Source organism: Natrix helvetica (genome assembly GCF_964273705.1).
Source record: "Natrix helvetica genome assembly, chromosome: Z".
Taxonomy (NCBI): Eukaryota; Metazoa; Chordata; class Lepidosauria; order Squamata; family Natricidae; genus Natrix; species Natrix helvetica.
In genome coordinates this window covers 23,656,998-23,778,893 of record NC_138554.1, presented here as the reverse complement: position 1 = coordinate 23,778,893, position 121,896 = coordinate 23,656,998, and the positions used below count along the sequence as shown (strand labels likewise).

General features: G+C 43.6%; 1 protein-coding gene across 1 annotated transcript; it reads left to right on the top strand.

The window, feature by feature from the left end:
* Positions 1–2,163: 2,163 nt before the first annotated feature.
* GRIN2D (glutamate ionotropic receptor NMDA type subunit 2D) lies at positions 2,164–66,182 on the top strand (the record flags this gene model as incomplete). Its single annotated transcript, XM_081932970.1, has 14 exons — positions 2,164–2,207; positions 3,623–3,692; positions 30,662–31,083; positions 31,674–32,266; positions 34,710–34,824; positions 35,505–35,701; positions 36,502–36,655; positions 37,427–37,580; positions 38,385–38,510; positions 38,659–38,888; positions 45,252–45,412; positions 50,006–50,193; positions 55,705–55,937; positions 64,740–66,182. Exons 3-14 carry the CDS (start codon positions 30,685–30,687, stop codon positions 66,180–66,182), a joined length of 3,993 nt encoding a protein of 1,330 aa, XP_081789096.1. The 5' UTR covers positions 2,164–2,207; positions 3,623–3,692; positions 30,662–30,684.
* Positions 66,183–121,896: the final 55,714 nt, after the last annotated feature.

Genomic DNA, 121,896 nt, shown 5'->3' with positions numbered 1-121,896 from the left:
GTCTTATTTTCCTAATATCACCCTCCTAACAGATGCAGAAGTCTTCTCTGCACTGAAGAACTGCATGAACTGGACCTGTGCTGCAGGGTACCCAGTCATGCCAACTTTTCTAACATCCGCTAATTAGCCCTATGCCCCTAAACTGGCATCGTTCTCTGAGCAATCAACATTAACCCTCCAAATCGGAGCATCCTTGTATGGCAAGAAGAGTGCAGGTGCTTTCAACAGGGAAATGTGGGGTGATGGTGGGGGATTTTAAGACATTTGCAGACTGAGCACCAAGACAAAGTCATCCATCATAAATCCTGTCCCTCTCCTTTTTGGTGTCTTAAGATAGATGCCGGTCCTCAGAATCTCACTGATCAAAGGTGAAAGGACTTTGGGGAACAAGATGTCTTGCTGAATGGATTAGACTGAAAATCTGTTTGATCTGGCATTAGAGGTGTGAAAATGGGCAGCCCCCCCCCCCAGTCCTTGGTTATGTGACTGATGCACAAATAGACTGGAGTGACATGATTATTTTCCATTCCTCTCTCAGGATTGGAATCTGTTTGTTTATTTGATTTTATATCCTGTCTTTATTATTTTTATGAATAACTCAAGGTGATTAGCATAGCTAATATTCCTTCCTCCTCCAATTTTCCCCACAACAAAAACAATCCCGTGAGGTGAGTTATTTATAAAACTTGCAGGGTTGGGGAGGTGTGTGAAAGGTGTAGTTGTGGTGCACAAAGATTTCTGGTTCCCAAAGCAAACTTCTCAAATCCCCCCCCCCTTTGGTGAAAAAACCCACATACCTAAGCCCTTTGGTGAGAAAACTTAGGAACCCCCCCCCAAGCCCCCCATTAGATAACTCAATAACTCCCAACAGCTCCCTCATGGAAGATAACTCTGCTCCCCAGACACACACACACACACACACACACACACACAAACGTTCTTTCTCATGCCTTCACTAGCAGCATGAAAGGGGAAACCAGCGAGGACAGGAGGATGCTCCGCTTCCCTCAAGGCGACGGATCTTCCCTCTCTGCCTCGTTTCTTCTTTTCGTTTTTCTCTAGTGGGTGCTGCGGCCCACTTGCGCGCGGCCACTAGGTGGCTGCAGAGCGACCCGACCCACTCGAACTCTTTGCTGCCATCTCCTGGTCATAGGGAGCATTGCAGTTCAGGTAGGTGAACCAAAGTCCTAAAGCGCAGGGGAAGGGGAAAGGGCGGCAGGCGGATTTCTCGCGCCATCTCTGGCTTTACAAGCCGTTGGGTGTTGCTCATTCCTGCTTTTCCAAGCCTTCGATCCCTTGAACGGGTCAAGGGACAGGCACCGAAAGACAGGCGGAAGTAGGGAGGTGCTGGCGGGGCTCTAACCCGGCATGTGCTTCTTCGCACGGGAACTGCTGCGCGCTCAGCCACAAACCTCGCGTGGGCTCGAGCCCGGAGAAATCCGGGAAAGACCTTTGCAAGAGAAGGCGAACGACCGCCCGGCAGCGTTAAGTCAACGAAGCGCTCCGGATTAGGCTAATGGCATGATTCTTAATAAAATTGTTATTCGGGTGACTAGTTGGGTACTTTCTTTCTTGTCCTTCTGCAGCCCATCCCAGTCTTTGCATGTACATACACACGCATCCGAGCACTGATTCTCCGCTTCTACTAAGTAGATCCTTCAGTTGCGCCCTGACCCGCAAAAATGGGTTAAGCGGTCCGGTTTTTTGTGTTATTTGAAACTCTTCCCAAACGCCACCCTCTGGGGTCAATCTACAGCTCCAGATGGAAGCGGCGCAGCGCCCTCTGTTGTTTTCTCTGAATAACTACGCCACTTAAAAAAAAAACCTCCGCTTGGTCTCCCATCCGTCCCCCTGACAACGAGCCTCTCGGCCTTTTGGCTAAAGGAGGAAATGACAAAGGCAAAAGAGCAAGCTGCCGTGTGCATTACCCTGACCTTTGGGACAGGATATTTTATGCACACTCACATATTTTTTTTTAAGTCCTCTCCCGTGCGTTGCAATAAACACCCGAGGGATCTTCCTGGCGTAAGCGGCCAAGGAGAGCCGGCACCACCCCGCCCCATCTTCTCTGCAACCCGGTTGCTGCTCTGCTTATTTCCCAGCCCTATTAAAACACGGGACGGCTCCATCTACACAGACCTCCATCATTCCCGCGTGCCACGGAAAGTGTTGGGGTGTGTTCCTACACTCCATTTTTCCCCTCGTGGGTGAGTTTGGAAAGGGGCGGTGGACTTTGGAAGCCAACGGAGCCGGGGAGAGGGGGGGTCGATTTTCACCTTCTCCTTCCCTCCCTCCCTCTGCGGTGAATTTGCTTTTTGGTCCCCCCCTCGTCTCTGATGCTGGAGAGACAGATCCTGCCTCCCCCGGGGGGAGCGCAATCTCACCCTCCGAGCGAGAGCGGGTGGGCTGTCGAGCTCAGCAGCGGCCTCTCTGAGACCTGCCCAGAGACCCAGGGACGCCGGACCCAGCTTCTGCCGGTGCCAGGTGGCGTGTGCGCGCGTGCACGGTCGAGCTTCCCTTCTCTGGCTCTGGGAGCCGGTTCTCGGGGAAGGCAGGGATCGGGTCGATCCCTGTTCTTCTCCCTCCCTCCCTCCTTCCCTTCCCCGCCTTCCAGCGTCCAGGACTGCGGCGCTGGGCTCCTTCGGCTGCGCCGGCTTCGCAACCTGCTTCTGCCGCGCTGGTGGTGAGGCTCAGGGATGGGTGTTGAATGCTAATGACCCTCCCCGGTGCTTGCGCGCGCGCGCGCCTGCCCGCCCGCCCGCCCGCCTGCCTTTGCCTTGCAAGATCGGGGGGAAAGGACAGGCGACGTGGTCTGGTCTGCATTAAAGGAATAAAAATACACCAAGCTTCCCCCAGCCCCTCAACGGGCCCGCCCCCTCCTCTCCTCCACCTTTCTCCCCGTGCGCTTCTCTCCCTCCGTCTCCACGCGCATCCCTCTTTTATTTTTATTTTTATTTATTTTTTGCACCGCCGCGTGTCTTTATAGAAAGGTGACCCGGGAAAGCGGGTGTGTGTGGGGGGGGGGAGGTGGAGGAGAAGAAGAATAAAAGAGAGGGGTGGTCTTAAGAGACAAATAAATAAATAAATAAAGGAAAGAAAGAAACTCAAAGCTGTGAGCGATGCAGAGATTTCTACGCTGAAGGCCCCGAAAAAGGCAGCTTGGAAGCGGGGGTGGGGAGAAGGCAGCGGGGCTTCCCCCCTTTATTTATTTATTTCAGCCCCTCCTCGCCGGGCTCGCTTCGGCGCCAGGTTCTGCTTTAACTTTGGGATGCAACATGTGTAGCGCGGAAGCCTGCAACAACCTTGAACGGAGACAGATGGGGGGTGGGGGTGGGAGAGAATAGCAAGCGGAGAAGGGGGGGGGGCGCCTGAGCGGTGAATAAAGATCGGAAAGAAATTTTTGGAAGGGAAGGAGAAGGGAAGATGTTGCTGTTGGTTCCGCGGCTGGTTGGATTTAGCGCTTGTTTGATTTCCCGCAGGAGGAAAAGAAATGGGGGTGGGGGGGGGAGAGGCTAGGAAAAAATAATATCGCATATTTATTTATTTATTTATTTATTTATTTATTTAAAAAAAAGCCAAGAAAGAAAAATACAGACTCATCTCTTTCTCTGTGTATCTCCAGAGGCGGAGAACATTTTGCTCCTCTCTTCAGTTTCCTGGTTTATCCTTTTCTCAGGAGTTGTCATGAAAAGGTAAGCCGGATTTAATTATTTAATTCATTGCTTTCTTCTTCTTCTTCTTCTTCTTTTATGTATTGAATATGTACCTTCCCGCAGCAAATGTCCCGGTGATGTGGAAGAGTCGCAGCACTGAGGTTTATTACTTGGCGGTTTGGGGGTGGGGTGGGGGCTTCTTCTCCATCACTGCCTCTTTGGGGGGCATTTTTTTCTTATCGTGGAGCCAGGGAAAGGGGGGAACCCTTGATGGAAAATGAAGGAGACCCTCCCTCCCTTGGGGGGGGAAACCATTTCTCCCTCCACCCTGATGTCACAATTTTGTCCTCTTGTCTTTTCTGTGGGACGTGCCCCCCCCAGCCTGAGGTTTCAGTTCAGACTTCTGAAAGCAGATTATTGCCTCTTCTTACCTGCCCACCCTAGGGGCTTGGTTTGCAGGGGGGGAAAGAATGGGTGACAGCCCCTCTCTTGGTCTCCCCCTCCCTTTCTGATATTCATATGGGTGAGAGAGCGTGTTTGTTTGTGGCATCCAGACTGCAAGAGTATGAAATGCCAAAAAAAAAGGTGGTTTTTTTTTTAACCTCATTACTGTATTCTGAATTAATCCAGACCGGTCTGGAACTGCAAAAGAATCAGAAACATGTACACTATAGAGACTTCACTGCAGCCTCTGCCTTTTCTTAGCAGAGAAGGGAATCTGTATTGGTTGAAAAGGGGGGGGGGAAATGCAGCTTAACTGAAGGACATCTGCTCTCTTCTCCCCTCTAGGAGGGAGAAAGAGAGGTGGGGAGGGGCAGGGGGGGAAATGCCCCTTTGGTTTCACCCCAAAGAGTTCCTTTTCTCATGTGTCATGGAGTGGCCTCCAGGCAGGGAGGGCAGGGGGGTGGCCAGCAGGAAGTGGGCAGGTTTAAAATTGGGGATGATCCCCCTGGGCCCTTTGGGAGTGGAAACCAGTGGGAGGATGACTTGAGTCCCAGAAAAGGAGAGCTGTGCCTAATGGCTATGGGGCTTGGGCTGAGCTCCGAAAAGAAAGGCTAGTGAGGAAGAGATGCCTAATGAAAGTAGCAGGGGATAGTGGTTAAAGTGGCATCGATCCAGGCATCTTCAGCTCTGTGTGTGTGTGTGTGTGGGGGACTTTGTGATTAAAGTAACAGGGCATCCTCCCAGCTGCAAGATCCGTTCATAAAGGGGAGGGCAACTGGGGAATGGGAGAGTTACAGCTCAAGGGGTGGGTATTGCTGGGTTTTGTCCAGCTTCCAAGACACGCACAGTCACAAACACGCATGCACACACACACACACACACACACACACACACCATGCATATAGCAGGGCCTTCGAGAGCTGAGATTGCCATTTGATGCTGGGATTGGAGGCGCAAAAGAAGAAGATGGGCCCCTTTTAGGTCTGCTGGAGGAATTCAGGTTGAGCCCCCCCCGCCCCCCAAACGAAGGGATGCCTGGATGAGAAGCTGGCTAAGGTGAGCTGATGGAGCTGGGCTTGGGCGACTCTTTCCATCCATCCCCGAATGTGGAGGAACCACACCTCTCATCAACAGGAGGAATGGCAGCTGAGGGCTGCTCTGATGGCAGGTCTTGGGGTCTGGAATGGAGAGAGAAGTCCCAAGCCTGCCCAAGGGAAAACCAGGTGCCTTGAAGACGTGTGGAGGGCTTAGGAGCTTTCCTTTTCCACCTCTTTAGGCAGCAGACTGGCTCCTAAAGACGCAACTCTTTCCCCACATGAACAGAGGTTGCGGGGGGGGGGGGAGAGGTGGAATGCATGATTAGGTTGATTGGAGGTTTGTCTAAATCGGCCTCTTAATAAGGGGGTTGACAGGTAGGATGGGAATTAAGGGAGGGGTTTTTCCGTGAACAGAATGGAAAGGCTCAGAGGCTGAGCTGCAGAGTGATTTATCTCCTGGTCATTGGGAAAAAAAATCTCATTGCTGGCACTTCAAAGCAAAAGGGGCTAAGGGACAATGGAAATCCACTGGATTTCATTTCTCTCCCTCCCCCAGAAAGATAAACATGTAGAAAGTTGAGGTAGGGTTGGATTCAAGCTACCTGTTCCTCAAATAATGGCACTGGCTGGTCTCCCATTTCTCAGCTCATGCCCTACAGAAGTTTGGGTTCCCCAACTTCTTTGTAGGAAATCCATAGTTGACCCTTCCCCACCAATCCAGCTCTGTTTACTGGAACCAGGACCTATTTGTCAAGAAAGGCAGACAGTGGCCAGTCTTTTGGCCAACTCTCTCCTTAGCCCGGGTGGCTAGCTTAAGCTCGCTGGTCTGCAGAGGACAGAAGGGTGATTGGAGATGGTAGCTTTGCCTGACCAGTGGATTTGTTTCTCTGGGTGGGGAGGGGGGCAGGGGAAGAGGCTCAGTCATTGTGAGTTGGTGCCAGGATGCAGTGGAATTCTTGCAGATGTTTCCAGGGCTTTCCCAGATTTGGGCTCAGGTTCCTTTTGTGATGCCCTCCTAGCTCTTGGCTTTAGAAGACACCTGGGAAAAGTGTGTGCGTGTGAAATTGGAGATTAAAAGTGAGACTGTGTGTTTTACAAAAGGCTCTCATAGCCATTCAAATATTAGGCCCCCTTTTCCATAAGTTGGGTGGCCTGCAATTCTTTTGGAACTCTTGACACTCAGCCAAGGATGGGGGAGGGGGGGAGAGGGGAGGCAAAGCGTGGAGAATTAAAAGATGGAGGAAAGGAACAAAGATGGAGTTAGGCAGGAAACAGCGGAGATGGTGATGATGTTGGATATCACAGGTCAGGTGCCATTCTTTGAAGAACAATAAAGCAGCAGGGGGCTGAACCCATGGGGGGGGGGAAAGGTGACATTGCAAGGTGTTGCTGGTGTTTGACAAATGACAATAAACTGTTTATCTTGGCTGGCATGTTTACACTTGACCTATGGAGGATGTTCTTTCATATATTCTGCTGCTACCAGACGGTTTTTCCTACACACAGCCTATGGGCAACCTGTGGAACCTGTTGTCACAGGATCCTGTCAGTGGGACGCTAAGCTGGTCTTTAAAAAATGAGTGTGTGTGTGTGTGTTTAAGGGGATGATGGAGGGTGGGATCAGCCAAGAAGCTTAGGTAGCGGAGGCAAGCCATCTGTTAAATTGCGAGTGTGAGGGAGAAGATAAAATCATGCCATAATTACCACTGTGATTTCCTCTGGAAACTGTTTTCAGGATGTGTGTGTGGGAATCCCTAAGGAGATGCTGGCTTATTTTGAAGGATGTGTGAATTCTTTCTATTCTCACCAGTCTTTCGGTCTTGTTCCTTTTGAGGGTGGGTATCTGGATAAGGCCCGTTGGCATCACACCCGTGTTGGGTGCATGGTCCGTCTTTTGTGCAACCTCACCAACAATCTGTGGCTGTGAGTCACCCATGTGTTTCTGCCACCTTTTCTCCTAGGACTGGAAATGGAGCCTCTACCCCACTGGTCTCCATTGCAATGGGGGCTGAAGCCATGTTTCTCTTGTTGAATTCTGGAGACTAGGCTCAGATGGATCGTTGGTCTGGGCCAGGCTAATGGTGACTATGACTTTTGAGTAATTCCATGCCTGTGAATATTTGCATTTGGGACTCCACACTGCTAGATGTGAAGTCCCTGAGAACACATATTTGTGAGCTTTTATACATGGAGGCTGGCAATCCACCTGTGATGTTGCTCACGTCTTTGTGAAACAGGTGTGTTTTCCTTGAGGCAATTCCACGTGTGTCTCTGTTAATGTGTTGGTGATCTTCTTGGCTTGTACAACAGGGACACTGTTGACTATGTCTCCTTACCGTTGGCTGAACCAAAGTGTGTTTGTGGCTAAGCGTTTAACTTGGGTCCGAATTACTCCTTGGGTATAGGCCTGTGTCTTGCACATGGTTTGTTCCCTTCCTCTGACTGTGTGTATCTGTGGGCTGCTGACTATTTTGTTCTCCGATTATCTGCTTCAGTGATTGAATCCTTTCTTCACTATATGTGATTTTTCCACTATAAGTGTTCCCAGCATTAGGAGCTGTCTCCATTCAAGCTGGGTGTCTTGTTTATGTGCAGTTGTTTCTCCTACTACAATGTGTATCAAGGCAGGTAGGATCTTTCCTGATCCCCTGTATAATCATGCAAAGGTTGGCTGTAGATTTAGCTTAAGCCCTCTTCCCCCATACATTATACCCCTCTTAGTCAAACTACGGGTCTCCGGATATCAGACTTCAAAATCTATCTTACCAGCCCATCTGGAAGGGCTGAGGAACACTTATCAGTCTTCAGCACTTCCCCTTGTATAACACACACTGAGTAATCTAGTCAGAAGGCACCTTCCTTGATATAGTTAGTATCCACCTGAAATACTAAAGGATGATTTCACTGTATATGAGTGACCAGAACTGCAACCGAACAGAATTGGAGAACTTCATGTGGAAGGACCTGAAGGAAGGAAGATGGCAGCTTCTGCTGGTGCTGCTGATTTTTACGCTGAATAAATTTCTTTCCCACCAGAGAAAGAGGCCACGGTGAGATTGTCCCATGCTCCCAACGTACAACTGCCAGCTCTTTCCCTGTGATTTGTCGTGTTTTTCCCACTGATTGTTACTTTCATACCTGAAGAGAAGATGTTGACTAGGGTCAACAGACTCCTAGTAATATATATAATTTGGTGTAGTTAGTAAGGGATTCCAACATATCCAGCTTACTGGGTTACATTAATGCATTCAAGCTTTGACGTTCTTATAGTCATGCTAAAATAGTATAAGAGTTTATATGCACCCAGCAGGTGTGGAATAAAGAAACTAAACAGAAACAAATATAGTTACTGCCAACTCTGTGGTGATAACCCCAGTCTTCTATCATGGTTCTCCCAAATATACCCTCCAAGGGAATCCACTTGTATAGGTAATAGCTCTTTCTTTAAAGCCCCCCCCCCCATTAACTATATTTACTAACGTTGAGTACTATATTTTTATGTTAGTTTTCATTAACTATATTTCTGAAGAACATAGTATTACCCTTTGGATTAATAACATGTATATACTTATGATTCATGTGTGCTGAATGGAAAATATACATAAATACTGTTTGCTACTCTGCCCAGTCAATCGACATTGTGAAGAATATGCATAAATGAACAATCTGAACTAAAGGTTTGTACGTTGTCTAGTCAATGTGCAAAGTCTTCAGGTTGACTGGGGATTAACAGGACTTTTCATTTATTGGCAGATAGCCATATTTGCCCCACTTAGAAAACAGACACTGCTATCGGTTAAGTGTGGATAGTCCATATTTTCTAACCTCCCTTTATGTTCATTGACGGGCTAGTATACCCAGGTCTGTTTGTACAATTAAGTTGTTATTTACAGTGCTTGGGGAATGTGCACAGTGGCTAGAATTTATCACGTACATTTCCCCTTTTTTAACCACATATTTGGAAGATAGATGCTTTGTCAGTGGAGTTCTGATTTATATCTACATATTTTTCCCCACGGTCACTAGAGAATTTCAGAGGCATGATTTCTGACTGTTCCTGCTCAGAAAAGCTGTACTTTCTTTAGCCTGACCTATACTGTATTCTTGTATCCGTCCTGCAGAACACATACGGAATTTATATTGGGACTTTGGGATGCTATGCGGGACTCTCAAGTGTTCTGTGTGTAACCTTGTAAGAAGATGTGGTTATCCACGCTATGTGCACTGACATAACAATGCCTATGTGTAGCCTTTCAGCCTGTAGCTAGTCATATTTTGGTCTTTAGAGAAGGATGCACACACCCGCACAGGCTAGTTTAAATATTTGTACTCCCCCTCGTTGCACGAACAGTCCATAAATGCCATCACAATGCCTTCTTTCTTGCTCACTGCACTTACACAAAAACCCAGCCGCATCTAAGTCCGACTCTTTCCCTACATCTCCTGTACAAATGAACATTGCAAACTGCCGACGGAGAGACTCGGGATGCAGGAATGAGAGCGAGACACATTGAAGCTCAGCACATCTGCAGGGCATGAGGCGGCCGAAGGCTGCTCAGCGAAAGCTGTGTTGGCATGTGCATGTTACAACCGTTCTGAAACCCAGACTCTGCTATAAATCCTGGTTTATGAGACAGTGCCCTCTTTCTTTCTACCTGCTTGGCACGGTGATGCTGAATCTTCCTTCAGCTGGAGCTGTAGACCTCTGGTGGCGCTCCTTCCATTGATTATTCTCACCCTGAACCATTTTTCTGGCGTGCCCCCCCTCCAATACCTTCTCTCATTTATTTCTCACTGCCATCAAGCAGAAACCTGGAATGATTGCCGATCCACCCCCTTCCTTCAGATATTCCTGTTACCAAAACAAGCTACTAATGGACACTTATGGAAAGGTCTCTCTCCCCCCGCCCCATCACACAAGGGGAGAGCAGAGAAGGCAGTGGCAGGGGGACGCAGTCAAAACTGCTGTCCGAGTGAAAGTGGCCACCTGGGGTCTGGGTTCCAGGAAACGGCAGAGATCAAAACATCTGGAAAAGGGCCTTTCTGAGGGGAGAGAGGAAAGCAGTGTTCTGGGGGGGGGGTTGTCTGATTTTACCTCTACATGGAGGCCAGTGGGAGAAGATTGGAGCAACTGAGAGCAGCAAAGTTGGCAGATGATTTGAGGTTGCTGCTAGTTTCAGCTTCATCTCTCAGTCTCACCCAGAATTCAACTCCTGCACACTTCTTTAGAATATGTGCCCTGCTCCATCCACCCTCAATTCTGAGCAACTGCAGCACGTACCCCATCAAGAATTGGGGGACAAGGAATGGTGGGCTGGGAGAATCCCTTTCCCAAGCAAATTCAAGAAGGCTTTATTTTATTTTTGGTTTTAATGAGAGGGAGCTGGGCTGAAATCTCATTTTATTGCTATTGTTCCTGCCCCCCCCCCGCAACCTCTGGCAACTTCATCTCACAGGTTAGTGAAGTCTACAGAAAATGCACCTTGCAGATGCCAATCACTATCTCCATCTTCCAGAGCCAAGACTAAATAATGTGGCTAAAAGGTAGGAAAACAAGAGACTTTCATACTTGCGAACAAAAATTTTAAAAGCAGGGAGGCGGGGGAGATGGAAAAAGCGGGACCCAGAGATATGGATGTAGCAAACCAAAATAATGAGGCATCAGCAGAGATTCTGTGCTCAAAAGTCTGGAGAGTGTGAGCGTGTATATGCTTGTAAATTAATTACCAGCAGTGGAGAGTCTGGAAGTGTCACTTGATGGGATTAAGGGTTTGTGGAAGGTGTGAAATTGAGGCACAAAACTCTGGACCCCTCATCGCTTCTCCGGCCTTGGGAACCAGACAATAGGTTCCCCTTGGGTAGTATCTGTACCCCTTTTAATTCTTTCACTTTGCAGGCTGTCTTGAGTCCTCCTCTCTCCCCCACTTCCCTCCCCAAACCTGCAACAATCTGGGGGATCCTTCAAGCTTTGGCAGGTGGAAATGAAACCTGCCAGCTTTGATTAAACCTCTCCGAAGCTGGTGTGCCTCACCCAGGCAGTGTGGCTGGAAGAGAAGCCAGGTCTGATGATCCTAGGCTGACCTCCCCACCCAGCACCTTTAACCCTGAAATGGGGGCATCTCCCAACTATAAATGCAGATCCCCAGGACCGAGGCTGCATGGGTGATAATTTAGGAAAACAAGGGAAGGTTGAGATGGCTAAATTGAAATCTCTAAATTCAAAGAAAAAAGAATTATCCACACTTATTGCACTGGAAACTCTTTATAGACTTTTTGTGTGGGAAATGAATTTCTGATGCATGGTTTTGATGACCAGATAGAAGAGACTTTAGAAAGGAGAGAGTTATGTTGTAACCGTAGAGTAAGAGGCAAATGTATAATTGTAGTTATAAATTGCTGTAAAGAAGCTCAGAAGCTATTTCTTTGTAGCTGCTTTCCTTTTTATTTTCCTTTTATTTCCCCCCCCCCCTTTCCTTTCTTGCACTTTTAGTTTCTCTTTGACATCTGTCTTTTTCCTTTTCTCACTTTATATTATTTTGTATCTTCATATTTTTTTTAAAAAGTCGTTAATAAATTAATAAAAGTATATAATAAAAAGCGAATAAGAGATAATATACAATTATCAATAATGATGAAGAAAGCAGATAGAGTATTTGTCAAAAACAGCTGGCCAGAGATGCAGAGAAGCAATTCAACATAGAATGAACAAGTGATGTTCTCTGCCCTTGTATATGTGAACAATACAGTTAGGAGGTTTAAAAAGAGATTTTTAAACCTTCCACAGAAGGGATGTCTGTCAGTAATTACAAAGCGGGTGGATGAAATGGAGATCCCATGTTCAGAAGTGATGTATCTCTGAATATAATTTATTGTGTGTAGGACAAACAGAAGTTGATGGGAGAACATCTGGTTCAATATCTTGGATCCTAAACTTGATGGACCTTTGATTTGAGCCAGTAAATGCTACAGTCCCTCTCTGGCTCAGACATTCACAGAGTTTTGGAGTGGGATCCAAAGAACGGTCTAATCATCCCAATGGGTTTATAATCTAGTTACTGAGTTTACTCACATTCTGGGTTCATCAATACACTGGCTCATAATAACTAATCCAGAGATGCCTCTGAGCATGAGGTTCTCAGCTATCAGTAAATTGGATGCACGCAGACATGCATCCGCCTAACTAAGGTTAAAATTAATTAGTTTGTTTGCTTGATTGATTATGTGCCATCCAGCGGGTGTCGACTCCTAGCAATCACATAGATAGATTTTCTTCATGACAGTCAGTCCGAGCCTGGTTCTTCAGGTCTTCCAATGGTGCACCCATTGCTTTTCTAATGAGTTCATCCATCTTTCTGATGGTCATCCTCTTTTTTTTTTCCCCTTCTACCTTTTTCAGCAATAACTCCCTTCTCCAGAGAGTTACATAATGTGTCCAAAATAGGATAACTTGAATTTGGTCATTTTTGCCTTGAGTGACAACTCTGGGTGGGGTTTGTTCAATGATCCATTTTTGTTTTGTTTTTGTTTTTGCATTCTCAGAAATCTTCCTCAATACCAATGTTCAAAAAATGTCAGTACTCTTTCCATCGTAACAGAGTTTAGCACACCGTATTTCCAGGTTGATCTTGTGTAAACAGATCAACCTGGATTCCCACCACCTTAGCCCAAAAGAGGGTTTTGGAGTTCAGTGGGGCTATATTTTTGTCATCTAATACTCATAAGCGGATGACTTCCAATGTCCTATATCAGGAGTGTCCAAACTTGGGAACTTTAAGACTTGTGGACTTCAACTCCCAGAATTCCCCAGCCAGCCATGCTGGCTGGGGAATTCTGGGAGTTGAAGTCCACAAGTCTTAAAGTTCCCAAGTTTGGACACCCCTGTCCTATATGAAATTGCTTCTCAATTTCATTTGGTGTTTTTGTCAACCCAACATAAGGAACCGAGTGCAGGTAGTCCCCGAGTTACGACCACAACTGAACCCAAAATTTATGTTGCTAAGTGAAACATTTGTTAAGTGAGTTTGTCCCATTTTACAACTTTTCTTATCCCATATGTTAAGTGAATCACCACACTTAGTGTTAACCTAGTAACACCGTTGTTAAGCGAATCTGGTTTCCCCATTGACTGCTGCTCAGAAGGTCACAAAAGGTGACAAAACATGACCTCGGAACACTGCAACTGTCATAAATGTGAATCGGTTTCAAGCATCCAGCTGTAAATCATGTGACTAAGGGGATGCTGCAACGGTCATAAGTAGAAAAATAGTCATAAGTCACTTTTTTCACTGCTGCTGTAAGTTTGAACGATCATTAATTGAACTGTTATAAGTTGAGGACTAGCTGTACTAAGAAAAGCATTTTGGTATCTCTGCTGTGATCACAAGGCCTGTGGACTAAGTGCTATTGCAGATGGAGACAGGTGCCTTCTAGTTTTCTTAACTTATCTCTGGTAGCTTTTCTGATTCTGCCAGTGAAACATAAAGTCTGTCCTTCCAGTGTTTTTCAGTAGTATAATATAACCCTTGGCTTGGAAGGGGACATAAGACCATCTGGTGCTCACTTCAGGAATTCAGATTAATGCATCGAAAGCATCCAGACAGGTGGCTGTCTATCCCGGTGTTTTTCTCAAACTTGGCAATTTTAAGATTTCAACTCCTATACTGGCTGGGGGGATTCTGGGATTTGCAGTCCATCTGTCTTAAAGTTGCTAAGTTTGAAAAAGGCTGGGATATTCTTATTGAAGATGTCAAATATAAAGGAGTCCATCTTTCTCTTTGAGGTATTGGATCATGACCCAACTACAGGTAGTCCTCAACTTTATGACCACAGTTGCGCCCAGAATTTCTGTTGGCAAGCAAGAGAGTTGTTAAGTGAGTTTTGCCCCATTTTATGACCCTCCTTGGCCACAGTGGTTAAATGAATCACTGTCATTGTTAAATCAGTAACATGGTTGTTAAGTGAATCTAGATTCCCAATGGACTTTGCTTGTCCGGAGATCCAAAAATGATCACACGATCACGATCCTGGGACGCTGCAATCATCATAAATATGAGTCTGTGGTCAAGCATTTGAATTTTCATCACGTCACCCATGAAGTGATGGTGCAACTGTCATAAGTCACCTTTTTCAGTGCTGTTGTAACTCCGAACTGCCACTAAACGAACTGTTGTAAGTCTGAGGACTACCTGTACTCTTACTATTGGGAGGTTTTGTGCCTCCACCCCCACATCCATTTGGAATTGATCTTCCTGTGTCTTCAATCCTTTATTCTGTATTCATCATTGCAGAGCGAGGGAGAATTGAGATGGACGAGCTCTGAAAATGAAGTGGAATTTCTCTACTGTACATGTTGCAATTCAATTCCTGGTCTGAACCAGAAATCAGAAAGAGTCCGTAGTACTTTTCAGGCTCACAAATTTTATTAAAAGGCATAAACTCAGTGGAGGCTCACGAAAGCTTATGCCCTTTAATAATATCTGTTAGCCTGAGTACGTGCAGCAGACTCCTGATTTTTGACTATCACACAACACAACCGCCCTCCTACACAGTCTGAACCAGGATTTCTTCGGGTTAAAAAAATGGCAATTTAGAATGCTCAGGCCAGGTATTTTAGATCAGTGTTTTTCAACCTTGGCAACTTTAAGTCCTCAAATCCCAGAATTCCCCAGCCAGCAGGCTGGGGGATTCTGGGAGTTGAAGTCCACAGGATTTAAAGTTGCCAAGGTTGAGAAACACTGTTTTAGATGAATGACACTGACCTTTTGAATTCCATCCTCCTTTGCCTTCAAGTAATGAAGTGCCTTCTTTTATAACCCTTAGTATTTTGGCAGCGTTTATGCTTCTTGCTGCAGTGTTAACTAACAGCGTATTAGTTTTGCCAAACATAACAGAGCCACAGTCGTATCCTTCACCCTAGCAAGAAGGATCTGCAGAAATCCACCTGAAAATTCCTAGGTTTGCAGGTGCCTCCTTGGGCCCTGATGAGACATCCCTCCCAATAATCGCTCTTCTCTATATGAGAAACAGTTGCAGGTGGGGTCAAGTCAAGTTGCCGCACCCCAAGTGACCCGCCTCTTTTAATCCCTGATGAGCGCCATCGGCTTGGCCTGGGTGCAAGGCAGAGAGACAGACTCTGCGCCCAGACGGGTGGCATTCACCTAGCCATGTCTTACACCTTGAGACCATGTTCGTTTTTGCGTTCTTCCAGCTGAGACACGCGCAGAAATACAAAGCAAGGAAAGGGACAAAAACACAGCACGACTCGGGGCCTGAGGGGAGGAAGAGAAAAGGCAGGGGAAAAAAATCAATATCTCCAGTAGGAAGTAAAGAGAGAGAGGGGGGGGGAGAAGGAAAGAGAGAGAGAAAGCTCTTGAGAGATGGGGGGGGAGAGGCAGGAGTGAGGGAAGTGGGAAGCAGAGATTGAGAATAATGGAGCAAGAATCAGGAGGATCTTTTGAAGGATTGAGAAATCCATGCAAACATGTGATACTGACATTAGCCGTTCCAGCTTCCCTTTTATTTTTTGCTGGAACTCCTCTAAGCAGGTGGCAGGCTAAATCCAGATCGAAATTCTTTTTCAGAATTTTTACTTGACTCTTCCTCAGAGGTTGCCAGTTGGGGGCACATGCTTTTCCCCTTGATCTCACAGAGATTTGGAGGGGTAGGATTAACGGAGTTGGCAGACCAGCCAGTCCCCCCACCCCCACCCCAAGGAACCCTCGTCTTCTTCAGCCTCCTTCTCCAAGCTGTCTGATACTATCACCGTCCTTCATCTTACACTTAAGAAGTTCAAGGAGACTTGGAATATTTTGTAGCATGATGAAGAATTGTCCCTTCCTGTTTGTCTGTATAATCTCTCTCTCTCTCTCTCTCTCCCTCTCCTCCCTCTCCCCCTCCCTCTCCTCATTTCTCCCTCCCCCTCCCTCCTCTCTCTCCCCCTCTTCTTCCTCTCTCCCTCCCTCTCCTCATTTCTCCCTCCCTCTCCCCCTCTCTCCCTCCCTCTCCTAATTTCTCCCACCATCTCTCCCCCTCTCCTCCCTCTCTCCCTCCCTCTCCTCATTTCTCCCTCTCCCTCCCTCCTCTCTCCCCCTCTTCCCCCTCTCTCCCCCTCTCTCCTCATTTCTCCCTCCCTCTCCCTCTCTCCCCTCCCTCCCACTCCTAATTTCTCCCACCATCTCTCCCCCTCTCTCCCTCCCTCTCCTCCCTCCCTCCATCTCCTCATTTCTCCCTCTCCCTCCCTCCTCTCTTCCCCCTCTTCCCCCTCTCCCTCTCTCTCCTCATTTCTCTCTCCCTCTCTCCCCTCCCTCTCCCCCTCTCTCCCTCCCTCTCCTCATTTCTCCCTCCTCCCTCCCCTCCCTCTCCCCCTCCCTCTCCTAATTTCTCCCACCATCTCTCCCCCTCTCCCTCCCTCTCCTCATTTCTCCCTCCCCCTCCCTCCTCTCTCTCCCCCTCTTCCCCCTCTCTCCCTCTCTCTCATTTCTCCCTCCCTCTCCCTCTCTCCCCTCCCCTCCCTCTCCCCCTCTCTCCCTCCCACTCCTAATTTCTCCCACCATCTCTCCCCCTCTCTCCCTCCCTCTCCTCATTTCTCCCTCTCTCTTCCTCTCCCTCCTTCTCTCCCTCTCTCAGATTATAATTCCCATTTTACAAAGAGGCCATGGGAGAGTTGTGAAGAAGCAACTTTCTCTAGGCTCTAGACATCTATACCAGAGTTTTACTTTCTTTTATTCTTCCGTTTTTTGAGGGCCACCCATCTATTTAAGGAGCTCTGGGAAGCGAACAAAATAAAAACCAGGGTTTCCATGCAACCTTGGCATCTTTGAGAGGGGCGGACTTCCCTGAATTCCCCAGCTAGCTCCCTGAATTCTGGGTGTTGGAAGTCCATCCTGCTCAAAGTTGACAAGGATGAGAAACACTACATTAAACCAAGAGAAATCAAATAGCTGAGGCATAGCAAAACTACAAATCACATAAACCCATATCAGAGGCCCCACCTTGACTTCAGTCCCTGGCGAAGAGCTAGGTCTTCACGGCCTTGCAAAAGGACAACGGTAAGAACTGTTTGCATTGTGAAGGGTGGGAAGATGTTCCATAGGGCAGATGCCATAATGGAGAAGAAATTTGACTCCCCAGCTACTGGGCACTGTACCCCCACTCCCCCCGTTCCTTCTGGGTGCAAGTTGCCCCCTTCCCCAACCTTGCTGCAAGAGACTCTTCTGACCACGCTGCCACCAGCTGTGGGTTACATGCCATTTGGGGGGTGGGGGTGGCAAGCAGCAAAACCAGTCTGTCATTTGGTTTAACACATTAAAATGCACACAAAAGAACTCCCAGACCTCTCTGCCCATCTCCCCTTCAGGATATCCTGACTTTCTATTATTATCCCTCTTTTATTGTGGCTCTTGTCCCCTACACCACCACCACTGCTATTCAGGATGACAGAAAAATGAGGATTCCCCCCCCCCAAGTGATGGGGTGACAGAAGCAGGAGAGGGAAAGGCAGCATGGAGGCAGTTTGGGGATGTTGGTCTCCGCTCACACATGGCCCTGATGAGCTGGGCAGAGTGCTGTTTTTTTTGATTGCACTCCCAGGAATAGAAACACTTCTATGATTGCAGAAATTGCTTCCTCCTCGGCGAAGAGGCACAAGAGATGGATGCTTAACCACTTCTCCATTCGGGATTGCACTTGTAGGCCCATCTCTGCCGATAGCTCTCATTCCCTTGTAGCCAAGAAGTCTGAGATTGCTCTGTGTTCCATCAGAGGTTGACAATTGAGGGGTCTGCTTAATTTATGCAATGCTGCTAAAACAGCAGGGACCATTTCCCCCCCACTGCTGGTGTTGTCCATGGTGCATTTTTACACTTTTAATTTGAAGGAAGAGCTCGGTCTACTTCTAAAAATCTAAGCACAACCAGTACATTTGAGGGGAGAGATGGCTCACACTAGCGCGCACACACTTCGCCTGTGGTGAGAGGAGACAACCTTTCCTGGAGTCGCTTGTAATGATGGGTTTGACAAAGACGTATGGAGTCTTGACACAACCTTCTGTGTATTTCCCAGCAGATTGCACTAGCAAGGCGCTGTGGGTGTGGACATGGACATTGTCATGGATATGTCATTGTTGTGTCTGTTATGTGACATATATGTCTGTCCGTGGTGTGCCTTCACTGAATACTGTGTGATATTGATAATAGAATTCTGAATTTTAGTCTTGGCACATGGAAATGTACAGAATTCACCTGAGTGCACCTATACTGTTACCTACCCAAACGAGAGGTGGTAGGATGTTGAGACTTGCAAATTTGTTTCCCAGAGCTATCGGTATTTTTCTCTTGAATTTTCATCTTCCAATTTACATTACTTAGAAAGCATTAATATATTTATTTGTTTTCATGTTTCATTCCAGATTGTGATGTATTATCTTCCTATTTTTTAAGAATTTGGTTTCTGGTGAGTTGGTCTGTGTGTGTATGTATGTGTGTTTGTGGGTATATTAACACATAATTAAAGCACTGCTCTAAATGACAGGCAAAACACGTCTAAGAAGAAGACCACCTTCTTAAGAACTCCTTTAGCTTGAATTAAATGTTTCGTGTCTGCAGAGTCATCTTTTTTACATCATTCTCAGTAGAACACAAGTGATGAATAGCCTCTTGATTGTTGTTGAAAATCTATTTCAGGGCCCCCCAACTTTTGGTCTGTGGACTGGCACCGGGCCGTGGCATGTACGAAACTGGGTCACACAAACAAGCGAAACGCCATCCCTGGGATGCAGACAGCACACAAAACCATGCCTCCTCTGGTCTACACAAAAACCTCTCTCCACAGAATTGGTCACTGGTGCCCAAAAGGTTGCACCATTGTCACTTCCCAATCCTGTAAAGAGAGAAATCATTAATTGAGGAATGCATAAACCTTCTTCAGAAGCTATAATCCTATAGTGAGGCAACTAAAAGGGGGGAAAAAGACCCCAAATTTAAATATAATGTAATTAAAAGAAAGACATTATTTTACCCCTATATTTAATAATTTTATCTTATGTAGCACATTGATGGCATTTGGGGAGAGCGAGATTCAAGGATTTGAGAGAAGTGCAGACCTAATTTTTGGATTCTCAGAGCTGGCAACCTTCCTTTAATGATCGTTGCTTTGAGTTTGATTTATGGGGGCAAATGTAACAACTATTTGCAATTTCTTAAAGCAATAGTTTGCATGCGGGGGGGCGGGAAAAGGTTGCTGGTTTAAAGAGTTGCAGACAAATGCTAGGCAGACTTCACTCCTTATGAGCACTGATGATGATACTAATCTGGGTAATAAAACATCTGCAAAAAAACAACCAAGCTCAGAGAGCCCCAGGGGCCCCTCATTTCAACCTTGAGTTGCAAATATTCTCCTTTATTGAGGCAAAAATTCTGTTTGCATTCCAAAACACTCCGAAGCATCTTTTTGGAACCAGATCCAAAACCCGGCATAGCCTTAGTAATTGTTGGATCATATATAGCATTGATCTTAAAGCTGTGGTTCCACCTGGCTGTAGCAGGTGAACAACAGGGATTTGAGGATCAGCTCCTACGCTAGTCTGGGTCCTGACTTCTCGGAATCATTCCCATTTAAGCTGCTGCTGTAAGTACTAAGAACTATTTCTTGTTTTCTTCTTCCTCCTCTTCCTCCCCTTTTAAAATTTCTGCCATTCATTTGAGTTCCTTACAGTATTTGTAAGTTGTCTGTAGCATTAGGGATACGACTATTAAAACTAATAACATACACAGTGTTGCTTTTGATTTCAGTTCTGTTGATGAAGAAGCATTGCCTCGTCAGTATTCACACGCTGTAGTTTGTACACGTAGCACACCTCAAAATGGCAACCATTTCTGAGTACCCATTTGCAATTGCAAATACAAATTAACCATAAAATTCCACTCATCATCATCATCATCATTTTAGCCATTGTCTATCCAGTGCAGGATGAAGGCCTCTTCACATATTTCCAACCAATGCTGTCTTAAGCTTTCTTTTGCCAATTGGGCCTGCAATGCTTGCTGATGTTGTCACTCCATCTTGTTTTAGATCTCTTTCATGAATTCTTTTTACCTAGTGGCGTCCATTCTATGGCTCCTTGGTCCACCTGCCATCAGTTATTCTTGCTATGTGACCCATTTCCATTTCAATTCTCTTATTTTCTTGATGGTATTGTATACTTTTATACAAAAATGGCAGGTGGACCAAGGCAGCCATAAAAATTAAATGTAAAATTACCATATTCTTTGGAGTATAAGATGCACTGGAGTATAAGACGCACCAAGATTTTGAAGAGGCAAATTAAAAAAAAAGTTTTTGCACTCTGCAGACCTCCCAAAAACGGCCCAGTTTTCGAGAAAAGGCACCCGTTTTTTGTCAAAAAGGGGGCATGCATAGCCTTTAGGAGACTTGTAGAGTGTTCCTGGGAGCTGGGGGGAGCAAAAAAGAGCAAAAAAAGCACCCAGTCCCCAGAAGCACTCTGGAAGCCTCCTAAAGACTATGCACGGCCATTTTTGCAAAGGAGTGGGGTTTCAGGAGGCTAAAAATGCTGTATTCAGTGTATAAGATGCACCCAGATTTTCACCCTCTTTTTGGAGGGAAAAAGGTGCTTCTTATACTCTGAAAAATACGGTAAATATAAATTAAATATAAAATTCCACATATATTTTGAACAACAAAGCACAAATTTCCTATTTAGGGTAGACCTCGTGTGAGGCCTTTATCACACAAATTCTTTTTTTATTTATATTTTTATAGGCCCAGCATCATCTTCCATCCATCCATTTATTAATTGCACTCCTTGCCTTTCCACCTTGGCTCGTATTTAAACCATTAGCCAAACACATTGATCCAAAAAAGTTAAGCACATATTAATTTGTATGAAAATTAATACAATCACCACACAGAAGTCAGTTAAGAATTACAGGTCTGGCAGAAGAGATGCGTTCAGAGGCCAAAAGCAATTTCCAAGGTTGTTGATAGCAGGAGTGTCTTCAAAAAAGCTTCTCCTGATTGCAACAGTGTAGATCATTAAGGGAAGAGACTTGTTTTGATATTCAGACTGTAAATGGTGCAGGTCTTTAAAGGTTAGCACCAATGCCTCAGATTGCTGGTGAGCAGTGGGAAAACCAGGGCCAGTCTTTTAGTACAGGTACCAAATCCTCAGAATTTTGTAGCAGTCAGCAGCACTCATCAAATCCGCCCAGTTCCATTTCTCTTCCGTTCTTTTTCTAATTCATTTCTCTTTCTTCTCCTCCAAATCTTTTCTGGACAAAAGAGTTTCATGTTGTCTTGGTAATGCTATTTCTCTGGGGGAAAAAACCCTCTCTCAATTTAGCTACGGTTTAAACCACCACAATTGGGATTACACAAAAGGGCAGAATGAGATGAGGAAATAAACCTCAGTATAAGGAATCTCCTCTGCTCCCTTTGGCCAAGCTTTTGTACTCATTCAGCTTTAGTTGATCTGTTGCATTCTGGTTTGTTTTAAAGCTCTCTTTTCTATTTTGGTTCGGAGGGTAAATATTTACTCTTTCGGGGAGAGTTTTATAACTTTGTAAAAGTGTGTGCGTGTGTGTGTGGCCATGAGCTGTTATTTGGAGATGACAAGGTATAAATTTCATGGAGATAAGGTATAAATTTCCCAAGGAACAATATTAATACAGGAGGAGAAATGTCTGGTTAGCTGTTACAGGACTTGCTATCTTCTCTCCAAGAAAGGCAAGCTACCTTTTGCCCACGCATTTATAATGGCACCAGGCCATTGTGTATGTGTGGGCAAAGGATAGCTTTCATTTCTTAGAGAGGAAGCGTTTATCTTTCTATAATACTCAGAATGGCTCAGTGGCACTGAAAAGGATCGCAGACATAAAACACAACAATAAGGAGCAAAAAACAAGTAGGAAATTCCTGCTTAAGGATTAAAGTGACGAAGTGGCTGGAAGAGGCAAATCTGTACGCAGCTGCAGTACAGTTAGTCCTCGACTTACAACCATAATTGAGCCCCAAATTTCTATTACTAAGTGAGACATTAGTTAATTGAGTTTTGCCTCCTTTTACAACCTTGCTACGGTTGTTTGAATCACTGCAGTTGTTAAGTTAGTAACATGGTTGTTAAGTGAATCTGGCTTCACCTCAGCAAAAAGTGATCACATGACCCCGGGGACATAAACATGAGTCGGTTGCCAAGCATCTGAATTTTGATCATGTGACCATGGAGATGCTGGAATGGTTGTAAGTGTGAAAATTGGTCATAAGTGACTTTTTCCAGTGCCATTATAACTTCCAACGGTTGCTAAATGAACTGTTGTAAGTCGAGGATTACCTCTATTTAGGAGGATGACAAGGAGTATGCAAATTTGCAGATTTGGGTGCCTGGATAGCAATGGGCATGATATGCTAGGCATGTCTCCATATGCCTGATCTTTTCTGGCAAGGGAGGAAAGTTATAGACCAGGCATCTGTGGTTTGGACTTCTCTCTAACTACCACTTCCCTGTCCCTTTGTCCTGGCATGGGTTGCTCCTACCTGGATTCCCTCCATCACTGAGCAAGCTGTCCTGGTAGCAGTCCAGTCCTTGGCTGCTGGTATCACCATTTCCAGGTACATCCGAACCTGAAGAAATGGAGAACGATGAACCCACTCTGTGCCAGGGAGGTGTGTAATACTTACTTGGCAGCAAACACCTGTTAGGAATTAGCTCAACATTTCTGCTGGATTCAGCAGCAGCTAAAAGCCCTTATGAGACTCTCTGCCTTGGGGAATGAATTGATCTGTGCCAATGTTTTTCAACCTTGGCATCTTGAAGATGTGTGGGTTTCAACTCCCAGAACCAGGGGTGAAATTCAGCAGGTTCTGACAGGTTCTGGAGAAGTGGTAGCGGAAATTTTGAGTAGTTCAGAGAACTGGCAAATACCACCTCTGGCTGGCCCCAGAGTGGGGTGGGAATGGAGATTTTGCAGTATCCTTCCCCTGTCACCCCCACCAAGCCACGCCCACAGAACTGGTAGTAAAAAAAAATGAATTCCCAGAACTCTGGGAACTGAAGTCCACACATGTTCAAGTTGCCAAGGTTGAGAAATACTGATCAAGTCTCATAATTGCACTGAAGGGGAAGGGATATTCCAGAACAGAGTTCTTCATTAGTAAGGAAGAAATCAAACTCTATTCTGGTCTCAGTTCAAGTCTGCATGTCAACAGCCTCTATCATTAGGTTGTTGCTATACCCTTCTTTAGGGCAAGTTCTATCTGAATTCTGAGAATGCAGTTTTTGGAACGAGAAGGTCCAGGTGAATTCACCATGGGCCAAGAAGCACTGCAACATTTGATGACAGAAATTGTTCCATCGCAACGAGGAAGGAGGCTGAGAATTAAGATCCCAGACTGATGGAAGATTGTACCTTCGCCCAATTATATTTATCTTTCAACGCAGATGTCTTCTGATCCGAATCCTTAGAGCTGTCACTTCTTCATGCTGGAAAGGAGTTGCCATACCAAACACAATTTGTTATTGTCGTCATTACATTCCCACAAATGATCTAAGCTGTTCCCTTCACTGCCTGTCATTTAGCATGCGAGTTCAAACGTTCTCTTAAAAACAGATTAATGTGCGTTATGGTTACATCCCTAACGAAGGATCATCCAGTTCCACATGACTGGTGATCTGAGTATTGATTTGAGAAGAGGATTAACAGGTACAACCAGAAACCAATTAAGGAAGGCTTGACAGATTCAGACTGGAGCTGAAAAGTGTAAAGGTAGTCAAACGATGAAGAGAAAGCAGCCTAAGCAAGAACCAGCACTGGAGTCACTTGCATAGAGCCAGAGTGGTAAGAAATAAAAAGACCTTGCTACACATTGCTACAAAGCTGTGGGGGCTTAAGTGCCAAGGCAGGGGTCTCATGCCTATAGCAGTGTTTCTCAACCTTAGCACTTGAAGATATGCAGAGTGCTGACTGGGGAATTCTGGGAGTTGAAGTCCACACATCTTCAAGTTGCTAAAGTTGAGAAACACTGGCCTCCAGCATTGCAGGAGAAAACTGACAGGTCAAGTGTGCGCTGGGCACCTCCGGATGTGAATTGAGATCTTCTGCTGTGGGTGTGATCTGCATGGTTAACCTTTTCCACCCGTTGCCAAACTAAGAGTTTTGGCAATAGCCTGATGCAATTTTGCCCATTTTACTGCAGGGAGATATCAGTTGGCATGGATGCCATCAGTGGAGTTTTATCTTCTTGGGGTTTTTTCTCCCTACCGCGACCAATTGAATGTGCCAAGTGGCACCGGACCAGGAGCAAGAAACTGGCGCTCAACACTGCGGACTGCATCACAATAATACAGTGAGCCAGAGGGCCAGAGCTCATTTGCATATTAGAGCAGCCCTGAATTAACATACTTGGCATAGGATTTTCTTGAATGTGGCAGGTGGTGGCCATATTATTATACATTATAATCCCCGTAGCACTTGGTATGTGTAAAGGATTTTTATAATATCTGTCAGTTCTTCAATTCTCATTGCAACTTTATGGGCAAGGGAGCCAAAATCACTTTTACTCATGAAATGAGATACCTTCTTCTTCTATCAGATATTTCATGTGGAAATGATGGACAATCTTGATCATTCACCTCCTTTGTGAAAAAAAATACAAAAAGAAAGAATAAAGCATCATATCAGTAAATTGTGTGTGTGTGTGTGTGTGTGTGTGTGTGTGTGTGTGTGTAAAAGGCTCAGTGGCTAAGACGTCCGAGGTTGTCGATCAGAAAAGTCGGCAGTTCGGTGGTTCGAATCCCTAGTGTCGCATAACTGAGTGAGCTCCCATTACTTCTCCCAGCTTCTGCCAACCTAGCAGTTCAAAAGCATGTAAAAAATGCAAGTAGGAAAATAGGGACCACCTTTGGTAGGAAGGTAAGAGCGTTACATGCACCTTTGGTGCTTAGTCACACCATGCACATGACTATAAAGTTGATTTCGGACAGCGAATATGTAAATATATATATATTTGTGTTACAACCCCTGGTATGCCCAAATATGGGAGGGAGCTCACTACTCCCCCTTTCTGTCCTTCAGCTCATTACAGAGGACCATCCAGGCAGAAAACCATATTTTTATTTTTAATGTTGCCTTTTTATATTTGTGTTGTATTTGTGCTGATAAATAAATAAAGGGAGACTAGTATAGATCTATTTCAACCTATTTAGGTCTCATCAGCTAGCCATACCCTTACTGGGAATTGAACCAGGGCTGTATTGCATATTAGGCCGATGTAATTGCCACTAAGCCACAGGCTCTCTTCCTTATCAGCTAGGCCAGGGAAATAGGTATGTATTTGTGTTACAACCCCTGGTATGCCCAAAAGGAAGGAAGAGAGCCTCTGGCTTAGTGGCAATTACATCGGCCTAATATGCAATATAGCCCTGGTTTGATTCCCAGTAAGGGTATGGCTAGCTGATGAGACCTAAATAGGTTGAAATAGATCTATACTAGTCTCCCTTTATTTATTTATCAGCACAAATACAATACAAATATGTGTGTGTGTGTGTGTGTGTGTGTGTGTTGTATCACAAATACACACACACATATAGTCTCCCTTTATTTATCAGCACAAATACAACATATATATATATATATATATATATATATATATATATATATATATATATATGCATACACACACATATATACATTTATATACATACATATACACACATATGTACATCTATACACACACACACACATATAATATGTTGCTCCAATTATTATCAAAATAGGGTTGAAATGTAGATTTTCTGAATGCAGATTCATTTATGTAGCAACAGATTTCTTTCCAAATCAGGATAAAAAAGATACTGTTGTGCATTTTATAATAGAATAGAATAGAATAGAGTAGAATAACAGAGTTGGAAGGGACTTTGGAGGTCTTCTAATCCAACCCCCTGCTTAAGCAGGAAACCCTACACCACTTCAGACAAATGGTTATCTAATATCGTCTTAAAAACTTCCAGGGTTGGAGCATTTAGAACTTCAGGAGGCAAGTTGTTCCATTAATTAATTGTTCTCACTGTCAGGAAAATTTATTTTTGTTTATGATACAAAAAGCAAAAGTTCTATATTTTGAAAAGATCATTTGAAAAACTCTTTCTGTAACCTATTTTATATTAATTGTGGTTAGAAGATTCCTGATATCTGAATAATACACAAACACAGATAGTCCTTGACTTATAACCACAATTGAGCCCATACCTTGTGTTGCTGAATGAGACATTTCTTCCAACAATTGTTAAGTGATCACAGCAGTTATTAAGTTAGTAACATAGTTGTTGTGAATCTGACTTTCCCATTGATTTTGCTTGTCAGAAAGTCAGGGAACACACGTGATCCCGGAACATTGCAACAGTTTGTAGGAAGTTATCACCCAGCCCTCTCCCAGAAAAATGAAATATCCTAAGAAATATTGATAAGGCAGAATATTATATTTTCCTGGATGTGAAAAAGGGAGAAACACATTTTAAACACAGAGTAAATTCCTACAGCTTCCAGCCCATCCCCACTTTATCAATGGGCCATTAAGAAGGCCAAGCTAGTCCATAATAAAGAGTTCTCCCCTTCAGCTCCAGGGGGGATGGCAATGAAGGCAGGATAATATTGCCTTTTACTCAACTGACCACATGGCATCTAAACTCAATCAAACCTGGATTCAAAACAGCCTAGAGGGTTGCCCTTGCATGGGCCCATGTGAGTCTGGCAACCAATCAGAATACATTTCTTACACAGGAACAGGAAACAGATAGGTGGGGCAGAACATTATAAAAATCCCTGCAAGCCCTTCTTCACCCCTTCTCTTCCCTTCTCTTCTTCTCCACCAACATTGAAGCATGTGATCACCTTTTCTGTTCAGGACTCAGGCCATGTGGTCCTGTCCACCATTAAACCATCTTTCCAAGCAGCCTCCATGTCTCCAGTGTCTTTTTTCCCCCACTTGGAGCCGAACCCAGAAGGACATTTCTCCCAACAAGTTATAAATATGAATCAATTGCCAAGCATCGGAATTTTGATCATATGAGCCATGGGGATACTGCAGCAGTCGTAAATGTGAAAACCTCTCATAATGGTCACTAAATGAACTGCCGTAAGTCGAGGATAACTGTACATTAAATGAGTGGTTTCATCATTAAAGGAAAATAAAGCATTGCAAGAAAGAAATCATAGGTTCTAATAAACTCTTTAACCCACACATAACAGGATACATGTTTTTCACAGTGCTGATTTTTTTTCTTCATTTGGGAGGGGGGGAGAAATAAACTGCATTGTTTTATTTTGAGAGTTATTTTTGGAGGTTTTTGTATTCTTAGGAGCATCCTAAAAATACTTCATGTACTTGGAAGTTGCTTCTCCAATGTCTATAAAGTGGTTGTGCTAATGATCAATTGGCTTTGGCAGGTTGCTTTGAGGCAAATTAAAGATTCAGAGTAACTACAAATTAAACCATTCTGTTAAAATTCTCTCTCTCTGTCTGTCTGTCTCCCCCTCTCCCTCCCTCCCTCTCTCCTCTCCTTCTCTTTCCCTCTCTGTCTCTCCTCTCTATATCTCTCCTCTCTCTCTCAGCTCTCCCTCCCTCCTCTCCCCCTCTCTCTTTCCCTCTCTTTCTCTTCTCCCTCTCTCCTCTCTTTCTCTCTTCCTCCCTTCCTCCTCACCCCGCTCTCTTTCCCTCTTTCTCTTCTCTCTCTCGTCTCTCTCTTTTCTCTCCTCTCTTTCTCTCTCCCTTTCTCCCCCTCCCCCTCTCTCTTTCCCTTTCTCTCTTCTATCTCTCTCCTCTCTCTCTCTCCCTCTCTTTGCTCTCCCTCCCTCCTCTCCCTCTCTCTCCTTTCCTCGCTCTTTCTTCTTTCTCTCTCTCCCCCCCCCTCTCTCTCACCCTCTGTCTCACGGAGAGAGAAAGAGAGGGAGAGAGAAAAAGAATGTTCAGTTCTTACAGATGCATGTTTTTTTGGGGGGGGGGTTGTTTACCTGTGTGGTGTGTGTGTTTCCTGTGTATAATCTAACTCACTTTTGGTGAATGTGGGTGAAATGTCAGGAGGAAAGGAAATAAGCAACATCTTAAGATTACTGATTTCTCAGAATGACTCTTTGTGGCAAGCTATGTGGTTGAATGGCCACATAGATAGTCTGTTTCAAGGTGAAAGTGGTACTAAAAATTAGTAAAGGCAACATAGGATTCTCTATAATAGTTTACCTTCTGATAATAATTTCTCTTGTGAAGAAGAGGCTTTTGAGGTGCACATAAGAGATAGAGACAGGTGGTTAATTATAGCTTTAAAACTGCCCAGCCGCCAGTACTCTTAACATACCAAGGGACTCTGTTGACTGTGTAGCACCTGGATGGTAAGGACTGAGCATTTATAGGGTAGAACTGGGGTCAAGAGTGTGTGTGTGTTTAACCTCTACCTCTAATTTGCAGGATTCTGGTGACCTTTTTCCCTCTTTAGCTGGGGGAAAACAATCTCAGTTAGGCACTTGCAATTTGTAGGGTAAACTTGCAACAGAAGGGTAAATCCTCATTCCCATTTTAGGATATCAGGGAGTTTAAGGATTGGTAGGCACATATGTATGTGTGTGTGTGTGTGTGTGTGTTATGCACAAACAGATACACACAACAAAACCTTTCTGCCACACACAACCTTCCTGCCTCATTTCTCAGTAAATCAATAGCTCCCACTCAAGAATTTCGATGGTAAAGTATCATTAAAAAATACCACAATGATTAGAAGTGATTTCTGCATAGTTTATATATTAGAGATAAACTTTGTGAATAGCAGGATTTTACACTGCAAATTTTCCTGGATTGTGTTGCCAAATAAATGGGAACTTCATCTTTGAATGCTTCTTGTCTCATATATTAAAAAAAAATCTTTTCTCTTGAGGACAAAAACTAGAGTCCCTTCTCACCCCCGCCCCCACATAACCACCTTGTGAAGTAGGACAGGTTAAAACTGAGTGACATCAGCACATCAGCCAGATGAGATCCATGATCAAATTTGGCTGAGTGTTGACTAGGAATGATAGGAGCACAAATGCAAGTTTGAAATTCAGAGATATGGCCTTTGTTTGTGGCGTTTGGCCCTCTGATTCTGAAGTAGCATTTCATAATGTCTGAGCATCCATTTTTATGCAGTGAAAGAGATTAGATTATATACAGGTAGTCCTCGATTTACAACCATTTGTTTAGCGATTGTTCAAAGTTACAATGGGACTGACAAAAGAGAGCCTAATGGTCTCACACTGTGATAGCCATCAGAGCATCCTTATAGCCATGTGATCAAACTTTGGATGCTTGGCAATTGGCCTCTATTTATAATGGTTGCAGCATTCCCGGGACATATGATGGCCATTTGCAATCTTCCCAAGCAAAGACAACAGGGGAAGCCAGATTCAGTTGGCAGCTTCACTTAATAACCATGGTAAAGAAAAGTTCATAAAATTGGGTGTGACTCACTTAACTTCCATCTTGCATAGCAATGGAAATTCTGGTCCCAATTATGGTGATAAGTCAAGGACTACCTGTACTTAACCAGAGTTAAGTGGTTATCAGTCCTATCTCATTTTAATCAACTCCATTGATCTACATTCAGTTCATGTTACGGTTAGCTTGATTTTCTTTAATTTATCCTAATCTTATCCACTGCTTAGTGGTACAAACGTAACAAAAGATTGACAACTGACATTCAGGCCTTGAATTAGGTTCAATAGATTTAGGTGAACTGTTCAGTTTTAGTTGGAAATGATGGGGTTTCAAACATATACAGGTAGTCCTCAACTTACAACCATTTGTTTAGTGATTGTTCAAAGTTGCAATGGCACTTACAACTATTTTACCCTTTTGTGACCTTTTGACAAGCAAAATCAATGGGAAAGCCAGATTCACTTAACAACTGTGACAAGAAAGGTTGTAAAGTGGGGAAAATTCACGTAACAACTGCTTTGTTTAAAAACAGAAATGTTGGGATCAATTGTGGTCTTAAGTTGAGGACTACCTGTATATCTACAGGACTGGGGTTCAGAAAGGACTGAACTTCAGGCAAGAGAAATTGGGAAATGTGAAGTTTGGAAGGAAGAATTACTTCATTTCATATGTTCAGTGGATTCTCTTTTCACCTTCCCAAGCCTGAGACGATCTGTTTAGCAAGGGACGAGAATGATATAAAACAGAGGTGGGGAACAATGGCCCCTTTATGACTTGTGGACTTCAACTCCCAGAATTCCTGCCCATTTTGGCTCAGGAATTCTGGGAGTTTAAGTCCACAAGTCATAAAGGGGCCATGATTCCCCACCTCTGATATAAAGAAACTGGACACCATCAAGGGATGCCTTGGGAGGAAAAAGGCTAGAGTAGCTCAAACACCATTCTGGTTGCCAAGCCAAATTCTTTCCATTTGAGTTCTGAGGTCACAGTTGGTCTTGTGTCCTCTTCAATCTTTTGCTTCTCATTCCCTAGTCTCTTTCTTATTCCAACCTACTACAGGGGGAACATAGAGGTCCTGCGAGATGAGCCTGCCCCTGGGCACCCCCGCTGCTAGGATGCTCTTTGTTATGGCTCTGGCCTGCGCCAGCCCTTTTCTGGACCTACGGCGACGAACCATCAACATTCCCATTATTTTCAGTGGCTCAACCTACACACCAGAAAGTGCCCGGTTCTCACCTGAGGATTTTCGCAATTTCTCCATGGAGATCAATCCCATCCCTGTCGTTCTGAATGACACCAATCCTCGTAGCCTAATTGTACGGCTCTGTGATGTCCTCTCCTCCTTGCATATCCATGGAGTTGTTTTTGAGGATGATACGAGAACAGAGGATGTTGCCCAGATCCTGGACTTCATCTCAGCACAGACCTCAGTTCCAATCATTGGCATCAATGGAGGATCAGCCATTGTTCTTACTCCCAAGGTAACATAACTTCCGTGGCTTATTCTGCTACCTGAATATACATGGAAGCTCGGTCACTTAACAGAAATCTGCTCACTCAATAGGCAAACAATTCAGAAAAAGGGCTCTTAGGAGATAATTTAACTGTTAGCTGTACAGAAATGTGTATACAAGGGGGAGGGGATATGGTAGAGATTAGAAATAATAGCAGAACTGGAAAAATCAATATTAACCAAGGTGTAATAGAATTGTACTACATATTCATTTTCAGTTACAGGTAGGAGTTAGTAGATCTAACAGGATGGTCTAATTCTGTTCTATAAAGACTTTGGGAATTATTTTTGTTAAAGACAAGTTGCTGGAGAGAGCTGGGTTGAAAGCAGAACTTAAAACTGAAACCTTTATCTCCTCAATTGAAAACATTTGGAAAGTTGTATGCTTTACTTGAATCTGGGTGGAAAATGAGTGGAAAGCTCATTTTAAGATTTTAAGCTGCCCAGAGTTACCCTGTGATAAGGTGGGCAGCCAATACAAATTTATAAATAAATAAATAAATATATAAAATTGTTCCTGCTTTTCAGCCTGATCATTTTGTCCTTTCTAAAATCCAGGAGAAAGGATCAACATTCCTGCAGCTTGGTTCCTCAACCAAACAACAGTTGCAGGTCATGTTTGAGGTCCTGGAACAATATGACTGGACAGCATTTGCCGTCATTACTACCCTGTTTCCTGGCTATGAAGATTTTGTAGATTACATTGAGGTCCTGACCGATAGCAGCTTCATTGGTTGGGAGCGCCGCAGCACTGTGACCCTTAACCTCACTGATGACCCAGATGGAGCCCGGCTGAAGCGCCAGCTCCGAGAAATAAATGCCCGTATTTGCCTTCTCTACTGTTCCCGTGAAGAAGCAGAAAGCATCTTTCGTGCCGCTCGTGAAGTCAAACTTACTGGTCCTGGGTATATTTGGTTCATGGCAGGCGCCAACTTTGGTAGAACTGCCTACCTGCCTGAGGAACTGCCCGAGGGTCTCTTCATGGTGCTTTCAGCAGGATGGAAAGATGACCTTTACCACAGAGTACAAAACGGTGTGGCCATCATTGCTAAAGGCGCTGAGGCCCTCTTCCAAGTCTATGGCTCAATTCCAAAATTCAACAGTGACTGCCGAGCACCCAATCTCACCCAATTCAACGAGAATCTACATCGGTTAGCAGGGAAAGAGGCTGGGGGTGGGTGTTCTGGGTGGGAGGATGGTGCAACCAAGAGGAATCTACTGTTCCCATCCACAAACAACTCTGACCTGTTCCCACCCTGTGCCTTTTTCTCTGCTTCCATTATTTTCTTGATTTGCACCCCATTCCACCCATTTAATTCCACAATCTGATGCCTCCCAGATGTGTTGGATACAGCTTTCGCCTTTCCCAGCTGGCGTAAGATTGTGTTGTATCCAAGACAATTGGAGAAAGATCATCTCAAGCAATAAAAAGTCTTGCTTCATGCATACATTTACATAGGGCATAAACTTAAATGGACCACAGTTGTATCTAATCACCTGGAGTCTTAACTCTGTTCCTCTGTTATGTCTTTGAGCATAATCATGCTACACTTCCTCCTTGGCACTACAATACTGCTTCCGTTATGGTATTCAAAACTGTATTTTTACTTTCAGAACCAGCACTCTGGTATTCCTCCTTGTAGTCCCCAGAATAAGGGATGTCAAAGTGGCTTTGGTTACTTGATTGCAAGCATTGCTTGATTACTGCCATTCTAATTTAAGCTAGGGTACAGGATAAGGTCAGGACCACCTTCCTTCTTCTCTGGTCTGATTTGCTCCTCTGGACCCTTCTTTGATTCACATTATTTTTACTTGAAGATATTCAAATGCAGAAGAAATGCACCACTGGAGAAAAGACAGGAAGAATTTTGAAGCCAGACCCATGAACAGTACATGTTTTTCTTGTTGGCCAATAATAAGGGAATAGAAAGGGGAAAATAGATGCAAAACCTGGACAAGAAGATGATTTATGTGGTCTATGATGTGTGTCACATTCACAAATCAGGACAAAACCATTTGACCACTAGGTGGAACGGATGGAAGGAAGGCATGAGAGGGATTAGCAATGGGCACAGGAAGTTGAGTGCTGATATTCTTTCATATTGTTTCTAAAGTGGGTAGAGAATATCCTACTTTATTAGTGGGAAAAGTTGCTAATATTTAGTTGAAGGGGGCAAAAATTAGTTTTTCTGCGGAGGTCAAGGAATAGGTCTGTTTCTTTTCACTCTAATTTTACCTATTCTACCTGCAGAGGTCAAGGAATAGGTCTGTTTCTTTTCACTCTAATTTTACCTATTCTACCTGCAGAGATCAAGGAATAGGTCTGTTTCTTTTCACTCTAATTTTACCTATTCTACCTGCAGAGGTCAAGGAATAGATCTGTTTCTTTTCACTCTAATTTTACCTATTCTACCTGCAGAGGTCAAGGAATAGGTCTGTTTCTTTTCACTCTAATTTTACCTATTCTACCTGCAGAGGTCAAGGAATAGGTCTGTTTCTTTTCACTCTAATTTTACCTATTCTACCTGCAGAGGTCAAGGAATAGGTCTGTTTCTTTTCACTCTAATTTTACCTATTCTACCTGCAGAGGTCAAGGAATAGGTCTGTTTCTTTTCACTCTAATTTTACCTATTCTACCTGCAGAGGTCAAGGAATAGGTCTGTTTCTTTTCACTCTAATTTTACCTATTCTACCTGCAGAGATCAAGGAATAGGTCTGTTTCTTTTCACTCTAATTTTACCTATTCTACCTGCAGAGGTCAAGGAATAGATCTGTTTCTTTTCACTCTAATTTTACCTATTCTACCTGCAGAGGTCAAGGAATAGGTCTGTTTCTTTTCACTCTAATTTTACCTATTCTACCTGCAGAGGTCAAGGAATAGGTCTGTTTCTTTTCACTCTAATTTTACCTATTCTACCTGCAGAGGTCAAGGAATAGGTCTGTTTCTTTTCACTCTAATTTTACCTATTCTACCTGCAGAGGTCAAGGAATAGGTCTGTTTCTTTTCACTCTAATTTTACCTATTCTACCTGCAGAGATCAAGGAATAGGTCTGTTTCTTTTCACTCTAATTTTACCTATTCTACCTGCAGAGGTCAAGGAATAGATCTGTTTCTTTTCACTCTAATTTTACCTATTCTACCTGCAGAGGTCAAGGAATAGGTCTGTTTCTTTTCACTCTAATTTTACCTATTCTACCTGCAGAGGTCAAGGAATAGGTCTGTTTCTTTTCACTCTAATTTTACCTATTCTACCTGCAGAGGTCAAGGAATAGGTCTGTTTCTTTTCACTCTAATTTTACCTATTCTACCTGCAGAGGTCAAGGAATAGGTCTGTTTCTTTTCACTCTAATTTTACCTGTTCCACCTCGTATTTGCAAACCGAATTCCTCCCACATGTCATCCATCTCTACTCAAAATTGGCTCCCCCCCCTCTTGTTTTCTTTTAAAAGCCTAGTCCACATCTTCCCAAATATTCTTTCTCAGACATTGGATAAAAGATTTTGGGGGTCAGGCCTGGGGACATGAGTGAAGGCGGGGATTAAAAACACAGATTGGGGTTGTCCGAAGAGCTTCTCTTCTGTCTTTTCACACAGATATTTCATGAATGTCACATGGGGTGACAAGGACTTCTCCTTTAACGAGGACGGCTACCTGATCAATCCGTCTTTGGCTGTGATCTCACTTAGCAAACATCGGACTTGGGAAGAGGTGAGCTTAAGGAGGGAGGGGGCAATGAGCTGTAGGTTGGCAAGAAAGATAGCCGGAGGAAGGTTTAGAAAAGAAGTAATATGGAGTGAAGATGACTGTGGAAAACAGGATATGTGTGACTTTGGAGTTGCCGCAGGTTTCTGGAAGCTTCTGACTAGAAGCAGAGAGAGAGAGCTTTCCGGTCTCCATTCTGTCCCTGTCACATCTGATAGATAAGAGACCAAATAACTTTTAATTACATAAACAAGCTAAATCAAACCAGATTTTATAACCACTATGTGGCTTCTGGCCAATAGAAAAATGTAGTGGGCTAATGTATACAGTCCAGCTTTGGAAATTGCTGAGGCTGGACATTGAGCCAAGCTAAATCACTGAATGATGCCAGAGGAAGACATGTTTCTTGTCTACCCAATATTTTTACATCTGCCCTAGTCAGGTGTTCCCAAAGGACATTAGTTGAAGGATGAGTGTGATTTTTAAAGGAAAGGAGTTGATGGGGAAAATTCAAAACGTAATATTAGAAGCTGAATTTGGGAGCTCTTTCGAAATAAATGCCTTTCTGTTTTGATGGATTGAAACAATTCTTGTATGTTGAATGAATTTGGCACCACTTTAGGGGTCTGGCAGGACTGTGAAGATTGGGGATGTATCTAATCTCTTCTCTTCGCCTTGGGAGGCAGGTGGGAAGGTGGGAGCGACGAATCCTGAGTATGTCACGCTATAGGAAGTTCCTGCAACCCGTGGATGACAACAAGCACTTGATGGTGGCAACTTTGGAGGAAAGGCCCTTCGTAATTGTGGATGACATTGATCCTGCCACCAAGACTTGTATCCGTGACTCGGTCCCCTGCCATCACCCTCTCAACCACACTGACAGGTATTTCCAATATGCTTGAGAAAGGTTCTCACAGGCATGGCAAATTATTCTTAGACTTTAATCCTGTTCTTCCTGAAAAATATCAGAGCACCTCATGGGGCTTATGTACATAATTCCAGTTAGATTCCACCTTTTTCCTAAGAAACTGGAGTAGTACATGTTATTTTCTTTTCTAGCTCCATATTTTTGTCAGTTTTATTTATTTATAGCCTACTTTACTATTTTTATAAATAATTCTAGGCAGTAAACATACTAATACTTCTGTATTCCTCACAACAACAACCCTATCAGTGGTGGGATTCAAATTTTTTTATTACCGATTCTGTGGGAATGGCTTGGTGGGCGTAGCAGGGGAAGGTTACTGCAAAAATCCCCATTTCCTCCCGATCAGCTGGGACTCGGGAGGTAGAGAATAGATGGGTGTGGGGCCAGTCAGACCTGGCATTTACCGGTTCGCCAAACTACTCAAAATTTCTGCTACTGGTTCTCCAGAAGTGGTCAGAACCTGCTGAATACCACCTTTGAACCCTATGAGGTGGATTGGGCTGATAGAGAGTGACTGGCCCAAAGTCACTCCACCAGCTTTCATGCTAAGGCGGGACTAGAACTCTCAGTGTCCTGGTGATTGGTCTAAAGTTACTCAGGTGGCTTTCCCCAAGTCCCAGCCAATGAAATTTATGACTGGCTGAGGAATTGAGTTCCACACTAACTATATTGCCACACTGGTTCTTATTTACTTTTTGTGATATTCCTAAATTACATGCTGAGTTCCTTTTTCACTTTCCTTGCACTGCTCACAGCAATCAGCTAAAGAAGAGATGTTGTAAGGGGTTTTGCATCGACATCTTGAAGCGTTTGGCGAAAACTCTGGGATTCACCTATGACCTCTACCTTGTCACCAATGGCAAACATGGGAAAAAAGTCAATGGCATGTGGAACGGCATGATTGGAGAGGTAATTGGAGAACTAGGGGCTTCGATTTCCAAGCAAAATGTTAGAAATGCAGGTTATTCCTATTCCTGTTCTCAGCTCTTCCTGAACACTAGCCATTCCTGTTCTTCTTGACTCCTTCTACATGGTAGCCCTCCATGTACATTTGTTTAGGATCCATTCAAAAGTAAAATGACACTGGAAAAGGTGAGCAATATTCCTATTTGCACTTACAACAATCACAGCATTCCTAGGGTCACATGATTAAAATTGGGACGGTTGGCAACTGGCCTATTTACTGTGGCTGCAACATCCTGGGGTCACGTGATCACCATTTGCGACCCCCCCCCCAGCCAGCTTCCAACAAACAAACTCAGTGGTAGAAGCTGGATTTACTTAACAACCGCATAATTCACTTTAACAATTTCAGTGATTTGCTTTACAAGCATGGCAAAAAATATGGGTGTGACTCATTTAACCGCCTTGCATAGCAACAGAAATTCGGATCGTAATCAGGGCCATAAGTCAAGGACTATCAGTAGAGCTCTCTGGATACCGCATGAAAGAAAGGTACTGTCTTAACACTTCATTGACAGTGATTGCTCATCTAATCTTCAGCACAGCTTATGGGAAAGCTGCCCCTGCCCCTTAAAACTATATATTCCTGCTTCTTAACATATTATGCCTTAGACAGCATTAATCTTTTCATCTGGCTCACAAATCTCTGGATGTTTATTTGTCTCCTGCCTCAGAAAAACAAACCCACTCTCTCATCCTGTCTGTTTCTCCCATCAGGTGTTTTACAAGCGAGCTGACATGGCAATTGGATCCCTGACCATCAATGCAGAAAGAGCTGAAGTCATAGATTTCTCTGTGCCCTTCGTCGAGACAGGCATCAGTGTCATGGTGTCCCGCAGCAATGGAACTGTTTCACCTTCTGCCTTCCTAGGTGAATGCTCAGGACGAGGTTTGAGCAAAGGAAAAAGCATTGGGGGGAAGTGATGGACAAAGAGGTTGCAGGTTGTCACTCTTATTCTGAAAGATTACATTAGAATTAGAAGTAAGACCCTTAAACTCCTCCATAGTAACATTCACTGATTTCAGAAACAAGGACTTAGGGAAGTCAGTCTCAGGGAAAGCACCAGAAGGCAAGAAAAAGAAACAGTGGATGGGAACTAATCAAGGAGAGAAGCAACCTGGAATTAACAGTGAGGACAAGTGGAACAGCTTGCCTTCAGAAATTGGGGGTGCTTCATCACTGGAGGTTTTTAAGAAGAGACTGGACAGCCACCTATTAGAAATGGTATAGTGTTTTCCTCTTGAGCAGGGGGTTGGACTAGAAGACTCCAAGGTCCTTTCCAGCTCTATTCTGATTGATTGATTGATTCATTGATTGATTGATTAACAGAATAACAAAAGTTGGGACCTTGGAGGTCTTCTAGTCCAACTTCCTGATCAAGCAAGGAGACTCTATACCATTTCAGACAAATGCTCATTCAATCTCTTCTTAAAAACATTCAGTGTTAGAGCATCCACAACTTCTGGAGACCTGTCGTTCCACCGATTAATTGTTCTAACTAATGAGCTTGTGTCTTGAATTTTTTGTTATCCACTTTAATTTGGTATCAGTAATCTGACCAGGAGGCTGGAAAATGAAGAGGTGATGTGAGCATCTTAATTCATGAAGGAAAGAGGGTTTGCTTTTTTAAAAAATATATCATTTGGGCACCCACCCCATCTCCCTTTTTCACAGAGCCTTACAGCCCTGCTGTTTGGGTGATGATGTTCGTCATGTGCCTGACAGTCGTTGCAGTGACTGTCTTCATCTTCGAATATTTCAGCCCAGTGGGCTACAACCGCAGCCTCAGCAACAGCAAACGTGAGTATGCCACGGTTTCAGGGAGAGACTGAAAATTTGGGCTCCCCCTAGAAGTCAAGCAGTGCATCTTATTGGTTTTTAAGCTTTCCCAGTTCAGGTTAGCTTTTGAAAGTTGTTTTCTCCTCCCATTCCCCCCTCTGATTTCTAGGCACTGGAGGCTCCAAGTTCACCATTGGAAAATCAATCTGGTTGCTTTGGGCATTGGTGTTTAATAATTCTGTGCCTGTGGAGAACCCCAGAGGCACTACCAGCAAGATCATGGTGCTGATCTGGGCATTCTTTGCCGTCATCTTCCTTGCCAGCTACACAGCCAACCTGGCTGCCTTTATGATCCAGGAGGAGTACGTTGACACCGTGTCTGGGCTGAGTGACCAGAAGGTGAGAAGAAAAGGATGGGTGATGGGCTTCGTGAAGAAAAAGATCTACTCATCTGCTTGGCCTTCAATCTCCAGACATATTTATACACAGAGTTGCACTGATTCCATTTCACGTACCTCATTTCTTGGCTTTTCCCCTCTCCTTCATCCTTAAAACTATTTTGTTTTTGTTAAAATAAAACAAGATACCAGTAACGAAACTTGACCTTCTGTCAGGTTAAATGGACTGAAAATTCTGTCATTTTTTAAACTGAGGTGAAAATGAATGTTCCAGTGATTGAAAACTCCTTGTCTAGTCCATTGCTCCGATATTTGACTAACTTAAACATCAGGGGAAAGTATGCTACTGGTACAGTTTAAGATTAAGAGTAGGGTTGCATCTTTGTTTTTCTTCATTGTCCATTTCCATCTAGCATTTCCTGAAGAAACCAAGATTTTTTTTACATAGTCTGCTTACATTGTCTTAGATCTGAGCTCTGTGAATTGTCTTGCAAAGCAGCTTGTCTTCCAAGATAACCTTCCTTTGATTGAGCCATTCAGACTTTGCAAGGGTTATTTTAAATAGCGTTTAGAAGATGTACCTGGCTGTGATCAGGGCAGCTCGGGAAAGGGACAACTTGTTCTGTATTCTAAAGAGTGGCTCAGGAAATGTCAGTCAAAGAGAAGATGGAGTTATCTTGAATAAGACAGGAAGGTAGGGACCTCTATAGATTTTTGTTTCCCATTGCAAAATGCCAGGAAGTTATGAAGTCCATGATTGTTGGAGAACTATTTGTAAAGACCTTGATGATATTGAATTTCAGACCTCTTCTGTAGAAAGCAAATGTGTTCATCATATTATAGTAGTTACTACCCAGCATGTGCTGCCTTGAATTCAGTAATCTTTCCTTTGGAGAATCAGAAGAAGCCCTGACGTCATGGCTATCTAAAAAAAGAAGAGCTCCAATCCTACATCTGCCAAAAATCCAACATGGTTTTGTATTTTAAAAATATTATACCCTCCTGTCTGTCTCATGAAAAGGCATCTTAGTAGACAATACAGGCAGTCCTCAGCTGACAACCAGCTAAACAATGCAGTCATTTTATGGCCATCTTGCTTAGCAATGGCAGTTTCAACACCTCCTGCTGCTGTTAAGCAAGTTCCATGCTATCATTAAATGAGGAAGTCACATGGTCACTATTTGTGATCTCCTGCCAGCTTTCCCATTGACTTTGCTTGTAGGAAATTAACAAAGGAGTCTCAAGTGCCAACTAGGTGATCAATGTAGGGATGCTATAAGAGCTGAAACATCTAGGACAGATCATAAGTACCACTCATTCATTCGTTAGAATGGCCATTGAACAAGTGGTTGTTAAGTGCTTCTAATTTCAAACAGAGATTATATTTTTCAGTGTGACAGACAGAGAGAGATTACACGGATATAATAATAAAAATGTATTACATTTGTATGCAGCTAGATTGGAATGACACTAATTGGCTCAAATAAACAAAGAAATTACAATAAAGGATTAAAAATGGCAAATCTGACAGACTGGATGGAAGGAAGCAAGGGGTCTCGCTTCCTATGTTTGTTTATTAAAGTGTAAATTACCTAAATCAGGTGTATTTCTCAACCTGATGCCTTCAAATGCTTTAGACTTCAACTCCCATCCTTCCTTCCAGCATGGGAACTGAATTCCAGTACCTTTGGAGCATACCAAGTTACGGGAGATGGACAAGCTGTTGGATTCATTTGTCACATTTAGAAGCTCCACAGGGCCCTCCACCGGAAGCCTTGTTGGTACCCAGCATGTATTGGATGTATTTATAAACCGGGACGTGGCTGATTATTGCCTGGTAATTAGCCCCTGACGAACAACCACAGCTGTGGGAAGGAGGGGGCCACGCAAATCGGACCAGCTGTGGCATGGCAGCCCGGCTCCCATTGAATCCCTTTCGTTAAGAGCTAACAAGCTGGGGTGTAATTAATAGGCATAATTAATGTCCAACAAGAAACGCAATCTCAGATAAATATTAAACAGCTCCGTTTAACAAATTCACACTGGGTGGGGAGGGAGGGAAAGTTGGTAATTGGAAGCAGAGAAAGGAAAGTTTTGCAAAATGTGCTTGAAATGGGCATTGCTGGATAGATTTCATACTCTGAATTAAGCCACACGGAGCTGGGTGGCTTTCTGCCTTGGCAGGCGTATCTGGGACTGCAGATTTAGTGGTGTAAAATTCCACAGCGGAGGCCTGTTAATGTCTCACAACACTACAGCGAAGAATCTTTCAGTAGCAGCGAGAAACAAACAGATAAAATTGGAGATGCTAGCATTGAAGGAGCAGCATTGCTCTTCTGGAGCTTGCTGTGGTGAAAGACTTAGGATTTTGTTCTTTTGTGGCCATGGGCAGCCTGAGGTCTCTGGCCTCATTTCAAAGCCCCCAGCAAGCTTTTGGCTCAGCGTGTGATCAGGAGAAACGTGCTCCTCTCCAGAAGTGAAAGGCAGAGGTGGCTGGGGCAATAAAAGAAGGAAAAAGGGGAAATATTTGCTTTCCCCTTCCATTTGGTTCCAGCCCCACTATTTGCTGGTCTGTGACCCTGCCACATGTGGCTCTTGAAGGATAAAACTTCTCCAGGATTACTGCCTGTTAAAACAGAAACCTTGCCTTTGTTTCTCTGGCAAAGCTGTGCAGTTCATAAAACCTAACAAGCCAGTTTATCTCCAAGGTATCACAAGCCTCTTCATGTTCTAAGTCACAAACATTTCTTCATCTCTTCATCCTGCCATCTTCTGCCACACATAGCCACCTCCATTGGTCCTTTCTCTATTCCTCCCCTCCCCCATGTTCCTTGATTATATCCACAGCTCTGTATAAAACTCCAGATAATCTGCGCCCATCTCCTATATTTCTTTCCAGCTTTCTCTGGAGACGTTTCTCCCTCTAACGCAGGGGTTAGGAAACAGGCCTTTTTATGACTTGTGGACTTCGACTCCCAGAATTCCTGAGCCAGCATGGCTGATTCAGGAATTCTGGGTGTTGAAGTCCTTAAGTCATAAGGGTCATGGTTCCCCACCCGTGTGCTAATGGCTCCTCAGCCATTTGCCACCAAGTAGCCTTTTTCCACAGATCCTCATTTAACGGAATTAATCCCTTGAGAATGCGGATGCTCTGACTTTCATCCCTGAGTAGGGATGGGCTTTAAAATGGCCACTACTTCCTTATCTGTGCCATGCTGAAGAAGGGTCCAGGGCCCCCCAGAACAGCAGTCTGTTATAGGCAACCAATTTGATGAGGCTTGAAACGTGACAAGGATGTTTTTCTTTACAGTTTTCTGAAGTCCTCTCTTAGAAGAGAACAAACAGGCTGTCCCTGCCCTTGATCCTTCTAAATGTGTCCCGGTCTATTTCCGTATTGCTGATCTCTGTGCACCTCTCTGTCAACGATCATTTTTTGACAACTGCTGAATCCTTTTGTATCCAGAATTATCTTTCCATGGCATCCATCTATTTCCGAGGCCATTGGAGACCTCGCTCCCACCCATAGACCCATCCCCTGCTTTCAGTTGGCTTTCTAAATTATTTGCTCTCCTTTTACACAAAATACAAAGTTAACTGTTCACCCCAGAGTTTAAATATAAGTATATAAGTGTTTTGAGTTTAAATGCATGTATGTATGCATCTTGAGTTTTTATATATATGCATGTATGTTGAGTTTAAATGTATGTTATGTATAATATATAGAATGCATCTTGTTTAAATATATGTATATGTTAAATTTAGATCTATGCATGTATAGTATGTATGTTATCTTGTTTAAATGTATGCATTATATATGTATGCATGTACAGTATGCAAATAGAACAATGTTAAAAAGTTGCAATATTTATGTAGTTACTTACCAAAAACATCTAAATTATATTAAAGTAATCAAAATATCTTTACAATCTCCAAGGCATGTCACAACTTTTGAGCACCCCTAATGTTTGGAAATACAAAGTTTAAAAAATTGTCACAGTCTAGGTTATGCATATATGCATGTATCTTGAGTTTAAATGCATGTATGTATCAAGTTTAAATATATGCATGCATTGATGTTCAGTTTAAACGTATGCATGTATGGTATGTATGTATGTATCTTGAGTTTAAATGCATATATCCAGGTATGTATGGAGATTAGAGAGAGAATCAGCCTCAAAAAGCTTTACGTAATTTTTTTGCAGCCTCAGACTACCTTCAGAACTCCGGATCTCTCTAGGCTTTTCCGAGACTCCACTTTCATAAGTGTTCTTAACTTGTAAGCACCCAAATTTAAACCTGGTAATTGATTACAACCTGTAGGGTTAATAACCAGTTGTGCTACATGAAACTGACATGGAGAGCCATTATGAAATACAAGGTAGATTCAAAAAATAATATTTAGAGCAGTGAAATGCAATCAACAGTGTTTATCTTTCTTTCTTCCCAACTGTTATTATGTGACTTGGAGTTGTACCTACAGTATACGGTTGGTTTTTTTTTGCTAAGGGGATACAAAAGCTTATTTGGCCTCATGTTCTTGACTCTGAAAGCCTCTTTCCCAAAGCTGTTTTTAATTACAGAATGATATTGGAGCTCAGTTATACCTGCTTATATGTGACAAGTGAGGAGCCCCTGAGACTTATTCTTAGATATGCTTTCAAGAAATACTAACATCATTCACCTGGATTGCCAGAAAAATTAAAAGGAGAAATTCTATGACTATATCCTTGGAAATATATATACGTATACACAACTTCAATTTCAATTTCAATTTATTTGATTTCTAGACCGCCCCCTCTCCCCAAAGGGACTCAGGGCGGTATATAAATATATGTATATATGTATATATGTATATATGTATGTATATGTATATGTGTATGTATGTATGTATGTATGTATGTATGTGTATGTATATATATATATATATATATATATATATATATATATATATATATATATATATATATATATATATATATATATATATATATATATATATATATATATATATATATTGTGTGTGTGTGTATATATATATTTGTTTTCGTAGATTTTCACGGGTGTAGGTATGCTGGTTTTGTTGTATTCGGGTCTTTTCCCGTGTAAGGTTCAACCTTAAAAGACCCGAATACAACCTGTAAGTCCTGGTGGGAGCTCCTTCAAAGTTGATTTCATGTCCTGTAGCTTTAAGGTGCTGGAAAAGGGAGGAAGTTTTTTCTTTTTTTCTTACTGCGTTCTTGTGTTCTGTGATGCGTGCATTTATCCTTCTGTTTGTTTGTCCTATATATATTGCTGGGCAGATTTTGCATGGTATTTTATAGACTCCTTGGTTTTCTAGCAGGATTTTGTCTTTGGGGTTTCTTAAGATGTTGGCTATTTTTTGGTCAGTGGTGAAGGCTGATGATACCTCCCGCCTACCAAACATCTGGAAACCAGCCCTAGCCAACAAACGAACACCACCCACCACCCAAGCCGTTAAAATACAAAACAACAATGCACACACAGCCTGCACCAATCAGCACCAATCTACCAATCATGATACAACCACACAACCAATCATTCCACTTACTGAAACAAAGCCAGCACCCCATCCCCTCCCACCAAGACTTACAGAAAGACGGCAGCTCCGATCACATTTTAAGCCCACAGCTTGAAGATGGCAGGTGAGATCCTGCCGAAACGTTGCAAAGACAATCTCAACCTTACACGGGAAAAGACCAGAATACAACAAAACCAGCATACCTACACCCGTGAAAATCTATGAAAACAACATACATACACACACACACACACACATCAGAGCTGGGTTGCTCTTAGTTCGGCCCAAATTGGGTGAGCCAGTAATAGCAGTGGTGGGAGGCTCCACCCACCCGCCCAGACGCTTCTGCGCATGCGCAGAAGTGTCGCACGCAAGCGCATACACATCCCCGAGCAAGCCAGTAGTAAAAATATTGGAAACCCACCACTGATACACATATATACATGTATGTATATATGTATGTTGTGTGTGGGTGTACACACACAAACATATATTACAATTAAGATTAATAAAGATTAAAATTAAAATTAAGATTAAAAAAATCAGTCCAGCAATGAGCTGTCCTCCTAACCATCCATCTGCTAGCCAGCCAGCTCTAGATTTACCTGACCCCTGACACAGCAGGAATCTCCTGATATCTAGAAATTCTAATTTTGGATATGATTTCTATTGTAAGCAGGGCTAGCCAAACATCATGTATTTCACTCAGCCAAAACACAGAAGCTTCCAATCCTCTCTGATAGGATTAGTCTCTTATTTCCTGAGTGTGTTTCCATTTCTAAGGATGGGCTGGCAATGCCTGTTTCATTTGTCTACTCTCCACAGTTTCAGAGACCCCAGCACCATTATCCTCCTTTGAGATTTGGCACAGTTCCTAATGGTAGCACCGAAAAAAATATTCGGAACAACTATGGAGAAATGCATGAATATATGGGGAAGTACAACCAGCGCAGTGTGGAAGATGCACTTCAAAATCTGCAGACAGGGTAAGTAAAGGGGGAATGGCAGGAAAGACCAGTATAACATTGGGAGAACAGAGTAGGGGAGGAAAACAAGATTGTTGTTGTCCCCCCCCCCCATGTCTTCATTTAGCCACCCCAATTTTAATACTGTCTCCTGTGATCTAGAGTAGATGGTCTTTGGTCACTCACGTTCCAGCTGGTGTTGTCAGGTACAAAGAATCATATTGATCATGCCATAAGAATCTAGTCAACTCAGTACTAAATTGCCGCTAGATAAGAGTTAATGGAATTCAAGAGGGGGTGGATTTAGACTTTGTAAGAATTTAAGGACTCCAGGCTAATTGTTCACTTGACTCCTCCTCCAGAGTCTGCCTGCTCTTCTCCTACAGGTGTAACATCTGAAGATCTTACCAGCAAACACATTCCAGCAAGTTTTAAATGTTTCTCACATTCTCTCTACTAGCTGGCTGCATTTGGAGTGCAGTCATCAAACCCTTAAAAGGGGGCCATGTTTCCCCCTGCCTATGCAACACACAGCTGCAAAAGGGATATTAATTGCTGTGGCGATTACAGTGTGACATTTGATTAAGCAAGTGTCATGGGTGGCTGTTGGATGTGGCTGGTGACATGACTGACTCTCACACCCATATTATTTTGTGACCTTGTAACACAAGTTTGTTAATTAGTTTTATTAAATAAATCTTAGTCAAGTTAATAACGTGAGTTTTGGTCAATTAATCAGTGAGTCGGTTGAAAGACTCCTAAGAAAAAGGAGCCCTAAAGGCATATGCATTTATATATATATATATATATATATATATATATATATATATATATATATATATATATATATATATATATATATATATATATATATATATATATATATATATATATATATATATATATATATATGTATATATATATATATATATATATATATATATATATATATATTTGTTTTCGTAGATTTTCACGGGTGTAGGTATGCTGGTTTTGTTGTATTCGGGTCTTTTCCCGTGTAAGGTTGAGATTGTCTTTGCAACGTTTCTCTAGAAACACCCCCACAGCATGAACAAACGTGATGATACCTCCCGCCTACCAAACATCTGGAAACCAGCCCTAGCCAACAAACGAACACCACCCACCACCCAAGCCATTAAAATACAAAACAACAATGCACACACAACCTGCACCAATCAGCACCAATCTACCAATCATGATACAACCACACAACCAATCATTCCACTTACTGAAACAAAGCCACCACCCCATCCCCTCCCACCAAGACTTACAGAAAGACGGCAGCTCCGTTCCCATTTTAAGCCCACAGCTTGAAGATGGCAGGTGAGATCCTGCCGAAACGTTGCAAAGACAATCTCAACCTTACACGGGAAAAGACCAGAATACAACAAAACCAGCATATATATATATTCAGAGCATGCACAATTGGGAAAGAGAAAACAACTTTTTAGATGTGTTCCTCCCATGCAAGAGGACTGTCTCTTCAAGGATTTGTACTACTTAAAAACTACAAATGTTAAAACCTGCTGGTTCATTTATTTATTAGATTTTGATCTTGGCTTTATTGCTTTATAAGTAACTCAAGGTGGTGAACATATATATTATCCCTTCCGCCTCCTATTTTGTCCACAACAACAACCCTGTGTGGCAAGTTGGGCTGAGACAGAGTGACTGCCTCAAAGTCACCTAGTTGGCTTTCATGCCTAAAGCGGGATTAGAATTTACAGTCTCCTGTTGATTGGCCTGAAATCACCCAGCCGACTTTCATGCCTAAAGTGGGACTAGAATTTATAATCTCTTAGTTTTTAGCCCTGTACCAGGGGTAGGTTCCAGCAGTCACTACTGCCGGTTTGCTGATGGATGCTTCACATGCGCTTGATGCCCGCTGCACGCATGTGCACACTGCAATAAAAATTGTTCGGCGCAGAAGCAAAAAACAAGATGGTGACGCCTTCGGCACCACTGGGAGAATCAATTCGAAGGCATGGCAGGCCTGGGTCGTTGCCGTTCTAACAGCCCAGGCCGTCAAACCACTACCAGTTCAGCTAAACTGGTCCGAATTGGTAGGAACCCACCACTGCCCTGTACCTTCCATTTTTATCAATGGTAAATGGTTGTTTTGGGACAATCAAAATATTCTGAATCCTTTCAGTTCAACCAGGTGTCTCCACAAATTTTCTGAATACAGTATATAGGAGTAAGTCTGTATTTATGTTTAAAGAAATAAATAACTTTCTTGAGTCTTGCCATGAATACATGTTAGTCCAACAGTGCCTACTATTAAACAGGCTTCCTACTGTTTGTCACAACAGCACTTTCTGTGAATGTCTATGAATTCTAGCTGATTTCTTTGGAAAGAAACTAAATAAAATGAGCCCCACCCCATGTGGTATCCATTGCTAAAGGAATTGTGCAGCATTATGCTTTTAGTAAAACTGCTATGGGGGGCTTATATCAGAATTTTTCATATGTGAACATTTTGCAACTTAAATATTATTTTCCACAATACAAGAAGGATTACAGCTCAGTCAGCCTCCTTTGAGCAGACATATGGGTAAGGTCTTCATTGCTATTGGAACAGCTGTCAAGCCTGCTATCAATTTAAAAAGCCAACTGTCTGGGTTATTATAAATATATGATTTACTATTTAATCCTATATACCAAGATCACATTCATATATGCTGCTAATTAAGATAGATTAACAGCTACGACATGATTCTGTAGAAAATTATGAAACTCACACACATACATTAGCTTTGCTAGTTTAGTTAAATGTGAATTTTATCCTGAAGGAAATTTGTTATATTTTATTATTTGTATTGCTTTTTAAATTCCTGCAGATTTTTTAAAAAATATTTTGTATGCAGTCCAGTAGCATTTCTACCCCCCACTCCCAACTTCAAATCCAGAGCTGGTTCCAGGCATGGCGATGTTGCTGTGATGTGCAAAAATGTTGTAGAACAGTGTTTCTAACCTTAGCGATTTTAAGGTGTGTGGACTTTAGTTCCTAGAATAAACCTACTCTTCTCATTTCTGGTTGAGATATTCTGGGAGTTGAAGTCTACACATCTTAAAATGGTTAAGGTTGGTCTCTTTAGAAGGAAACAGAACTGTAGGCATCTCCCCAACCCGGCCCTCCAAAAAGTTAATTGTCATAAGAACATCAGGATATTATGCAAATAAGGAACTAGAAGTGGCAATATTGTACAACTAAAGTATTTAAGAGGAAATGAAAAGATAGAGGGGTGTATATATCTATATACATCAGTGAATGAATCAAATTGAGGAAGTAATGAAGAATAAGGTGGAGGACAGGATTTATTCTAAAAATAAATAACTTTTCTTCGTATTGGCTTATGAATTGTATGCCTACTGCTTTAAATCTCTGCCTGTGTTTTTTTTAACTGTTTTACGGATATTAATCAGTCATAAAGAGCCAGTTTAGTGGTTAAGGCACCAGGCTAGAAAGTGGGAGGCCTGGACTTCTAGTTCTGCCTTAAACACGAAAGCCAGCTAGATAACTTTGGGCCAATCACTCACTCTCAGCTGAACCCACCTCATACTGTTATTGTGAGAAAAATAGGAGGAGGAGGAAAGTGTGTTGCGTATGTTTGCCACCTTGAGTTTATTTGTAAAAATAATAAAGATGGAATACAAATAAATATAAAATAAAGATGGGATACAAATAAATAAAATAATATTTCTTTATGCTGTTTATTGATATACATTGAGGATACATTAAGATAAAGTAAAGTAGTATGCTAGATTATTTGTTAGCTACTTCCTTCTGGCCAGATTTCCCCCCCAGTTAGCTAATCCAAACAAGCCACATTTTGCCTATAAGGAGAACAACTGGAGATGCATCTTTCTATGCATCTATCAAACCAGCTTTCTTTTAAGCTGTGTGAGCTAGACTCCAAGCAAATTGTATTCTTTCAAGATTCAAAAATGTGTGTGGTGTTCTTGGTGCTCTCTGAGCCTGGTTGTTTTCTTGTAGACATTACCCAACTATGTAACATTATCAGTGCTAGGTGCATCATGAGAGCTACCCTGTTTCCCCGAAAATAAGCCCTCCCCTGATAATAAGCCCAATAGGGCTTTTGAGGGCATGCGCTAAAATAAGTCCTCCCCTGATAATAAGCCCAATAGGGCTTTTGAGGGCATGCACTAAAATAATCCCTCCCCTGAAAATAAGCCCCCCTCAAAAATATTGCAACACAGCAGCAGTCATGAGGTGACCACACTTGCTGCCTCCTGCACCTCAAAAATAATAAGACCTCCCCGAAAATAAAGCCAAGTGCTTATTTTGGGGAAACAAGGTAACAGTGATGATGTTACCTAGATGTGTGATGATACATCTGTAAGGAAATAACCAAGCTCTGAGAGCATCAAGGGGAGCACAGTTCAACCCTGAGCTACAAAGATTATCTTCTATTAAAAACAGGTGTTCGGTTTATCTGGAACAAATACTTAGATTGGTTTCAAAAGAAAGAGACTGAATATGCAGTTCCTTATAGCCCACCTTCCCTGAGGTGCACCTTCTCTTTGTTCTTCTCAACTCATCTCAGTCTGCCTTTCCCCCCCTGTCTGCAGGAAACTGGATGCTTTCATTTATGATGCAGCTGTCCTCAACTATATGGCCCGCAAGGAAGAAGGTTGCAAGCTTGTCACCATTGGAAGTGGGAAGGTCTTTGCCACGACAGGCTATGGCATTGCCCTGCAAAAAGGATCCAAATGGAAACGGCCCATCGACCTGGCCCTGCTTCAGTTTCTCAGCGATGGTAAGACTTCATGGATCAGGTCCAGGTTCTAATGGAGGACACTGGAATTGAAGTGGAAATCTGGGTTAGAAGCAAATGATGAATTGCGTGGTGGAAAGAAATGTTGTAATGGACTTTTTGAAATATATCAGTGCCTAAAAGGAAGAGTATTATGCATTATTCTAGGTGCATACTCTCAAGTAGTGTCACTGGGGATTTTTATATATATATATATAGCCCATTGGACTGTGAAGAGATCTAGAAAGAAAGAAAAAACAAATTTGATTCAGAGTACCTGTAAATTTGCATGTAGCATGCCAGGAGCTCCTTAAAGCAAGGTAGGCTCTTTCTTAAGATTGACAAATTCAGGAAGATGCACAACAACTTTAAGGTATTTGTGAGAGGTGCTATAAGTGGGCCCCTGCATGCTCTAAATCAGGAGTGTCAAACTCGATTTCATTGGGGGTTGTACTTGACCTCAGAGGGCCATGGTGGGCATGGCTAGCTTGAGGTCACTCATGTCGGGGGACACCTGTGGTGGCCAAGTGCTAAAGCAGGACTTCCCTGAGACCCTTCCTCATTCTTATTTTAATCTTCCTTCCTTTTTTTCCCCTTCCCTTTTCATTCTTCCTTCTTCCTTCCCCTCTTTCCTTATTTTTTCTTCCTTGCTCTCTTCCCATCTTTCCCTCTTTTTCTTTATCTTTCCTCTTTCCCTTTCTCCTTTCCTGTCCCTTCTTGCATGATCAAATGCAAAAGGGGAAACATTTTTCCTTTTGTTTTGTTTTTAGTTTGTTTGGTTAGCCCTCTGCCAGTGAAAATGGAGCCTGGGGTATGTGTGCACAGGCCCACCCCTCAGCTCCATTTTTGCTGGCAGAGCCATCGCAGGCCAGTCCTTTGCTGTTTCCAGGCCTGCCTCACAGGCCGGATCCTGGCCACGGGCCTTGAGTTTGACACCCCTGCTCTAAATCATATGTTGCCCTTTGGAGCCAGATCTCCATGCAGCCATTTCCCAAACTGTATAGCCTAAATTGGTAATATCTTCTGCTGTGGAGCATCTGGTATCTATGTCTAACATCTATATTTAAAATAATTCCTAAAATTTTAAGTTGAAGGCTTATGCATGGTCCACATTCTCTTCTCAGATTGACAGACAGCAATCTACATCATCTGTCTGCCATCAAATTGGATTAAGCAGCATTATTGTGATAAGAAAATATTTCTTGTCTCAGCTAGAAATGGGGTATAATGCTATTTCTCGGTGCACATATTCTTTTTTAAATACTTTTTTATTAATAGGTCTTACATATATAGTAAGAAGTATATTGAAGGAAAAAAGATATAGCAAATGTGAAAGAGGAAGAAAAGAAAAGAGAAGAAGAGACAAAGAAAAAAGGAAATGGAAAATAAAACATGAAAAGAGATATTAAAAATGACTTCCAATTTTCCTCTCAGCAGTAATACATACAATTCTAATCAAATCTCTCTCCAAGATTTCATCATAATCATTATTCCTTTTAATCATCTAAACCATAAGTCACAAAATCATTTTCTTTTTTACGCAAAAAAAAAAAAAAATCCATAATAGGTTTCCAGTGGTTGATGAATGTCAATAATGACCTTTCTCTAATCAAAGAAGCCAATTTAGCCATCTCAGCAAATTCTGTCAATTTCATCTGATGTTTCTCCATGATGGGTAATGCCGAAACTTTGCACTTTGTACATATGATAATTGCCATAGTAATCATATATTGAAATAATCTTCCATGGCTCTTTTTAAACCATTTATCCTTTATCAGTGTCATAAGGAAAGGTTCTGGCTTCAGTTGAATGTCTAAAATCCTCTGTACATACTGAAATCATTTTTTTAGTTTTTTTACATATCTCTCAGGCATGATAAAATGTGCCTTCAAGTTGTTCACATTTCCATATATTTGAAATGCCTTTATACCTTCTAGATAATTTCTCTGGTGTCATGTACCCATAATACATCATTTTTACAAAAATCATCCTTAAGATCATAATAATGTAAATTTCAACCTTTTTGACCATATATTGATAGATGGATTCATCTGTATATTATTAGCCCACTTTAAGATGCCTTCTTTAACCTGCTTTTCTTCCATTTCAGATTTCAAGAAAATTGTACATGTTTTAGCAATTACATGTTCATCATCGGTACACAATTGCACTTCAAATTCTGTCTTCCTTTTCTTTATACCATGTCTTTCTATCTGTTTTAAATCTTTTTGATAACTGTAAAAAGAAAAACCACTGACAACCATATCCTACTTCATTAGTTGCTCACTTGATTTAATGTTAAATTCCCCTTGTGACTCTCCCATAATTTCTAGTATGTTAACTATTTGTCTTTTGTTTGTAAAGACTAGTAGGCAAAATGTTTTTTGTGCTGAGATCCATAGAGATGTTTTGGGGGCACAGTCTTGCTTTATGTCTATTACATATTCTCAGTGTGGCTTTTCAAATGAAATGATTTTTAAAATCCACATTAACTTTATTGTAGCATAAATATACATGCTATCCTTACCTTAGTTCATGTGTTTCTAACTCTAAAAGTCTTTTCTTTCTCAGCAACACCCATTCTCTCATATAAACAAACAAACAAAAGCTTCAAAATACAATTTCAAAACTGGGAAACCCAATTCTCTTCTTTCCTTTGTGTCATGTTAGCACTTTGTATTTAAATTGTGCTTTTCTCCCTTGCATACAAATATAGATAGATGATAGATCTATCTATATATATTGTATTTGTACTGATAAATAAATAAAGGGAGACTAGTATAGATCTATTTCGAGCTAATTAGCTCTCATCAGCTAGCCATACCCTTACTGGGATTTGAACCTGGGCTGTATGATATTTTAGGCAGGAGTCTTAGCCACTAAGCCACAGGCTCACCTCCTTATCAGTTGAGCCAGGGAAATAGGTATGTATTTGTGTTACAACCCCTGGTATGCCTAAATATGGGAGGAAGGTCACTACTCCCTCTTTCTGTCCTTCGGCTCATCACAGAAGACCATGCAGGCAGAAAACCATATTTTATTTTTATTTTTAATGTTTATATAAGATGTTCTTCTTAATTTCATTCCATGTGTGAACACTATTTATTTTGAAATAATATACAGTCACAATAATACTCCGAGTATTTTACTTTTTCTCAACATTAAACTTTTACTTTTTCTCAATATTAAACAATAAATAGAACTTTATCAGTTCTACTTGATCTTCTGTTTTCATATTTTTTGTTAACATCTTCTGTTTTCCATGCATTGATTCTAAACTTTAGTTAGCACTGATTAGTTTCATTTAACACACAGTAATTATTCATTTACATTTGCAACCAAGATTGCCAAATATAAGATTGTATTTTTCTTCTGCACTGTTTAAGTCCATGTTTAGTTTCTTTCAGATAAAATACAACTGGTAAATATCAATTTGATTTACAAGTAGAGTGTAATAGAAGCAAATGGATATTGCTGCAGTAAGCTGCAAATGCAACTATCTTGTACTGAAGAGAGAAACAAGGCACTAGCTGCTTTACCTTCAGCTAGCAAAATTCAGCTTTATTTCAGTTTAAAAATGAAAACTAAGTTTTTATCTTCACTTCTCAAACATTCATGATACTTGCATTTTTTTAGTGCTGCAGACTCAAAATCATTATAGCCGATGAAAATCTATTTTTGAAGATCCTAAATAATTGTTTATGGAAAGGGGCCCCTTAGTGGCCTCCTTTCTCCTTTTACTCTCAGCATTTGTCTCATTTCCACATACTCAATCCAATTAGTCCTCAAGTTATAAGGGCATTGAAAAAAGTGACTTATGACCATTTTTCACATCATTGCAGCAGGATCAAAATTTAGATGCTTGGCAACTGGCATGTATTAACAACAGTTGCAGCATCCCAAGGCCACGTGATCACCTTTTTTGACCTCCTGACAAACAAAGTCAATGGAGAAGCCAGATTCACTTAACCAGGTTACTAACTTAACAATTGCACTGATTCGTTTAACAACTGTGGCTAGAAAAGTCATAAAAAGAGCAAAATTCACTTAACAACTGTTTTGCTTAGCAATGGAAATTTTGGGCCCAGTTTTGGTTGTATGTCGAGGACTACCTGTAACCTCTGTGATCATACACCAATTACTTTGTTAACCAACCGAGATAAACAACTTCTGGCTCTGCCACCCCAATTTTGCACCATGTCTAAGCTTCAAGTTTTTCATGGGTGGGAATTACCGTTTCATTCCAACTCCCTAACACCCCTGACAAGAGTGCCGAAGTACCATGGAAGTCCTTTGCTTGTCGTTGCCATGGTTACGCTATTTAGACATCATTAAATAAATAGGCAGAACTTTAAAGTTTGATGGGAAGTCTGACACTGATTGGATGCCAGTTTCTCTGTTCAAACATTGGGGTTCACTCATATGACACTGTTTGCTGCTGAGGTTGAGAGCAGAGAGAAGAATTACTGGGCAGTGTTAAGAGTGAGTGAAAGTTTGAGGAGTGAAAATGTGATACTATGGAAGGGCCTTCCAATATTGCTGTGGTCCCGAATCAGCTTTCCCAGTTGTGTTTGTGAATACCCCTGGCTGATTTCTCTAGCCATCCTATATAGCTCTCAACTTACAACAGTTCATTCAGATTGTTCAAAGTTACAACGGCACTGAAAAGAATGACCTATGAATATTTTTCACAATTACAACCTTTGCAGCATCCCCATGATTATGTAATCAAAATTCAGAGGCTTGGCAGCCAGTTCATACTTATGACCATTGCTGTGTACTAAAGTTGTGTGATCCCCTTTTGCGAACTTCTCACAAGCAGGTTCATATTTGGGGAAGCCATATTCACTTGACAACCGGGTTACTAACTTATCAACTGCAATTATTCCCTTTATATGATGTTTTTATATTCTTGTAAGCTGCCATGAGTTGCCATGTGCAAATAGGCAGCAATATAAATCTCATAAACAAACAAACTGTGGCAAGAAAGGTCATAAAACGGGGCAAAACACTTAACAAATGTCTCACTTAACAACTTTTTGGGCTCATTTGTGATCCTAAGTCGAGGGCACATGCTTAAGGAAGGCTTGTGTGAGACAGTCACTGCTACTTGGTCATTTCAGGCCTTGGCAATCAATTTCTGTCCTGAACAAGAGGATTTGCATTTTATGGAAGGAAAGGACAGGGGAGAAGGTCATCTGCGCAGTCTATTATAATGGTATTTGACAGTGACTTTGGGAGACAAGAGGAAGAGCTGCAGACTAGACAACAGCCAGCCTGATAAACAAAAGTCTGAATCTGAAGGAGGAGAGTGGAGAAAAGTATCTTAGAAGGGACTGTCCCTAGTTTTCAGTAGAATAAATGTACAGGATTGGCGAGATACTTTCAGACTTGAGTCTTTTGTTCTAACTTTACAATAAAGGCAGTATAGTAGTACTCAAAACAGTTGGTGTTCTGGACCACCTCAAAGGGATGACACCCAATGTTTTCTACCACTGCCCTTCTTTGTTTCAGATGAGATTGAGCTCCTGGAGCGCCTGTGGCTGTCAGGGATTTGCCACAATGACAAAATAGAGGTGATGAGCAGTAAATTGGATATAGACAACATGGCAGGGGTCTTCTACATGCTTTTGGTAGCCATGGGGCTGAGCCTGCTGGTCTTTGCCTGGGAACATCTCATCTACTGGAAACTGCGCCACTGCATGAGACACACGGGCCGACTGGACTTTCTACTCGCCTTCAGCAGGGTGAGTTTTTAAAAGAGTGTGCAATTCCCATATATACCCCACTGCTGTTTACTTCCTTCTGCAGACTTCTTCCTAGCTTCTCTTACTTCTCTCCTTTTATCTAGAGCTGCAGGAATTCTATGATTGCATTGCTCAAATATTCCAAGGAGAAATGGATACAGAAATCAGCAGTTTTAGAATTTTATGGGTTAAAAAACCCATAGGTTTCTAGAGGCTTGGGAGGATGTGTATGTATATAGACAGTGGGATAAGAAATCTCATAAACAAGGGCAAGGAGCTCACCAAGATTGAAAGCACAAGTGTTGCGTCTGACATTACCTAAAACTAAATTATGCAAAGGAAATCAACTTACTCAGGTTTGCTTGTTGTATATCATTTGTACAGAACATGGAAGCTAGCTACTTCAGATAAGAATCAGCTATTTTTAGGGCATGCATTCCTTCTTCTATCTTTCTCGATCCCATCTTTATCTAGGCATGTCTACAGATGTACATAAATTGAGTAATAGTCCCACTTTTGAAGCCTATACAGCATGTTTTGGTCACAAAAGGACATCTCTTTTCTAAGGAAAACTGGCTGTAGTCATCTGTGTTTGCAAGCTAAAAAATTAACTTGCAAACCTAACTCAGTTGTTAGCGCCTTTAATGTAAGAAAAAACAACCCTACTTCTCAGCATTTTAAAAAATTTGCACTTCTTTTTAAATTAAGGCGGACGATTAGCATGCTGTCGAATAAATCTGTTTTCATTCAACTTGAGGGGGGGGGGAAACTGGCTAGCTTGCCTAAAGAACTGGTGACATGCTGATTTGTACGTCTATCAAATGTAGTGACACACTGGGAGAAGGCAGATTCGCTCCCAGAAATGGGGAGCAGAGGAAGAAATGCATCAATCAAATGTTAATGTGATGTTAGCCTGCATCCTACAACTCCATGGCTCTATTTTTTTTAAGGGAAATCTAGATTATTGGTGATTAATTTCTAAAAGGTTGGGGACAAGGAGAAAGGTATAGTATAGCCATTATTGTACATCATGTATACAGTGAAATTGGTTTTAGCCTCACTGGTGCAATCCATGACAATAAATACAAACAATATAAATGGTATAAAGAATAATCCCTATGCAAGTCATTAGGAAAAGAAAAAGAAAGAAAAGAAAAACTAGTCATACATTTCCACATGTACATGGAGTGATAGCGCTTGTGTTTAAGAGTCTGACAGGCCATGGAATAGAAGCTATCGATTTGATTTTGTAGCCAAGTTTTGAGCTTTTATAAAGACCACTAAAGGAAGCCTAGGCGGCCTCAAGCTTTGATGTGGTTTTAGAGGAGCAACAGGTAGTCCTTGACTTACAACCATTCATTTAGTGACTGTTCGAAGTTACGATGGTATTGAAAAAAGTAACATGACTTTTTTTCACACATGACCATTGCAATATGCTTGGCAACTGGCATGAATTTATGACAGTTGCAGAGTCCTGGGGCCATGTGATCACTATTTGCAATCTTCCCAGGGGCTTCCAAAAAGCAGACAATGGGGGAAGCTGATTTTGTGGTCTCTGTTAACGCATCAATGACTGGGGAGACAGCTTCTTGCAATAATTGTTTATTAACACCAACTATGTAAAACAGAACAGAACAAGCCCCGTCTGACAGCTATTTATACTGGAGCTGTCGGACGGGGAACCAATAAGAGGGTTGCATTTGTCCTGCCAGCCGGCAGGTGCGTATGGGCCAATCAGGGCTTCTCCTGTGTCCCCGTGCCTCTGCAGGACACAACACCCCTTCCCCCTGGATTGCGCATGCGTAATCCTGTAAATAAGTAGGACGCTGGCACGTGGACACAAGTCGTCTTAAAACGGGTGTGTCCGTCGGCCTAGGAGGAGTGGCGAACTGGTGAAGTGGGCGAATAGGAGCCACGGTGAGGACAGGCGGACCAGCCTCCACCACAGGAGTGATGGCAAACGTTAAGACAGCCGACGAGATCGCAACGGGCGATGCTGGTTGAGTCAAGGAAGTTTCTGTAATTTTTGCTGGCAGGCGGCGTCCGGGTTGATGGCAGGAGTAGGTTTGGACAGCAGGCAAGGGGCCTTCTCAGCTTCGCGGCGGCGCAGTTGATTTATATGGTGGTGCCACAGTTTCCCATCAGCGAGTTGGACCCTGTAAGAACAGGGCCCGGTTATCTCTGTTATGCATTATCTCTGGCAGCCATTTGGGATCACCTGCGAAGTTCTGGGCAAATACCCCCTCACCCACCAAAAAAGACCTAGGGGTTCCCCCAGGCAGAGATCAACAGGGTGGTAAGCAGGGTGGAGATGATCCTGAGTCTGCGGCCCATTAAAATTTTGGCAGGGCTAGTGCCTGTGGTAGGGCAGGGCGTGGAGTGTTGAGTGCGAAGGTAGGTGGTGATTTTTGGTGGAGCAAGGAAGCTGGCCCATGCATTTGAAGGTTTCTTTGGCAGAGCGCACAGAACATTTGGCCAAGCCATTTCCAGCAGGGTGGAATGGGGTGACCTGAGCGTGGCGAATGCCCAGGCCTCCCAAGTAAGTTTGGAAAGCATGGGAAGTAAATTGAGGGCCATTATCTGAGACTAAGATGTCTGGCAGGCCGTGAGTTGTGAATAGGTTGTCTAAGATTTGAATGGTGGACCCTGAGGTGGTAAAGCGCATGGGGAAGAGTTCGACCCATTTTGACAGGGCGTCTACCACAATAAGGAAAGTGTGGCCTTCGAGGGGACCCATGAAGTCAATGTGAATGCGACTTCAGGGTGCTATGGAGATTTCCCAGGCCCTGTGTGGAACGGTGGGAGGTGCCGCGCACACACACTGGCAAGCACGGCATTGTTGCACCCACCTGGAGATGTCGCTGTCCATGGAAGGCCACCAGACATAGCTGCGGCCGAGGGATTTCAGTCGCACAATGCCTGGGTGGCCCTCAGGGAGGCGGGTTAAGATGGAATGGTGGAGGGCGGGTGGAACAACAACACGGGAGCCCCAGAGTAGGCAGCCCTGCATGTCAGAGAGCTCGTCCCATCTATGGAGATAAGGTAGGAGACCAGGGTCAGAGAGACCCGGAGGCCAACTTCTGCGCATAGCGTCCAGCACCTTTGAAAGGACAGGGTCCTTCAAAGAGAGCTAGGAGATGTCGGTGACAGTCAAGGGGAGGTGTAATTCCTCAATGAGGCAGATAGACATAGAAGGGGCTGGGTCGGAGACAAGGGTAGGCAGAGGGCAGCGGCTCAAAGTGTCCGCGTGCCCCATGTGTTTGCCTGGCCTATGTGACAAAGTGTAGGAATAGGCGGCTAAGAATTCTACCCATCGAGACATGCGTGGGGAAAGAATGGGAGGGGTAGGTCGATTTCCAGCGAGATACCTAAAAGGGGTTTATGGTCGGTTAGGAGGTGAAAGGGACGGCCATACAAATAATGGTGAAAACGTTTTACACCCACAACAGCAGCGAGGGCTTCTTTATCCAACTGGCTGTAATTATGCTCAGGTTTGGATAGAGTGCGGGAGTAAAATGCAATAGGGGCCTCTGAGCCGTCAGGGTATGAGTGGCCCAAAACAGCCCTGACCCCAAATGGGGAGGCGTCACAGGCAAGAACGAGGGGTAAGGTGTCATTGTATTGAACTAAAATGGGGGCGGAAGTTAGCAAGTGCTTGACAGCTGTGAGCGCATGCGCCTCACGGCTTGTCCAGGTCCACTGAGTGGAACTGTCCAGCAGTCGATGGAGAGGCTCTGCAACAGAAGCCTTGTGGGGTATGAAGGAGGAGTAAAATATTAAGAGACCCCAAAAAGCCTGTAATTCGGTCTTATTAAAAGGGGTAGGTGCCGAGATGATTGCGTCGATTTTAGATGGTGTAGCGTGGATGCCATATTGGTCAATTTGGAACCCCATAATTGGCATTTGGAGCGTTTTAAATGGAGGCCTGAAGTGCGGAAACGGGTTAAAATGGCCCGTAGTTTGTTGACGAGTCCAGATCAGTCAGGAGCGGCAATCAGGACATCGTTGAAATACGGGACGACCCCGGGGATACCATGGAGCAAACGCTCCATCAAACTTTGAAAAATGCCGGATGCCACGCTAATGCCAAATTGAAGGCGGCGGCATTTGAACGCGCCACGGTGAGTGACAATAGTCTGCACAGCCATGGTGGCGTCATCAACAGGGAGTTGCTGGTACGCCTGCACAAGATCTAGCTTGGCAAACACCTTACCCTGGCCCAGAGAGTGCAAAACGTGTTGCACGACTGGCACTGGGTAAGGGTGAGCCTGCAACACCTTATTTACTGTCAATTTAAAGTCAGCGCAGATCCGTATGGATCCATCTGGCTTAAGGGGAATTACAATAGGCGTCTCCCACTTGGAGTGGTCGACTGGCTCTAAAACCCCTTGGGCAAGGAGCTTATCTATCTCAGCATCGACCTTTCCTTTTAATGCAAGGGGAACCCGGCGAGCCTTAAGGCATATGGGTGCCACCTGAGGGTCCAGATTCAGGGAAATAGGTGAGCCGTTGTAAGTGCCTAAGGAGGGGTGGAACACATCAGAAAATTCATCAAGTAAGGATTTGAATCCATCACCCAGGAGGGTGGAATGGATGCCAGTAATAGAGAGACCTAATGCCCGGAATCAATCTAGCCCCAGTAAGGAAGCGAGAGGGCCCCGGAGAACAGTGAGGGGCAGGCGACCCAGAAATTGGCCATAGCGAACAAGGAATTGGTAGTAGCCTAGGACAGGAATAGGGTTTCCTTGATAGTCCTTTAAACGGCATGTGGAAGGCAGCAACCGGTTGCATTGGAAACAAGGAAGGAGGCTGTGCAAGGTGTGCCAAGAGATGATTGATTTTGCAGAACCAGTGTCCAGTTCCATGGAGCAGGGCTGGCCTTCTAAAAAAATCTGGAGGTGTAGCTTACCACGACCACCCAAGGGGGTGGATGCAGAGTCGATGGCCCACTCGGAATGGGTGTCTTCAGTGTCACCAATGGCAAAACAATTTTGGCGGCGTGTAGGTGGTTGGAATGGAATGCGGCGGGTGGACGAAGAGATGTCACCGGAACGGTGGTCTGGGGCGGAGGAACGGCAGGCAGATGCGATGTGCCCCTTTTTGCCGCACTTGTAGCAGATAGCAGATTTGAATTTGTAGGTGGAGCACAGGTGTTTTCCCCCGCAGCTTAAACAGCTTCGGATGTCGGGTGGAAAGGAACTGCCCTTGTGGGACAGTAGTTTGAGGCGATCAATGGCGAGGTCCACGTCTGACTTAATTGAGTCGGCATCATGTTGGTAGTGGACAGAAGAGGTTAGGGAGGAAGCCGGAGTGACCAGTTGGTAATGGCGAATTTCTGAGGTAGATTGATCAGCCATTTCTGAGGGGCGAGCTTCATCGATAGCGATCTTTAAAGAGAGCTCAGAGCGGGCGAGTATGTCTCTTTGTAACCTTAAGTCTTTGAGCCCATAAATGAATTGCTCGAGGAGTGACTCATCCAAGTCGCCGAACTCGCAATGGATGGCGGCAGCCCTGAGGGCGGCAATGTAATGGCTGATGGATTCGCTCTCAGACTGGACACATTTTTGAAACTGCTGTCGCCGGGCAAAACGGGACGGGGTAGGAGCATAGTGGGACTGCAGCTAAGTGAGGAGCTGATCCCAAGGAATGGTGTGTACCAGGATAGGTGCGGCTAGAGCCCGCGCTGTGGCGAACATGTCAGGGCTGCAGTAGTTGAGGAAAATGCCACGCTTTCACTCCAGGGGAAGATCAGTGAGATCGTGACCTTGGAGAAAACATTCGAAGTGTTCAAGGAAAGCATCCCACGATTCAGGACGATAGGCGGCAAAGACGGTAACGGTGGCCATAGCAGATAGGTGCGGAGGTTCTGTGGAAGACACCTTTGTCGCCAGTTTGTGGTCTCTGTTAACGCGTCAATGACTGAGGAGACGGCTTCTTGCAATAACTGTTTATTAACACCAACTATGTAAAACAGAACAGAACAAGCCCCGTCTGACAGCTATTTATACTGGAGCTGTCAGACGGGGAACCAATGAGAGGGTTGTATTTGTCCCGCCAGCCGGCAGGCGCATCTGGGCCAATCAGGGTTTCCCCTGTGTCCATGTGCCCCCGCAGGACACAACACCTGGATTCGTATAACAACCCATAGTCCAAAAGGTTGTAAAATCAGGCATGACTTACTTCCATTTCCAGCTGTAGTTGTAAATCGAGGGCCGTCTGTAGTTTTTATTTGCATATGTCAATCGCTTTATAAAACCAATTAAAGGTACTGTTGGCTAGTACTGAAATTAAGTTTAAAAATGGTGGGAAAGAGCCCGTTTATCCACGTGGCAGAAATCCGATCTCCCATTTGATTTCTCTGCTTGCTGTCCTTATCTCTTGTAATCATAACTATCTAATTGGATTTCTTCCTTACCCTACCCTCATTTCTGCTATTCTTCCTCTCTGCTTCTCTCCATTAGCCTGGCGATCTTTCTCTGCAATCATTTGTCTATACTAAAGGGCAAATTCAACAACATGAGGAAATGGTCTCTATCAGTAGCAGAAGGTTGTTTGTACAGGAAAATGATCTTTCTTAGCTTCAGGGTGGAAGGGTTTACATTGGTGTTCCCATAACTGAGTTAAGAGAGAAGATGGGAGCTTGTAGAGATTTATAGCAGATCTGGCTCGGGAATCCTGGGAGTTGAAATCCACCCATCTTAAACTTGCCAAGGTTAAGAAAACTGACATACAGGATGCCCTTGACAGACAGAGAGAAGACCCAATTTGACAATCAAATTGGTTGGAGCTCACATGGGCAGTCCTTCACGTATGACTGTAACAGAACTTTCTTATTACAGTTGTAAGCCATGACAATGGTAAAGCAGCAGGCCACTAACCTGATTTAATGACCTTGCTTTACATTGGTCATTAAGCCAATACCATGTTGTTAAGTGAACCACATTTTCGCTATGGGCTGGTTTTGCCAAAAACTTGTATTTCCTTCAAGTTTTCAGCAAGAACATTGTATAAAACACTTTCATATGACTGGGATGCAGCAAATGACCATAACACGCAGTCCACTTGCCAAGCATCCCAAATGTGGTCATGTGGGGGCCACAGGTCATCGTAGCTCTGGAACTGAGCTGGGGAGATTTGTTGGTACTCTGCTAAGTGACTGTTTGTAAGTCAAGGACTAACCTATACAAAATAAGATAACAGATAGTCCTTGACCTATGACCACAATTGAGCCCAAAATTTCTGTTGCTGAGTGAGATATTTGTTAAGTGAATTTTGCCCCATTTTATGATCTTTTTTGCTACGGTTGTTAAGTGAATCACTGCTGTTGTTAAATAAGTAACAAGGTTCTTCAATGAATCTGGTTTCCCCATTGACTCTGCTTATCAGAAGATCACAAAAAGGGATCATGTGACCCCAGGATCATGTGGCCGAATTTTGATCACATGACCATGGGGATGAAGCAACATTTTTCAGTCCCATTGTAACTTTAAACAGCCACTAAATGAACTATTGTTAAGTCGAGGACTACCCGTACTTAAAAAATGCCTCAGAACCCCTCTCTCCAAATTCATATGAAGATAAAAGGGAAGTACAAGAACTATAGCTGTTCTAACAAAAGTAGATCTAGGCCTACAGAAACCTACAGCTTCTTAGTCTGGTCTACTTTATAGGGCTGACCAGATAAAGAATTCCAGTTCTTTTAGAATTCATAGTGCTACCTTGGTACATCTTGACTAGGTATGTTATGCAAGGGTTCATTAGGATGAAGCTTGTCAAACTGGGGATTTGACATAAAGACTCAAAAAAGATAAATTGGCTGAGGAATTTGATACTGGATTACTGTGCTCAGAGTAAAGCTGTTGGGTGGCGGAGATGACATAGGAAATGGACAGATGGGGAAGAAGTGATATGGTCAGTGAGAAGAGTCACTTATATCTCATTGAAATTCTTAAATTGCATTTAGAAGAAGCTAATTGTGTAAAAGTGGGTGAGCAGTGATTTATATTGTCATTATTATTATTGTTATATGTCAAGAATTATTGCAGGTAAATAAAAAGGTGTCTTAACTTGAGTTAGATCTCCGGCTCAGCTAGCTTGGATATCAGCAATCACTGTGAAGGCAGATGTTTTTCCAACCTATTCAAAGATTATGCTGAGAACTCAACTTAGAACTTTCTTGGCAATACAGATAGTTCTTAAGAAGAGATTGGAAAACTATTTCTCTGAAATGGTGTAGGATTTCCTGCTTGAGCAGAAGGTTGGACTAGAAGATCTTCAAGGTCCCTTCCAACTCTGTTATTCTGTTACTTATGAATGTTTATTTAATGACTGTTCAAAGGTAAGATAGACATCCACCCTCATGTGATTACATTAACAATTGGTCCATATTTAAGACTGTTTGTAACATCTCACAGTCATGTGACTGCAATTTACAATGTTTTTTGCTGGAAACTGATGTTTATTTCCAATTTTCTGAAAAAATGCCAATTGGGTACAATGGGTTTGCTTAACGATTGCTGAAAAAAATGGTTATAAAATCAGGAACTGACAGGTGGTGACCTGCTTTAACAATCACTATGACTTATGAATGTAATTCTGATCTTAATTATAGTCATAAATTGAGGACACCTGAATTTAATTGTCCTACCTGCCCAGGTGTCATTTTAGCAAACACTATCTTGTTCAATTTTTCCAGTGCATTTTCTACACTGTAGAAAGTGTATACTTGCTACAGGTAAAAAACATAGCTATAGTTGAAGAACTTAAATATATATTTATATATATTTCTCCCATTTCTTCCAGGGTATGTATAGTTGTTGTAGCAGTGAAGACCCCAAAATACCAGACCAGCAGCAGTTGCCCATCCTGAATCACACCTACGGACCATCACGAGGTGTACCCCCAGCTCTGCCCAGTCCTCCTGGGCCTCCACTCCCTTGTTCCAGCTTCCTGCCTCGTGAACGGCGCATTGTGGAACGGTGGCGTCATGCCCGTAGCCCCAACTGTTACAAGGATTTGTACCCCCCTACACCTGCAGAACTTCCTACCACTAAACCGCCACGCCACAGCCTCAAGAGTACTTTCTCGGATGGCTTCCACCGGTTCTATGGCCCCATCGAGCCAGAAGGGCTTTCAGATCATGTCAGTAGCAAAAAAATGGCACCTTGTCAGCTCTCCCCCCCACAGCCTTCCCGCGGGCTGGAAAACCCTCCATCCTACTTTGCTATAGTGAGGGAAAAAGATTCTCCAGATATGCCACCAGTGGCATCCGGTTGGCAACGCAAATCTCTCCGGGGTTTGTATGAAAGTTTCCAAGCAGGAAAGGCAGCTGGCCGAACTTCCGAGGTGAAAAAATATGATGGTCCTTCAAGCAGTTATCCCACCAAAAGCCCTTGTGAGTTGGAAAGGAGCACTTCCCGGTCTTTTGGGAAAGAGCGAACCCGCTACGGCTACACCCGGCTGTCCTATGAAGATGAACGTTCCCCACCGGTCCCCCGTTACCGACATGCTGAGGAATCATCTCTGCCACGAGCTGAGCCAGAAGCAAAATGCCCAACCACATCAAGCCACGAGAGGAGCTCCCGGGCTCACATCTGCCGCAGCCATTCCCACCCGCTTGCCGTCGGTGCCAGTTTGCGCAACCAAAGTCATTATGTGGACTTTTCAGACTCTGATTCTGACATCTGTGAGAGGGATAGTGATGGTCACAGCTGCTGGTACCAGTCACCAGATTATTTCTGCACCTACCCCTCCCGAGAGAGGCAGCTGTTTGCCACGCACAAGCCTCTGCACTACTGGTCGGCTGACAAATTGGCCAAATGCCATGGGTGTCACGGTCCTTGCCAGCACTGCCTGAGCCTAGAAATGCTCCCGCCACCCACTCCACCGTGCCGCAAGGAAGCCTTGCATTATTTGAGCTGTTCGGAAGAGCATTTGGAACGCCGGCTGGACTGGGAGCATCGACACTGTAGCCACTACAGCTGCCTGGTTCCTCGGCATCGCCACGGCTTCCACCGACGCTGTCACCATCATTCTTGTGAGATGGGGCCAGGTGGTGGAGTCCTCCACCCGACCTCCCGTAGTCTGGAGGACCTCAGTTCCTGCCACATGATGCGCTGTGGGGCTTCCCATCGACACCAGGGTGGCTTCTCTCCGGAGTGGCTGCCACGCCGGGTGAGTCGAAGTGGGGAGCTTTTTGCCAGGCGTGGTTCGGCTCATTTCTCCAGTCTGGAGTCCGAGGTATGACCAGCGCCAGGTGGGGCGGGCATGGGGGAGGGGTAGAGAAAGACATTTAAGATGAAATAAGAGGAAAAAAGACTGAATTGTGATTGAGACTCAGAAGGTGGAGATGGCACCGTGGCCCAACTCAAGGAACAAAGGCAATACCACGAAGATGGCCACGGAGCAGGGGATGCAGATCAGGGCCACCAATGAACCCACCAAGGGCATGCTGCCAGGATGCCACCAAGAAGAGATGACATAGTGTCATATCTCCCTGCCACAGGAGGGGAATTGTTCAACCAAAAGAGTATCACAGATAAAACCACAGTGGGGACTGGAACCACTAATATTCTCATTAAAATAAAAAAAAAACCTAGAAGGGAGAACAGAGATAACATCTCAGAGAGAGGAGCAACACTCTGCTACTGCTACCCCAAGTGCCACCAGAATAGCCCCCCTGACAAAACACCCAATCCCTTGCACCAGCCAATTTGCAGCGGGGGGTGGGGTACAGGGGAGCTGTTCCCACCTGCGTTTCCATAACAGACCTTTTATATCCAGAAAAAGGGCTTTCCTGCCACTCTGTGGCACATCAGTGGGGTGGGGTCCTCTGGTCGGTGGCAATGGGCTACTGCAACAGCAGGGCTGCTCCTCTTTGAACAAGCACCGAGTAAGGGTCCCAGCAGGTGGGGTCGACTCCCTGTCCTCCCACAGATTGGCAGCTGGAGCAGCCAGTGCCATCAGGCTCCAGGGCAGGGGGTGGATGGTGGAGGGCCCCCTCCACACTACTGTTTGGACCTTGCGGTGGGAAAGGATGTTAGGAGACAAAACTGTGACTTTGTTCAAACAGAAAACTGTGATATTTTTTCCTGCACATTTTCCTCTTCTCCCGTCTCACTTTCTTTGCTCTTCTTGTGCTTACCTTTATTTCTTCCCTTTCTCCATCGCAAATATAAAAATTGCAACCATGGGCCCCCTTCGTTAGGGAAATAGCAACCCACGGCAAACAAACACCACCTCATAGGCAGAGACATGCAGACGCATCCGTTTGTGTGCTGCTATGGACGTAAATAAGTAAATGAAACAATCGCAGCCCCGCACTTCAGTGCATCCCAACTGACTCATATCCGAAAGAGTCTCTTTTCACAAACCTGAACCACGTATCCACCAGTGCACTGATGCTCTCTCCCAGCTAAGAGAGCGATTATAGAAAATGGTAGAAAACAGGATGAGGATGCTCTTCAATTGACTGAGAGGGCACAGCGCTTCAACTGAGCCAAACAAAGCCAATAGAAGAAAGATCTGATGCAATAGATAAAATGCTGGATACAGTCATTTCCATCTACTCTCTTAAGCTAATTGCGCAGGGTTTCTCTGTGCACACTGGGGGAGCCCAGAAACGGAAGATGTGCACGGGATTGTATGACTTACCCCACCGTCCCTTGCTTGCAAGGCATGGTTCTGCACTTTTGTGTGGGGAAACTGAGGCGGGCTGCTGCTCTTGCAGATTGTTTCTTGTGCTTCTTCCCCTACGAAAGGGGCACAAAATCACCGTGCAGGTAGTCCTCGATTAACGACCACAATTGGGACTAGAATTTATGTGGCTAAGCAAGGCAGTTGTTAAGGAAGCTGCACCCAGTTTTATGATCTTTTTGCCACACTTGCCAAGCGAATCACAACAGTTGTTAAGTGAATCATACAGTCATTAAGTGAAACCAGCTTCCCCCCATTGACTTCGTTTGTCAGAAGCTGTCTGGGAAGGTCGCAAATGGCGATTATATGACTCCAGCATGCTGCAACGGTCAAAAATACATGGAGCCAAGTTTTAATTAAATGGCTATGGAGAGGCTGCAACAGTCATAAGTGAGAGGACCGGTCAGAAGTCACTTTTTTCAGTGCTGTTGTAACTTTGAACAGTCACTAAGTCAAGGACTATCTATATTTAAGAGTGCTCAGAGGAATGGAAATGTGTCTTCAAATCCCAAGATCTTGATAGAACTCCTGGAAATAAACAGGCATGAAATCTGACTTCGGGTGCCAAATGTACCAGACACAACTAAGAAAGATCCAGGATTTTAGAGAAATGTGTGCCGTCATTGATTGGTGGAACCTACTACAACAGATGTGATTAGCTGCCATTGTTGCACTTTCTCAAGGAGTGAGAATTTAAATTAAATGTCTGGAAAACTGCAGTATGAATGATAAGTAGGTATGATAGGAGGAAGTATGGAATGACAATAATCCAGGAATCAGCGAGGATTGAAAGTGCTACAAAAAGCAATGTTATTCTTTGCTTCCAGTGTTATTTAGAACTTTTCTCTAGCATGATGTAGCATGAATCCTAATCAAGTTCAGGGAGATATAAGATTGGATGGTGTCATCAGGTCACTGCCAGATTTCTGTAAAATAAATCAAGGATCCTCAACTTTTCTGGCCATTTTTGGGCTATCATAAGGACAAAGGACTAGTCATTCAGAAGTGTCTGCCAAGGTAGTATGAACCATCTCTCCTCCTCCGCCAAGACTTCAAATGGAACAGGCCAGACAAGGACATCAAGCAGGGACTATAAAGAATGGCAGTGGAAAACCTTTGAGTGGGGAGAGCTCCTTTTTAGCCCAGGCATCGTTGTCACCAAAGTAATTTATTAGCGATCCATTTTTTCCTGATAACCTGATAAAAATCTGTTAAGAGGGAAAGTTTTTTGCTTTTGGACATTGTTCGGGCAGGAAATTCACAGACATAAGCAGAAGAAATATTCAACATCTTCTTTCTTTGCATTCATTTTGTGCTAATATTACCTTCCTTATCAGCCCTATTTTTGGTCATTTGGTATGGCCCTTCTTTTAACACCTAGCTCATGAAATGAGCACATCCATTTTTGAGGTTTATTCCAAGCTCTCGGTTTCCATTTCCATAAATAGGGCAATCAGAGGTTTTGCCAAGGAAAAACTTGTGTGGAGGTGGGGGGGAGTCAGTTTTATCTTTATTTCAGAAGTTGTCATCAACTGTCCCTGTCCCTCCCTCCCCCCGCCACAGGCATTGGATCTGCCCAACTCCTCTTTCACTGTGTTTGAGCATATCTGTACGCAATTCTAGGCAGGCTCAGTATTGTATTTGGGGTCAGGCTCAGATTTAGATATCCTGAACTTTCTTAATATTTCTGGCCCATGTAATTGGAAGAAGGCAGTTCAAAAGAGTAAACTATGTCTGAAGATAGGGGTTTCTCCAGATTTGGAGGTAGGAATTCACTAAATGGATCCTCCTTAAGTTGGTGGACTTTGATTCTGGGCCTTGATAAGGAGCAGCTCCAATTAATCTACTGTTTTATATTTTCTAAATTGCTCTTAATGGAGCATTGCAGGGAGGAAGGTGGATTTAAAATTCTCATTTCCCAGAGTAGTGCTTTGATTGCAAATGTAGCCATTCGGAGTAGGGGGCAGGCCTCATTTGATGCTTAATGCTGGTTTGAGTCTGCTTGCCAAAGTCTGTCAAGCTTAGTAGGATTCTGGAGGAGAAGAAGGACGAGACTCGCCTGAGTTCGTGCTCTTTCTGGGTAGAAGACTAGAAACAACAAGACCGCCAAGCGAATACTGGATTCTTCCATCTGTGAACCTTCAACAGATTGCCAATTTAAACTTGCCTCAGTGCAGAAGGAGAACCAAATTTCCACACAGTTTCTGCCTCTCAGACAGGACTCCCTGGGCTAGATAGGCCATCAGTCAGTCTTAGTAATCAGATTCTCTCCTTGTGCCGTTCCGGAGCCAAGCGATGCCTGTTCGCAGGGCCTTGTTTGAAGCGTTGCACTTCATTTGAGCCTCTTAGTCAGAACAGGAGCTTGACAAATTGAGAAAGATGCAGAAGGCAGCAGCAAGGATGATCAAAGGTCTGGAAGAGGCAAGTTATACATCGAGATGCTGAAGGAACTGAGGCTGCTTAGCCCCAAGAAAAATAAAATGTAGTTGTTGGAGAAAGAGAGACCTGGTGGCAGTTCTCACACCTGTTTTAAAGTGTTGGAAAAGAAGAACCCATGAAGGAGACACCAAAAAAGATGCTTTTAATGAACTGGAAGGTGAAAGGAGGCCCAAGACATGAGATCTGGATGTGTTCCTCTCATGAACATCAGTGGGATTCATAGGAAGCATTGATCTCATGACATTTTGTCACCAATAATGAAAAACACAGTGGCGTCAGTTGTTCCCCATGCTCCCACCATTTTTCCTTGAGGTGCTTGTGTTCTTGAAAATTAATAGAGTCCTAAGGGGAACGTAAGAGGAGTAAGACTGTTTCTGGGAAAACCAGCTGGTCCTGGCACACCCCAAACTACTCAGCCATAGAACATGCTAAGCTGGTGGGGCGCTGGCTTTAGGAACAGGACATCCTGTCTCAGGGCTGGGGTTGGGTCAATGGGTCTGCAGAGTCCCACCCAACCCTCCAAGTTCTCCAATACAGTAGCAGCAAGAGTGGCCCAGTGCCAGGTGCCACAATAATACACTGTCACTCCCAAACTGGTGCACACACTGCCAAACAGTGAATTGTAAGAAAATATATTACACACACACACCCTCCCAGTTACACAGCCACAGTCAAGCACAAAGGCATACAAGCACACGCCGATCATGCCAGCAGACAGAGTAGTCCACCTCTGCAACTGAAACCTACATTGCACCAAACGGACTTAGCGTGCGGTTGAAAGGAGCCTGCACAGCAAAAAAAAAAGAGGAACTGCAGTCAATGTCACAAGCACAGCGCCTCCATCCTCAGCGCAGGAAGGCAGGGTCACTGTCAACCACCCATGCATACGCTCTACGCTGACAGTGCATTCTCGGAGAGCGAGGACTGTGGCTCTCTCGATGTTTTCCCTCTCATGAGGTAAGTGTGTCCCCGCTGTCACTTGTGAAATGTAGCAAAAGATTTCCTTCCGCTGTGCGTCCCTGGGTCTGGACTCCGTGTCTTGTGTGAAGTAGCCCCTTAGTCTATAGCAGCCAAGGATGGATGGTCATAGCACCCCAGAGAGGACCAGCTTGGATGCCAGCAATTCGTTTCGTGTCCCATGAACTCAGAGGATCCAGTGACACTGCAGTAGGAACTGAGAAACCGTAGCCTATTTGAAAACGTGGCAGAAAATGCACTTCCATGATGTACATCTCAATCCTTAATTAAGACAGAGATACAACCATACGTGGAAATCCAGAGCCACACACACACACACACACACACACACACACACAAATGCCCCTTACATATAGACACCCATCCAGAAATCCATAATTTCTGCCTCACTCTCCCAATTGTGCTTTTATTCTCTTTTCTCTCTCTCTCTCCTTCTCTTTCTCTCTTTCCTCGTGTCTCTCGGTCCCTTTTCCTAGGGGGGGGCAATTTAGTAATAACTTTAGAAATGCTGTTTTAGGGAGCGGGTTAAGGGGATGTGGGTGGTATTTCTTTGAGCGGGAGGGGTTTCGCTGGGGAGGGATCATGGGGCAGTGCCCCACACTAGAAGGGGCAGGGCTTGGGTGGGGCAGGGACCCAAGAATCCAGATTGGGGGTGGGCCCGGGGTTTTCGATACTATTTTAGGGTGTTCATAAGAAATAAAGGCTTTTTTAATCCCGCTCAGATGTTGACTTGTGTGGTGTTTTTGGAGTGTGCGTATCAAATAATCATTTCTTTATTTGACAAATAGTTCAATTTTTCTTTTTCCCCTGCAGTCTTTGTTCCCTTTTCCCATTTCCCCCTCCTGCTTAGTCCTTTCCAGTGTCAACAATAAGCAAAACAAAAGAGCAAACAGAAAAACTGTGTAAGCTTTGTTAAATCCTGTAAAATAAGCAACACGCGACTTCAGTACATGTTTTAATTATGTAGCATCTAGCTTTTCTCAGTAGTGAGTTTAAACTATGCTGATCTGGATTTTTATAAAATTGGCACAGCATATTTATGGTTAAACATGCCTCATTCATCTCTGAAAAACACAGTGTAGCGTACTAAGACTTGGCTTCCCTTAGAAGAGAAAACTCATAATTACAGTATATTAAATTTGTAGTCCTCAATTTACGGCCATAATTGAGTCCAGAATTATGGTCATAAGTCATGCCAGTTGTTAAGTGAGTTATAATGTGACCATGCCAGATATATGACCTTTTTTGCGGTGTTTGTTAAGCAAACCATCATAAAGTGAACATCATGCTGTTAAGTGAATGCCACAGTTGTAAAGAAAACACTGATAATTAAACAAACCTATTGTCTGCAAAGGGTGCTTTTTTTGCCAGAAACTGAACGTAAGTTTTCAGCAAAAACTGTTGTAAATCATAACCATGTGAGCACGGGGTGCTGCAAATGGCCCTAAATAAGGACAAATTGCTTAGCGGGTCAAAATATGGTCATGTGACCAGGGAGGCAGCCATCAGAATTTCAACTCCAGGTCATAAGTACCTTTTGGGGAGGTCCGTAATAACTTTGAACAGTCGCTAAGCAACCGATCATAAGTTGAGGATTATCTATGTCCATTTTTTAATATACAGGATGTATCAAAAGTCAGACCCCATAGACAATTTATTTTATAAATTATATTGCATGTTTGAATTGGTTGCCATTTCCTCTAACAACTTTTCTTGTTTGACGCATTATCCTTGAGCATTCTTAAGAACAGTAACATTTTCTCTGATGCTTGCAAATTTTGATGTGATGTTCTCCTTCAGATCCTCTGTTGCAATGTTTTTCAGCCTCAGCAAGTTTAAGATGTGCGGCTGGGGAATTCTGGGAGTTGGAGTCCACACATCTGAAAGTTGCTGAGGTTGAGAAACAGTGGTCTATTGGCCTGTGGGGCTTGGCTTTTGTTGCACCCTGAATACAATAAACAAATCATACTGGAAGTAAGCAGATTATAAAGGTAGCATGACATCGGTCAGTTCTATATAAAATTCTGCGCAAAAAACTCTCTAGCTCTAGCCATTCTTCATTACAATAGAAAAGCCTCTTGAAGTTCTTTCTGATTATCTGCATCTCTGTCCAATTCAATTATGTCACAATTTCCTTTGCCATTTAATTTCCTGCAGAGTACTGAGAGCCAGTCTGGTCTAGCGATGAAGATGCTGGCCTAGAAATCAGGAGACAGTGAGTTCTAGTGCTGCCTTAGGCATAAAAGCCAGCTGGGTGACTTTGGGCCAGTCACTCTCAGCCCAATCTGCCTCACAGGAGTTGTGGGGGGAAATAGGAAGAGGAAGGAGTATTCGGTATGTTCACCACCTTCTGTTCTATATGAAACAAAAGAGAAATTTTTTTAAAGAAAGTGGTTACTAAAAGCATGGTAAATTATTTCATCTTTAAAAGAGCATTATTGTTCACTGCCATTAACACATAATTAAGATGGCTCAATCAATAACTGTGGTCTTGTCTATTCAAGCTCTTGGGCATATCCCACAGTGTATGACGTGCATGTTATTTAACCCATAACTACAAACCATCTTGGCAATTAAGCCATCTCTTCTCTTGGAAGACCAGAGTTAAAGCTCAATGGGTTTAATCCATTGAGCATTTTAATTCCCTGGCTACAGACTAGAGCAGAGTGCTAAATATTATTCTCTTCTGGTTCCAAATAAAGGGAAAAATGTTTTTTCTAATGACTGAAACTTTGCTTACATAATGAGTATGGGGAAACTTCCACTGGATTTTTGCTGGTTCTAAATATGTCATTCATAAATTATTTTACAGGTAATCTTTATGATCGGTCACTTAACAACCATTTGAAATTATGACAAGCCTCCCTGGAGTTACTTTACAACCTGTATTAGAAATTCCGATGGCTGGCTTTCCGTACATACATACACACACCTACACACACAAACACCTACAAACACACACAGTCACATGACCGGACTTCGGGCACTTGGCAACTAGTCTGCATTTATGGCTATTTGTAGTGTCCTGCATTATAGTTTTGCTGAAAACTGGCCTTTACTTCCAGATTTTGGCAAAACACAGTATTTACTTAATAACCACTTGGAAAAAGATTGTGGGTGAGTTGATTTATGACCATTGCGATTTCATGACCTGATGAGTAGGCTCCATTACGGTCATAATTCAAGGACTACCTGTAGGTTCTTCCTCCTCCAAGAAAGATACATATACAGCAGCTTTCCCCATCTCCCCAGTGTATTCTTCTCAACTGTCCTGTGAAATAAACTAAGCTAGTAGCTGGTCAAAGGTTGCCCATTCACAGTTGAACAGGGATTAATATTACGGTCTCCCTGGACCTGGTTTAACCACTATGTCCTAGGAAAAGAAATTAACTACTAACAATTGAGAATAACACAGTAGGGATCAAGATGCAGTTAAATGCCTTTTGTAAAAAATAATACTTAAACAGTATCTGATCTAGTCCTCATCTTACAACCATAATTTAACTCAAAATTTCTGTTGCTAACAGAGATATTGTTAAGAGAATTTTGCCCAATTTTGCAACCTTTCTTGCCACAGTTGTTAAGTGAATCATTGTAGTTGTTATGTTAGTAACACGGTTATTAAGTAAATCTGGCTTCCCCATTGACTTTGCTTGTCAGAAGGTGGCAAAAGGGGATCACAAGACCCCAAGACACAGCAACAGTCATAAATATAAGCCAGTTGCCAAACCTCCAAATTTAGATCACGTGACTGTGAGGATGTTGCAATGGTCATAAGTGTGAAAAATGGTCATGTCACTTTTTTCGGCGCCATTGTAACTGCACTAAACAAACTGTTGTACCCGTACAGAGATCACAAAGGGAAACCAAAGATAGAGAAAGTCTTCAGAGTGTGGCAAACTGAATACTTTCTGGGGTTAATGATTTCTGTATTTTCTGTGTAACAAAATAACTGTGTTTTTGCGTGTCAGAATGTTCATGAACTGGTAGAGACATGGTAACAAGGTCAGCCAATGAATAGGGCTTAGTAACAGGTCAGCCAATGGGAGCTGAAACAGCTTGGAGCATGGGTGTGGTTTAGCCCTGCAGCTTTGGGTGCTGTGCTAAGAACTGAAACTGAAGCTTTGTCTGTCTGCAACACTGAACTCTGAATTGAAAAATGAAACTGTTCTCTGCTGTTGGTATTGTATATATATTCTTATATATAAAGAAGTTTCTTATTTAAATGAATCCTGCTGAATCAGTCATCTGTGTGTGCTTTCTGGATTTGATTTTGTAACAAACTCTGTCGGGTTATGGGCCCAGAGCACACAGAAAGACTGAATTGTAATTTAAGCTGAGAGACTGCCTGTGTTAAAAGGACCAGGCAGATAAAGCTTACAGGATGGCTGCTGTTAAATTTGAGGAGAACTCTCTGCCTTGTTTGGGATATTGTTTGGGCTGTAAAGATGGAATGTTTCCTGAAGGCTAAGGAGCTCTGGGATATTGTTGTTAATCCACTACAGGGACTGTTAGCAGCTGCAGATCAGAGGCAGCATGATAAAGCAATAGCTTTAGAAGATGAACAATTTCTCAATGTGGCTGATTTAAAGACTGCAAAGGAAGTCTGGCTGAAGTTGAGAAGTGTGCATGTGAGTGTGTCAGCATGCAATATTGTACAATTATCAAAAAAAATATTCAGAGCTCGTTTGCAACCAGGAGAATTTGTGGAACAGCATTTTGTACAAATGCAAACTTTATTTGTGGAGTTAGAACATGTGGAGTGCAGATTCCTGAGACTCAGTGCTGTTGGTGTTAAACAGTCTGGATGAAACGTTGGACATTGTTTCTGCGGTATTTGAGTGCAAACCAGAGCGGGAATTGCATTTGGAAGCCCTGAAAGCTTGTTTGATTTCTGAGGAGAACAAGCACCATTTTAGAAGAAGCCACAAGGAGAAATTCCTGAAGTGGGGGCCCAAGCAGCAGAGAGAGAAGAGCAACAGAAAGTTCCACAGACTGGCTATCTGCAGAGATCAGAGCAGCAGACAAGATGTTTGCAAAGAGAAATGTAGCGGTTGAAGAGACCAGATTACAGCCCAGCAACAGAGGCGGTGCTTCATGTGTGGTGAAAAAACATATTTAAAGGAGGACTATTTGCAAAGAAAAAACTATTTGCAAGGAAGAAATTATTTGCAAGAAAGACAATCCACTGGTGGACATATTGCTGTGGTAAAAGTCAGCTATTGCAATAGCAGAGACAAATGGTTAATGGCACAAGTCAAACAATTGTTAATAATTCTAAATTGTTTTACAGGGGGGATCCAGCTGCTGGAGGTGCAGTAGCCTTGGCAAATGGCCAGAAGGCTAAAGTCATTGGAAGAGGCAGTGTGCAAATTCCATATCTAGAAAAGAGGTTTAATGATATATTATGTGTACATGAAATGGAGCATAATTTACTGAGTGCCTCTAGTTTAGACAAGCAAGGATTTGAGAATGCATTGGTAAATGGAAGGTGTCTCATAAAGAGAAATGGGAATGTATGTGCACAGGGCATAAAAGAGGATAATCTTTATATGTTGCAGGGACAAAAGGTTTGATGTGCACAAATATTTGGGAATGTGCCACAGCATGATTCACATGTTCATCTCTTGAACAGAAAGCTTGGTCATGCAAGCTTCAGAATTCTGCAAAAGATGCAACAGTTTGCAGAAGGTTTAAGCTTAAATGGGTGTAAGGCATTCTCGGACTGTGCAGTATGCAAATAATCCAAGGCATTCCCAGTCCAAGGCATTCCCAGTGAGCAAGAGTAGCACAAGGCAAACATCAAGAGCTCTGGAGCTGGTACATGCAGATTTGGTTGGCCCAACACAAAGCAGTTTGGAAGGAGCTAAGTATGTTCTGGTCATTGTAAATGACTACAGCAGGTTTGGGTTCTCCTATTTACTAGAGTAAAGTAGAGGTGCTACAGAAATTTAAGAATGGGTAAGCTTTGTGGAAAGAATATATAAACAACAGGTATGCCAGATACAAACTGACAGAGGTTCAGTATTCATGTCAGCAAGTTTTCAACAGTGGTTGGGACAGTTAGTTATAAAACACAGATGCACAAATCAGAAACCACAGCAGTTGAGAATGGTGTAGCTGAGAGACAGAATGAAGTCTTACAAACCATGAAGGACTCACTAATGGAGGATTCTGATCTGAGAAGGTCATATTGGGGTGAAGCCATGTTGACTGCTAATTATTTAAGTAATAGGCTGTGGAGTTCATCAATTAGTGATACTCCATACGCAGTGCTATATGGGAGAAAGCCATCTCTGGCACATTTAAGGGTTTTTGGAAGAAATGCATGGGTGCATATTCCAAAACCAAGTAAAAGAAAGGGACAACCAAAGGCTCAGGTTTATGGGCTATGAGCCAGACTCAAAGAGCTATCATTTTAGCAATGGGAGCAAAGAATAGTGATTTCCAAGTCTGCTCGTTTTGCAGAGCAAAATTGGAACAGAATTGATGCAAATTTTTGAAACGACTCACTTAGTGACTGTGATCCACTTAGTGATGGTGTCAGCATTCAGGGAGGAGAAGCTGAACAAGATATGAAGCAAGAGAGAGTTGAAACATGGGAGCAGTCAATGCCACACAAGTTAGAGTGATGGAACAAGGGGATTCCACCTGACAGATATTCTTCTAGTAAAGTAAAAGTGTGTAATATATGGTATGAGCCAAGGAACTATAAGGAAGTATTGGCATTACCAAAAATTGGATAACTAAAGTGGAAAGAAGCCATGGGCAAGGAAATGAAATTCATGGATGAACATAACGTGTTCTCATCTATGACTTTGCCACAGAGTAGAAAGCTGTAGAATGTAAATGGGTATAGAAAAAGAAAGTACTACCCAATAATGAGGTACAATATAAAGCAAAGTTAATGGCACAAGATTTTTCAGTGTGCACTCTTGATGAAGTATTCACACCAACAGTAAAGAGTGAAAGCATAAGGCTAGCACTAGTGTTGGCAGTGGTGCATGGCCATAAAATTAGGCATTTTGACATAACCACTGCATTCCTCAATGCAGAATTAGAGGAAGAAATTTACATGGTTCAAGCACCAGGGTATGAAAGTAAAAAGCCTAACATGGTGTATAAATTGAACAAGGCCATTTATGAGCAGTCAGCTAGGAATTTGAATTAGAAACAGTCAGCTAGGAATTAGAATATCTGCCTAGATAAGACATTGAAGGGTCTTGGGTTCAAGAGTTGCAAAGCTGATGGTGGATGATCTTTGTTTCATCGCAAAGGATGTAACACAGGTAAAAGAATTTGGTAATAAGTTAGATAAGAATTTTTGAATTAAAGGATTTGGGAGAAATACAAACTTATCTTGGTGTAGAGATACAAAAGTTATGTTCTCAGTCAAAGAAGAAAAATAGAACTGTTGTTGGAGAGATATAACATGAAAGATTGTAATAATGCTCCAAGACCTATGAGTACAGATTTTCAGAAGAGTTTGGGTGAAGACGAAAGTGAAGCCTGTGCTCAAGAGATATATCAGTCAGCAATAGGGAGCCTGTTATATCTGTCGTGGTGGTCCAGACCAGACATAGCTTGTGCAGTAAGCGTTTTGAGTCTCTTTACTGCTGCACCAACCCAATTGCATTGGATGGGTGTAAAAGGTATTTGAAGGGAGCTGTGAATTTGGTCTTCAAATATAGGTCTCTGAAGAATTAAAATTGAAATGCTATGTTGATAGTGATTATGCAAATGATGTAAAAACCAGAAAGTCCACTTCTAGGATTGTGGTATTGTTTGGAGGGGATTTAATTCGTTGGAAGTACAGGAAGCAAACAACTGTCCACCGGGGAGGCAGAATGTATTGCTTTGTCTGAACTCTGTTCAGAGGTAACCTGGTATGTACAGCTGTTACAGGATTTAAATGTAAAGATAAATGAAACTGTAACGGTGTAGGAGGATAATGCTGCCTGCATTAAAATGGCAACAGGTGATAGAGTAAAGAATAGAAGCAAGCATGTGGACATTAAATATTGTAATGTCAGGGAAGCCATAAAATGTAAATTAATCAGCTTGCTTCACTGTGCATCAGGAGACAATCTGGCCGACATAATGACCAAGCCATTGGGGTGGAATGCACCATGGGAAAAATATTATGTTAATTTGATTTATGTCTCTTCCAGTCATGAAGGGAGGCATGTCAGAATATTCATGAACCGGCAGAGACATGGTAACAAGGTCAGCCAATGAATAGGGATTAGTAACAAGGTCAGCCAATGGGAGCTGAAACAGCTTGGAGCCTGGGCGTGGTTTAGCCCTGCAGCTCTGAGTGCTGTGCTGGGTATTGAAACTGAACCTTTGTCTGTCTGCAATGTTGAACTCTGAATTGAAAAATGAAACTGTCCTCTGCTGTTGCCATTGTATATATATTCTTATATATAAAGAAGTTTCTTATTTAAATGAATCCTGCTGAATCAGTTATCTGTGTGTGCTTTCTGGATTTGATTTTGTAACAAACACTGTCAGTGTGTGAGTGTATACACATACTCTTGCATTGCATCTGTGTAGGTGAGCATGGGCTAGCTGTGTCTGCCCTCTCAGGGGTCATGTGACCAGGTGGGAGGAGGGAGGGGCCTAGAAAGGAATGATCAGCAACATGACCTGGGACCAAAATATTTGAAATTACATAATTTCCCAGTTACATCTACCTGTCCTACCAGAGCAGGAAGGCAGGGTATGTTATGGGTCCCATCTCGCAAATGGGACCAAGAAGAATGGCCTTCTCCATGGTGGCTTCCTCTCTGTGGAATATCATCCCTATGGAGATAAGATTGATGCTCTTTTGAAAAGTCCTGAAGGCCTGGTTTGGCCGATGGTCCCCAGGGTGATAGGGAAGCCATTAAGTGGTTTGATTATTATTGTCAGGAGAGTGGGGGTTTATTGGGTTTTATATTTGGGGTTTTATTTCTGTAAGCTGTCCAGAGGCAGTGAATGAGTTGGGCAGCAATGTAAATTACATTAATCTCCCATGATCCAAAGGGATTTCTAAACACAAAATATATGTATAGCATGGCTCGTGCAAGCTAGTGCAACGTGCTACACGGAACCAAGTTGAAGACTTCTTAGGCTATACAGAACATAAAGAAAGGCCTTTATCCCCACAAAAATTCTTTTTCCAGTTACATGGGAGATAACAGTGAAGTTTTTCTCATTAGGACTTTGATCATCCTAAAGATCTAGGATTAGGTGACAGGGACTGAACTCATCCAGAAAACTAAATCAACATTTTATTTTAGAATCACCCAGATCCAACACATTTTTAGCTCAATCTTTCTTCTGCTGGCTTCTCTTATCATACCAAACTTGGTCCCATTTTGTTCTATTTGGAAGCAATAGCCTACACTGCACTCAAGTTTCAAGTCCCTTTAATTTCTTCCCAACCTTCTGGTACATTGCAAAAAAAAAAAAAAAAACCACCACCACATTTAGCAATGCATTTAATGGTTTTGTAAACATATGTGTACATCTATATGGTGAAATTATTCTAGACTGGGGTCCTTGAAGCTATCTGAGAGCTTGTTTCCTTGAAGGCATTTCATTAATCAACTAGGTAACATCTTCAATGCTACAGATGGGAACTGCCCACTAACCTTGACAGGACAAGCTACCGTGTTTCCCCGAAAATAAGACAGGATTTTATTTTCTTTTGACCCTCAAAATAAGTACTTGGCTTTATTTTCAGGGAGGTCTTACTATTTTTGAGGTGCAGGAGGCAGCGAGCGTGGTCACCTCATGGCTGCTACTGTGTTGCAATATTTTGGGGGAGGTTTTATTTTCAGGGAAATAGGGTATTAGTATATAAAAAGAGAATCTAGTTCGGTAATGAAACATCTGCAAGAAAACAACAAGCCCAAAGAGCACCAACGACCCTGCCCGCTAGGGTTATTTGGGTGAGAGAGGTTACCTTCTCTTCCTATTGCTGTACTACTGTTTTCATCGCATTCACCGATTTCCTTGCTTTCTCCTGGGTTCACACTAACTATTGCTTGCTGTCTTGCCTGAACTAGGCAAAATAACCTGCAGCACAAATTGTAACTTACAAACTTGCAAACCAGAACTCCACACTTGGACAAGAGAAAGTCACAGCTTTCTCAAAAATCCAGAATGTTATCTCTTGACTTCTCCCTTTGTTAAGGCAGATAAAAACTCTGGGATACTCTGAATCCCACCCTTTTGTTTGCTTTTCTTAACAAGTAGGAAAAGGCTCAATGATAAGATAAGTGAATGAAGAAAGCATAAATCAAGAAGATGAATGTATCAAGGGACCTGAGGAAGGCTGGGGTCAAGACAGAAGCCACTGAATCTTTTCTCTAAATGGCAACGGAGGAGACCGTAGGGTAGATGGATTACATTCAATTTGTTATCCATCTTCATCCAGATGCCTTACAGCACAAAGCAGCAAAGTTGTGACTATCTTTGAGTGAAATGAAAAATGTGTTTGCTTGAAGTTTGCACCACCTGCCATTGTCAGGTAAGTTTTTTTCTTTTCCTTTTTCTCTACACCCAAAGTTTGGACGTTCATATTGGGTATCTGCTTCAGTTTTTGGCAGTGGCGGATTAAGACTCACTCGTGCCCTAAACACTGACAAATCTTGGTGCCCCCACTCCTGCACAATCTTCATTGGGTTTTACTTTCTTTCTCAACTTTGTGGTGCCCCTTTGGGCCTGGTGCCCTAAATACGTGCTTAGTATGGTTAATAGTTAATACACCACTGGTTTTTTGGAGACCCAAAGCAGGCTATAGGCAAAAAGAAACTGCCCAAAATGACAGAGAAGTTAAAATACAGAACTCAAAATGGACAGGTGTACAGGGATATGAGCATCTGTCAAATACTGTAAATTAAACCAGACTTTCCCCATCTGGTACAGGTAATCCTCAACTTATGACCACAATTGAGTCCAACATTTATGTTGCTAAGCAAGACAAACTTTTTTTGCCATAGCTATTAAGAGAATCACTGTGATTGTTAAGTGAGTCATGAGGTCATTAACTGAATCTTAGTGGTTTCTCCCATTGAGTTTGCTTGTCAGAAACCAACTGGGAAAGTCACAAATGATGATACATGATTCCAGGAAGGTGCAATTGTCATCAATACACACGATTTGCCAAATGCCCGAATATTAATCATGCGACTGTGGGAATGGTGCAAGAGTTGTTAAGTGTGAAAAATGATCGTACATTACTTTTTTCAGTCTCATGATAACTTTGAATGGTCACTAAACAAACTGTTGTAATTTGAGGACTACCTGTACCAGGGACCAAAGACGCACCAGTTTTAAAAGAGCCATTTTAGGGACATGCCTGTTAGAGATCAAAGTAGGGCCTAGAAAGGAGGGTTTTATTCTTTATTGGCCTCGATAAAATTATATATATAATTTTATTATTTTATTTATTTATTACGAAAACATATATATATATATATATATATATATATATATATATATATATATATATATATATATATATATATATATATATATATATATGTGTTGTATTTGTGCTGATAAAATAAAGGGAGACTTTATTTTATCAGCACAAATACAACACATATATATATATATATATATATATTAGGTCATACCAGGGGTTGTAACACAAACATATATATATATATATATATATATATATATATATATATATATATATATATATATATATATATATATATATATATATATATATATATATATATATATATATATATATATGCATTTGTGTTACAACCCCTGGTATGCCTAAATATGGTATGCACAAATATATATATTTATATATCAATTCCGTTTATATGACTTCATCTTAGGCAATCCACTCTGGGCCGCACGCAGAGATAAAAGCATCAGTGCAATCATAAATAACAATGCACAGCAAAAACAAAAACAAATAAAAATAAACAGATTTGTAGATTAGAAGTGAGGAAAGCAATAAAGAATTTATGATCGTTAGATTTTCTAGTACAACAAGGTTCTGAGCTTGTGGCTAAATCACGAGAGGATAGCTTGGAATCCAAATTTCCAAGTGGCATTTCAGAAAGAGTAGCAATTGAAAATACAAATACTAGGGCCTGATTTTGTGCTTTTAATTTCCAATTGTTTAAATTACTAATAACCCAATCACCACTAATGATTCAAGGCATAGCAGCCACGATTACTTAGAAGCTGGCTATCTCAATTGGAAGGGGATCCAGTAAACAAAGAAAGTAAATAGACATAGTCCTTGCCTTACGACCACAATTGAGCCCAAAATTTTGGTTGCTAAGTGAGACATTAGTTACGTAAGCTTTGCCTCATTTTACAACCTTTCTTACCACAGTTGTTAAGTGACTCACTACAGTTGTTAAATGAGTTACATGTTTAGTAAGGGAATCTGGCTTCTCCATTGATTTTGCTTATCAGAAGGTTGCAAAAGATGATCACGTGACCACGGGATACTGCAGTTGTCATAAATATGAGTCAGTTGCCAAGCATCTGAATTTTGATCACATGACTGTGAGGATGCTGTTCATACATGTGAAAACGGTCATAAATCACTTTTTCCAGTGCTGTTAACTTTGAATGGCCACTAAGTGAACTCTTGTAAGTCAAGGACTCTCTGCAATGAGCCTCCTCATCTCAATACTTAAAAAAGAGAACAGTGAGGGCTGCTCTGTCACTGCTGCAGCAATCTGGAACCTTGAAGAAAGTTCATTTACATAGAAATGAAAAATTAAATTAATGTAAATGTGCAATTCAACCAGAAAATGTGATTAATCAGATGCTGAGACCGGAGGAAGAAGAGGGGCATAAGGGTTGAGATGAAGAAATGGTTTATATATATATACACAGCCAGGCATGGTAAATTGCTATAGAGTACCAGGGGTGGGTTTTGGCAGTCACTACTGCCAGTTTGCTCGTGGGTGCGCAATAAAAATTGTTCTGCGCATGTGCAGAAGCAAAAAACAAGATGGCGGCACCTACAGCATCGCCCGGAGAACCAGTTCAGGGGCGTGGCAGGCCTGGGTCGCTGCTGGTTCCAGGCTGCCAAACCACTACCGGTTCGGCCAAACTGGTAGGAACCCACCCCTGCCTTACAACCATGCTGGGTTTTTTCCAGATGTGCTGGACTGTAACTTCCAGAATTCCTAGCTGCTGAGGCCATGCCACCATGGCTAGGAGTTGTAAATACACATTTCTGGAGAATACCAGTAATCCTCAACTTACAATAATACATTCTGTGACCGTTGAAAGTTACAATGGCACTGAAAAAGGTGACTTACGACCGTTTTCCACACTTACAACTATTGCAGCATCCCCATGGTCAAATGATCAAAATTCAGATGCCTGGCAACTGACTTATATTTATGACGGTGGCAGTGTCCTTTTGTGACCTTCTGACAAGCGAAGTTTATGTGGAAGCCAGATTCATTTAACTAACTTAACAACCTCAGTGATTGACAAATTAACAATTGTGGCAAGAAAGTTTGTAAAATGGTGCAAAACTCACTTAGCTGTCTCACTTAGCAACAGAAATGTTGGGCTCAATTGTGGTCATAAGTCAAGGACTATCTGTAATGAAGCCTCAGCCACACCCATGTGTATGACCTCAGAGGACAGGTCTTGGAAAGCTCAGCCCCAGCACCTCTTTAAATCCTTCAAAAAAAAATTTTTTTCTCTAAGTGCCATTGTTATTCTTATTTATTTTAACAATTTGCTTTCTGCCTTCTCAAATATGTTGGCTTTAGGCACTTTATAAATGATGGTGTGCAATAAAAAGCAATAAAACCTGACTACAAGATTCTAAACGTTAATTTTTCAAAACGTAAACAAATTATTTCTTAACTGGGTGATATAAATGTTGTAATCCCCTTTGTGTAAAAGTAGTACTCAACTTACCACCACAACTGGCCAGAATTTTCATTGTTAAGCAAGATGGTTTTTAAGTGAATTGTGTCCAATTTTATGACTTTTATACTGCAGTTGTTAAGTCAATCATATGGTCATTAAGTGAATCTGGCTTCTCCCATTGACTTTGCTTATCAGAAGCAGGTTGGGAAAGTTACAAATAGTGACCACATGACCCCGGGACACTGCAACTGTTATTAAAGCATGCCAGAAGCCAAGTGCCCAAATTTTGATCATGAGGTTGCTGTGTAAATGTGAAAACCAATTGTTAAATCACCTTTTTCAGTGTTCACTTCAAATGGCTGTAAATTGAGGACTAACTGTGCAGTAATAACAAGGGGGATATTTTCAATAGCAAAAAATTATATAACCTGGCACAAAAAAGACATTAGGTGTTGATATTACATTGCATCTGTGAGACAGTAAAAAGTTTGCAATAGTGGTGAATATCTGATGCTCGGGTATAGGATGAGGATGAAGGTTCGTTATGTGAGCTTTGTGGGTTGGTTTCCGAACATTTCATTACCAGGCTAGGTAACATCTCCAGTGGAGTTTAGGGGATGTCAGTGTCAGTGTTCTTCTGGTCAGTAGGTCTTGTGATGGTGAGGCCACATCAGGTGAGGGTCCCATCAGGTCAGGATCTTGTGATTGCTACCTTTAGGACTAGCAATAGCCCACAAACCCACAGCCATAGTCCAACAGGAATTATCCAGAACCAAAGGCAAGATACAGAAGGGTGAAAGAAACAATCTAGTTTACAAAATCAACTGTAACAATTGCAACCAATTCTACGTGGGACAAACATCACGATTAATTAAAAATCAGGATCCATGAACACTGGCTGGCAGGCAAATGCCACGATCCCAAATCCTTAATCTCTACCCACACTGACACCAAACAGCACCAGTTCAATTGGAGCAACACAAAAATAATCCCCCACGCTATCACCTGCCATGCTCGTGAGTTCATCGAAGCCTGGCACTCCACGAGCAGTTCAATCGACAGACACGTGGACCTACAATCAGCCTATGAACCCCTCAGAATCCAAGTCAACTGCACAGCCACCCAAAGACAGCAGCGGCCCTCAACCAACCCATGCAAGCACACACACCCCAACCAGCACTTCACCTCCCAATGATCCTCACCTGCCATAACCTCCCCATCACAAGACTCTCACTGGCGACTCACACCTGAACCATCACAAGACCCACCACAAGACCGTCACTTGAGACACCCATACCTCACCCATCACAAAACCCATCACAAGTCCCTGACCTGATGGGACTCTCACCTGACCTGACATCGTCATAAAGCCTGCTGACCACCCGAAGCCCTTATAAACAAAAGGCACCCCCTAAAGTCCACTGAAGATATTACCTAGCCTGGTAATGAAACGTTCAGAAACCAACCCACAAGGTTGCAAAACGAACCTTCACACCCGCTAAAATGTCTCCCCTGAAGATCTGGATTTCACTTTGCAGATGGAAAAATAGGGCAAAAGCAAGGAGAGATTCATTTTTAAGTCCGCCTGCCCAACACTCAAGTCCTTTCAGTCCTTTTGCTGGATGGAAGGCCTGCAAATGATCCCTTGTGGCTCTTTTTCTAGATGAGGTCTTTGTTAGAAAGTCAATGTTCTTGGTACTTTCTGAGCTTAGTTATTTTCTTGCAGACGTTTCATTACCCACTTATGATGTTATCTACTTAGGGTAATGAAATGTCTTCAGGAAAACAACCAAGCTCAGAGAGCGCCAAGAAACCCTCATGTCAACTCTGAGTTGCAAATATTCTCCTTTATTGGTCAATGTTCTCCTTTGACCTTGGAAGGCAGTTGCCTTCAAAGACCCATGAACAGATAGAAATTGAGCAGGAAGCACTCCTCACTAACATATTAAGCCTCCGCTTAGAAGCAACAGTGTGAGTTAGAGTTCTCACACACACACACACAATCCAGCAGACCCTGTGACCTACCTTGGACTCAGGAGAGAAAGCTGCCCGATGGGCAGTGATCAACCTTCTTCCCTTGCAAATAAATGCATCTCCATCTCTTCCAAGCAGGAGTGTCTCAACCCCATCAGTCTTTGGCTTCCTTTGCTCCCTGCTCTGCACGGATAGGCCCTCAACAAATCTCATCAGAGCAGAGGAGCAACTTGTTGTGTTTAAAGATTCATGTTGGGCCTTCTGAAATATTCAGCAAGTGTCAACTTTGACAGCAGGTTCCATGTGAAAGGAGAGAACGGATTAGACAGCCTGAGAGATCATTCCTTTGAGAAGACAAAGGCGAAGTGAGGAGGATCAGTTGTGGGGAGGAGGAAGAGGGACGTTAGATCAGGAGAGTTCAGGGTGGGAAGAAGGGAAGGAGCAGCAGAGAGAAAGATCTGGAAATGCCTGTCAGCTGCTGGGTCAAGACAGCTTATACTTCTGCTTTGAGGCCATGTTCATAGAGAATAATTGCTAGTTCTCTGCCACAGAGCTTTCCATCCCTCCATTTTATTATTTCCTAAGTGCCTCACCTGTCTCTGAACTTAAACATGGTCCTGCGTGAGCAAATGGGAATTTTGCTCCTGCATGGCACATGGGGCAGCGAGAGGCTGAGCCCTCTCAACAGTTTCTCCAATCCACCAAGCTGCCCTCTGGAGAAATCTTAGCTAGTAGCCACTTCTTCCTATGCATGCCTTCCTCCTCAAACTGCAAGGCTATTCGCACCCAAGAACCGTGTGTCAGAACAGAATAATTATAAGTAGTCCTCGATTTACGACCACAATTGAGCCCAAAATTTCAGTTGCTAAGCAAGACAGTTATTGACTGAGTTTTGCCCTGTTTTATGACCTTCCCTGCTAGAGGGAAGTGAATTTGTTGTTAAGTGAATCACAGCAGTGGTTAAGTTAGTAACATGGCTGTTAAGCGAATCTGGCTTTCCCATTGACTTTGCTTGCCACATGACCACTGGGCCCATCGTAAATACAAACCAGTTGCCAAGCGTCCAAATTTTGATCAGGTGACCATGGGGATGCTGCAATGGTCAAAAGTGTGAAAAACAGTCATACGTTACTTTTTTCAGCGCCATTGTAACTTGGAGTGGTCACTAAATGAATGGTTATAAGTCAAGGACCTCCTGTAGAGCCTTCTTCCCTAGGTTCCATATCTGGATCATACCCAAGGGACAGCTCCCCAGGCTGCTCCAAAGAGAAGGAAATGTTGAAACCTGAGATCCATATATCTAGAGTGAGATCAGGCTAGAGAGTTTCAGGTAATCCTCGATTTACGATTATTGCTCAGTGACCATTCAAAGTTGCAACAAACCTCCCCAAAACATACGATCTGGATTTGAAATTACCACAGTGACTCCTCCCCATGGTTCATTATAAGTTCATTTTGGGTTCTTAGCAACTGGTCTGCATTTATGACTGGTCGCCCCGAGTCCCTGGGGGGAGAGGGGGCGACTAAGAAGTCAAATTAAATAAATAAATAAATAAATTTATGACTGGTTGCCCATCCCGTGGGCACATGACTGCAACTTACAATTTATTAACCGGAAACCGGTTTCTATTTATGGTTTCTGGCAAAAATCATCCATTGGCTAGAATGGATTCTTGCCCAACGTAACAGTTGATGGTGCTTGATCCAACACACCAGGAGGCAAGTGGATGGGAGAAAAGTCTGATGCATCACTCTTTTACCATTCTCTTTGAGAATCCTAATGCCCACAGGCTGGTTTTCTCCTTTCCTAAAGCACGACATCGAGGCTTCCATGCCAGGAGGATGAGAATGTAATGGATGTAACAGATGTATCTAGAGATAGCAGAAGATAAAAGGCCAATAGCTGCTTCCTAGACAGCCATTCAATCTCCGGGAAGGAAAGAAAAGGGATCTATCCCTCTTATTTCTGTGGCAGCAAAAATGGGGAGATCCTGATTCCAACCACACATTAGAATATGAAGCAATTCACTTGAATTCTCTCTCCCTCTCTCTCTCTCTCCCTCCCTCCCCCCTCCCTCCCTCTCTCTCTTTCTGTTTGTCTGTCTCCCTCTCTCTCTCCCTCCCCCTCTCTCTTTCTGTTTCTGTTTCTCTCTCCCTCTCTCTCTCCCTCCCCCTCTCTCTTTCTGTTTCTCTCTGTCTCTCTCCCTCTCTCTCTCCCTCCCTCTCTCTCTTTCTGTTTCCCCTCTCTGCCCCTGTCTCTCTCTATTTCTGTCTCTTTCTCTCTCTCTCTCTGTTTCTCTCTGTCTCCCTCTCTCCTTCCCTCCCCCCCTCTCTCTCTCTCACACACACACCACAATACAAATAGCCAGAACAGTAGAAGCACCCCAGATGGATGAATCCAAACACAATCTGTCATCAGCCGCCTGGAACATATGGAGTGAAAGCACCTCACTTATCCGGCTTCTTTCCTTGCTCCAAGCACTGTTGACTTCACACTTCCAGTGTGTGTAAACACTGGAGGGATCTTGGTAGTATAAACCAGGCCCATTGGGAGAACGGGGGAGTTTTCTCACTCCCTAGTCAAGCCTCCCACTTCACCAGACTCTCTCTGATGGTGTGTTCCCCACCCCACCCCACATATCTTTAATCTAAGGGGATGAGGAGGACATCCCAGCAGCCTTGCACTGCTGCCGTGGGAAGGACACGAAACAATCCACATTACCTCTTCATTGTTTGCAATCACCAAAGGATTTGTTCCTTTTCCAATTCTGTCTGACCTATGACAGTCCCCCTCCCCTCCCCTCCTAGGGCTCAGTGCCGAGTTCTAATTTCTCCTCTATTGCTGTTATTTATGACTGATGCTTTGGCTTATACAGCAGAAATGTGGAAAGGGTCTCAAAACAGATTGCCAAGCAAAGAACAATCAGGGTCTGCTCAAACCAGCAGCTCCCTTTTCCTGTCTAGTAAAATGCGAATGTACTGCTTCTCTACATGCCCAAATACAGGTAGTCAACCAGGGGTGGTATTCACTTACTTTCCCTACCGGTTCGCAAATGTGAGCGTGTTCACTACGCTTACTATGCACCCCACCCATCTATACACTCAGCCTTCCGCGCATGTGCTTTGATCGCACTTGTGGGTTGCACGCATGTGCGTGGTTTGAAAACGTGCCTAAATAGGATGGCATAGAGCCGATTACCACTACTGGTTCGGGCAAACCAATCCGAACCGGCTGAATACCCCCTCTATAGACCAGTGTTTCTCAACCTTGGGGACTTGAAGTCCATAGGACTTAAAGTCTCAAGGTTGAGAAACACTGCTATAGACAACTCAACTTACAACCACAATTGAGCCCAAAATTTCTGTTGCTAAGCGAGACATTTGTTAAGTGAATTTTGCCCCATTTTATGACCTTTCTTGCCACAGTTCTTCAGTGAATCGCTGCTGTTATTAGCCTAGTGACACGGCGAATCTGTCTTCCCCGTTTTGACTTTGCTTGTCAGAAGGTTCAAAAAAGGGGGGATTGCATGAACCCAGGATGCTGCAACCATCATAAATATGAGTCAGTTGTCAAGCATCTGAATTCTGGTCACATGACTGTGGAGATTCTACAATGGTTGTAATTGTGAAAAATGGACATAAGTCACCTTTTTCAGTGCTGTTGTAACATCAAACTGTCACTAAACTGTTGTAACTCGAGGACTACCCCTAATATAAGCCTGATATGCATTTTTCCATTTTATTTATGTATGTATACACAGGCACACACCCTGAAGACCATAGTGCGCTCGTCTGACAGCCAGATTCTGACACCCGCCTCTCCTGCCCTAATGCCGTTTCCACCCAGTGCCCTTGTCTCCAACCTTCTGGCCTTTGCACGACAGCCAGGCATAAACATCCCGGCAATGGGATTTGCATAATACACAAATCAGTGCCCTAATTATGCAAGTGGGGTATGCTAAGTGTATTTTCATTTACATTCAGCCTTCCTTCCTCTAGGAAGGGGAGACAAAAAGCTTCGATGTAAGAGAAGAATAGCAACAGCAATAGCAATAGCAATAAGACTTATATGCCACAGTGCTTTACAGCCCTCTCTAGGCGGTTTACAGAGTCAGCCTATTGCCCCCCAACAATCTGGGTCCTCATTTTACCGACCTCGGGAGGATGGAAGGCTGAGTCAACCTTCAGCCTGGTGAGATTCGATCTGCCAAACTGCTGGCAGTCGTTGATCAGCAGAAATAGCCTGCAGTACTGCACTGCTCCACCGCGGCACTTTTTATGCCATTCTTGGTCTAACTCTGGTTAATGCATTCTGGGCAGGTTGGGTGCAGCAGCAGAGGCTCTGGCACTCTGACGTCCATTCTCCACAACCTCTTCCAAGGTGCAGGAATAGATTGAGGTGCAAAGCAGTCTGGAAGTCTGTTGTGCTTTTTCAGAAGGCAACTGGACTTTCTTGTTTGTTTGTTTTTTTCTTTTGAAGATGTGCTTCTTGGATGAGAAGCGAAACATCTTCAAAAGAAAAAAACCCAGGAAAGTCCAATTGCCTCCTGAAAAAGTCCCTTTGGGAAAAGCAGGCTGGAGAGGTCCAACATGGCCATTCATTTATTTAATGGCAACAGCTGCTCCCAGCTCTGGCTGCCATTTTCTCTCAGCAGCAGGATCTGGATCAATTCCCTAAAAAACTTTTCGGCCTCAATAGGAAGCTGTTTCATTTCTTAGGCTCCATAGGAGATCCTGTACATTTTTTGAAGACCAGGAATGTTGGATTGTTTTGAAACCTTGTGCAAGCTAAAAGAGTATCATAGATCATGGAGTCCACAATCTTGTTTATTTGTTTGACTTATCCTGCATTTATTACTCAAGGTGATGAACATGCATACTACTCCTTCTTCCTCCTATTTTTCCCACAACAATCCTGTGAGATGAGAGAGAGAGAGAGAGAGACTGGCCCAAGCTCACCCAGTTGGCTTTCATGTCTAAAATGGGACTGGAATTCACCATCTCCTGGGGATTGGCCCAAAATCACCCAGGCCCAAAGTCGCCCACTTGTATACCTAAATGGGACTGGAATCCAAAGTCTCCTGGTGATTGGCCAAAAGTCACCTTAAGCACCATACCAAACTGGCTAGTTATTTGATTTTGGCTTGATGTGACACAAGAACAGCTTTTGCAACTTGCAAAGCCATGGTTTATAGTTTAGAAAACCATTGTGATTTGCCTAACAAATAATAATTAAAACCTTGGCTTAGTTTGATCTTAATAAATGGGTTGGATTGAGATTTTGCAATAACAAGGCTATGTTATGCAACATGCCAGACCAAATTAAAATGGCTCCAAGTGTTCTTGAAACCCAGCCACTGTCCTAGATGTTGTGCAAAACAGGCCATCTTATTAAGCCAGTTTATTGGTTTGGCCACAACATTTAGAACTTTGTAAATGGAGAAGTTTTAATAACCAGGTTTATCATATTGTGTGAACACAGCCAAATGTTTTTTTAAATTCCACTGACTAAAAAAAATAGCTCATATTAAAACATTTTACATATAAAATAAGAGATATATTCAAAGAAAGATATAGTATAGTAAATGTGAAACAGAAGAAAAGAGAAAAAAAATAGAACAGAAAACATGAATATACCATTAGTCCTCGACTGAGTCCCAAATTTCTGTTGTTAAGCAGGACAGTTAACTTAGTTTTGCTCCATTTTACAACTTTTCTTGCCACAGTTGTTAAGTGAATCACTACAGTTATTAAGGTAGTAATACAGTTGTTAAGCAGTGGTGGGTTGCTCCCAGTTCGGTCTGCGCAGAAGCGTTGCAGGCACACAGGAGCACACGTGGGAGCTCACCCAAAACGGTAGTAAAAATATTTGCAACCCAACACTGTCGTTAAGTGAATCTTATGGCTTCCCCATTGACTTTGCTTGTCAGAAGGTTGCAAATGGTGATCACATGATCTTGGGACACTGCAGCCATCATAAATATGAACCCGTTGGCTTGTCCAAATTTTGATCATGTGACCATGGGGATGCTGCAGTTGTAAATGTGAAAAATGGTCATAAGTCAAATGTCTATGGAGATTCTTGATCATCCAAGTCATGGTTGTCCCAAAAGTACTTTTTCGTGGGACAGCTGGACTTTCTGGGGTTGGTTTTTTTTTTTAAAGATGTTTCACTTCATATGGTTTCTGATCTTTCCACTCAGCAGTTATATGCACAATTCTAATCAAACTACTCTCTCCAAGATTTCATCAGAATTCCTTTATTTCTAACACCTGTTCTGGTTTCTGGCTTCACTGGAATGTTATAGTTTAAAATCCTCTGTATCCATACGGATAGACTCTGGCTTACAACAGTTCAAGTTACAACAGCACTGAAAAAACTGACTTATGACCATTTTTCACACTTATTGTCAGGGACTATTATGTTAGGGACTATTGCGACATCTCCAGAGTCACATGGTCAAAATTCAGATCCTTGGCAACTGGTTCATATTTATGACCATTGCAGTGTCCTGGGGTCATGTGATCACCTTTTCCAACCTTCTGACCAGAATAATCAATGGGGAAGCCAGAGTAATTTAACAACTGTGTTACTAACTTAACAACTGTAGCAATTCACTTAACAACCGTGGCAAGAAAATTTGTAAAAAGAGGCAAAACTCACTTAACAAATGTCTCACTTACCAACAAAAATTTTGGGCTCAATTGTGGTAATAAATCGAGGACTATCTGTGTATATATCTGAAACCATTTTAAAGCTTTTTTACATTTCCCCCAAGCATAATAAAATGTCCCTTCATGTTATTCACATTTCCAACATTCATTTGAAATGCCTTTATATCTTCTCTAGAGATCTTCCCTGGTATCATGGTATTAACAATATTTCATTTTATTAAAAAAAATATTTTTAAAATGATAACATCAAGTAAGTTTCAACTTTTTTAACCACATATTTTCCCATTGATCCATTCTATATTCTAATCAAAATCCTTAGCCAACTTTATCATATAGTCTTTAAGCTTGTTCTTCCACCGTTTCAAATTTTAACAAAGGTTTATACATTTTAACAATTACGTCTTCACCATCGGTATACAATTTTACTTCAAATTCTGTTTTATTTTGCTCCAACCATAAGTCTTTTTATCCATTTAAATTTTTTGTGATAACCGTAAATGGGAAGAGTATTGATAATTATATCCTGCCATTAGATGCAATCTTGATTTAAGTTTACATTGTCTTTGGTGATTTCCCATTGATTCTTAGTGCATTAACCATTTGATTTTGCCTATTATTTCTCATCTGTAAAATGCTTATTGTGCTGAGACCTATGGAAGTATTTCAGGCACAGCCTTGGTTTATATCTATACTTTATTCTAAATATGGCACAAATAAAATCTTCTTTAAAGTTTACATTAACTCTGACTTTATTGTACATAAATATCCATGCCATCCAAACTTTAGATCAGTGTTTCTCAAACTTGGCGACTTTAAGTCCTGTGGACTTCAACTCCCAGAATTCCCTAGCCAGCTATGCTGGCTGGGGGATTCTGGGAGTTGAAGTCCACAGGACTTAAAGTCGCCAAGTTTGAGAAACACTGCTTTAGATCCTGCTCTTCTAACTCTAAAAGTCAACTCCCAGCTATGCTGGCTGGGGGATTCTGGGAGTTGAAGTCCACAGGACTTAAAGTCGCCAAGTTTGAGAAACACTGCTTTAGATCCTGCTCTTCTAACTCTAAAAGTCTCTTGTTTCTCAGCAACACCCATTCTATCATCCAAACCAAACAACAACCAGTGAATTACATTGTTTTCAACCCAATTTGCTCAGACCAAGACTTAATATGGATCATAGGTGCTCAGAACATGTTTGTATGTCCTCATACTTAATCTGGATAGTCTCAACACAAACTTCTGCATCACTGTGACTGTGCAAATGATTTTCATACACCTTGTCCTTGTCAATAGAGCAGAAGCAGTATTCACCACCCTTCATCGTATCACAATAAATTTAGTTTGCTCTCAGTTTGCTTCTTTGTTGTACAATTTCAACTTAATTTAGCACTGAAGATCATTTTTCTCCATTGCTCTGTAAAAATGGGAGTTTATTCTAGCTTCAAGCGAAGAGTTGCAGGTACCATAGTAATTTATTTTCTAAAGTGTTAAGGATGTAACTGTTATAAGGCAGATCCAGCAAAATTAGACTGAAAAATAGAGCATAAAAAGCATTCTTGACAGTGTGAGAGGCTTAAGGCGGACAAAGTATAAGCCCATTAAAAGTACCATCAAAATAACAATGAAAGTATACCTAGGAATGTAGGCCATTTTTAGATTTCCAAGCAAGAAAGTCTTGCTTTTAGCCTCCACACCTGGGACAGTATTAATCCTCTCCCATCAGAAGGACAGTGTTGATCAGGGAGAGTATGAGTTGAAGTCCAACATATTTAGAGAAAGCAAAGTTGGAAAAGCTGCTGTAATTATCTTCCTCATTATCACGGCACCAGCTCTCTGTAAATCTGCTCTAAGTCACACAAATTGTAGTTCTCATATATTTCCCTCTCTAATTCATTTTCTTTATTCCTTTCTGGGTCGCGGGGAGATCCTCAGCCTTTGATCATCTAATTATGTCCAAAATTGTAACTTCCCACTCCTGCCAAATGTTTGTGCTGCTAATCCTCACTTCCCTTCAAGAGTATCTCCAAGTCCAGGACTCCTGGCTGCCCTTGGTTCTAACAATCATATCTTGTTCTCACCCTGTCGGTAAGTTTTCGTTCCTTCTCTTGGATTTAATGAACACCTCTAAGCTGTACGACAGGTAATTTCATTTCGTCCTCATCAATGTCAGCACCGAGGCTGAGATCCAAGCCTTTGAGTTGTCTCTCTGCCAATGAGGAGTTCCTTTTATTACTTGAGCAATTAATAGTGCCAGACGTAGGAATCTTTATGTATGGGTAATCCTCCACTTATGACCATAAGGGAGACAGAATTTCTGTTGCCAAGCAATGTGGTGGTTGTGAGTTATACCTGATTTTATGACCTTCCTTGCCATAGTTGTTAAACAAATAACTGCAGTTGTTAAGTGTATCATTATACGAATCCAGCTTTTCCCATTGGCTTTGCTTCTTGGAAGCTGGCTGGCAAGGTCACAAAAGGTGAGCATATAACCCCAGGATCCTGCCACTATTGTAAATACATGCCAGTTGCCCAGCACCCAAATTCTGATCATGTGACCATGGGGGATGATGGAATGATGTAAGTGTGAGGACCGGTTGTAAGTAACTTTTTTCAGTGCCCTTGTTACTTTGAACAGTTGCTAAATGAATAGTTGGAAGTCAAGGACTATCTACAGGCAGTCCTTGACTTACAACAGTTCACTTACTGACCATTCAAAGTTACATCAGCACTGAAAAAGTGACTTACGACTCTTTTTCACACTTATGACCATTGCAGCATCCCCACGGCCGTGTGATCAAAATTCAGATGATTGGATTTTGAATGAGTCAGCTTGGCATCTGACTCATATTTATGACTGTTGCAGTGTCCTGGGGTCATGTGATCACCTTTTGCAACCTTCTGATAAGGAAAGTCAGATTCACTTAACAACCATGTTATGAACTTAAGAACTGCAGTGATTCCCTTAACAACTGTGGCAATAAAGGTCGTAAAATTAGCCAAACTCACTTAACAAATTTTTCACTTAGCAACATAAATCTTGGGCTCAGTTGTGGTTGTAAGTCAAGGACTACCTGTATACATAACAGTCACTTCTATGCACTTGTACCTCAATCCAACCCTGGCAGAAACTGCATCTCCTGACCAAAGATCTCATTGTGTTAGAACAGGGAAGGTTTCTGTATTTTTGGCTTCAGTTGTGATAGAACCTCATTGCTTACCCAAAAGGAAAAATACCCAGTTCTTATCATCTGAGGTGAGTTGGACTTGGTGCCACCAAATGCAGAAAGGGATGCAAGATTATCGGTCTTCTAAGACATGGCAGGCCAAAATGACAGTCACACAACATAGAAGAACCTGGGACATAAGCAAATTTTTGCTGGGCCTATTGTATCCATCCAGAAGATGGACTGGAGAAGTCCAAAATATGAATGCTCATTTGTCTATACAGGTAGTTCTTGACTTACAACCATTTGTTGAGTGATCATTCCAAGTTACAGCACTGAAAAAAGTGACTTATGACCATTTTGCACATTCATGAAAGTTGAGGCACCCCCCTGGTAACGTGATCAAAATTAGGGCACTTGGCAACTGGCATGTAATTATGTCAGCTGCATGTTCCACCTTTTGTGATCTTTTGACAAGCAAAGTCAATAGGGAAGCCAGGAGGACTTAACAACTGTATAATTAACTTAACAGTTATGGCAAGAAAGTTTGTAAAATGGGGCAATAACTCACTTAACAGCTGTCTTGCTTATCAGCACAAATTTTGGGCTCATTTGTAGTCGTAAGTTGAGGACTACTATAATTATTGGCTTTATTTCCCTACTTCCCTTGGGGAAGTCTGAACAAAGTTTTGTATCTTTGGTCCATTCATAAGAATTTCATTTTAATTAAAATAAGACTTGGGGCATTTCTAAATGGATTGTTTTTCCTTCTTGCAACTGTTCTGATTTAACATTAAAACATAACAGAGATTGATGAAGGCTATTTTGTCTGGGAACGTGGAGGTGCTACAAGCATGGACATTTTTACAAGCTTGTGGAGGAGTGTGTGTATTGCAGAGAATGGATATGCTATCATTACTCACCCTTTCAGGGCAAACACCCAGCGCAGAGAACTCTCAGCAAAACAAATCAGGGTTTGTTTGTTTGTTTATTTATCAACCAACCAAGAATAATTTCTATGGACTCTTCGGTTTGGGGCCAAAACATGAATCATTTGTCCTGCCGGAACACAATGAAAAATAATATTGTTTCCAATTATCTGCTGGCATGAAGGAATTAGGATCCTTAATTAGGGATTAGAATCCCTTCATGAATTTATGCCTTATTGTGTTTCTGAACCTTGGCAACTTTAAGATGCGTGGACTTCAATTCCCAGAATTCCCCAGCCAGCTTTGTTTCTAAGATTTGGCCTGGCTGGGGAATTCTGGGAGTTGAAATCCACGCATCTTAAAGTTGCCAAGCCTGAGAAACATTGCATTACCGTGATATAGAGGCAGCTGTGTTGTGGGACGAATTGAAGTGGACACAGGCCAAATCTTAAAAGGCAAGAGTAGAAATTCACTCTTGTCTCTGAAGGATTGGTTTCAATATGTCTTTATTCAGGATCAGACAACACTGTTGCAGGGAGAATTGGAGAACTACGGCATTAAAAAACAGACTGTTGCACTGACATATGAGTAGATGGGAGGGGGATCTTGTCCCACCACAAAGACTACACCCTCTCTGGAAAACTCCTTGGTTTGGTTCTGTTCTCACACCATAACACCTTCTAAGGATCATCTAGGAATGTCTACAGACTGTGGCCAAAAAATTCAATTACTTTGCCACAAGCAGCTCCATTTTTTTGATATGCAGAATTTTGATTGCATCAATCAAATAGGGAGTCAACCTATTCTTCAAAACAACTGAAGGAAGGACAAGAAACAATGAATGGAAACTAATCAAGGAGAGAAACAACCTAGAAGTAAGGAGAAATTTCTTGACAGGCAGAACAACTAATAAGCGGAAAGGCAGAAGTAGTAGGGGCTCCATCACTGGATGCTTTTAAGAAGAGACTGAACAGCTACTTGTCTAGAATGGTATAGGGTCTCCTGCTTGAGCTGGGGGTTTGACTAGAAGATCTCCAAGGTCCCTTCCAACTCTGTTATTCTATAATAATGACCCCCGATGACCCATTCGGTTTTCAGAAAGAGTAGTCAAAATGAGGAAGGGACAGAATTGGAGTCCTGAAGCTTATAGAATGTGTCTATTTTTAACAGCAAGCACCACTTTCACGCTGAATCCCAGAGGGTAATTGATACAGGAGACTTTCCTTAAGACCTTTGTAAAAGTAATGATTTCTGGACATAAGAATGATGCAATTTTTAAAAAGACAAGGAATAACTAGGCTTGAAGGACCGGTTACTGGGCTGGCTTGGAGAGAAATTCACATCATGATTCCAGTGTGCTAAATTACAGGCTTCAGGTAAAATCACACACCTAGAATAATAATCTAATACATAAATACATATTTAAGTACTGTATGCCAATCCACTTTGGAAAGCTAAAATATGTAAGCTATTTCTTTTGGCAATTGTATAAACTCTTGAATTTGTCTTAAAATTCAAGAGAATTTAACAAATAAATACAAGCTCTATGGATTCCAGCTTCATGGCTGAAAGAGTCCAGCGTTGTGCTTTGTGTGACATTTGACCATATATATTTTGGGAATCTGACAAATAGCACGAAGACAATATTGCCACCCACCTTCATCCCCTATTTAAGCATTGAGAGTCCTAGACACAGTTTCAACCACAAATCTCTCTAATCTCTTTTCAAAATTGCCTAAGCCAACAATTATCACTGCATCTTGCGGCAGAAAATCCCGCAAATTAATGTTAAGGTCCAAAGACAGCAGGGGACAGGATATCATGTCATCACGTTAATGGCAGGGCTGTTCTCCCATTATAATTTTCATTGGTGGGGAAGATTCTGGTTTTCTGTAGATAGGATGTCGCTAAACCTATTCAAAGATTTAATATGTTCTTCTTTTTCCTCTTCCTTCTCTGTTCCCTCTCCCTCCTTTTTCTTCCTCTTTTTTCCTCCTTCTGTGCCTCGTTTTTATTGAAACTGTGAAAAACAGCATCACTAATATTTGCAGGTTTATCAATTTCAGAAGGGCAGTTTTGGGAGCCATAAGAAAGTAAGTCATTGCAGCATGATGCAATGCTGGGCTTCTCAGCTGCGAAGCTGACAGCCCGGGTTTGAGACCTGAATGCTGCACACTGGGATGAGCTCTCATTATTCACCCCAGTTTCTGTCAACCTAGCATTTTGAGAGCATGCAAATGTGAGTAGATAAATAGGTACTATTTTGGCAGGAAGGTTACTGCATTCCATATTTTCATGCTTGCCAGATGATGATGGAAGCATCACAGACAATGGAGGGTTCCTTAGCTGAGAATTGGAGATGAGCATCCCTCACCTTAAATCAATCATGACTGGACAGGGGAAACCTTTAAACCTTTTTTACTCACTGGGCAGACTCACTGGGCAGGCTCTAGGCTTCCAGGCCCAGGGTTCCAAAGTGGAGTCCAGGCAAAGACAATGGCAGTCTTCAGGCCAAAGAAAAGAACCAAGGCAAGAAGCAGTTCCAAATATACAGTGAAGTAAAGGCCAAAAGCAGTCCACAATCAAGGAGGAGGAGGAGGAGCTTCCGGCGATGGCGGTCGCCTCCTGAGCTCCTAAGAACGCCATGGAGCTCCCGACCGGGTAAGGGATTGCTGCCGGCCCTCATGTCATCGGAGGGCCGAGAGTTGGACAGCTCGACCACCCTGGCTTGTTTTGGGCTCGTTTTGACCCGCCAGGGTGGTCGGGGGAGATTGGAGGGAAAGGAGAAACGGAAGGCTGTAAACGGCCGGGGAAACAGCTGGGAAGCAATGGCGGCGGCGCGTGCAGCGCAGCGCGGCGTGAGGATTGCGCTGGCGGCGAAAAAAGGCACCGGGGAGAAGAACGAGGCACCGGGGAGGAGAACAAGGCTGGGAGGCAATTGGGAGAGGCAGTTGGAGACGGCTGCGGCAGCGGGACGAGTGGAAAGAGTGGCGCCGCTGCCAGGGACTCCTCTGTGGTATTCTGCCGTATCCTGGCTGCTCCCATGCCCCCCCCGGGCCTTGCCGGCGCCAGCAGAGGACGCCGAATGGTTATTACGATCTTGGAGAATTTTGGAGAACTTTATCCTAAACCGTGGAGAACTTTGGAGCGCCGGGTGGGGGGCCAAGGTGGAGTGTGCCCACCCGGGCGTTCTGGATGGAAACCAGGAGTGAGGGCGAAGGTATAAAACAACGGTTGGGGGTGGCCTGGAACACCGGAGGCCACGGGAGGCCCTGTTTCAGGGCCATGGATAGGCCTGAACAGTTACCTAGGCCAAGAACAACTGGGCCAAGAACGCCCCCCCCATCTGGAACCACCTTGGACTGTCTCCCACCTTTCTGTCATCCCTGCCATCTTTCACCACTTGGGGATATTAGATCATTTCCCGCCCCCCCCCCCATCCAAGCACCAACTGGACATTGAAGCCTCCTACTTCCTATTGAGACTCTAACCCCCGTCTACCAACTTTTCATTACCAGCACCCTTACCCCACTGGGTTTTTAACAATCTACTCGAGGTCAGACCTGCTCCGCCTGCGGGAGGCCCCTCTCTCGCAGGCATGGCCCTTGGCTCTCTCAAGGGCCTGCCTTGATGACGGGTTCGTGGACCCCGAGAGGTGCAGGAACCGGAAGCTAAGGGGATTTTTAGTAAAATGTTTTTTATCTTTTTTAGGGGGTCCCAGGGTGGGGGGGGAGGGTTAATCAGACCGGGAGGAGGGCCAGAGCCGGACAGACAGGTGAGTCCAGGAAGGACAGGGATGCGGCGGAGGGGGGGAATATAAAGGTCACTAAAGCAGAGGGTTGTCCTATTACAACGGTCGCGGGGAGGAGGGGATGCGAGGACAGGATAAGATCCCAAGGTCGGTTGGGAGACCGCGGCTGTTGGTTACGCCCGGTCGCTTGTACCAACCCCTGCAGTCTAGGTGGACAGGTCCTACAGAGCCAGGGCCTGCGGCTGATGCTTTGCAACGCAAGGTCTGTCACCAACAAGGCCCCCCTCATTAATGAGTTGATCTCAGAGGGGGAGCTAGACCTTGCAGGGATAATGGAGACCTGGTTGGGCCACGAGGGTGGTTTACCCCTCGTGGAAATGTGCCCACCGGGTTTCCGTGCATTCCATCAGCCTCGGGCCCTGGGTAAGGGTGGAGGGGTGGCGGTGGTTATGCGGGAATGTTTAGAGCCGAGGGAGTTCACTATTCCTCAGATACCCGGGTGTGAGTCCCTTGGTGTGAACTGGGGCCCAGGGAGGCAGTGGGGCTTGCTGATTGTATACTTGGCTCCTCGCTATGCATCAGCAGCCCTGCCCGAGCTCCTCGAGCTAATCTCAGCGACGGCAGTTGAGACTCCCAGACTTTTGGTCATGGGGGACTTCAACTTGCCGTCAACGGGAGCGGCTTCCGAGGTGGCTCGGGAGTTCATGGCTTCCATGACGGCCATGGACCTGACCCAATTAGTGCAGGGCCCCACTCACGAAGGGGGCCACACACTGGACCTCATTTTTGTATCTGAACAGTGGACGAGTGATCTGGGAATAGGGGATTTAGTCATCACGCCCCTGTCATGGTCAGACCACTCATCCCTCCGGCTGGACTTCCCTGGCGCTATCCCCCACCGCGAGGAGGCGGAACCAGACTCTATAAACTGGTACCGCCCCAGGCACCTGATGGAATCTGATAGATTCCAGACGGAGCTTGGGCCAATTCCTGTAGCCTTGTCCCGCTCCCGCTCCGAGGACCTAGTGACTGCCTGGAATAGGGCGACGACTGGGGCCTTGGACCGGGTTGCGCCTTTGCGACCTCTCCTGCAGCATCGACCCACCCGGGCTCCTTGGTTTACTGAGGAGCTCAGGGTGATGAAGCGCCACAGGAGACGTCTAGAGAGCAGGTGGAGGTCCTCACGCTCCGAATCTGACCGAACACAGGTAAGAGCCTATTTGCGGACTTACCTTGTGGCAATAAGAGCGGCCAAACGTAGACATTGTGCTGCTCTTATTGCGTCTGCGGATAACCGCCCTGCCGCCCTGTTTAGGGTGACCCGCTCCCTTTTATCGCAGGGGGCGCGGGAGACACCCTTACAGGGTAGAGCAGAGGAGTTTGGAGAATATCTTCAGGACAAAATCGATCAGATCCGGAGTGGGTGGGCCTCCGTCAGTGGACCAGACGAGCTGCCAACAGCGAGTCTTGAGAGACCATTCTGGGAGGAGTTTGACTCTGTTGCCCCCGAGGATTTGGACAGGTTGCGTGGACGGCTGCGACCTACCACATGTTTAACGGACCCGTGCCCCTCCTGGCTGGTACTGGCAGCCTGGGAGGTGACACGAGGCTGGCTCCTGGGCCTGGTGAACGCCTCATTGGGTGAGGGATACTTACCTACCGCCTTGAAAGAGGCGGTGGTGAGACCCTTGCTCAAGAGACCTTCGCTCGACCCAATCGAGCTAGCTAATTATCGTCCAGTCTCCAACCTCCCCTTCTTGGCGAAGGTTGTTGAGAATGTGGTGGCGCAGCAATTTCCACGACACCTAGACGAATCCGACTATCTAGACCCACGCTAGTCCGGCTTCCGACCCGGGCACAGCACTGAGACAGCCTTGGTCGCATTGGTTGATGATCTCTGGAGGGCCAGAGATAGGGGTTGTTCCTCTATCCTGGTCCTATTAGATCTCTCGGCGGCTTTTGATACCATCGACCATGGTATCCTATTGCGCCGGTTGGAGGGGATGGGAGTCGGAGGCACCGTTTTGCGGTGGTTCGGCTCCTACCTCTCCGACCGGAAGCAATGTGTGTTGACAGGGGGGCAGAGGTCGTCCCTGAGGCCACTCACTTGCGGGGTGCCACAGGGGTCGGTCCTCTCGCCTCTCCTGTTCAACGCATATGTGAAGCCGCTGGGCGAGATCATCCGTGGTTTTGGGGTTGAGTACCATCTTTACGCTGATGATACTCAGCTGTATATTTCAACCCCAAACCACCCCAACAAGGCTGTCGAGGTGATGACCCGGTGTTTGGAAGCCGTCGGGGTCTGGATGGGGGACAACAGACTCAAACTCAACCCCTCCAAGACTGAGTGGCTGTGGGTACCGGCGCCTCGGTTCAGCCAGCTGACCCCATCGCTGGCCATAGGGGGCGAACAGCTGTCCCCTGTGGAGCGGGCGCGCAATTTGGGCGTCCTCCTCGATGCCCGGCTGTCAATGGAGGACCATGTGGCAGCCGTGGCAAGGGGGACGTTCCACCAGGTTCGCCTGGTGCGCCAATTGCGCCCCCTACTGGACCGGAGTGCCCTGCGCACGGTCACTCATGCGCTGGTGACGTCTCGCCTGGACTACTGCAATGCTCTCTACATGGGGCTTCCCTTGGGACGCATCCGGAGACTGCAGCTAGTTCAGAACGCAGCCACGCGGGTTATTATGGGAAGTACTCGTTACTCCCACGTAACACCTCTCCTGCGCGAGCTGCACTGGCTACCTGTGGCCTTTCGGGTGCGTTTCAAGGTATTGATTACCATCTTTAAAGCGCTCCATGGCATAGGACCTAGGTATCTGCAGGATCGCATCCTACCACACACGTCCCTGCGACCTATCCGCTCACACAGGGAGGGGCTCCTCCTGGTGCCGTCTGCTAGGCAATGCCAGCGGGCGACACCTAGGAGTAGATCCTTCTCTGTGATGGGCCCAACCCTCTGGAATGACCTCCCCCCAGACATTCGAACTACCACCGACCTCCGTTCCTTCCGGCAAAAGTTAAAGACTCACCTATTTCAATCAGCTGGCCTGGCACTTTCTTAGTTTTACCTCCCGGGGATTTATTCATTTTAATTGGGTTTGGGGTCTTAATAAGCTTTTAATGTACTATATTTATTATTCTATATACAGTCTTGCAACCTCCTCCACCTACGTATTTAATTATTTAACTGTTTTATGTATATATTTTATAATGCATTTTAGTGACTGTACACCGCCCCGAGTCCCTTTCGGGAGAGGGGGCGGTCTATAAATACGAATAATAAATAAATAATAAGTAAATAAATTTTAAGAAAGTAAGTCAGAGCTGTATGCAGCCTACAAGTTGATAGGTAACTTACAATTTCTAGTTGTTGGTTATCATATTTAAACTTTCCAGGACAGGTTATTAGCAGGACTGCCTCTCCCAGAGAATATCTGCCTGCTAATTAGGTCAGATAGAATGGGTAGGTTCCTAAATCCCTTCCCTAATATATTACCGTTATTATCTAGTGGGACCTAGAACGTGTTCCTTTTCTGTGGTGGACCCCTACTAAGTCAAATGCTGCCTTCTAATGATCTGGAAGACCCCTACCCTTTTAGTCTTCTTCAAGGCCATAAAGATCTGGCTCTTCCCCCAGATAGAAAAGCACATCTTTGTGTCACAATTTAAAACACCTATGTGTAGTGGGACACTAGTCAATAGCAATAGCATAGCAGACACCAATCTAAAGTACGCGTTGGTTCTAAAACGGCATTATTGCACAAAAAATCTAGATTGTTATGCTTTGTTAGCTAAAAATCAACAACAGGAAAGGCAAGTACATTTTTCTTTGGAAAACAATTCCATTAGCAGCACACCATGACTGTCCTTTGCATCACAAAGGAGGAGGGGTCCCCAGCTGCTCTCAACACCCAGATCAGCTGGTCTTGGGAAGACATTCCTAAGTTGTGTGTTCAAAGGCATCATCTTTCTTGGCATGTTTAAGGGTTTTTGAGAGTTGGCTGCTATGCTAGAAGTCATTTGAATGCTGAAACTTTGGTGGCTTAATATGTGACATAATTTATTAATTCTTTGACATAAAATGAATGAAGGATCATTTCCCCCGTAACTCTGTTCTGGCTCAGAATGTTAAAAGGGATTCTGTCATGCATCAAATAGCTGCCCAACAATGGCCAAGCTAATTGAGCAAAATGGGAGTTGGAGTCTAACCAGGGCCAGATTAAGACTAACAAACGCTCTAAGCATAGCCCAACAATAGTGCCTTCCATTGCTGACAAGACATTAAGACTCAGTAAGTGCTGAAAACTAAAGTTGAGGGTGGCAGTGAAAAAAAATTAAGGGCAAGATAGCTAGAGGGGAAATATATGTGGTGTCCTCTTTCTCTTGATGCCCTGACTACTGCTTCTTTTGATAAATTGTCAATCCAGGGCTGTGTCCAAGATGTTTAGAGGATACATGATGGAAAAAGACTGGCTAATTGCCTTTAATGTCCAAAGAAGATATAGGTAGTTCTCGATTTGCAACCATTCATTTAGTGAGTATTCACAGTTGCAACAGCATTAAAAAAAATAGCAATAGCATTTATATTCTGCTCCAGAGAGCTATACAACAGTGTCTGGGAAATTTACAACATCAACATATTGTTCTCAACAATCTGGGTCTTCATTTTACTGACCACGAAAGGATGGAGGGCTGAGTCAACCTTGGACCCTGTCAGGATTGAACTCCTGATCATGGGCAGAATTAGTTTGCAATAATGCATTCTAACCACTGTGCTATCACAGTAAATGACTTACCACTAGCACTTACTACCCTTGATCATGTGATCAGAATTTGAGCCCTTAGCAATGGGCGTGTATTTGTGATATGTTGCAGTGTCCTGGGGGCATGTGATCGCCATTTGTGACCATCCCATCTGGCTGGTGACAAGCAAAGTTAATGGGGGAAGGTGAATTCACTCAATGAATTCATCTGTGTGGTTAACAACCACCATGGCACAAGAGATTGAAAAATCAAGCACAACTCACTTAACAACCGCTTCGCTTACAAGTGGAAATGCTGGTCCCAATTCTGGTTGTAATTCGAGGACTATTTGTACTCTGATCCTGTTTTTTTGAAGGCCAGAGACCATCTCCCTGATCCTTGGAATCAAGAAGGCCTAGTTTGAAACCAATCCATAACAGTTCAGTTTCCTTTAGTCAAACTTCTTCCCTCTCCCTTCCTATGGATGACTTTGCTGCTGAATAATTTACACAGATACTTAGCATGACAGAAGCTTGCTGGCCTGAAAGTTTATCGGAATGAATAATGACTTTCATTGTGTTGAGATGGAGTGCAAGGGGAACGTGGCCCTGCGAGATCCGTGCCCTTTCACAGAGGACGCCACTGGCGCTGGAGTCATTTCCCTTCCCATGGAGTTTCTGAGGTGCCTCCCTTGCCCTGCTGGGAGCAGCTTCGCCAATAGAGCCCCTCCTGGCAGGCGATGTGACAAGTGCTGCTCTCCACTTGCTAGAAAATTTCTAATTAATTAGGTTTATTTATAACAAGAAACAAACAAACAACGTCCAGAGAAGAACAGGGCAAGGCGCACGCAAGATTTGACAAACTGTACTAAGCAGCAGATGGCGTGAAGGCTGCCTGGTTTCTCTTGGGAAGGCAGCAAAGGCGAGGAGGAGGAGGAGGAGGAGAGAGAGAGAGAAGGAAGAGGGCTACTCGAGGGTTGTTGAGGGGGAAGTGCACTTATAGGTTTAGATAGGCAAGCCAAAATTAGGCCAAATTAAGACTTCCCTAGATACAAGGTGAAGCAGAACAGGAGCAAATGAGGCCTACTGGATAAATATGGAAGAATTATGTAATGGGAGGGAGGTACTTTGACCATTCTCCCGAATGTAAGAGCACAAGGCCATGAGAATGTCAGGCCTGTAGTTATGTTCTTTTTAGGATCTTTGGCCTGCCACACTTTCTTATAATTTTCTATGCTGTTTCAATAGTGTAGTAGTTGGGAGGGGGGAATAGAAAGGAGTAGAATTGTAGAATGGATTATTGACATTCTTTTGTAGAAGCCAAGGTCATCTTTTGTCTCAGCACCTCGACACCTGGCCGGAAGAAGATGGGTGTACATGCCAGCGTGGAAGATGATGATTGGAACATGTGATGGATTTGTGGGTGTGGGGAGAGATCATGAACTTTCAACTAGGTGAACTTACAGGATGTAATTCAGAGTTGAAATTTCCATAGCCGTCCTAACATGCCTGCGGAATAAATTGCACCTTTAAGGATGTTTTGCCTTGGACAATGATTTATTTCTGCATGGTATTTAGAACCCTAACATTATTTCAACTCTCTACTTTAAAAATATTTCACTAGCTCCCTCCCCCTATCAAGAGGGAAGGGCTGGTGATGGAAGATCTGGTGATGGGGTCTCGGCATTCCCAATGCTGACCGGGACAGCGTAAATATCAGCGAAGAATAAATGAGAAGCTTTTGGTGATAAGAAGCTGAGTGCGGAACTTCAAAGGTAATGGAATGCTGTTTCCAGTTTAATTGCATCTGGAGGAATGCAGGAGGAGACGCGACAAGACGAAGGAAATCTCAGAAAACTTCTTCAGCAAACTGTGAGTGCATGCTCCCCCTCCTTCCCCCCAGCTTGGAAACAAGGCTTGGAAAAAACAAAACAAAACCCTAGAACAGAGGTTTGGGCTCCTTCCAGATGGCAATAAATGAAATGGCTTGTCACCCTGAAATTAGCTGGGAGAAAGATTCCCTTTCAAAATGGGAATTTCAAAGGAGGCAGGAAGAAGGGATTTTTCCAGCATCTGTCACTTGCAAGCCACCACAAATGGGGCTGCAACCAGTAAATGAAGCAAATTGGGCAGTAAATTGGGCTTTCCTCCCAGGACTTGGATGGAAGAGATGCTACTTACAAACTCCTTTGCCATCAGCATGGGGAAATGCTCCAAGCCAGCAGAGGGCACCTACTTGGCCCATAACTCATCCAAGCCAGCAAAGGGCACCTACTTGGCCCATAACTCCTCCAAGCCAGCAGGAGGGTCCTTGGCACGTAAAACCCCTAAGCCAGCCATCATTGGTTGAGCTGCAACCTGTGAAGCAGGCAACCCCGGGATGGGTCTTAACCCCAGGTCATGGATGGGAGGGATTCCAGTGGGCACCTGCCCTCCCTCAGCAGATGGCACCATGGCAGAAAGCTGGGCAGTGGCCAACCGAGGGATTGACCTCCCCATCGGTTCCAGTCTCCCCTGCAAGGCCAAAAAGGGTTCTTACCAGACCTTCCTACAGAGAAGAAATCTCCATGGAAGAAGGGATTACCAAACAGAGGCCTGCATTGTGGATGGCGGGAAAATGTGCGCCTGCAAGGCCCCAAGTGGTTCTTACCCCACCTTCCTACAGAGTAGCAATCACCAACATGGAAGAAGGGATTACCAAAGCCAGGCCTGCAAGATGGGAAGCGGGACAAGGTGCATCTGCAATGCCCCAAAAGGTTCTTACTCCACCTTCCTATAGAGAAGCAATCTCCACCATGGAAGAAGGGTTTACCAAGGGGGCAGCTGCAAGTTGGAGAGCAAGGCAGTGTGATGAAACGGTTCCTGAGTTTAGAGATGTAACTAGGTTCCATTCCTCGTGGGGCCCAATTAAATGCCACCATTGTTGTCAACTTGGCCACAGAGCGTCAGAGTGTTTGGCTCCAGCCCCAATGCCACAAACGTGCGCACCAACCACCACGGCGGTAAAGAGAGGGTCCCAGATGCCACCACAGAAGAGTCATCTGGGCCAACAACCTCTGGAAGAGGATCCCCAACTTAAGGTGAGGAAGTGTCCTACCAAGGGGGAGGCCTCGGAAGAGGAAAAGGGCAGACAATCTCCGGAGGAGGATCCCCAACTTAAGGTGACAAAGAGTCCAACTAAGGGGGAGGCCTCGGAGGGGGAAAAGCCTAAACAACCTCTGGAAGAGGATCCCCAACTTCAGGTGGCGAAGAATCCTACCAAGGGGGAGGCCTCGGAGGAGGGAATTGCCGAAGAACAAATGTGTGTACCAGTTGCCATGGTGGTAAAGAGAGGGCCCCAGATGCCAGCACAGAAAAGTCATCTGGGCAAACGACCTCTGGAAGAGGATCCCCAGCTTAAGGTGACAAAGAGTCCTACCAAGCGGGAGGCCTCGGAGGAGGGAATTGCCAAAGAACAAACGTGTGTACCAATTGCCACAGTGGTTAAGAAAGGGCCCCAGATGCCTGCACAGAAAAGTCATCTGGGCCAACAACCTCTGGAAGAGGATCCCCAACTTAAAGTGACGAAGTGTCCTACCAAGAGGGAGGCCTTGGAAGAGGAAAAGGGCAAACAATCTCCGGAGGAGGATCCCCAACTTAAGGTGACAAAGAGTCCAACTAAGGGGGAGGCCTCGGAGGGGGAAATGCCCAACCGACCTCTGGAAGAGGACCCTCAACTTCAGGTGACGAAGAGTCCTACCAAGGGGGAGGCCTCGGAGGAGGAACAAGGCCAGCCGTGGATGAATGGATCCAAGAGCCCAGAACCTACAGCACCTGCAGCAGAGAGCCCGAAACGGCCATGGGAAGAGGTCGCAATGGACTTCATCATGGAACTCCCAGACAGCAGTGGGCATAAAGTAATTTGGACTGTTATTGATTTGTTTTCTAAGCAGGCACACTTCATTGCTTGCTCAGGATTGCCATCCGCAAACGAATTAGCGAAAATGTTTGTGAAACACATTTATCGCCTGCACGGAGTACCCAAGAGGATCATTTCAGACCGCGGAGTCCAGTTCACAACCAAGTTCTGGAGAGAGGTCCTGAGATCCATTGGGTCCACACAAGAATTGAGCTCAGAGGTTCATCCCAGCATGGACGGCGCAGCAGAGGGAGCCAAAGCGGTGGTGGAACAATACATCAGGTGTTTTGTGGACTATCAGCACGACAACTGGTCGGACTTGCTACCCTTCGCCGAAGTGGCGTACAACGATGCGGTCCACAGCAGCAGAGGATTAGTGGGGTTCCAGATTACCAGTGGCATGGAAGTTATTACCATGCCTGAGTTGCCTAGAGAACCTCCTTCTTTCATGTCTTTGAGTGAATGGATGGACATGCTAAAGAAAGGATGGGAGAATATGAAGAAGGCTCTAGCAGTTGCAGCAGAAGCCTACCAGAAGCAAGATGATCAACGTCGCTCACTCCTAAACCCCTACCGTGTGGGGGACAATGTTTTTGTATCTACCAAATACATAAGATTAGAAATGCTTATCAAGGAATTGGGTCCAAAATTTCTAGGTCCATTCCCAATAGTGAAGATAGTTAACTCAGTTACAGTTCAACTCAGTCTACCCAGAAGTCTAGGGGAAATTGACCCAGAATTTCATTGTAGCTTGTTGAAACCAGTAATTGGGTCTAACAGAAGAGCATCCACCCAAGCTCAATCTCCTCCTGTGGTGATAGAAGGGGAAACACAATCTGAGGTGGAAAAAATTGTAGATATCAGGCTGAATAGGGGTTGCTTACAGTACTTAGTGCATTGGAAGGGTTACCCTTGGTCTGAAGTTAATTGGGTAAACAGTGGGAACCTAAAAGTGGAGAAGTTAGTAAAGCAATTCAATGGGAAGTTTCCCGAGAAGTCAAGGGGTTCCCCTGGGTGGAGAAGAGGTGGTTAATTTTGTTATATTAACTTTTATGTTATTCTCTTTGCAGGAAATGTTTTTCTTTTGAGGAGAGGCCGCCTGTCAGGCCTGTAGTTATGTTCTTTTTAGGATCTTTGGCCTGCCACACTTTCTTATAATTTTCTATGCTGTTTCAATAGTGTAGTAGTTGGGAGGGGGGAATAGAAAGGAGTAGGATTGTAGAATGGATTGTTGACATTCTTTTGTAGAAGCCAAGGTCATCTTTTGTCTCAGCACCTCGACACCTGGCCAGAAGAAGATGGGTGTACATGCCAGCGTGGAAGATGATGATTGGAACATGTGATGGATTTGTGGGTGTGGGAGAGATCATGAACTTTCAACTAGGTGAACTTACAGGATGTAATTCAGAGTTGAAATTTCCATAACCGTCCTAACATGCCGGGGAATAAATTGCACCTTTAAGGATGTTTTGCCTTGGACAATGATTTATTTCTGCATGGTATTTAGAACCCTAACAGAGAATACGAAAACTAGCAGCAATGGAATCCCACTGCAATTTTGTGGCTTAATAGCCTTTCTCAACCTGATCCTCTCCAGATCCATCTCAGTTCCCAGAATTCAAAGGAGGTTGAAAGCTGCAGGGTTTCTGTATTTATTTCTTTATTTATTATTATTATTTTATTTGAGATAGCTGCCTGTTGTGGCCCAGCAGGAGCCGTTGGAGTTGCCACCAGACTCCGACAGCGAGGTGTCCTCTGAGTCGGCTCAAGAAGAGGTGGGGGACCCTGGACAGGGTTCCGACGCTGAGCAGGGCGCAGAGAGGCTGGTTGGCCACAGGGGGCGCCTGAGGCATGGAGCAGTGGTGAAAGCCAAAGGAAGGGGGCTCCTGATGTCATGCCTTGGAGCAGTGGGGAGGAGTCACAGGACAGTGAGTCAGACATCAGCAGTGAGCTATTAGATGCTCGTTACCGACGTGCTACCCGGCGTAAGGAGCAATTGAGCAATTACAGGAGGTAATGGCTCTCAGCTGCTGATTATTAGACTCCTCTCCAGACTATAAAGGGACTTCTCGTGAACACACCCTTTGCAGGAATCAACTGATCATTGGAGTTGGAGAAGCTCAGATCTGTGTCGTACTTTGGCAGGCTGGATTGCTGCCAAAGGGTTTACCTGGATTGCTGTCAATCTGTTCCCTGGACCTTGGCAGGCAGGAGTGCTGCTAAGGTGATTATCTGGAGCTTGGTAGCTGGATTGCTGCCAAGGGGTGTCGCTGTAGCTGGATTGCTGCCCAGAGTGCTATCTTGACCTTGGCAGGCTGGATTGCTGCCAAGGTGGAACCTGTATGTCAATAAACATCTTTGAAGAGACTTTGTGTCGGAGTGTCTTGGTATACAAGAGGAGGGGGTCAGAACAGCTGCCTATCTCAAATTCATGATTCTGGGCATCTTACAATTACAACCTAAACAGCACTCCCAAAACCCAAATAAATAAATAAAGGGAAAATACAAATGGGGGTGAGGAAGGATGTTTTATAGGACAGGTCCAGCAGCAGAAAAGACCCTCCTACTGGGTCCCATCAGATGACACACTCTAGTTGTGGAATCCACAACAAGCTGCTTCTTTTGGATCTGTTGGGTTAAATAAACGCCACTGGGGAGAGATGGTCCCTCAAATAATTTCTCTGGGCATGTCTGCTCTAGATTATTTAAATCAATGTGGATATCCGAAAGTGATATACAAACAGATACAAAATGGAACCATTATAGCAGTAAACAACAAAACATTTTTTTTTTACAAAAAGAGGTCCAGAGTAGGCTGCTCAAGGGTTATTGAGGAGAAGTTCATTTATAGGTTTAGGTAGTGAAAACCAAAATTACGTCAAAGTAATATAAAGGAAAAAGTTGTGTGTTTTTCAGCTGAGAGATCTGTCATACATGATTGCTGCCATGCTACATTATGGGACAGGAAGCAGAGCTGTGCTACTTTTAATTTTAGTTCTTTTCTCAACTAAAGAGAGAAGTATCTCTCGACTCTGGTAGATGCCAGACTGGCAGGCTGCAGTTTCATTACGAAAGTTGACGCCGTGACTGAACCTTTACCACTTTCCTTCTGCAGTTTTTGGACAAAAAAGGCATTCTGTTTTCAAGCAGTCATTGAAGGCACCAATGATGCTACTTAGCCTGGTAATAAAACATTTGCAAGAAGAAAAGTAAGTTTGGAAAATCCAAGAAGTCAGATGTCATGCTGGATTCTGTTGATGGAAGATTGTAGTAGTGCCTGATGTGATCTCTCAGTATGTTTGGATGGAAAGTGATTAAGTAACATATATATAGCAGCTTAATCATTTTAGTGGCTTGTTTACATCAGGAGAATCCCAAAATACAGGTTTTTCCTTGTTTAGAGAGAGAAAAGAGAAACTCCTTATTGGTCAGATTATAAGTACTAATGGGAAGAAATATTTCTGAGCTCATTTAATGGGCAGAGCAAGCATTGGTGACCTCTGAGTTCTCAATATGTCTCTTCCTGTTCTGTCCTGCTAAGTTAAATAGCGAGAAGGCCTGCTTCATTTGATGGCTACAAAAATTGGGCAAAGCAAGCTTTATTGCCTGGAGCTACCCTGACTAACTTCTAAGAGTTGGTTCTAGAGTTCTTCTCCTTCCTTTTTTCTTGTGAATGATAGCTCGAGGGCAGGAATGTCTTTTATTACCAATCTATAAATTGTTATAAGAACATCTTCAGCTGAGAAGCAAGTTAAAAATGTTTTTATGAAGTGGTTCTCAACTTTTTCTATGGTGCCAACCACTATATTGTCATCAAAATCTTTTCAGGGCCATTCTATAAGCCAAAGGTTTGTGAGGCTATGATGTCTGCTGTTATCACAGGATAACCGGATAATATCGGCAGGAACCAAAAATAATTAAATATTTTAAAAATCAAAGAGGACCTGCATGCCATGAAATTGTTAAATCCCAGAAAAGTTTGGCCTACATTTAATACCCTCTAACATTGAGGCAGAATACCAAAATCTTGTCAGATCTGATCATCTCCCAAGAGTATGACAATTAAAAAATGGAACCCAAACCAAGAACCATTGGAGATAATAGACCAGAGGTTGGGAATTATTGCTTTAAATTACACATTTCTTGCCCACTTCCCCCATTCACCATTGTGAGATTCCATCATCTCATTCTACTTCATGCGTAGATAAAGCTTTTGTTGGAGAACAAGGAACCAGTTTCCTTGGGTTTCAGGCTGCAGCAATAACCCAGTTTACTTTTATATTAGTTTAATGAGAAAGAGAAACAGGACCTTGGATGATCTGAGTTGCAAGTGATAGCCAATGGCTCCTGCCAGGGACCTTAGAGAACAGAATGCTTGCAGCAATATTTCTCAACCTTGGCAGCTTTAAGATGCGTGGATTTCAACTCCCAGAATTCCAGTCTAGTCCATACACCTTAAAGCTGCCAAGGTTGAGATATTCTGCCCCACAGGAATGAGCCTCTACATTTGTTCCCTTTCACTATGCAAATGTCATATGTTTAAAGTCAATTTGCTACGAAAGCATTCAGGATGGAATTTCTCTTATGTCTCTTTTCTGTTAAGGAGACCAAGGATAGAAAAAACTGTACCTATCTAATTCTGGCCTCACACAGTGATTATAGGACATTTAAAAAACCATTTAAAAAGTGAAGAACTTTCTTCCTGAAAGTTTTTTTTTTTCCAAAATGGAATGTGTTTGAAACTGCAGGAAAGTTTGAAATGCATTTTCCATCGTGAAATTGCTTTTACCTTTTTTGTAGCACTGGTGGTGTTGGAATAAACTTGGTTCTTTTGTTGTGCCACTGAGTAAGATAAAACTGATGGCATTAGCAGGGTTGGCCCAATCAACCGCTTTAATTAAAGAAAAGAATATGTCCAATTTTGTTTCTATTGGGAAACCACTTCTAGGCTTTGCGCTCAAGACAGAAAAAAATGAAATTCTGACTCTTAGATTTACTAATTAGATAGTACATTTATGCAAATGGATAATATATACTAAGTATGTAAAAGTAAAAAGTCGTGGTTATATTGTATTATTCTTATTCTGCTGTGCTGAAAAAAGTTGACAGTTGATTTTTCCCTCCCTTAGCCCACACTTCCCCTCCCTTAGCCCACACTTCTTGTTCTCACTCTTTTCCCTTCCCCATTTCCCCATTATCTTGTTTTCATTTGTTATTTTATATTATAATTTCAATAAAAAATTTATTAAAGAAATCTTGAAACTAGAATGGCAGTAATAATTAGACAGGAAGGGTATTAAGGCTTGTGAGTTGCCACAGGGGACTCTATGGAACCTGCCACCTCCCCTCCATCCCTTCCCCAAAACATCACTAATGTCTTTTCAAATGGTCCAAACATCATAACTCCATAAAGAGTGCTGCAAAACAAGAGAGTATTGGAAGCCCAGAATGCTAATATGAGGATGGAAGACGGTTTTAGGACCCACTAAGGAAGGAAGGGAGCCCATCCTGTAGCTGCAGGATTTGTGTTTTGCTGCTTTGTCTTCTGTGAGGAAAAGGTAGCACTACAAGAGAAGGCATGGCTGATCAACCTGCCTGAACATGTACAGTTTCAAGCATGCTCTAATCAGATTAGTTGGAAACATGGAAGTAGTGGGATAGCTAAAGGGGTAGGCCTCAACTTTTGCCTATAGGTGATAGGGCTGATGAAGAGCCAATAGAGATGGATTCTTGGCTTGCAGTTCTCTTCCTGCCTCTCTGACTGAGAGTCTTTACTGATACAAAAGAATATTTGTAGCTCAGGATTGTTGCTTACCAAATCAGGTAACATCATCAGTACAGTCAAACAGTAAACAACAGCCTAATGAAGGAATTACCAAGAACTCCCCACCACCAAAACTGACAGGGCAAGCTTCTGGTGTATAAACAGGGAGCAAACCCCACTCCCTTCTGGCATTGATGATGTTACCTAGATGGGTAATGAAATCTCTGCAAGAAAACAACTAAGCTCAGAGAGCATCAAGGACCTCAAAGTCTTGTCTTTGGGCTACACAAAGCTGAAGGTTGTTTGGCTTCTGCCAAGCCGTTAATATGAAACTATTTTTAACCTTTTTATTTAATAGGAGATTAGTACAAGGATTTTTTTTTTAAATCACTCCATACTCATTTCTGTATTTCCTTCACAGGTTAAAGTGCCCCAAATTACTTTTCCAGACCCACTGCTGTGAGCCACTCCAGAACAGTGCCTCCAACCACATGCACAATACAGATAATCCTCAATTTACAACCATAATGAGCCCTAGAATTTCCGTTGTAAATAATGATGATCCTAAATTAAAGCACCCACATAACTAGATCCAATTTTAGGACTTTTTTGCAGGGGTCATTAAATGATGTCATGGTTATTATGCAAATCTAAGTATTCCTAATGGCATTTTTGCTGGAAATTGGCTGAAAAGTCTGGAAACCAGCAAAAAAAACAACAACACTGTACATTGCTGTCACATGACCATGGAACGCTGTAACAAGTAATAAAGTTGAAGTGGTTGCCAAGCACCCAAATGGACCATGTGTGTGCAGCTGTTGGAACTCTGGAACTTTTAGGTGTTCGTTGTAACTTCAAATAGTCACTAAGTGACTAGTTATTAAGCAAATACCATTTTTCACCCAGGACCCATGAAGGAACATAGTCTTGACTTTCCTTCTCTCATCCCCAAACATCCAAGTCTCCCTGAGGGTGTTACCTAGTTGAGTAATTAAACATCTGCAAGGAAACAACCAAACCCAGAGAGCAATAAGGACTCCATAGTTCAACCTGGAGCTACTGATATTCTCTTCTATTGGATCCAAGTCTTCCTTTAGAATTCTGCATTTCTCACATGCAAGTCCAGCACTCTTTCCTTCCTTATGTTGTCCCCATCCAAGGGGCAGCAAGTCTTGTTTACTCTTCTAGCAAGAGAACATCTGGAGCAATTCCGTACTTAATTACCACACTTGTCAACGACATCACCACGGAGACAGGAGAGAGAGAAATCCCGCTGAGAGATAAACAGATTAGTGGGAGATGGAGAGCAGAAAAATAATGGGAAAAAGGATGGATGGCAGCACCCGCTATCAAAAGTCATTTTAGCCAGATGTTATTCTCTTCCGGCATTGGGTGAAAAATTCCAGTGCCTCTCTCTGAACTAGAAACATCTTGAAAGAAAGATTTAGGCCTCAATGCATGAACCTTGCAGGAGCTGGGAGCAGAATTCTTGTGTTCTAAGGAAATTAGGAATCACAGCTAGTCCTTGATTTACAATCATTTGTTTAATTACCATTTAAAGTTACAATGGCCTGAAAACATGACTGTGTAGCATTCCTGTGGTCATGTGATCAAAATTCAGGTGCTTAGCAACTGCCATGTATTTATGACAGTTGCCATGTCCCGAGGTCATGTGACCCCCTTTTGCAACCTTCTGACAAGCAAAATCAATGGGGAAGCCAGAATCTTTTAACAACTGGGTTATTAACTTAGTAACGTCAGCAATTCACTTCGCAACTGTGGCAAGAAAAGTTGTAAAATGAGACAAAACTCACTTAACAATTGTATTGTTTAGCAACAGAAATTTGGGGCTGATTTGTAGTTGTAAAAAAAAAGAACTAACTTTAGAAAGCTATGCAAAGAATGACTTTGAAACAATGAGAACTGTAGCAAGAAAGGAAGACTATTAGATAATAGAATAACAGAGTTGGAAGGGATCTTGGAGGTTTTCTAGTCCAACCCCCTGCTCTGGCAGGAAATCCTACACCCTTTCAGACAAATGATTGTCCAATCTCTTCTTAAAAACTCCCTATGTCAGAGCATCCACAACTTCTGGAGGCATGTTGTTCCACTGTCAGGAAATTTTTCCTTATTTCTAAATTGCTTCTCTCCTTGATTAGTTTCCATCCATTGCTTCTTCTCCTGCCTTCAGGTGTTCTGGAGAATAGGTTGAGCCTCTCTTCTTTGTGGCAACTATCTTCTCACTCCACCCTGTTGTTATGCCATCCCAGTCCTTCTTTTCATTAAACTAGACATACCCAATACCAGCAACCACTCTTTATATTTTTTTTATTTATATGTTCTTTATATATTTAAAGTCCTAGACTTTCTGCCACTGAGTGTTGGGTTGTCTTTTCTGCAGTGAAGAAATCATATTCACTCAGACATTGAGATGACTGGCATATAAATGTAATAATAAAATAAATAAATAAACTCACAGTTTTAAAAATAGATTTCTTCATTTAGGAAGCTTTCTTCAGGCCATCATTCCTACATTTTAGGAGTGGTTTCTTTTCCACTGTTGCTATCTATCTCTGCCTTTATTTTAGTCTCACACTTGTCTTTATTTTAGTCTTTTATTTTAGTCTCACACTTGTCATGCCTCCAGCATATAGTTTGTGCATTTTGATTGCTGCTGTTGTTCTTTAAAGCATATCGAGCTCCATCTGATAGCCAAACACAAATCTTTCATTGTTTGAAAATTGGTTTGATAGCATTTGACCCTACAGAACATCCATATTCCTATCATCCCTCACTCTTGGAAAAAAGGTGCATTCTGAGAAACTAGGCTCCATTTTGTAACATCCTGAGGTAACAGAAATATCTAGAAGAATCCAGCTTCGTCTGTGACATATAGTCTTCTGAAGACAAAATCTACATCCCATCATATCATCACTATTTCACCCTATCCTGTTCTTTAATAAAGTTTTGTGTTCTGAGGCAACAATAACTGAGGAGGCTACAGAACCGTTAACTGTTTTATTAACAAGAACTCCTGACAGAACAGAACAGAGCAAATCCCGTCTGACAGCTATTTATACAGATAGCTGTCAGACGGGGAACCAATAGAACAACAGTAATTTTTCCGCCAGCTGGCAGGCGCGTCTGGACCAATCAGAGGTGCTTGGGACAGCGCCATCTGCTGGTTGATACGCTTCGAACACAACACCCCTTTCCCCTGGACTGAGCAGGCATAGTCTCGGAGATATCCGGGCCGCCTGCGCACGCACAGGATCTTCTCACTGAAGGAGTGGCCGCCGTCGAAGGAGGAGGAGTGTCCAGTCTGTCTTGCGGGCAGATCGGCTCTGAAGGCCCCACCCCGAGTATGGCGCCAGCCTTTGAAGGTAAGGCAACCGACGAGAATGTAACGGGAGGCGCGGACTCGGAGCTAGAGTTTTTTGGAGTGTCTGGCCGGTAGGCGGCGTTAGTAGGGCCTGGTTTTCTGAGTGCCTGGGCTGTCCGAAGGCCTCTCATTGTCATGCCGCCGCAGCTGATCTATATGCTGCCGCCAATGTCTTCCATTGCCGAGGAGGACCCTGTAGGAACAGGGCCCTGTTATATCTATAATGCTACCGGGTACCCACTTTGGGTTGCCCACAAAGTTCCTTGCAAAAAACCCCTCCCCCACAAGAAAAGCCCTAGGGGGGTCAGAACAGGAAAGAGAGGAATACATGCAGAGGGGATGTAAGTGGTCCAAGGTGGTATGTAGCCTACAGCCCATTAACAGCTCTGCAGGGCTTTTCCCTGTAGCAAAACAAGGAGTGGTGCGTTGCGACCGTAGGTATGTGGAAACCCGTGCGGACAAGGGTAGGGGAGCCATGCGGGTGAGGGATTCCTTGGCAGAACGAACAGCCGTTCAGCCAAACTGTTCCCTGCAGGGTAGAACGGGGCCACAGGGGCATGGCGGATGCCTAACCCCACTAGGAAGTGCTGGAACTCCTGGGAGGTGAACTGGGGGTCATTGTCCAAGACGAGGACATCCGGAAGGCCATGGGTGGTAAATAGGGAATCCAGCACGTGAATAGTGGCCCCAGAAGTGGTGCTGGCCATGGGAAAAAGCTCGACCCATTTAGACCAGGCGTCGACAACTATGAGGAAGGTGGTACCAGCCAGAGGACCCATGAAGTTGACATGGAGGTGACTCCATGGGGTCCTGGGCTGTTCCCAGTCCGTTGAGGGGGCGGTGGGAGGCGCCGCCCATACTTGTTGGCAAGGCAAGCAGCGCAGCACCCAGGCAGTGATGTCCGCGTCCATGGAGGGCCATCACACATAACTACGGCCCAGGCTTTTCATGCGGTCAATGCCAGGGTGCCCTTCATGGAGGCGGGCGAGCACTGCAGGGTGCATAGAAGCTGGAATGACCACACGGTGGCCCCACAGAAGGCAGCCCTACATGGCTGACAGTTCTGTGCGGCGGCGGAAGAACGGGAGAAACTGAGGCTCCCCGGAGCTAGAGGGCCATCCCCTGCGGACATAGTCAAGGACAGAAGATAGAACAGGGTCGTTGAGAGAGGACAGAGCAATGTCCGAAGCGGACATAGGCAGGTGGAGGTCCTCAAGGAGACAGATAGATACAGTGGGGGCAGGGTCAGAGATAGGAATGGGCAGAGGGCAGTGGCTAAACCATCAGCGTGGCCCATATGGTGACCAGGCTTATGAATGAGGGAGTAGGAGTAGGCAGCCAGGAACTCTGCCCACCAGGACATCCTGGGAGACAGGATAGGGGGGGGTAGGGCGGTCCCCGGTAAGGATTCCCAGTAGGGACTTGTGATCCGTCACAAGAGAGAAGGGACGGCTATACAAATAGTGGTGGAAGCGTTTTATTCCCGCAACGGCGGCCAGCACCTCCTTATCCAACTGGCTGTAGTTGCGCTCAGGCTTGGATAAGGTGCAGGAGTAAAAAGCGATAGGGGCCTCCAAGCCGTCAGGGTAGGAACGGCTAAGTACAGCCCCGACGCCGAAGGGGGAGGTGTCACAGGCGCGGAGTAAGGGAAGGCGCTCATCGTATTGAGCCAACACAGGGGGGGCTGTCAAGGAGTGTTTGACAGCCACGAGCGCATGCGCCCCGCGGCTTGTCCAGGCCCATGTAGCGGAGCTGTCCAGCAGCCTATGGAGTGGCTCCGCTAGGGAGGCCTTATGAGGTATAAAGGAGGAATAAAAGTTGAGGAGGCCTAAGAAAGCCTGCAACTCCACTTTATTCGTAGGTGTCAGGGTGGAGAGAATAGCTTCCACCTTAGAGGGGGAAGGGTGAACGCCGTGTTGGTCAATGAGGTAGTCAGGGAAATCCATGGCAGGAACACCCAGCTGGCATTTAGAAGGTTTTAAGCGCAGGCCAGCTGCGCGGAAACGCAGCAAGACGGCTCGGAGCGTTTTGGCAAGTCCTGATTGGTTGTGGGCAGCGATCACGACGTCGTCAAAATATGGAGTGACCCCAGGAATGCCATGGAGCAAACGCTCCATTAAGCCTTGGAAAATTCCTGGGGCCACATTGATGCCAAATTGCAGCCTGCGGCATTTAAAAGCCCTGCGGTGCGTGACAATGGTCTGCGCAGCTGCAGTAGCGTTGTCAACAGGGAGCTGTTGGTATGCTTGTGCAAGGTCTCACTTGGCGAAGATCTTGCCACGGCCCAGGGTGTGTAGGACATGTTGGACCATGGGGACCGGGTAAGGGTGGGCTTGCAATGCCTTGTTGACGGTCGATTTAAAGTCCGTGCAGATCCTAATGGATCCGTCAGACTTTAAAGGAACCACAATAGGGGTTTCCCAAGGGGAGAAATCTACTGGCTCCAAAAACCCCTGAGCGAGGAGCTTGTCCAGTTCTGTGTCTACCTTTGCCTTTAAGGCAAAAGGCAAATGTTTAGCCTTGAGGTGAATGGGAGCGACTGCAGAGTCAAGGTTTAAGAAGATGGGCGTCCCTATGTAGCAGCCCAGAGAAGGGGAGAACACATCTTTGAATTTGGAGAGAAGGGCAGCTAGGTCGTCCCCGGGATAGGAGGAACATTGGGTGGAATGGATGCCTGAGATAGAAAGACCCAGAGCCCGAAAC